The sequence below is a fragment of the Thrips palmi genome, unplaced genomic scaffold (assembly GCF_012932325.1).
Source record: "Thrips palmi isolate BJ-2018 unplaced genomic scaffold, TpBJ-2018v1 HiC_scaffold_1, whole genome shotgun sequence".
Taxonomy (NCBI): Eukaryota; Metazoa; Arthropoda; class Insecta; order Thysanoptera; family Thripidae; genus Thrips; species Thrips palmi.
Genome location: NW_023144620.1, coordinates 3,651,950 through 3,789,351, shown reverse-complemented (window position 1 = coordinate 3,789,351; position 137,402 = coordinate 3,651,950). Strand labels below are relative to the sequence as shown.

The window sequence follows — 137,402 nt, the reverse complement described above, 5'->3', positions numbered from 1 at the left end:
CTTGGGGCCCTTGACGGCCGCCTCGTTGCCATGCACCTTGGCCTTGAGCCTCTGCTCGCGGCTCTTGCCCTCCAGGATGCGCTCGCGCCTGCTCTCTCGCTCGAACATCTGCCAACAACACGGCCAGCTTTACCTCCTGCAGCAGCAACGGCGGCAAGGCCGGGAGGAATGGCGAACAGTCGCGGACTCATGGGGAGAGGGAGGGCAATGGACCTCCCCGCTCCCTAGCAGTTTGAAAGGTAGGCAAAAGGGCACACTTTGCCCTGCAAGAAGGCAAAATGTGCTGCTGTGCCCCTCCCTCTGGAGGGCCCTGGATCCGCCCCTGCTGGCGCAAGCGAGCGAAGAGCGCGGGACACTTACGTGCGTGAGCAGCGTCTTGTCGTTCTTGTGGGTGACGGCCAGGTTCTCGGAGAACTCGATGAGGCACACGTTGCCCTTGTCGTTGCCGATGGCCGCCAGCTGGCCCACCTCGTGCACCCGCATGCAGCGCAGCGCCTCGTCGCACACCTTGATGCTGAGGCAGGGCTCGCGCTGCTGCTGCAGGATGTCCCACACGTCCAGCACGCCGTCCATGCGCGTCGTGAAGAAGACCGACAGCTTGGTGGGGCTCCAGCAGCCGTCCGTCAGCAGGGCGGGGTGGTAGCTGCAAGGGAGGGACCGTAGCACAGTGGGCCAGGCGGCCAAACCTCTAGACGTGCATTGAGCTCCAGAGTCGCTAAATGGGACTCGAACCGAACCTGTGACCCCACCAATGGATTGCTCTACAAACGAGGAACGACGCCGTGTCCAACTCACCTCGTCCACATGATGGCGCTCTCCCGGCAGTCCTCGGACCAGATCCTGGCCGTCCAGTCCCCGATGGAGAGGAAGTTCTTGATGAAGCCCGGGTTGCGCTGCAGCGCCACCACGGGGCCCGGGTGCGCCTTGAACTGCATGGACATCTTCTCGGCGGGCGTCTTGCCCTTGCGGTTGCAGGCCAGCACCATGCCGTTCTCGGTGCCCACCATGAAGCGCGTGGGGATAGTGGGCTCGTACTCGAGGCTGGACGCGCCCATGGCGCGCGACAGCAGCTGCTCCTCCTTGTTGGCGTCCAGCACCAGCGTCTCCAGCGGCTCCTCCAGCTTGCGCGTGTCCCACCACTTGACCATGCCGTCCATGGACGACGAGAAGAACTCGGTGCCCGACTTGGAGTTGATCCAGATGCAGTTGTGCACCGGGTCGCGGTGGCTCGTCTCCAGCACGGACACGTCCACGGGCTCGGCGCCGCGCCGCGTGTCCCAGCACGCCACTTGGCCGCTCAGCAGCCCGCTCACCAGGCTGTGGGGGTCCTTGGGGCTGTACTCCAGGCAGGACATGGCCACGTTCCACTGGAAGGTGTGCTCCGGCTTGTTGGGGTTTTCTGAAAAACAAGTTGGCTCTTAACGGGCCAGTGGGCGCGGAGCGCGGAGCGCGTGCCGTTGCGCAGGCGGCCGCGACGGGTTGCCTACCCCCACTCTTGCAGGCGCTAGGTGGCAGGGCTGGCGAACATTCCCACCACTATGCCCTAGTTTTGACAGGGTTGCCAACCTCAGCCTAGCTTCTTGGCAACTTCTCGACAACGAAGCCAATCTTATCTATTGTGTAGCGGGCAGGCTGAGGTTGGCAACCCTTTCAACACAAGTGCATAGTGGGAATTTTTTCCCCTCTCAAGCGGCAGCACTGCCCCGGTGCCGCGAAGCTCCCTCACCGACTTCCCAGATGTACGACGCCGTGCTGAGGTCGGGCGGCGCGCGCTGGAAGTCGAAGTTGCAGTGCGTGACGGCGATGCGGGAGCCGCCGTCCGGAGACCACGACACGTGCGTCACGGGCCTCTTGACGGGGCAGGGGTCGCGGTACATGTTGACGGTGCGCGCCGAGGACTTGTCCACCAGGCAGCTGGGCTCCAGGTCGTCGAAGTACATCTCGTAGATGTTGAAGGCGTTGTTTTGGAGGATGCAGAACTCCATCGACTGCTCCGGGAAAGTTGAAAGACACGCCGTCATTAGGCACCGCGAGATCGAAACGAGTGCGCCGTCACGTCGCAGTTCAAGTACCGTACGTTGGAGAGCTGCAGCACCGTGTTGATGTAGCTGTCATCCTTCTCGACCTTCTTCCGGAACCGCTGCGTCTGCTCCAGGTCGGCGATGTTGATGTCCCGGGGCCAGCCGCCCTCCGTGTGGTTGGCACCATGCTGGGTGTACTCGGCCCGCACCGTGTTCACCTGCACGACGCAGCGCTTCCATTAGGCCTAACCTAACCCAACCTAACCCAACCTAACCTAACCTAACCAGCCTCCCGAAGAACGCGCAAACTCGCGCAGCAGCCAAAGGAAGCCAAAACAACGTCAAAATAATGTGTTTTTGGTCAAAATTTTGACTCCGTATTATTTTGAAGCAATATTGCAAAGCACGCCACTTGCCTCGTGCTCGGCGTACTCCTTGCTGAGCTGCGTGCCCCTGTGCACGGGGTTCTCCAAGACGTACTGCTGGAGCAGCTCCTTGTTGGGCGCGATGTTCTCCAGCAGCTTGGTGCCGCTCTCGGAGAAGAGGCATTGCCGCCCGAAGTCGCTGCGCTTCTTGGTGTACACGTACTCGATCTCCATGGCCTGCCAACACAGTGCCAACACAGTGTCGCGATAAGCCACGCTGGGGAAGCACAGTGGGCCAGAAGACCGGCGGAGGCGGTCGACATCCCGCACGCGTTTTGAGCTCAAGAGTCGCTAAACAGGACTCGGGACCGAACGTGTGACCCCACCAGTGGATTGCTCTCCGAACGAGGAATCCAATGATGGGGCCACACGTTCGGTTCGGGTCCTGTTTAGCGACGCTAGAGCTCAAAACGCGTCTATAGTGTGTTGTCCGCCTGCGCCGGCCTTCTGGCCCACTGTGAAAAGGGGCTGCAAAGCTGCAAAGCCGCTCGTGCTCCATGAATAGACTCACGAAGTGGTATTTCCGGTTTTTACGGCGACTTGGGTTCACGAAGGATTTGCTGTTCCTATCTCAACGGCGCCGCGCACACGGCCATTGCGTTTCCATGGCGGCCACTGGGACGCCTTTTCCGTCCCGCTGGGCGAAAGGCTGCGACGCACTGCAGCGTTCCTTGCACCGCTCCCTTGCAGTTTCGCCCTTTATTCTCGCCCTTAATCCCGCGGCACGCCACTGGCGGCACTGGCCCGGTCGCCATGGCAACCCGCGCGCTGTTTACGAACGGCCCAGGGGCGCCAACGCGCCAGCCGAGAGGACGGGAAGGCGAAGCGCCACTTGGAAATGTTCAGTCCAGAACCTTCGGACATGGGATTCTCGCGGAATCGCTCGTTGATGGCCGTTTTAGACGGAGGAGTAGTACAGTACGCGGACTGCCCAGGACTGCCTCCGCTCTCCCGCCGACGGTGCGCTGACGGCGCTTGGCCGCGCTTGGCTCTCCCAGCCTGACAGTGGCGCGGCAAATGCATTTCCGGCCGCGGCGTTTGTTCCTCTCGGCCGGGAAGTGCATGCTTGGTCGATACCTCGGGGCAACTAGGCAACTAGTTGGAGCGAAAGCGCGCTGGGTCGCGGGGGCACCCACCAAGCTGCTAAACTAAAGCACCACGTCCAGGGACATGTATTTCATCGGGAGGCAGAATCGACGAGAACGAGACTACAGCATGGTGTTCTTCGAGCACTGCTGTACACACTGCCGATGCACAGGACATGCCGTGGTTCCTCGTTTGGTTTCTGGACTTCCCTCGGGTGCACTGTACCTCCAAGGTGTCATCAACTCGGTCCCGTGTCGAGTCGTTGACCCCGCGGGTCACGTGGTCTCGTCCTCTAGCTGTGTTGCCTGGTTGTGCCCTTCCCCTGACCCCCTGACCGAGCCGGACCGGGCCGGGCCGGTCCCCTGTAGCGTTTGGACTGACCGGAATGGGCCCGCCGGCTCGGCTCGGCGCTCGGCCCGGCTCGGCACGGCTCGGCTGAGATACTCTGCTCGGCTCGGGCCGCGGCAGAGATTGCTCAGCGCGGCCCCGCCTCGGCCCCGGCCCGCCTCGGCCCGCCGCATCTGTCTGACCAATCTGGCCGTCACCACACCGCCGCTCTGCCGCTCTGCCCTGCTCTGCCCAGCCAGTCAGTGTGGTTCCGACGTCGCTGCCAGCAAGAGCACTCCGTGACAAACCCCAGGTACGCGTCGCCGGTTCGGCCCGCTCGTCAGCGTCGCGCAGTGGAGTGGGCGGAAAGCGCGGGAACGAGGCTCACGCGGCGTGCCAGTTTGGCGGGGTTGTTGCTGCCTGACAGTGTGTGCCGTTTCGCCATTTCGCGGCGCTGCCGGCCGCTCTGGTACACTAATTGCGCGGCTCGCTAGCTTCCCCTTAAATTATACACGGCACGCGCGCGTCTCGAGAAGGGCACACCAGAAGGGCCGTCAGGGACGTCCCACGCGCCGCGCCGCCCCCTGTCGGAAACAAATTGAATTAGTTTCTTTCTGCTTGTGGCGAATTGCGTTCCCGCGGTTTGCTTCGGTTTGCCTCGGCGCGTGCCTCGCCGGCTGTGACTTGGCTCGCTGCGATGCCGCTGTGCTGCGCTGCACAGTGGGCCGGAAGACCGGCACCGGCGGCCAAAACTCTAGACGCGTTTTGAGCTCCAAGTCGCTAAACAGGACTTGAACCGAGCATGTGACCCCACCAATGGATTCCTCATTCGGAGAGCAATCCATTGGTGGGGTCGCACGTCCAGTTCGAGTCCCATTTAGCGATTGTGGAGACCAAAACGCGTCTGGGATTTTGGCCGCCTGCACCGGTCTTCTGGCCCACTGTGCGCTGTGCTGCGTCGGTGCGTTGCTGTTTGACGACGCGGCCGCGGGGCTCGGGCCGTGCAGGCCCAAGGAGCAGGCCTGAGTGGCAGGCCGCGGCCGCGGGGCCCCGAGGCCCAAAGGCTTTGTCGCCGCACTGTTGACTGAAGCCACGCGCCGCCGCTGACCCGACCGACCGGCCGCAGTCGCGTAGTCGCCGCGCAATTCCAAGGACACTTTTATTTTCGATGGAAAAAACCAGTAGGAAGTGCGGTAAGGGACAAAGGGAGGGGGCTGGGGACGGGCGCTAGAACGTAGTTCTAGTCCTGCTAGGTGCGGAGGAGCGCCGCCACTCTCAGTGCAGAGCCAGCCAGCCAGCCGCCGCACCGCCGCGCCGCGGAGCATGAAGTGCGCCAAGCTCGCAGCTCGCGAGTGCGTATCCGCGTGTTCGCTGTGGTTACCTCGTCGGCCTTAGCGCGACAGCCGAGCCGACAGCCGAGGCGACAGCCCTCTAATTTCAAAATCCACAGACGCAGCCACGTCTATTGGCGAGCGTTTTGTCAGACTAGCAGGTACTGTAAAGAAAGAAAAAAGAGGGGGGAAAATCAAAACAAATACTTGTTTCTTTTCCAGTTTTGAGAAAATTTGTTGGAATAGCAAAAGTAGTCGCAAACGTTCTTAAAAATAAAGTTTGTCGCAAGGTCAATTCGTACTTTTCTTTGGGCGATGCTCGCCCACATTAGCCTCCTTTTTTTCTTTTTGTTTTTACCTGGACCTGGCGAGTACAGTAGGCACGGCACTGGTAAATGGTACACACGGACCCGAGCGCAGACCATTTGAATCCCGTCGTCGCGCCAGCGTGCTCCTCGCCGCCGTCCTTGCCTCACGGCCGACGCCGACCCTCTCTGCCCGCAGGACCCACAGGACACCATGGCCCCCGTCGTCGAGAAGGTCTGCGAGCCCGTGATGCTGGGCGAGGGCCCGCACTGGGACGCGCCCACGCAGACCCTCTACTACGTGGACATCGAGGGCAAGAAGCTCTTCAAGTACGTGCCAGCCACCAAGACCCGCACCGCCGTCACCCTCGGTACGTAGTGCACGCCGCGGCCTCCTCGATCCAGTGGCACACCCTGCCCACTTGCAGTGTGGTAGTGAGTGGATTGGGCCCGCACCTTTCTTGAGTTTAGCTTCATTTTTCAAATAGAAGCCTTTTAAGGTTTCATTGTGGTGGGCTGTCCGAAGCGCCCGGCAGGCAGGCCGCCCTGCCGCACCGGTGTCCGGCGGGACGGCCTACCTGGGCGGGCTTCCCGCTCAGGCAACGTGCAAGGAGAGAGTACCATTATTTCGCCTGCCTAGGCAACATCTTGGCTTTGCTGTAAGAGAATTTGCCCAGTGGGTTGGCAATGGGAATTTCAGCCCATTCATGTGTGCCGCCACAACTTTGAGGCCATAAACAGCACTGGCCGCAGAAAGGGGCATTATGCCCGACGGCCGACGTCAAAGAGTAGCGCGGGCAAGGGCAAGGTCGACCCGCCCTGGGAGTGGGAGAGAGAGAGAGAAGCAGAGAGACCAAACGACGGGCGATTGTGCCGGCAGCCTTTCCACCGCCCGACCCAGCCCGACCGCTGTCCGCATAGAACGCGTTCGATTATAATGCGGCTCTTGAAGGGGGCCTGGCTGGCCTGCACTTGTGTGGCTAGGCAACAGGTGTGATAAAGGCCTGGTCGAGCCTCTCGTCGGTCTGTCTGTCTGTCCGTCCGTCCGTCCGTCCGTCCGCCCGCCCGCCGCATGGCAACGCCGCTGCATGTCGATGACCCAATGCGCGCTCCTGTTGGAGCTCAAGTACACTCCGGCCGACCCGACCCGACCCGTCCTTCCCAATCACAACACGACACAATTAGCGGAACGCGCCCGTGCGCAGCGCGCAGCGGCACTCCGTCGCTCTGTCTCTCTCGCACTCGCAGGGCGTGGCGTCGTCGCGTAGGGGTGCGAGAGAGACAGAGCGAAAGGGCCTGCAGTGCGGCGCCGTGACGAGGACGCCCCACGTGCAGCACTCGTCTTCCGGTGCGCGGCCTCGCCTTCCTCGCCCACCCCTTGGCCCACCCCTTGGCCCACCCCGCCCCGCTGCGTCCTCCCCGCGGACTGGTTCCGTTCCGCGAGTCGTTTTCGTCGCTCTGTCTCTGTCGCACTCATAGGGCTCCCCATAAGGGTGCGAGAGAGACAGAGCGACAAGGCGCTATTCTGAATCACTCGGCCGCGCTGCGCATCGCGAGGCGCGAGGCTGGTTGAATTAGTGCGCGTTGTCGCTGCCACAACACTGGCTATGCCCCCCCCCCCCCGGGTCTTTGCCGCGGCCTGCCCCAGCGGAGCTCGGTAATTGAAATTGAACTTGACAGCCAGGCTGCGGCGACTACATAAACGGCGCGTACGCTTCCTCCCCCCTCCCCTCCACCTCGAAATAGAGGTCCGCGTCGTCGCGAGCTTGCGCACGTGCGTGTCGCACAGTGGGCCAGAAGAGCTGTGGAAGCGGACAAATTCCCGGACGCGTTTTGAGCTCCAGAGTCGCCAAATGGGCCTCGAACTGAACGTGTGACCCGACCTATGGATTGCTCTCCGAACGAGGAATTCATTGGTGGGGTCACACGCTGGGTTCGAGTGCTGTTTAGCGACTCTGGAGCTCAAAACGCGAACGGGATCTTGACCCGCCTCCACCGGTCTTCTGGCCCACTGTATGGCGTCGGATAGTGTGGGTTTTAATTTGCTCTCCGCTTTCCTTCCAGATGACCTGATCGGCTTCGCGCTGCCCGTGGAGGGCCGCCCCAACGTGTTCGTGGCGGGCCTCAAGAAGCGCATCGTCCTGGCCACGTGGGACGGCAAGTCCGAGACGCCCGAGCTCGTCGAGAACCTGCTGGAGGTGCAGCGCGACGTCAAGATTGACGAGCTGAGGATCAACGACGGCAAGGCCGACCCCAGCGGCCGCGTCTGGGCCGGTAAGGCGCCAAGCCGCCTCTGTCTCTCTCGCACTCGTGGGGACGTCCTGTATGGGTGCGAGAGAGACAGAGCGACGAGAGCGGTGCTCGGAATTGGCCTGAAGGCTTGTGGGAGTCAGTGTCGATGATATAGACACTTCTAGCAGACTCTGAAGTGAAGAACAAGATGGACACAGACCGAAAACAGTCCCAGAAATAGGCTTTGTTCGATGTTTTGGCAGGTTTTATTCATAGTCAATCAGACAAATTGTCTTTCTTCAAGTTTTTGATGATATTTAGTGACTATTTTCGGTCTACGTACTTCCACTTCTTCCGCACTCTGGGCTATACTAATTGGTTTCGGTGAAAATGGCCGCTTGGTTCGTTTCGATATCCGTGCGGGATGGGTTGAGCAAGTCCTGCGCTCGACGTGACAAGGATAAAAATAATCCGCGGGCGATTGGGTCCAGGCGGCACCACACCTCGCCTTATCTGTTTCGACATTGACCGCCACCGCCACCGACAGCGCGGCTATCACCAGCCAGCACGGGAGAGAGTGATGACCGCCCCGTGCCGGCCGTGCCCCCTTCCCCCTTCCGCGCGGCCTATCGGGCCTATCGGACACCTCGCGCCCTTGGGGCCGGGACAATGTCACGGTCAGGGAGGGCACGGCGGCACGGCCGCGTGGTGCCGCGACCCTCGCCGACGCGATGTCCGTCGTGACCTTCCTCAACGAAAACACCGCGAGCGTCGTGGCCTTCGGCGGGGCCCGCCTGTTTGCACCTTGACTCCGTTTCCGTTGTCCTCTGCAGACTGATTCGCTTCCTCGCCGGCCGTCCCCGATCGGTGCGAGAGAGACAGAGCTAAGAGCGCCCCTTTCTGTCGCAGGCACCATGTCCAAGGTGGAGGTGGGCATGAGCGACGGCGTGCTGTTCTACGTGGAGGGCGGCAAGCACCACGTCAGGCAGACGCAGGTGGGCCTCTCCAACGGGCTGGCCTGGACGCAGGACTGCAAGACCATGTACTACGTGGACTCGCTCAAGAGGACGGTGGACGTCATGAGCGTGGAGCCCGCCAGCGGCCAGATTTGTACGTGTCCGGGATGCTTCTGAGGGAGTTTGTTGTGTGTGAGTGCATCGACACTGACGTGCCTCCTCCGTGTCCAGCAAACCGCCGGCCGCTGTTCGACCTGGCCAAGAACAACGTGGAGGGCTTCCCCGACGGCATGACCATCGACCTGGAGGGCAAGCTGTGGGTCGCTGTCTACGGCGGCGCCAAGGTAAAGTAAACAGGCATTCACAATTGCAATACTCACTGTCTCTATCCCGCGTTGAAAAATTTACTGCAATGTGTTGTTGCGATAATGCCTGCAGGTGCTGCGCATCAACCCCGACGACGGCAGCCTCATGACCACCGTGGACATCCCCGCGGCCGAGGTGACCTCGGTGGCGTTCGGCGGCGCCAACCTGGACGAGCTCTACGTGACCACCGCCGCCATGAGGGTCACCAAGGAGCTGCGGGAGAAGATGCCCGACGCGGGCGCCCTGTTCCGCGTCACCGGCCTCGGCGTCAGGGGCTACCCCGGGCGCGCCGCCAAGCTGTAGGCCTCGCTGCAGGCCCTTGGCTGCTACCCCCACCCCTTCCATTCCGAACGCGCTCCCGCGTCTCGGGATAGCCTGCCGTATGTCCATATTGGACGAGACTCCATGACGACCAACGCGTTTTTCGTGATTCGCTTTCTGTTGAATCACGCCTTGACGATTCGTGTTCTCGGACATTGTTTTTGTTGTTACCACGTTAGTTTCGCAAGTGTATATTTTTGTACTCGAAGTTTGTTATGGTGTTGTACAGTTTGTAAATAAAATTGACTGATTTAAAAAGAAATTTGCGCTTTTGTCCCTGTTCTGGAGATATCCTAATGACTCCCGACACTATTTCGAGAACATTCGTGACAGTCTCTTTCGAGCGAAGAACTGGAATCATTTGAATATGCGCCGTGAGAGTAGGCAACCCATCGTCCACAGCCGAGGCGGAGTACTTTGAGGTGGCAGGAGGAAGGAAAGGAAATAAAAAGCAGCGAGAATTCTTTATCTAAATAAACTTTATTTTCATTCTCTTCGATATCTTCACACAAAACTCGGAGCTTTCCTGACAGCGAGTCCGAGTTGTACCGGGCTTTTATTTCAGAAGCGTTACTCAACGAATTACTCTTGGGCTACTTTCCCGTCAAAAGCGTGGTGCCGCTTGCCTCGGAGGGGACGCCGGTCAGGAATGCTCCGTTATCAACTTCTATATATTGTTTATACGTTTATATTATATAAATTATTTATTTCAGGCTGTAGAAAAGTTGGCATGTATAAAGTAACTAACTTCCTTGCTTGGCAACCATTTTCATCCAACCTGTGGAGAAGATGTTTAGCCATATATTTGCCGTCTTATATTAGAAAAGAGCTTACATACATGTATATACTCATATATTCTTTATATTTATATATAGATTTTCTTTCGTGGTAAGGGAAAGGTAACACATCGACTACAGGGACAATCATCACAGTTAAAAACTAACAATAAATGCTCAGTATCGCCAGAGAGTTGAGCCCCCTAGCAGACCCGCGGCCCCGCCCCCACCCCGGCCCGGCTTGGCTAGGCTAGGCTCGGCGTGTGGTGTGGTGGGGTGGGGGTGGGGCCGCAGAATCCCTCGCGGGCCGGAAGAGGAGAGGAGCCCACCGGAAGCGAGGGCGGAGGGCCGGAGGGCGGGTCACATCAAATAGATCAAAAATAGGACTTCGGTTGGTCAAGACACACAGCGCCCTCTAGGGCTAGAGAGATAGAGAGAGATAAATAGAGAGGCGCGGGAAACTGCCGCGGCAACAAGGGTCGCACGGCGGCACTTTCAGGCAATCGAAGTGGCATCGAGACATCGAGGAGCCTCGTTCGAGGGGACTATAAACGCGCCAGGCGGTTTGCCTTTTGGCGCGAAGCAAAGCTTGCCACGCCACGGCAGCGCGCGCCCGCCGGTTCTACATCAAACACACAAGAGACAGGGCACTGAGGGGTAGGCGTGTCCTCGGGGAAGCGACCGACCACGTCGCGACTCGCGACACAACACGACTAAATTAGGATGCAGTCAGGTTCTGAGAAAGGAGGAAAAATAGTTTCGGTGTCTTTCCCCCGAGGGCATACCGCGCGAGAAGAATTGTATACATCAACAAAGCGATAACAGGCACATAAACTCTTAGTTACAGAAACATGCGGAATAGATTCAGGTCACACACACAGCGACATGCAAGAGTACACGGATAAATTCTTGTGTATATATGAGTATATATAACTGACACAATAATTACAAACATTTACACAGACAATTACTGACACAAAAACAATTTCAAAGACACAGAGTTTCGAGGGAAAGGAAGACATTCAATCGGCAAACGAAAAGAAAAGCGATAGACGTGGTTTTTGGAGGCAAGGATATTTGTTTGTCCTTTTTTACGAGGAACGCTATTTTACAGGACAAGTCAACACACAGCAAAAATTCAGAACCACAAAACCAGCAATTTTTGACGCCCAGCTACATGAGAGAGGATCCATGAACAACTTTCTTTACACCAGCCGGAAATGTGCAATCCAACTTGACCTTGGAAATAGGTAGCAAACATGGGTCATTTTGACTTCAATTAACAGTTTTGGGTTCAACTGAGCACATGTAAGACGCAAGTGCACAGTCGGTGTAGCTGTGCTAGCTGTGCGTTGGGTGGCCTACCTTTTTGCCCGCAGGCGCACTGGTAGAGGCCATGTCAAATGGAACTGAGGGGCTCCCTATCAATGATATCAATTAAAACAACAAAAAACGAGGAAAAACACGTGGCAATTCTGTTTTCTTTTTTTCTGCAATTTGATTGTTGGCTGCCACCAGATTGATTATGACCATTCAATTGGATTGGTAACGACTGCTATCTTTGCCCGCTTATGCAGAGGTTCACTAACCATGATTCCTTTTTTCCTATTTTTAAAAATGTATCTAGTTGACAGTTTCCCTTTCTCAATCGTCTAATTCACTCCACTATTGATATCCGAACCTGGAAATAGTCTCTGTATTAACATGTTACTTTTTTCACTTTGACAGGTGCAGTCTTGTTTAGTTTTTTTAAATATTTTCCCTAGTTTTTTTCTCTAAAAAGAATTTACAGAAAAGTAACCAGTCCCAGTGATGCAATCGAAATATATTAGACTTTATATTACAACATATCCTTTTAAGTAAGCGTCATCGATTGAAAAGTTGTTTGGTTCTGGCCTCGTTTCGCGCCACTGCCATACTTTAAGATCCAATGAGTGCTTAGTACACAGCTATAGGGGTGTACTTGTGAAAGCACACTCTCATTCTAACCCCCCAGGATGGGCGGCTTTGACTGTTTTAATTTAAGTACACCCCAATACGCGTACCTAGTGCACCTGGTGCACTTTTATAGACGTGTACTAAGCACACATCGGTGCAGGCTGCCCGGACGGCCAGGCACAGACCTACGGTCCTACGCGGCCCGAGACCGCTGTACGGTTCTCTGCTATGCGCTGCCCACTGGGCTCGACACGGTTTGGCACAAGGCATTTCGAGCCACAAATGGCACACGCACTGCTCTATACTAACTTGACTTGGGAACGCTACCGTCACAAACAATGTCCCAAATCTTTCTGAGATCACTCTTCAAAACAGCTATTTACAGTTACGGTGACAGGCTGCACTGACATGACAGTGGAGATTTTATCCACAACACCAAAGAAATTCGACAAAATATCTAAGAGGTACATTGAATGGAGAGTCTCGACTAGACGACTTTTAGAGTGTGCCACCCAACCGACTTTTTCAGCCTTGAATGAGACTCGGGCAGCGCACGCCGAACCGAAAACAACACAAGAGCAGGGAGCCAGTCGCGGCGCGGTCGCGGCCCGCCAGCACACTGACTCCGAGAGCCGCTTTCGTCGCTGTGAGACAGAGCGACGACACTGACTCTCGGAACCCGTCTGCAGTGTCCCCGCCCTCCGTGGCGCGACGAGGACTTGCGGTGCACCCGACCGAAGCCACGCGGCTGCCCACCAAACTCACACACTACCAGTCGACATTTTTTGTGCGACAAAACATTATTCCGAATTAAACAAATAAAGGTTAAAGTAGGGCGGTCCGCCTCAGCGGGCGATTCGGGAAGATTTCGCGACTTTGGAAATACATACGAGGGGCCCGAGACGCCAGTCCCGGAGGCAGAGGCAGCCGGAGGCAGCTTCGGGGGTAGGGAAAGGGGCAGCTCAGCGGGAACTAGATTTTCCGCGTTTTCGGTTTCGTTTCTGTTTTCGTCCCCCCGTGGGACCCACGACCCAACGGGCGTGGCAGGAGGCTCGGTGGTTCACCCCCCGTGGGGCATTTCGCGGGGTGGCCGCTGCACTGTAGACTCTACAGGCCCACGTCGAACGACTCCCACTCGCTGAAGCGAGAGTCCTGCTTGGCGAGCCGCTTCTGGCACGCCTCGAGGTAGCTCTCGTTCATGCGGTACATGCCCGAGTTGGCCTGGAACATGAGCGTCTCCAGGATGCGCTCGTTCTTGATGGCCTTGCTGGGCAGCACGATCTGCAAGAAGACACAAGCACAGTCACCACACTGTGCACGCGCGCGGCCTGCACGTCCATGTCTGTGAGGGCGGCGCGACGCCGGCGTCCATGTCCATGACGGCGTCCTTGGCGGCGCCTCGTAGCAAAAATAGACTCTGTCACCATGCGGGCACGATGCAGCACGGTGCAGGGGTGAGTTGCAGGTGGCGGGGCGGGGGCGGGGGCGCGGCGCTCGCCCGGCAGGCCGTCACTCCCACACGTCCACGTGGCCGCCGTCCTCGTCGCACCCGCGACAAACGGCCGCCGCGGCGCCGCGCTCTGTCTACCACAAGCGGGTGGGGGAGTTGGGGGGCGAGGATCACAGACTTAAATCGAACGAGTCCCAGTCGCTGTAGCGCGACTCCTGCGTCCGCAGCATCCGCTGGTAGCCCTCCATGTCCGTGTCCTGCACGCGGTAGATGCCCGAGTTGGCCTGGAACATGAGCGTCTCCAGGATGCGCTCGTTCTTGATGGCCTTGCTGGGCAGCACGATCTGGAAAACGGCCACAAGGGTTAGGCGACGTGCGGGCCGGGGCGTGCGGGGTGGGGGAGACCGGGGGGAGGGGGATGGCACACAACATGAACGCAGTCAATGAAAACGGCGGGGTACATCTTTGCCGGCTTGCTGGCGCTTTGGCCGGCGGTGTAGTGGTGTAGTGGTTGTGAGGCGAACACCGAGTTCCAAACTACACCGGGAGGGGAGGGGGCGAGGCGGGGCATGCCGGGGCCCAGGGCGTGCACAGCGGGCGTGCGGCAGGCCGCCGCGCGGCGCACGGGCCTTGCCAGGCCGTTGGAGTGCGCCGCGCGGCGCGCCGTGCAACAACAAGTCCAACGGGGGCGGGGCGGCGGGGCGGGGGCGCGCCGTCGCGGTCAGTACCTTGATGAGCTCCTGCGGCGAGATGCGGTACAGCTTGAGGTCGCGCGCCAGCCGCTCCATGATCATCTTGAACTCCAGCTTGGCGTCCATCTTGCTCGACGTCTTGCTGCGGATGCGGTGGCGCGCCCAGCCCAGCATGGCCTCGAACTTGCGCACCTCGGGCACCTCCAGCGACCGGCACATGATCATCTGCACCATGGACTCGGACAGCGTGAGGAAGTCGGGCGTCTGGAACAGCTGCGGGAAGGCAGAGCGACACTCAGCACGGGTCCGGAAGAAAGACAAGAAAAACACGTAGCAAACTTTCCAAGCACGCCCAAAAATTTCGTTTCTTGAACCAGGAAAATTTACTTGCAATATTCCGCCCTTGGTTCAAAAACATATTTTTGGCGTGCGGGCGGGGAAGGGGTGAGAGCTTAAATATTCTCTATAAGAGAAACTGCTGCCACCCCGCTCCCCAAAAATCAGCAAGTGAATGGCGATGTGGACCGTCCTCGGCCCGTCATTTCCCGCGCACCCTCGTCACCCTCGTCCAGTCAGCATCTGTTTTCTGCACAGCTGGTCCGGCCGGCCGGCCGTCCCGCGCAGCAGACTCATTCCGAGAGTCCGTTTCGTCGCTCTGTCTCTCTCGCACTCATGGGGCGTCCCGTGAAGGAGCGGGAGAGACAGAGCGACTAAAACGACTCTCGGAATCAGTCTTCAGGGCATCGCCGTGGCGGCGCGCCCACGTCCGCGCCGTCGCCGACGCGTCCTCGGCCAGGGAGGCCAGGGAGGCCGGGGTTGCGCAACCCGGACCCCCGTCACCGGGCCGATGGGCCGAGGCATGGCCGAGGCATGGCCGAGGCATGGCCAGGCCGTCGAGCAGCTGTCACTCTACTCCGCGTGCCGAGGCCGAGGCCCTGGCCGCCCTGGCCTCGCAGTGACGCGCGTAGAGATCGGCCAGAGACGCGCGGGGAGGGGGTGGGGAGGGGGTGGGGGAGGGGATCGGAGCGAATGCCAGCCCCAATCACTGGAGAACAAGAAATTGCATAACCTGGACCTCGACGGTGGACGACTGCGGACGGTGCGCGCTGAGGGGAGGGGAGGGGAGGGGCGCTTCCCCTGCAGGCCGGATCCGAACATCAGTGCTTTTGTCGCTCTGTCTCTCTCGCACCACGGGATGTTCCATACAAGCGCGAGGGAGACAGAGCGACACGCGCGGCGGCCGCTCAGGTCCGTCCACGTGCCTTCGGGGACGGCCCCGCGCCCCGCCCAGCTTGCTGAGCGGAGCGGTCGGCCCGCTGCAGACCGATTCCGAGAGTCCTTTTGTCGCTCTGTCCCTCTCGCAGTCATGCTGCGTTCTCAGGGGTGGGTGTGAGAGAGACAGAGCGACGGGATCGACTCTCGGAATCAGTCTGCTGGCGGGGCGGCCGCTGGCGGCCCGGCGCGGAGCACTCGGAGAGACGTGTGCAATGAGGTCGAATCTCGCCCCCTGCGCCCCAGCGCCCCAGCGTCACGTTACCCCCTAAGGGCCGCAGTGAAATGTAAACCCCCAGAAGGGCCCCGCAGCCCCCGCAGCCCCCAGCGGGGCGCCCTCCCGCCCCAAACGCCACCTGGCGCACGGCACACGGCGCGGCACGGCCAAGCATGCGGGAGCGGTCGCCATGATTGAGATCGCCTTCGCCAAGGCGTTCGCTCACCTGATGCGCGCGGGTCTCGACGAAGGCCAGGATCATGTTGACGAGCTCCGAGGCCGAGGTGTACCGCCAGTAGTAGTTCTCCAGGGAGCACAGCATGACGCACACCTGCGGGCAGAGTGGCGTCGCGTCAGCGCGGCCGGCAGCGAAGGGCCGCCAGTGGCCGCCAGTGCAGCAGCCACGTCTATGCCCACAGTGGGCCAGAAGACCGGTGCAGGCGGCCAAAACTCTAGACGCTTTTTGAGCTCCAGAGTCGCTTAACAGGACTCGAACCGCGCGTGGGACCCCACCAATGGATTCCTTGTGAGGAGAGCAATCCATTGGCGGGGTCACACGTTCGATTTGAGCCCCATTCAGCGACTCTGGAGCTCAAAACCCGTCCGGGACGGCCACCTCCGCCGGTCCTCTGGCAAATCCACTGTGATTGTACTGTACTGACCACTTCTATCCTGAGGAACTGCTTGGCGTGGTGGAAGCACGCCTGCAGCAGCTCGGGCAGGTCGTAGTGCTCGGCGGCGCAGATGAGGCCGGGGATGTTGGCGCACGTCAGCGGGCAGGTGCTGGTGTGCAGGTAGTCCAGCAGCAGCCGGAACGTCTCCGGGTCGAACTCGATGATGTTGAACTGGAAGCACCGGCAGTTGTGTCAAGCGTGCACTTTATGCATTTGGCGTCGTTCTGAGACGAGGCATAGTGCGCCAGAAGGCCGGTGGGGGCGGACCAAATCCCGGACGCGTTTTGAGCTCCAGAGAAGACTCGAACCAAACGTGCGACCCCATCGATGGATTTCTCGTTCGGAGAGCAATCCTCCGGTGCGGTCAGACGCTCGGGTCGAGCGACTCTGGAGCTCAAAACGCTTCTTTGGCCGGCAGCATGATGCCGGTCTTCACCTCGGTCTGGGCCAGCTTGGCTCTGTCGATCTTCTCGTCCGCGCTCACGCTCAGCCTGGGCACCGCGAGCTGGCCTCCCTGCTTGTCCTTGTCGCGGTCCTTGCTTTCCTTGTCTGTCGAACAAGAAAATCAGCTAGCTTGATTAAACGCATAAAACGCCATCGCAATACAGAAAAAAAGACGAGAGACACTGCGCTGTTGTCTAGTCCGCCTGCCACCGTCACACCTTCCACCTCGGAGGCAATTTGAAAAGTTTGAAGCGTCCTCGTGGCCTCTCATCAGCCTGGGCACGGCGGGGCAGGGCGGGGCGGGGTGGGGCGGGGCGGGGCGGGGTGGGGGTGCCGGCAACTTGCCCCGGGCCTATCAGGCTGTCATTACCGCAAAGTCTAGTCTTCTCTTCTCGAGTTGCCGCTTGAGCCGAGGCAAAGGCAGGCAAAGGCAGGTCTACTGCGAGCCGGGCGGGACTCGACCCGGGAAATCAAATTCCCTGCAATGTCGCCCAGCCACGCCACGCCTCGCCCCGCCTCGCCCCGCCCAGCGCACCCTCTCCCCCGCCCCACCGCGGCGCGCCGCCCCCTCGGCGGCAGAATCTATCTCTTCTCGTTACACACTCTACAAGTTTAGGCCGACAAGTTATTCGGAAATTGCCAAGGACTTGACGCCCCCGCGAGCTGGCCCGGCTACTGCTAGCCTAGAGGCTACGGCTACTCGCGCTGCGAGTCGTTAAAAGTTAAGCGAAAAAAAGGCCGGCAGGCGCACAGTGGGCCAGAAGACCGGTGAAAATCCCGGAGGCGTTTTGAGCTCCAGAGTCGCTAAATGGGACACGAACCGAACGTGTGACCCCACCAATGAATCGCTCTCCGAATGAGGAATGCATCGGTGGGGTCACACGCTCGATTCGTGTGCTGTTTAGCGACTCTGGAGCTAAGGTCGCGACTGGAATTTTGGCCGCTTCCATCGGTCTTCTGGCCCACTGTGAGGCTGAGCTGGCAGCACGGCGTGTACAAATAGCTCGCTCAGGAACTAGTGCGGCACTACTCTACTGCGCAGCACGCAAAACCAACACGTGTTGAACTGATCAGAGTGTGATGGCTGACCTGGTGAAAAGCAAATGGAATTGTGTCGTGGCGTCGTGGCAGTCGTGGGAACAAAATGTGAGTTGGGAGAGCGAAGAATTGATTTTCGTTGAACTGGTTCAAATTCAAATTCATAGTCATATGGCCTGGCTACCTTTCGCTCTCTCTCTCTCTGCCGCGTGCTTTGTGTGAGTGACGCGTGTGCCCCCCGCAGGGCGCGCAAGCACTACACTTTTAAAAGTGTCAATTTCAGTTAAAGTTATTTTTGTATCTCGCAAACGGTTGGAGATAGAAAAGATAGTCACCGGGAAAACCCCATCAAAAATTCAGTTTAAGATGGATTCAGCCTTATGCGTAACTTTTTTATCTCCATATGTTTACTAGGTACAGAAGTAACTTTAATAGCAGAAGTATGTAATGTATGCGCGCCCTGTACAGTGGGCCAGAAGACCGGTCGAGGCGGTCAAAATCCCGCACGGATTTCGAGCTCCAGAGTCGCTAAATGGGACTCAAACCCAACGTGTGATCCCATCAATGGATTGCTCCGAACGAGGAATCCATTGGCAGGGGTCACTCGCTCCGTTCGAGTCCTGTCTAACGACTCTGGAGCTCAGAACGCGTCTAGAGTTTCGGCCGCTTTGCGCCCGTCTTCTGGCAAATCCATTGTGCCCTGGCCCCCGCGGAACTCAAAATAATGCAGCCAGAAGCTCTAGGTGCAGTTTGGAACGCCTTACTCGAACAGTCTTGCGACGACGCCCACTTCTTCTTGTCCTCGACCTGCAGCTGGCTCTGCTGCTTGCGGATGGACCGGCCCCAGCCCGCCGTCAGGTTCCCCAGCCTGGAGAAGGCGCGCTTCACCATGGGGCTGCTGGGGACGCTCTTCGGCCTGCGAAAAAAAAGGGTTTCAATTGCCAAGTCGGGAAAAGAAGTGATAACTACACTAGAAAAGAGATACGCTAATGCAATGTAATATTATTCGCACTTATAATGCAATAAATTTTTAATAATGCTATAAATATGTTTTTGTTTTCGAGATGAGGTTATTGTTACACTTCGAAAGCCAGTGTGGCGGTGGAGCCCTACCTCGGCGTCTCCATGTCCGGCACCTGCAGGAAGTTGCTGCTCTTGGGCTTCTGCGGCGAGTGCAGCGGCGGCACGGGGCGCGCCAGCAGCTCGGCGACGGGCACCTGCGGCGAGCCGAAGCCCGTCTGGATGCCGTACAGTAGCTCCTGGAAGACGCGCGAGCGCACGCCCAGGATGGCGCGCACCCCCACGAACTTGACCTTCTGCTTGCTCTGGCCGACGAGGAACGTGACGTCGAACAGCCCCGCGTTCACCGCCATGTTCTCCTCCGTGTTGAGGAAGCACCGGCTGAAGTCCTTGGCCAGGACGTCGTAGTCCTCGAAGCGGTCGCGCACCGAGTCCAGCAGCGGGCTGGACGGCCGCATGTGGCCGATGGGGCGCCACGAGCCGCGGCGGTACGGCTTGGGGATCTGCCCGGTCTCGGCGTGGTTCGCCAGGTTGGCCACCAGGTCCTCCAGCATCTGCGCGAAGACGAGGACAACGTGCAGGACAACGTCCAGAGAGAGACCCAGGGCGTTACGAGAGACGTCGGGAAAAAAGAACGGCACCCAGTGGGCCAGAAGACCGGTCGGTCGTGGAGGCGGTCGAAACCCCGGACGCGTTTTGAGCTCTAGAATCGCCGAATGGAGCTCAAACCGAACGTGTGAACCCACCAATGGATTGCTCTCCGAACGAGGAATCCATTGGTGGGGTCACACGCTCGGTTCGAGTCCTGTTTACAGCGACTCTGGAGCTCAAAAAGGGTCCAGAGTTTCGGCCGGCGGCGCCGGTCGTCTGGCAAATCCACCGTGCGGCACTGACCTGCGACCGGGTGCGCTCCTGCATGCGCGCGAACTTGGGCGCCGAGTACGAGGCCCGCTCGCCGTTGACGATCTTGGTGAGCAGCCATTCTCGGAACATGGGCCCCTTGTCGAAGACGCTCTGCTCCCACAGGTAGGGCTTGTAGGCGCCCACCTCGTCGCGCGTCACCACGGACACCTCGTAGCGCGTGGGCTTGCGCTTGATCTTGGGCGAGGTGCGCACCAGGATGAAGGTGTGCAGGAAGTGGGACTTGATGCAGGCGGGCGAGAAAGGCGTGTTGTCCGCCTCCAGGAACACGACGCACACGATGTCGTTGCCGATGTGCCGCTTGCGCTGGAGCTGAGCAGCGCGCGGGAGAGAGAGAGAGAGAGAGAGAGAGAGAGAGAGAGAGAGAGAGAGAGAGAGAGAGAGAGAGAGAGAGAGAGAGAGAGAGGGAATCAGTACAGGGCAGCCATGTTTGATTTTTAAGGCCTACACAGTGGGCCAGAGTCCTCCTAGAAGTCCTCACCTTCTGCGGGTCGTTCTTCTCGTAGGGCAGCTGCGTCGACACGTGGAACATGATCTCGATGCTGCGCCAGTTGGTGTACACCGAGTAGAGCCCCGTCAGGTCGTGCACCGTGTCCAGGCCGCCCTTGTACTTGTCGAAGCCTGGAAGCCGGCAAACCGCTGACGTCAGTGTTTGAACCCGGGGCGCGAGCGTGCGCAAGCGTGCGCGGCGCCGTGCGGGGGAAGCCGGCGCGGGTCTGGCCTGCTGACGGCGGAGGGCGTAGGGACTTGGGCGGAAACCTCGCATGAATAATGTTGGTCAGGGCCGTGCAGCGCAGCCACGGCGCAGCCACGGCGCAGCCTCCACCGCGCTGGACCGGCCGGGTCGCGCCGCCTGGCCTCCACCAGCCGCACGGCTTAGGCGTTACTTATCTCGTCCAGAGCCCAGGCCAAGTCCGGGGTCGGCCGGACCAGCTTCCACCCACAGCAAACACCCCGCCCCGCCCCGCCCCGCCCAGCTCAGCGATAATTCCGGGGCCCCTTTTATATCACCCCATTAACTCGACGGCGAAGCGCGAAGCCCGACGGTGGGGCCCCACGCCCCCGCGCCCCACCCCGACATGGGCGCGCCTTGGGGCCGAGGCTGCTTGGCTGCGCGTCGCCGCGCGTCCCCGCGCGTCGCAGCAGGTGATGAAGGCGAAGACGGATCAGCGCAGGGACGGCCGGCAGGGAGGCGCGCGTGCACGCGTGGGGCGCAAACATGGCAGCGTTCAAAATTTAATCGAAATCCACTGTAAAACATCCCATTCCCTTCCAAGACCTTCCCTACCAGAGACACGGCGTTGTAGCGACGAGGGGGCGACGGCACGAGGGGGCCGAAAAAGGGGGGGGGGCGGTGGGGGCGCTCGGGGGGCGCGCCGAAGCGACGTGGCCGTCATTGATCCACCGGCTCAGCCCGCCCCTCCCCACCGCGCCCCCGCGGCCCCCGCGGCCCCCGCGGCCCCCGCGGCCCCTGCGTCACTCGGTGGAGGGGGCAGGCCGCCAGGCAGGGCCGCCAGGCAGCCAGGCGCAGCCAGGGCCCTGCGTACGAAGGGCCAGAGAGGTGGGCGCGGCGGGCAGCCAGGGGGCAGCAACATCCTGGGTCCGCCGGGTGGACTGGCGGACTCCGCCTCGGTACTCGGTTGGTTACTCGGCTCCAGATGACACGGCCGCCCCGCGCGGCCAGGCCGGGCCAGGCCCCAGGCCCCCGTCCCCCGACCCCCGTGCGTCGCGTTGCGTCGCGTTGCGCCGAGCGGGGCGCCCCGACGGGGTGCCCTGGCCCGGCCCGGCCCGCCCGGCCCGACCGCCGCCACCACCCCCCGCGTGAGGTCAGCCAGCCAGCCAGCCAGCCAGCCAGCCAGCCAGCCCCCGGCCACAACCACCCGTTTAATTTCGGCGCAAACTTTGCTAGCCGCGCGGTGAATGAAGCCGAAAAGTCTCTCCTCCTCCGCGGCCAGACGGCCGACCCTGCCGCCGCTTGCCGCGCCACGCCGCGCCGCGTTCAATAAGCACCTCCCCGCGGTGTTGCGCGCACCGCCTTTTCCCCTTGCCGCGTCGTCGTCGTCGTCCCCCGGGACTCCTTCCCTTCCTGGCCCTGGCCGGGCCCTGGCAGGGTTGAAGTTCTTTGCCGAAAATGGATTGCCCGGGGGCGCGTCGTAGGTGTCACAAGATGAGGGTGTGGCGGAGGGGCCCGCGGCGGGGTGGGGTTGCCCCCCCCCCCCCCCCGAGGGGCCGATCGCAGGGTAGTGGAATCATTGGCGTGCCGTGTTTACTACCCACCCTGCCCTGCCCTGCCCCCACCACCTCCCCGCGGACGCCGCCGCCCCGCGCGCCATCACTATAAAGTTTGCTATGGTCTTCTCTTTTCGCAGCTCAGCTCATCTAATACCCTGGTGCGCCCGATACGCCGCTACGTGCCTGGCTGCCTGCCTGCCAGCCCGGCTAGTGCCGGCCGCGTCTACTCCGCGCTGCCCCGGGCGGTGCGGGCCTCGCCCGGCCGCGCCCGGCCTCGCCTCCCTTACATCATTAAAAGGGAGTTTCCGACACAGTGCCAACAAACAGCGAGCGAAGGGAACTCCGCCAGGACTTACGGCGCGCGCCACGCCGCCACGCCAAATCGACACCCCCGCGGCCGCGGCCCGCCACACAGTGGATTTGCCCGAGGACCGGCGCAGGCGGCCAAAACTCCAGACGCGTTTTGAGCTCCAGAGTCGCTAGTGGGACTTGAACCGAATCAGACGCCCCAAACCGAACCTCAAGCGTTCTCTTAAAGTGTTTTTTTTTTTTAGTTTTTCTTGTAGTGGTGTGTTTTTAAACTGCTGAACAGTTAAACAACAAACGACTGATACTTTTTTTGGGCGAGGTTGGCATGGCAGATAATGGCCGTCTACTGCGCCAAGCCCAGATGGCGCCCCGGGACGACCAGGGAGCCAAGCTTGGCCAGAAAATGGCTTCCTTCCTGAGCGGGACGGCGGCGACGACGAGGACGACGCCCGACGGGGCTCCTTGGGGACGCGTCCCTCGGAGGGGCTCCCCGGGCCGCGGTGCAGCAGAGCCGTTTTCGTCGCTCTGTCTCTCTCCCACTCGTGGATCTTCCCGTATAGGTGCGAGAGAGACAGAGCGACGGAGCGACTCTCGGAATGAGTCTGCGGCGCTGCGCCCCGGAGGCGCCGTTACCTTTGAGGCGGACGCGCTCCCCCAGGACTTGCAGGAACTCGGAGAAGAGCGGCGAGTTGGTGTTATTGTCCAGGATCTCCTCCTCCGTGTGCTGCGACTCCTTGACGAACAGCACGCCCACCTTGAGCTCCGACTTGATGAAGACCTGCGCACCGAACGGAAGGCGTGTTACTACACTGGAGGTGGACGTAAACAGGAACGGTGTTGCAGGCCCGCCGTTTGGTTGCCGTATCGCCGTCTCGACGGCTCCAAAGCGCTCCACGCGTACACGACCTCGGTCGTTGGTTTGGCCAGTGCCATTACGCGAACACTGTAGGGTTGCCAACCAGTGCTATTAGGCGCACACTGTAGGGTTGCCAACCAGTGCCATTGGGAGAACACTGTAGCAGGGTTGCCAACCTGTGCCATTGGGTGAACACTGTAGGGTTACCAACCATTACTATTAGGCGAACACTGCAGGGTTACCAACGACCGGCCAGACGGCCGCGCTGTGGGACCAGGCGGGTTGCCTAAGGGCAAACAGAGGCCCCTCCCCCTTGCCCTGCGCGGAGGGGCAGCGACCCCTGCGCCCCGCGGCATCCTCCCAGTGTACTCGGCAAGCCCGGCAAGCGCCGACCGCGCGGTTCGAGTGGAACTGTATTTTTCAGCCGGCAGAGCCCGACCCGGTGCACGCCCGAAAAATAAAACAACAAATAGAGCTTGCAGTTCGGTCATACCCTTTTTTATTTACTTGAACCTGATCAAGGGCCCCAGTGGCTGGGCAGGCCGGGCAGGCCGGGCAGGCTGGCGAAGGGCCCGGGGGAGTCCAAAGGGCAGGCCGACGACGGCCAGGGTAGTGAGGGGGGGGGGGCGTCAGCATCGATCCCCTGGACGGTCATGGTGCTGGAGGAGCTGCAGGGGCTGGCGGGGCGCGAGGCGCGAGGCCAGGGGACCTGTTGCTGCGGCCGAGGCGGGCCGAGGGCAGCCGAGGAAGCGACAAGGCCTACGGGGGCTCCTCTCCGAGGGGGCACCACCAGGATGCCGCCAGGAAGCCGCCAGGTGCGGATCCAGGATTTTCCTGAAGCAGAGCTTTTTGCCTCCTTGCAGGGGAAAAGTGGTGCCGGTTGTCCACGATCCAAGTGGCCTGCAGGGGGCCATTACCCCTATTTACCTCTTCCTGGATCGACGCTTGGCCGTGCTGCCCGCCCGCCAGGCTCACGCAGTACAGTGGGCCAGAGGACCGGTGCAGGCGACCAAAATTCGAGACGTGTTTTGAGCTCCAGAGCCGCTAAATAGGACTTGAACCGAGCGTCTGACCCCACCAATGGATTCCTCGTTCGAAGAGCGATCCATTGGTGGGGTCTCACGAGCGGTTCGAGTCCCATTTAGCGACTGTGGAGCTCAGAACGCGTCCGGGATTGTGGCCACACTGAGGGAAATGTTTTGGGGCCACACCTAAACTTACAGATGTGACAACCAATCTGTTTGGTCGCTGGGGGTTCAATTAAACGTTCGATGGCCACATTTAATCGTTTAGTCGCACTACTTGTTGTGAGATGTACCTTTTTCTAACATGACGTCTGTCTAAGGCCCTAGATCAACTTGTTCAGGACTGGCATCCCGGGAGGCTGGCGATTGGGTCCGGGGACCAAAACGTAGGCCGATGACGGCCAGAAGAGTACTCAACCCAGGGACCTACTGTTACGGTCATGGTGCTGGAGGAGCTCCCCCAGGCGGGGGCGCGAGGCGGGGGCCCAGGGGCCTGTTGGCGGCCGAGGTGGGCCGACGCACCGAGAAAGGAAAAGGCTCGCCCCCTTTCCGGGGGGTCCCCCCAGCATCCGCCAGGAAGCCGCCAGGTGCGGTTCCAGGATTTGACCCCGAAGCAGGCTTTTTGCCTCCTTGCGGGAGACACTGGTGCCGGTTGAAAATCCGGGCCTGGGGGGCAACCCGCCTACTTCCTGTTCGGTCGACGCTTGGCCGGTGCCCGCCCGCTTAGGCGACACGCCATACAGTACGACAAAGAGGAATCGGTCCATGCGCCCAAATTATTGGCGGTTCTTGACTCTCCATTAGCCGCTTATTGGACTCGACCCTAAAGCGTTCCCCAAGGATTGACTCTTTGAACTGCGCCATTGGGGGGTTTCCCCACGAACGGTCAGTTTTATCGTGTGGACCAAAACCGCTTCCGGGAGGGGCAATCCACTGTGGGGAGAGTCACCTGGTCCAGCTTTAGCAGCTCCTCGGGCGTGTCCGGCAGCTGGCCCAGCATGAGCGGCGGGTTGATGTTGACCTCCTTGCCGAGGGACCGCACCACCTCCTCGCGGTTGTAGCGGTCGGCGAAGACGCAGGACGCGGGGATGAGGCCGTGCACCGTGTAGCTGATGGCCCGCACCAGGATGCTGCGGACAGGGCAGACAGGCACACTGTGAGCGGACGCCGAACGTGGATTTCGTCGCGCTGTCTCTGTCGCACTCACGCGTGGTCGCTCGGGTGCGAGAGAGACAGCGCGAGCTGCTGGGTGCGGGACACGTGCCCCACTCGGGGCCCCACTCCGCGGCCCCTCCGCGAATCAGGACCACGCCACGCGCACTCGACGGCCACCCTCATCGGTCACGTGGTCCTGGAGGGTCCCCTGGAGGGTCCCCTGGAGGGTCCCCTGGAGGGTCCCCTGGAGGGTCCCCGGTCGCGGCGAGCGCGCGGCGCTCAAAGGCACCGCTTACGAAGTGCGGGGGCGGCCGAGAGTCTCTCTGTCTCTCTCGTCCTGACGGGGCACCCCGTGAGTGCGAGTGAGACTGTCGGAGTCAGTCTGCTGGGAGGCGTGACTCCTCGCCTCGCAGCGCCCCGCTTCGGATTATCGGCGAAGCCGCCAAATGAAACCATGTTTGCAGAAACTAATTAGCGTTCCCGGCCGTCTGACTCCGCGCCGCGCCGCCGCCGAGGAGAGCGCGGAGGCGGAGGTGATGATGACGGGGTCCTTGTCCAAGGTGGGAGGCCCGCGGTAAAAACGAGGCGGGGAAAAAGAGACGCGAAACGAGTGGAGGAAGCGGACAGGGCCAAGGGAGGCAGGCCGAGACCTCGGCTGCCCTCGGCTGCCCTCGACCAGCCCCGAGACTATGAATGGCAATTATCTCAAATTCCACGGGCCGGCAGCAAAGCCACCAAAGTCATTAAGCGAGGGGATGTTGAGTTAGGAAACGACCTTTTATCTTCCAGATGGAACCAACCGGCCTGAAAAGGAGTTTAGTGCATTTCATTTTAGTTTTCATCTCATCAGCGGACGCAAAGTTGGGTCCACGCCCGCGCGGAAACGGTCCTCGGTCGGACCCACTGGCCTACAAGCTGTACGGCAAGCTGTACGGCGCACACAGTGTGCCACACACGCACACAAACTCGCAACCAGCCCATGGCCAGCCTCGCCGCAAAAGTCCCTAATCCGTTTTACTGGCGTTTATGAAGGCTTTCCATGCAGCACGCAGTTCACGGTCCCCAGTAAAGGCGGATCTCGTTCCAAGGCACGCTTTACTGTGCCGACCGTTTCGCTACACTTTTCATGTGCGTTGCGAAAACGTGCCGGCCAAGCCGCAATGTTACAAAGTTTGCCTGGTCACCGGGGAAAAGAGCTTTTCTTGTTTGCTTCTGCGCTTGATTTTACTTTCGCAAATGAAATGAATGATTTGGTCCGTAGCGACTCAGGAGCTCAAAACGCATCCGGGCTTTTGACCGCCTCCACCGGTCTTCTGGCCCACTGCGCAACACTCGTACGGACCCGAAAAGCAGACGATCATTTGTGGCCGAAGCTTTTTCAAGTCATCAGTGGCCGCGCCCCCTCCTCCTCCTAAAGCGATGACGTCATATTTGTTCTCCGCCTGTCTCGGCGTCTCGATGGGCAAACTTTGCCGCTCGGCAACGTACCGGAACTGGTCGCGTCCGTTGATCTGCTCCTGCTTGATGGAGAGCACGACGGGGCCGAGGTCCTCGTCGCTGGTGAAGTAGTTCCAGTGCTCCGTGCCGTAGAAGTACTTCTCGTACGTCTCCTGCTCCACCGAGGTGAGCTCGAAGCACTGGTTCTTCTCCCACTGCTCCTCGATGGTCGTCTTCTGGCGCGGCGGCGGCTCCGTGTACGAGTCGTCGTCCTCGCCGTCCTCCTCCACCAGGCACGACGACCGCCGGCCATCCTCGTCGTCCGCGTCGTCGTCTGCGGCACAGTCACACAGTGTCACACAAGAGTGTCACACAGTGTCGCAGTGTGTCACACAAATTGTCACATTGTCACACAAAGTGTCACAGTGTGTCTCAAAAAGTGTGAGCAGGCCGTGTTAATAGAGAATTTTAAAAGAAAACAAAAACAGATGACTCATGCCTCGTGCAATGGGGTGAAAGTAAATGCGAGGAAGACTAATCGGAGTTTGAAAGAAAATAAAGGAGTCACTCCGAACCGAAGTAGCACGAGCGAGGGCAAAATAATTCATTTCAGTCAGAAGAGAACTCGGTTAACAAAAATCGAGATGAAGAGTCTAGTGAGGTAAAGAATAAGGGAACAGTTCCCTAAATTCCAGATTCTGAGCGGAGAAGAAATATTATTGCGGCACAGCAGCCTTTTAAAAAAATCATCGAAAAGAGTACTAGGCGGAGAGCTAAAAAGTATACCGAGCGTAGACGCCGAATAGTAAGTCTCCAAGATCACACGAAAACACGCCAAACACGGTTCAAACCCAGAGCTGCGGCGGGAGGACGGTACCCTTCGTAAGGCTGGGGCGGCAGGTTTGAGTAAACCTGCATCTTGTTTTCCGAGTGCCTCTCTGTCTGTCGCACGAAAAACACAAAAACACTCATGGCGCATGCTGCATGCAACCACGGTCTCAGTGATTCAGATTACTGGGGAAAAGAACAAAACGGGGCACAGTGGGCCAAAAGTGGACCACTTTCTTGTTCTTTTTTCTGCCAGTTAGTTTTTTTTTATCAGGGTAAACTGCTGGGGCAAAACACCATGCGGGTGTGGGTCGTGAATGGTGGCAGTACCGTCCTCCCTGAGCAGCGTATAAAGGATGCTGGACTGACCGGCCGAGGGGCCCCGGTCGCGCTCCTCCTCGCGCTCCTCGCGCTCCGACTCTGACTCGTCCCAGATCGTGTCGTTCGGGATCTTCTGGCGCGAGCACTCGATCCAGTAGCCCGGCGTGGGCAGCAGGTTGTGCGGGTACTCGGAGCAGATCTCGTCTGGAAAGAAGCAAAACACGCGCGGTCAGAACACCAGCAAGAGGAACGAGAAGTCGATAGGGGAAAGAGTCCGAGGGGAGGAAGGGTCCGAGTCTATGTTCAAACACAATTTCAGGGTTGTTACAGAGTCACAGGCCGAGGAACAGAAAAGAGTCACCAAGATGCCGAATGGTAAGTGTCAAGATGCCATCATTGACCGAAGATAGTGGTTCTTGACGGCAAAGCGAACGCCAATATTCTTTTGATGAATACAACCCCTTATGTGATGCGAAGTGGACACAAAAGTCAAAGCAGCTCGTCAAATTCGCAAAGCGTGACTTCAACATGACGTCAACGTGGCTCTTTTCTGTTCATGTTCCTGGGAGGCTACGCGTTCTACGCCGCTGATGTTTACAGGCTTTATGTCGTGCACTGGCTGGCAAATTACAAACTACACCGCAATGACGCGAAACTAAGGACAAATTATCGAAAATCAGCGCAAAATATGCGCCAAAGAAAATCCCACTCTTTGAAAAATCAGCAGACTTTGGGCTATTACAACGTAATAATTTTCGCACACCCACATAACGAGAAAATCAACCCTCGACTAACCTAGCCCTAGAAAAAGCACATCCCACTGTACATTCCCTGCTGGTTTCCTTGAACTGTAGCAACCCTGAAATCGTTCCTTTGTCAATACTTTGCTTAGTTTATTTTTCACTTTGTAAAGGACGCACCGAGGCGCGTGGAATTGGACAGTCACACCTCGAGCTCTTTTCCGATCGCTTCTTAAAAGTGGTTCCGAGCACATAGTTTCGCAGTGTATAAGAAAGGGAGCGCCGAGTCCCTCCCGACGAGCGCTCCACCAACGAACCCCTAAGAGCTCCCCGAAAGGGGCGAGACAGGGTTTACCTACAGGATTCTTCCGTACGGCTGAGCCGATGAGCACGTGGTGCCCGGAGATCGTCCCCTGTGCCTTCTCGCCTCAGCTCACGAGAGGGACACGAGGGGACGAACACCGGGCACCCCGCCGAGCACCCCGTCGAGGAGTCCGTCGAGGACCCCGTCGGGGACCCCGTGACGGCATCGCAAGGTCCAGGTAAAGGAGGTTATAGGCTAGGATACTGTACCTAGAACATGCGAGTAGTTGAGGGAGGATGCGACGGAGACCACAAGCATCAGTCTGGGTTCAAAAGCCAACCAAAAAGAAAACCGCCAGTAATTTTACATCTTTGAAAATGCGCTCTCAAAATTAATGGTATTTCAAAGAAGCGATGAAAGTTGATTTAAAATTAAAAGATGAAGTGCTGTTATAAGTGGTGCGGAAGCTGAGATTGCAAACTGACCGTTTCTACGGAACGAAAAGGTGACACTGTTTCGGGAATGAGAAACGAAACTTTCGCGAAAGTCGGCTCCAAGGATCTTCAGTCATTCTCGCGACCGCTTTTGGGGCTAGCTCAACCTATCAGTGTGCACACACTTACACAAACCTAGTGAACCAATCCCAGAGGGTAAATCCGGAGGCGGACGTAAAGCTATAAAATAATAAATTTCAAACAATTTCTCATTACAACAACCCGAGGGGTCGACAACTACCCTAAGCCGTGTACGAGGGAGATTATACACCAGCAATGTATGTAGGAGATGTGTTTGTAATGTAATATAATAAAAAGTATTGCCTAGCAATAAAGAGGTGATATGAAGGGCCGTGGTAATATGCAAATAATATAGGATAATATACACAGAGGTGATATAGCCACCGCGTACGAAGTAATACATGAGTTGTCGACCCCTCGCAACAACCAAGAGGAAAAACGCCAAAATAAAAGCGATATATTTAAAAAAAAAACTCCGTGCCTCTACAATTTTCTTCGTGGTTCAATTTGTGTGTGTGGGCGTCCCTCGGTGCAGCGCTCTGGCTCATGCTGCGCTCGCCGTTAGAACGAACACCAACCAGAGGGCACGGTTCGGCGAACGCTCTAACGGGATCGAAGCAAGCAAGTGCAGGAAGCTTCATTAGGTACCAAACAAGCTGATGGAAGCATTAAAATAGTTATTGTCATTACGTCGTACTTCCGTGCACCTATATATAAGTGGAAAAAAAAAACAAGTTTGGCAAAAATTTGCGGCAGAATATCTCCGAAAGCATACAACACAACGTAAGTCCAGGATTAGTATGCGCAATTGTACAAGGCATTGTCGTCATGAATTAAAAAATAGCGATCGATAGAGTTTGTATTTCTAGCAAATTCTCTAAAACAACCTGGAGTGTACAGATTGAAAGGATTCGTTAACCCGTAATGATTTTATGAATAGAGGCAGTCCGTGACACGGTTTGCCGAACAAAGTCGCCTATATCACGGTAAAGACCTTTTTCCCGTGCGTCTGAGCCCAAGCATTCAGCTATCACATAAAAACTATTTTTACTGCACACCTTGACGGTACCGGATCTCCTCAATCTGTACAAATCAGTACTCCGTCCGAAGAGGACCCCTAATTCAACAGACATTTTCACCGCCCATCAGCGTTTGGCGCGAGAAATCATTACCCGTGGCCCGTGGCACAGTAGGCAAGAAGACCGGCGCCGGCGGCCTAAACTCAAGACTCAAGACTAAGCTCCAGACTCGCTAAACGGGACTCGAACCGGACGTGTGACCCCACTAATGGAATCCTCGTTCGGAGAGCAATCCACGGGTGAGGTCACATGTTCAGTGCGACGTCCCATTTAGCGAATGGAGCTCAAAAAGCGTCCGGGATTTCGGCCGCCTCCACCGGTCTTCTGGCCCACTGTGCGTGGCAATAAACGGAGCGAGAGAAGGAGACGAAAGCCAGACGTACCTGAGCAGGCTTGAGGCGGCAGCGGGAAGATGAGGGTGGTGGACGACTTTCGGCGGGCCACTGCACAGCCCAGGGACTGGGGCTTGAAACTGCGCAGCTGCTGCATGAAGTCCGAGCACTCCATGAGGGCCACGTCCGCGAAGTGGAGGTCGCAGAGAATGTGGTTCTTGAAGCGGCGCGCCCGCTTTTGGTTGGGCCCCGTCAGGTTCAGGCCGCAAGAGTTGCAGCGCAGGCACTCCTCGTGATAGTGGTTGTTGTCGTACAGAGGGGACGGATCTGCAGCAAGACACATGCTATTGCATGCTGGGCGGGCACACGGTCTGCATGGGGGCGGCCGTGGCTGAGGCCAGGCGTGCCTAAGGCCAATGAGGCCATGACTGAGGCCACGAGGCCGTGGCTGAGGCCACATAGGCCGTGACTGAGGCCGCGGAAGGGACCGAGCCACTCTGGGGGAGCGCGCCCTCTCAACGTGCTGGCGCCATCAATGGGGGCCACGCAATTGCAGAGGCTGCAGACTGGCACACACGTCAGTATACACTGTGTGTGAGTGTGTGTGGGTGTGCGCGCGCACGTTTGTACGAGCATGTGTGTGTGTGTGTACAATTGAGAGAAGGGGGAGAGTCTGAGTGTGTTTGCAAGAGGGACGTCCCAGTTGTGTGCATGCCTCGTGTATGTGTGTACGAATGTGTGTGTGTGTGTGTGTGAGTCGGTGTGTGTGGTGTGCGACCACGCGCGGGCTTTGACTTGGCGTGTCGTTAAATCGATGTGGTTGACGTCGAAAAACGACGCTGTCACCGACGCCCGAGCGACGCCCGAGCGACGCCCGAGCGACGCCCGAGCGACGCCAGCCCGCGCCTTCTCGCACACCCTCACAGCGCACGACGTGTGCACGTGCCAGCACCAGGTGTTGGCACGGTGACGAGCCGATATATCGCCCGTCGGCAGGATCTATGGACCGGCATTAACAGCGCCGGGGAGAGGTGGGCGCCGTCCCGGAAAACCCGTGCTTAAACGCCCCTCCCCTTCCCTCCCCCTCCACCACACAACACAACAGGACCCACGCTGCAGCGAGGTGGCGGCACCAGAGCGCCTGCAGAGCGGCGGGTAGGCAACGCGCTGCACGCGGCTGTGTGCATGTTGCCTACCCCAGGGTTCGCAGGCTGACTGGCTGTAGGCAACGTGCTGCCCGCGGCTCTGTGCGGGTTGCCTACCCCTGGGTTCGCAGGCTGACTGCGGTAATGTGGCGCAGTCAGTGCGCTGCACGGTGCACGGGTCTGTGTGCGGGTTGCCTACCCCCGGGTTCGCAGGCTGTCTTGCCTTGCCCGTCGCGTCGCGTGGCGTCACGTGGCGCGTTCCGGCCATTGGCACATCGATCCCACGCACGGCGAGGGGCCGAGAGGGGCCGAGAGGGACCCTCCACCCCAAGTCCCCGTCAATCATGCAGTGGGGTGATTATCGCCATCCACGCCTCACCGCCGACAGGCCGGACAGGCGGCGCCGAGGCCGGCGGGGCCGAGGCCCCCAAGATGTTTTCCTTCGGCACCAATCGAGGTCTGACGGGTGGCGCGAGGCGGGGCGAGGGAGGGGCCAGCGAGCAGCAGACGGATCCCAATCGTCGTTCTGTCTCTCTCGCATCAACAAGCTGGACACCTCATCAGTGCGAAAGAGAGAGACAGAGCGACGAAAACGACTCTCGGAATCAGTCTGCGGGCCGTGGACTCCGACGTGACGCTAATGACCTGGCATTGGCGCATTGCCCCGCGAGGCACGGCCAGGCACGGCCAGGCACGGCCAGGCACGCCGGGCCACGCCAGCCCGTCACGCCACTTCGTCACGGAGAGACCTGTTGCGCGGAGTGGAGTGGACTCGAGAGTTGAATCGGCCTGGAGCGCGAGTGGCGGCGCGTGGAGTGCTCGCTAGGGAGACAACAGCGGCGAGGCTGGGCGGCACGCGCACGCACCGCGCACGCACCGCGCACGCACCGCGCACGCACCGCGCACCGTCAGCACACTGACTCCAAAAGTCGTTTCCGTCGCTCGGTCTCTCTTGCGCCTCTAAGGGCACCCCATTAGTGCGAGAGAGACAGAGCGATGACTCTCGGAATGAGTCTGCTGGCCGAGGCCGTCACGTCCGTGGCGTCCGGTCACCATGACGCGGATATCGGGCCGGGCGCGGCCGGGGCGCCAGCCATTCCTCAGCTCGGCCAAGATTGATTGAATCGGGGAGTGTAGTGTGTCGAGTGTGTTGATAGTGGGTCCGCGCCACAGGTGCAGCGTGGAGGCGGCGTGCCCTGCGCGGTGCCAGAGTGCCAGTCATCGGGGAGGTGCACTCACTTCCTGCGGCGGGGCCCTGGGGCGGGCCCTGGGGCCGTCCCTGGTCGGGGGGCGTCCCGGGCCGCGCTACGCGAGGCTCGCGGGGTAGGGCCGGCAGGGCCGGCAGGGCGGGGTCAAGGGGCAGCGTGCGAGGCGGGGCGCGGGGCGGGGCGCGGGGCGCCGGGGCGTCGGGCGGGAGCGCAGCGGCTGGCGGCGCGACGCTGGCGGCGGCAGGGCAGCCGACGGTGGCGTCGCGATGCGCGTCACGGTGCGCGTCGCGGTGCGGGTCGGGGCCGCGTTGGCCGACACCCCCGGGGACGGGGCCCGCCGTCTTTTCCGCGGCTTGCTGGCCATGGCACGGCGCGGCCACGCGAGGCGCACGCGACGAACACGCGGCCAGCACGCGGCCAGCACGCGGCGAGGCGGCCACGAAGTCCGACGAAGTCGAGTCGGCGGGGCGCTTCGGCGCGTCGGGGCGCGTCTACTCGGCGGACGGCGCAGGCAGGGCGGGGCGGGGCGGCGCGGGCCCTCGGCGGCCAGGGTGGCCCGGACAGAGCTCGCGAGCAACTGGCGGCACGGCGCGGGTAGGCAGCCAGGCAGGCGCAAGGCGGGGCGCCGCGAAGCGCCGAGGAGGGGGTGGGGCAGGCCCGGCAGGCCCGACAGGGAGCTCGGGGAGGTGGCCCACGGGGGTGGCGCGGGGGGCGGGGCCTGGATCAACAGCTGAGGCTCTAGGGCTGGCACGGCCCTCGTCACGATAGCCCCGTGCCGTGCACCTCGCCGTCATCGGCCTGCACGCCACTGCAAGCCACTGCACGCCACTACATGCCGCCACGCCGCTGTCAGACTGGCCGGACGGTGCCGGACGGCCGAAGCGTTTCCGTGGTGAATGGCCGCGGCGCCGCAGCGCTTTGTTCCGCGCGCCACCCACGCCATTGAGAGGTGGGCGACGTGTAAACGGGACGCCCGTCTAAAAATAGAGCGCCCGGCCGCGCCGCCCCACCCCGCCCCGGCCGTGCATGTCCACAGCGGCGCGCCGTCACACCCCCCGCCGCACGGTGACCTCCGTCCAGCCCCATCCCGGTAAACACCTCACCCACGAGGACAGCCGACGCCCCGACGGCCCCTGTCCGAAATAGGACCAAAGCAGAGCCCGTCGTGGTGCTGGTCGCGCCGAGCATCGGCTTGGCAACGCACTCATAATCCCAGACGCGCTTTGAGCTCCAGAGTCGCTAAAAAGCACTCAAACCGATCGTCTGACCTCACCGATGGAATGGTCTCCGAACGAGGAATCCATTGGTGGGGTCACACGTTTTGTTCGAGTCCGGTTTAGCGACTCTGGAGCTCAAAACGCGTCTTGAGTTTCGACCGCCTGCGCCGGTCTTCTGGCCCACTGCGACACATCGTCTGGCAGCTGTTTCAAACTTTGCCGCCGGACGCGCCGCGGTTGGCAGTCTGGGCGCCGCGCGCGTCGCGTAGTTCCAGTCACGGCCGCCAGGGCGCGCGCCCTGATCAATACACACACAAACGCACACAGGCACACACGGACGCACACAGACGCAAAGGCGCCGCGCCGCGCGCCATTCACCCTCCCTCCCCCATTCATCGGACAGACTCCCGTCCCGACCGGCGAGCGCCCCGCCCCGCCCGCCAGGCTGCTTCCGGAACGGCTGCGTCTCCGTCGCGCCCCAACGCGACGCGCCGCGAGTGCGAGGGAGACAGAGCGACGACAGCAGCGCGGTTCGGACGCAGCCTGCAGCTGAAGCCCGCCGCTTTGAACGGCAGCGTGGCAGCTGCGCGGAGGGATCAGACCCGTCGGCGCACGCGCAGCTTCGAATACCACTCTTCCATTCCACTTTTAATTTATTTTCCTATTTTTCCAATTTGTTTTAATCCGTCACTGATGCCACACGCTGCTGCGACCCACAAGGCCGATGTCGCTCGCCGTTTCCGGGCCGCGCGCTCTCTTTCTCGTTTGCGCGCGGAAAGCAAACACGCCTCTCTCTCTCTCTCTCTCTCTCTCTCTCTCTCTCTCTCTCTCTCTCTCTCTCTCTCTCCCCTCCCCCTGTCCGCCCTTCCCTTCCCGGAATGGGTAAGTGGAACGGGCGGTCCGTTTTGTCAATCGTCTGTTTCGGAAATCAAAGAGGGCGGAGTGGAGGGGGGAGGGGAGGGGGAAGTGCCCAGCGATGCGGAGTAACGAAGTCAAAGAGGGTCAACCAGGCACTGCGGCTTGATCGGCTTGATCCACAACGGGTCGAGCAACCTGCCCACAGTGCCCACCCACTCATCCCGAGAGTCGTTTTCGTCGCTCTGTCCCTCTCGCACTCATGCGGCGTTCCGTACAGGTGCGAGAGAGACAGAGCGACGGAAACGGATGTCGGTCCTGCGGGTGGCGCATAGCAGGAGGGTGCATTTTCTCCCCTGTCTCCTATGCAGATGCCTGCAGACTGAGAGTCGTTTTCCTCGCTGTCTCTCTCGCACCTACACGGAACGCTCCATGAATGCGAGAGGGACAGAGCGACGAAAACGTCTGTCAGCCTGCAGCCCACGCCGGGCTGCGCCGGGCCGCCTCCGCCACGCGCGTGTCGGATCAAGGAGGATCGCACGCGCACCGCCCACGCCGCGGCGCCGCGGCCCGCATCGCAAACAGCGATGGCGTCCTCGCACTCATGGAGCGTTCCCCAGAGGTGCGAGAGGGACAGCGCGACGGAAGCGACCCTCAGTCTGCAGCGGGGCGGGTGGAACGGGAGCCGCGTGTGATTGGCGTCGACATGGCGTGGCCGCGTCGCCGAAGCAGGAATAGCTTTTTTGCCGCGAACCGGAGCGCGCCGGAGTGCTCTGCTGCTCTGCCTCGGCTCCGCCTGGGCGAGGCCGACGGCGCTATATTGGTCCAGGCCAACGAGCGACACGAGACACGAAAAGGCTCAGACGGCAAAACGCAAAACACAAAACACACAGCGGCCCGTGCTCCAGGCTCGGCTGGGGGTGCTGTATGGTCGCCGGGCCTTCCTCCCAGGCCTCCAGGACCGAGTCCAGGACACTCTCCTAATGCCCACACTTCCGCGTGGCCACGGAGAAGGCCTTCGCCGCCTTCGCCCCGGCCGTCCCGGCCATCCTGCCCCCGCACTAGTCTGTAAACAAGGAACACGCGGCAGCGCTAGGCAGAGCGCCGCCCCGCCGCGGCGGGGTGCTGTTTGCCGGAGTGCGGTGAGGCCGGGCAAGGCCGGGCCGGGCCGGGCGCGCCTCGTGGGAGTGACGCGCGGGAAGTAGGCCAGCCGCGCGGGGTGGGGCGGGGCGGGGCGGGGTGGGGCGGGGCGGGGCGGGGGGCGGCCCGATTCTAAAACTTCCCTTTATCCCCTGGTTTTATTACCCCGCATATAAACCTTGTAACTCTCACGCGAATAGCCGCCGATCCCTCACGCTGGGGTTCCTTTACGGAAGTTGCCATCGCAATGATGTTTCGTCGCGCCCTTGGGCGAACTCCTCCACCGTCAACTCGCGGACCGACTAATCGACCAAACGTCGATTTGGTCGAGACTATGTCGAGGTCCTCGAATCTCCTCTCTGCGCTGAGCCGGGGGCGGATCCAGCTAGTCGTCCTTTCGCCCCCTACTGGATCCGCCACTGGCCGGGGCCGGGCCGGGCCGGGGCCAGGCCGCGCTCCTCCCTCACCTGTCTGCGTACTCGAGTCGAAGAACGTGGACCCCGTCTCGACGGTCATGGTGGCCAGCGTGCCGTCCGTGATCTGCGCGCACGAGTCCCGCCGGCCCTTGTAGCGGCCGGTGTCGTCCGACTGGGAGCTCTGGCGCCTGCGAACACCACGGGGAGCACGGCGGGCGCGATGAGACGCGATGAGCGGGCAGCAACAAGGGAGAGAGAGAGAGAGAGAGAGAGAGAGAGAGAGAGAGAGAGAGAGAGAGAGAGAGAAGAGAGAGCAGACAGACACACAGACAGACAGACAGACAGACAGACAGACAGACAAAGAGGATGCGCCGCTCCAGGCGCTCTGCAAAGCGGGCTCCTTTTCGGCCAAAAGTTGGCTTTTTTCATGTTACACTAAACAAAAATTTATTTTATATTTATAAAAAGGTTGTGAAACGTTTAACTTTTACAAAGAAAGAACAAGAATGGAAGATTAAACGAACAGGTATTTTTTTTTGTAAATGAAAAATACTTTGAAAAGAAGGTTGGTTTGAAAGCCAGTTCAAGTTTCAATGACTATGATGACAGTATTTATTGCTTAAGCTACACTCCCTGCCTGGCGAAACGAAGGGTCGGTGCGATGCCCTGCCATTGCCCTGCCCCGACTCAGTACGAAAGAGTGTTATGAGAATACACGCTAAGATTTTCAAATTATGATTAGATTTCAAATTATAAAATTTAAAAGGGATTCGGGGAACCTTGGCTATTGCGTTAAAACTACGGACAGAGTAACCCTTGCTTTGATATTTATACCGCCTCCACCGAGCCACGTAATTGGTTTGCGTTACAACCACAGCATCATTGATTTGATGCAAAGTCAAATTATTTGGGGGAGGGGGGGCAGCACTTTCCACTCTTCGTTTCGTCAGTCTCTACAAAAGCGCGAAGGCTTGCCCCACTGTTGGTTTGCAGAACGCCGTGCAATAGCGAGCGGCCACGCCGGGCCTGCACCCAAAAAAATGTTCAGGGAATTTCTTTAAATCAGCAGAACAGAAATATTTTAGTCAAAGGATATTTCATTACATTAGTAACAAAGAAGTATTTACTTTGATTTAAAGGAACAATTTCTCAAGTATAAAGACAGTTGAATGACATCAGTCACTATTGATTTCAATAAAGAATGTTGATTTGTATTTTTATTGTAACGAACCAATGACACGTTTTTCTGGGTGCGGCCCAGTCATGGCCGTCCTACAGTGATTCATGAGTGATACAGTGAACTGAGTGAACCGGTTGGCGGCCGCACGGAGCGCGTCGCGGTGGCCCGCAAAGTGCCTCAACACTACGGTACGTGACGCCCCAACAACTAGCATTCAACTACCACCAACAATTACTGGCTGCTTTCAAAAAAGAAATGAAGGTCGAAAAATAAAAAGAGGTCGTAATGACATTGAATAACGATAAAGTGATGAAAATAACTGGAGCATTCCTCTGTCTACAATAAGCAGGTGTGACTTGTCGATACTCTATGTATACTGTAAAAATGAAAGTAAAGTAGAGAGCGAAGTGGCGGCTCAACTGACCGGTAGGATGGCGGCCCGGTACCGGTACCGGGAATCTGCAGCTCCATGTCGAGCCCCAGCCCTTCCTCGGGCACCGTAGTAGGAGAGGGGGTCGTTGAGATTGCGTACCTGCCGTACCTGAAGTTGCGACATCTTATCATCTCCTCGGTGGTCGACTGACGCCGGAAGCCCCGGGCAATCAGGATCTCCTCCGTGGTGGACTGCCGCCGGATGGCGGGCGCGTGCGACGGCGGCCCGGACATCTGGGCGGAGCTGCGGCGCGTCAGCTGCAACAACGGGGCGGTCAGCGTCGTCCTGGACGTCGTCCTAGACGTCGTCCTGGACGTCGTCCTGGACTTTGTTGTGGACCCCGTCCAGGACCTCGTCCAGAACACCGTCAACGACAGCGGCGGGTGTGGCGTGGCGGGCGGGGTGGCCGCGTGGAGTATCGGCGGCGCTACCCCCGCGCCCCGCGACGCCCGCCTGCACTGCGAGCGGACACTATCTACGTATGCCACGGTAGTCGAGAGCGCAAATGCACCGACATCCGAAGGGTAAGGTGAGTGGTTCGAAACCGACCAGGGCCCCGATTTTTTTCTCAGGGAGTTGGCGACCCTGGTGGCCACGCAGGGGGTCGGTCTAGGTCGCGGCCGTGCGCGCCCCGGACTTACCTGGTGTCTGCCGCCGCTCGGGGACGGGTCCCTGGAGGAGCAGGTTGACGAGCTCTCCGGCGACCTGGGTGCTCGCGGCCCAGCCACCGACGTGGACTGGCGGCGCAGTCTGCCGCGTCGCCCGCGGCCCACCTGCGAGCCAACGGCACACTCTCTAGCGCGTCGCAAACGTCGGAAACGCCTCGGCGGCCTCGGCCGACATTTGGGGACATAGCAGCATTTGGAGGGGACGGGAGGGCAAGGAAAGTCGCCTGTATTCCTTTTTTGTTGTAAAATGAGCAGGTGGATGGGGGGGATGTGTCACGGGTCAACCGAACCGGACATTAAGCGTGGAGGGGCCTGAAAAAAAAATACATTTAGATACTTCAATTATGTGAACTATTGCACGATTTAGGGGCTAAGTTAGCGTTTGCGGGGCTGTAGTGAAGCGTGCGAGATGGGAGTATGATATCTAAAGAGAGTTTATAAATTTGAACCTATGGTCTACAGGATTATTCGCGTTTGTTGCTCTACAGAGAGCGATGACTATGCTACGGGGGCCGTGGAACCGCGGTTCAGAGACTACGCGCTACCCTTGCAAATTTGTATTTACGATTCCTTGGGAAGGTCGCTGCGCAACAGCAGCCTCAAGTCCGTTCTGTGTTTTGACAGGATGTCGCAAACATTTTACTTCTTCCAGGCCCAGAATTATTCATGGTTATCAAACAGTTCATTCATAAGTGAAACGTTTTATTTTTCCGCAGACAAGCTAAACCCTACAGACTCGCGCCCTAGTAAGCGGATAAACATGAAGGCGTGGCGGTGTTGGGTGTGAAAGGTGGGTTGATCATGCGGTCTTTATGCTGAGGCAAGTTTTAGCGCTTTCGAGAGTACATTACTAGCACCTATCCCTCGCCGTCAGACATGCGCTCCCCTACCATGGCATACAGTGCATCGGGCTCTAAGAGTGCTCCTTCGTACATCGCTGGTATGAATAATGGGCAAAGTTCTCACCTCTTTCTGCAGCATGCTGTATTTTGGCCTCAGAGAAGGGGTTGACCAGAGAAACGAGTAATTGCTCACCAGAATTGCCTTCAAAAATTTCTTTGAAAATATATAATGTACAAAATAAAACTATTAAAAAGTACTTTAAAAAAATAAACAAAATTGAAAGGCAGTAATTTGGCGAGCAATTCATTCGAGACAGTATCAAAATTTATAAGAAGCTCGAGAAAGGAGTGCATTGAATGTAAAACAAGGTGGTGGAGAGTGAAAAGAGGAAAGACGAGTCAAACTTCAAAGGAGGTTCATGCATTCACCAACGCTTTTAATACAACGTCTCCAGTCTCGCACTTACTTGTCCTTTCAGACCAAGGAGTACGCGACGGTTGTAATGATAGTTTTAGGGAAAAAAGGAGAGAAGAAACTCTTTGGCCCAGCTCTAGAGATGTGCGAAATGGCTTCTACTTTTGGTTTTAAGAACGGATCAAAGCCAAGCCGTTCTATTTTCCCCGCGTGACTGCAAAAAAAAAAATTCTGCCCCTCCTGGGAGAACTTGATTGCATTGAATCAAGAACGGCCCACCACAGAAATTTCATTAATGTTCAAGTTCATGTAAGAACTAACTTTGTGAACATAATCGGTTCTGAATGGACGACAGCTGACCGGTTTGTTTTGAATCAATCGATGAAGAAGCGGGGCTTCGTCCGGCATCGAGTTTGCTGAGCGGCTCGAGAGTGTGATCCCAAATTTTCGCACATGTCTATCGCACGCGCGCCGCGCCCGTGACTGGGTTGGTTCCGGGGCAGCGCGCGTGGCCTGGAGGCTCCTGGAGGCTCCACGGAGCGCGCTAAGGAGTGCTAGGGGGCAGGCATGCCTTGCAAGATGACGTCCGTACCGGAGACACGTCCCTGGAGCCGGCCGCCCTGTCCGGAGACAGCCTGGAGGCGCGAGAATCTCTCCGGGAGTCGCGACGCCGGTGGTACGACGCCGAGTCCGGGGACAGGGAGTCCCGCCGCGCGCGCCGACCCTGCCGCACGCACACGCACGCGCACACACACATAAAGCTCTAGCCCAAGCACCAAGCACGAAGCGTTAGAACAACACCCCAAAGCGTGGACGGGCACAGCGGTGTCTGCGGCGACGCTGAAAGTAACGGATTCTGGTGCGTACGACGAGAGGGCGTACGTCGACTACAGCGCAGACTAAACGGAGACTAGACGAGGGCGCCGTCACTGGCGCTTACACTGTTACAAGCGAAGGTAAAGCCTGAGTGGAACACAATGACACAATGCCTACAGAGTAGTGCAACAACAGCGCAGTTGAGCGAGGCGCCACCGCGCCGCCACAGGGACCGCGGCGGCCCCTGCCGTGGCCGAGGCCGTGGCTTTACATGACACTATCGGCCCCGCGGGGCCTTGAGGGGCCTCGGGGCGCCAGAGGGCCTCGGCCTGCACTGACAGCACCGACGGCAGGCCGCGGAGGAGCCGACTGACTGACACACTGACAGGCGCACATGAGTGCGCACACGCGCGCCGCGATAGCAGCAGACAGCGCTACAACAAGGCGGCCGCCGTCGACCGAACCGAACAGGCTGAATACGCTTGGCGTCTAAGCGCGTCGTGAGGTAGAGGCACGACGACGACGACGTCGAGGAGGCGAGGAAGCGCGGCGGGCGGGACCTTGCGGGACTCACCGGCGACACGTCTCTGGAGCCGGCGCCGGCCCTGTCGGGGGACAGGTGGCTGCGCGAGTCCCGGCGCCCCGAGGGTCGCTGGTAGGACGCCGAGTCCGGCGACAGCGAGTCGCGCCGCGCCTGGCGGCCGCCCTCGCCCTCGCCCCAGACGCCGGGCGGCAGGCACGAGTCGTCGATGGCGGTGCTCTGGCGCCGCAGCCGGGGGAAGCGGACCGGCGAGTGCTGGTCCCGGCCGTGGCCGTCCCGGCTGTGGCGCCGCTCGGGGGAGGCGTGGGCGCGGGAGTCCCTCCTGCCGGGCTTGCTGGTGTACACCTGCACGGGGGGGCACAATTAGCAACCAGCGCGCTGTATGGTCGAGTACCCGATCGTACCCGCGAGCAGGGATACAGTGGCGCCGGCGAGGCGGGAAGGGGGGGAGGGGGCACAGATTGCCGAAAGACCGGTGGAGGTGGTCAAAATACCGGACGCGTTTTGAGCTGCAGAGTCGCTAAATGGGACTCGAACCGAACGTGTGACCCCACCAATGGATTGCTCTCCGAACGAGGAATCCATTAGTGGGGTCACACGTTCGATTCAAGTCCTGTCTAGCGACTCAGGAGCTCAAAACGCGTCCAGAGTTCCAGCCGCCTCCACCGGTCTTCTGGCCCACTGTGGGGTGGTTAGGCAACATGGGGTGTGTTCTGCCGCACCATATGGACGGCCTGCGGCTAGAGAGCCCTCCGGCCCGCCGCTGGGGCCTTTTTAATTTCCCGGCAAGAGGCGCATAAACGTGCAGCCGACATGCCCTCGCGCCGTGCCGCCGCCCATTGATGGAGGCCAGACTGGCGATATGGCGGGGGCCGGGTAACGGCCGGGGAGGGGCGGGGGGGATGTCAATGGAGCCCAATGGCTGCACTGGGGAGGGGAAAGGGGGGCGTCAATGGGGCCCAATGGAACGGCTGCACCGGGGCGCCGCATCACCGCCAGGATATTGCTTGCCAGGCGTTGCCGGGCCACCAGGTCGCCACGCCGGCACCGTCGTCATCACGAGGCCGAACGAGCGACGCCGGCCGGCCGGGGCCCGGGTTCGAATCCCGCCGCCGTCGGCCGGGTCGGCGGGTCACCCACCCCAAGGTGAGGTTTCCCCGCTTTTCCTGCGCACGAATGTGCACTGGATCACATCATTCCGCGCGTCCGTTTCACGTGCACGCGGCGCCCGCGTGATTGATGACGATCTCTCTCTCTCTCTCACTCTCTCTCTCTCTCTCTCTCTTTCTCTCTTACTCTCTCCTTACTTTCTCGACGCGGCACCGCGGCACGGCGCGACAGAGACAGACGAATGGCCCGGGGGCTCGGGAGACCACCTCTCGGCGCGGCTTGAAGCCTGCAGCTTGGGTCTCAACGACGCCGTCGTCGCCCTGTCTCTCTCGCACTCGAGGGTCGTCCCATAGGGGTGCGAGAGAGACGGGGCGACGAAAGCGCAGTTCGGAATCAAAACGGCTGAGTAACGACCTGCCGCGATATGGCAGTCCCGGCAATTTCGCAATCTGTCTGGCACGGTGACGACCTCCACGACGACCGCGTTCGCAAACGCTGGGAGAGAGAGAGAGAGAGAGAGAGAGAGAGAGAGAGAGAGAGAGAGAGAGAGAGAGAGAGGGGGGGGGGGGGAAACGCAACTCTTTTCCGAGACACGAGTCTTGGTTCGTTGCGCCTGCGGCTAGACCAGTCCAGGGACCAGGGGGACCAAGTGTCTGTGGCTTTGCATCCTCGCGCCTCGAGAGTTGGAGTGTGAGTGAGTGACTGACAGAGTGAGTGAGTGGGAGAGGCAGGGCGTTGCGTTACCTGCGTGGTGGAGTCGCGGCGCGTGGAGCTGAGCTGGGGGTGCATGCTGGAAGGCCGCACGGGGGACAGGGGCGCGGTGGGCGTGGTGGCGGGGCTGGCTGCGTGCGCGTGCCCCGGCGTGCTGCTCCCCGGGGTGGTGGGTCCGGGGTGGCTCTGGTGGCCGCTCTGGTGGCCGTGGTGGCCCGGGCCGTGGTGGCCGGGCGACGGCGGGCCGCGCAGGCCCTCGCCCACGCTCGTCACGGGCAGCTGGAACGCCACGGTGGAGTTGGGCGCCGGCGAGGTGGACTGCGAGGCCGGCGAGGTGGCCTGCGGCGGCGTCACCGAGCTCATGATGATGGTGGGGCATTGCAGCACGGTCTCTGCGCGCGAAACAACGAGGGTAAGGATGCAAACAGAAACAATGTGCGAGGAAGCGTGAAAAGAAACAATCAAAAACTTAAAGTGAGTTACACTGTCACATAAAACACCAAGCTCGCGAGTCTTACAGAGGGATTCTGGTCGCGTCCGTCCCGGCCCCGTCCCGGCCCCGTCCCGGCCCCAGCAGCAGACAATGGTGACACGCTGCACGGACGGGGCGGCCGCTACGCCGCTACGCCCCCGATGTCACCACTCTTACGATGTTTGCTTTGCTCGCTGCCCCCGCCCGCCTCACAGCGCCCCGCACAGCGCCCCGCACAGCGCCCCGCACAGCGCGGCGCGGCGTCCCCAAAGCCATGTCTCTTGTTATCTATCATCTCGTTTCCCTGTTTGTCCTCCATTCTCGCCCCTCCGCCCCCGCCGAGCTGGCAGCCCCGCCCCGCCCCGCCCGGCCGCACAAAGGGGTGTATTGGCTGCGAAAGGAGGGTAGCGAGCCGCCCAACGCAATAACGACAGGCAGCAGGCTGCGTCCGCTCGGTGCTTTCGTCGCTCTGTCTCCCTCGCACCCCTGGGGCCCTAGGGGACGCCGCACGAGTGCGAGAGAGACAGAGCGCTAAGCAGCCTGCCGCTGGGTGGCTCCGGACAATGCCAGCCCTGGCCCTGGGCTGGGGGGCTTCGGACGGTCGTGAACCCGCCGTCCCGCCGACAGGGTGCTTTAAGTAGGTTCGGAAACTCTGCTTCGGCGGCCGCCGGTTCGACAAGAGCCGCCGGAGGTTTTCCCGCTGAGGACGTAAGCGCGGCCAGGCGGCCAGCAGACTGATTCCGAGAGTCGTTTTCGTCGCTCCGTCTCTCTCGCACCTATACGGGACGCCCCATGAGTGCGAGAGAGACAGAGCGACTCAGTCTGCTGGGCTCAGCCGCCGGGGCGGGACGGGCGTATACGAGCTGCAACGTCATGGTGGCAGGGCGCTCTAGGCGGCGGCGAGGCTCAGCTTGTCAAAACTATGTTCATTTGCGACGTAAAGGAAATCTCCACGTCGGGAGAGGATGCGCGCAACGCTTTCCTCATTAGTGTAGCGAAAAGGCTTATGGCTCTGGCGCTCGCGTTAAGCATGAGGGCGCGCGGCTCGGAGGAGGCGAGAGCGGCGAGAGAGCTCTGGAGTTCTGAGGACGGGAGTCTGGCTGGCTGCAGCCGAACGAAGACGCCGCCGCGCGGTGGCGCCCCCTGCCGAGCGCAGCGCCAAGCGCCAAGCGCCGCCGGGAATACCCCGGCCGCTGGGCGACGGGGGTGGCACGCCGAGGGGCGCAGTGCAGTGGCGTAGCGTGGCGTAGCGCTGGTGGCGATACCCCGCGCCACGAGGGCCACTCGCGCCACTCACTCGCCCTCGACTACGCTCGGCTCGCCAAGGGCCTTCTCAGCATCGCCTCCCTGCCGTAGGCGCTGCTGCACTGCCAGGCCAGGTGGTCGGCATCATTCGATTACCTCCTGGAGGACGCAACCAAGTTGGCGCGAAATGGGACGAGGCGTCACGGCCGTCGCGGAGGGGCACATAACCTCGAAAGGGTCGCGGCGGTCGGCCCGCCGCGTGCCTCGGTCGTACCTGTTGCGTGCGTGCTGGTCTCGATGGTCCTGTGCTGCTGGTGCTGCTCGTGGTGTCGCTGGGACTCCTTTTGTGCCGACGGCACCGACTCCCTGGGAGGCACCGGCGGCGGCACCACGGCGACGACCGTCCTGTCCGTCGAGTCCCTCCTGCCGCCGACCCTGTTGGCGACAGCGGAGTGTGTTTACGTTCCGACTTGTCGTCTGCTGTCTGTCTGCTCGGAGCCGGAAGGGCGCGAAATGCCCACACTGACGTCATTTGATGTCATTAAGACTGCTTGTAGTTAAAATTTCGACAGACAAATGTCATTTTGGTTGAGATAATGAAGTCATTCTGACTGTTTTGACTACTTCCCGAGTGCTTCGCGTGTTCTTTGGGAGGGCGGAAACGCTGTCGTTGCGCCCAGGTTAGGTTAGGACACAAATTTTGGAGGGAAAACGGGAAGGGGACTGGCGGGCACTGAAATCGCGAATAATTCATGGACTCTCTCCGTTCGCGCGTTATCGGACTTGTCGATAATTATCCGAGCGACGGAAAGGGGGAGGGGAAGCGAATGGGGCGGAAGCCTCAAAACCGAATCAGCGGATCATTTTATTTCGCGTTGCGAGTTCCGGTCAATTTGGTCCTCGCACCACATCAAGTCCGTGACGTCATGGTGACGTCGTCCGCGCTGCCGGAAGTAATCAACTTTCCAATCACGACTCCGCGGCGCGAAGCGAGGGTGGATTTGAATTAAACAGGGGGAATAACTTATTGGCGACGTAAAAAAAAAAGAAAACAACAAAATAACCGGAAGAGCGTCGCCGTGTCGTCAATTAACGGGATCCCGTCGCAAATCGATCAACGGCGGCGAGAGTCTTCTAATTACTTTCTGCATCGTCGGAGAGGAAGGCAACAGAAAATAAACTGACAGCCGGATGGGAGGTCGAAAACAGGCGGGAACGGCCAAAACTCCAGACGCTTTTTTAGCTCCAGAGTCGCTGAATGGGACTCGAACCGAACGTGTGACCCCACCAATGGATTCCTCGTTAGGAGAACAATTCATTGGTGGGGTCACACGTTCGGTTCGAGAACTGTTTAGCCACTCTGGCGCTCAAAACGCGTCCGGGACTTTGACCGCCTGCACCGGTGCGGCACTCACCCCTTGCCCTTGGGCGACGCGATGGAGTCCCTGCGCGAGTACTCGCCGGAGCCGCGGCGCACCGACTCCCGGTGTTTGGAGCCGGTGGAGGCGCCGGAGCCGCGCCTGCCCGAGGAGCCGCCTGCGCCGCCAGAGGGCAGCACGTCCTCGCTGGTGACGCTGGTGACGCTGGGGCCGTCATCCTGGGTGCACGCGTCCCGCTGCTGCTGCGCCAGCGACTCGCGGCGCGCCACGCGCTTCTGCTTCTCGCGCAGCTTCTTCTCCTCCTGCTGCTTCCGCAGCGGGGCGTTGATCTCCCGCGGGACGGCGTGCAGCACCGAGTCGCGCCGCGACGACCAGAGGCGCGCCAAGTCCGACCGGAAGTCCGAGAAGCCGGAGGAGGACTGCGACTCCCGGCGCGCCTTCACGGAGCTCCTGCAAGGCGGAGGAGGAAATGATTTGGGGCTCGGCCGATCAGCAGAGTCGCTCTGTCGCTCTGTCTCTGTCGCGCTCGTGGCGTAAAGGGCGCGAGACAGACAGATAGGCGGAAGGCTCTCCCGAAGCAGGGGGCAGTGACTGGGCGCACCCCCAGGCTGGACGAAACGTTGTGCGGAATCGGTCTGCTGCAGACGGGCCTTGGTCTGTACTAGACTCTGTAGCAGTTCCAAGAGAGGCCGCTTCCTCAAACAGGAACAGCCAAGAGGAGAGATATCACGGTCCAGGTTGTGGTCGGTGTTTGCTGTTTGCACGCTCGAATTCAGTTCAAACAAACAACACGGTTCTAGATAAATTTCGCGGGAAGAGTCCAGTTCAAGTTTCCATTTTACTAAAAATAATTTCCTTTTTCGCGGGTAGACATAAAAATAAAACGTGGAATTCTGTTAAGCTGCCGGTCCTCGGGCGCGGTGGCGCGGTGCGCGGCGGCCCTTGGGACCAGACGGCGGGGCACGGCGGGGCACGGCGGGGCACGGCATGCCGCTGCCGAGCGATTCAGAAGGGAGTCGTTTCGTCGCTCTGTCTCCGTCGCACTCGTGGGGCTGCGTGGGGCCCCCCGTGGGTGCGAGAGAGACAGTGCGAGCGGCCCTTCAGCCTCCGGACAATGGCAGCTGATTGTCGACTGTCGAGGGTACATATTTAATGGGGCGCCATTCGTTTTGCGAGACCGAAGGGCCGAAGGCACCGCAGGAAGGACGAGGCCGGAGCGCCGGAAAAGAGGCAGAGTTGGATTTTGCGGCAGACACTCCCATTTCGACCAGCAGACTGATCTCGAGAGTCGTTTTCGTCGCCCTGTCTCTCTCGCACTCATGGGGCGTCCCCATAAAGTTCGGGCAGCTCGGCGAGCAACACTCACGGCCGCTGGCGAAGATCCTGGATGTTTGGTTATCTGCAGAGGACTCTCGGCGCTTGCGCAGGGCCGCGGCGCTGTCGGTGGAGCGCGGCCAGGGCAGGCTCTTGGCGATGTCGCCCAGCGTCTCCCTGCGGTGCAGCTGCGCGTCCTTGCGGGTGCCCTTGGTCTCGGAGCCGCCAGCTGCCACACCGCGAAAGGGGTTAGTTCAGGCCACAGGGTCAGAGGACCGGTGGGTGCGGTCAAAACTCGAGACGCGTTTTGAGTTCCAGAGTCGCTAATCAGGACTCGAACAGAACGTATGACCCTACCAATGGATTCCTCGTTCGGAGAGGAATCCATTGGTGGGGTCACACGTTCGGTTCGAGTCTCATTTAGCGACTCTGGAACTCGAAACGCGTCCAGAGTTTCGGCCACCTCCACCGGTCTTCTGGCCCACTGTAAGTTAGATGGCCAGACTGCACTCACTCCAGTCGCGCAGGATGTCGGTGAGCTGCGCGAGGGACGACCGCCGTCGCCGGCTCTGCGGCGGCGGCGACGTCTCCCGGATCTCGTTGGGCGGCGAGATCTGCGAGATCTGCGTGGCCGAGTCCCTGCGGCCGCCCAGCCGCTGCCGGATGGTGTTCTCCTCCTCCTGGCCCCGCATCAGGTCGTCCCAGCCGTTGCCGCCCTGCCATACCAGCCCGACCTGGTGGCTCAGGATGGGCAGGTTGCACACGAAGCAGATGGCCGTCATGGTCCTGCAAACCGTCAAGGGTGCCTTCAGTGGGGCGGTACTCTCCCAGTCCTCTCAGCGGCGTCGCACCGATAGTACACAGTGGGCCAGAAGACCGGTGGAGGCGGTCAAAATCCTGGAGGCGGTTTGAGCTCCAGAGTCGCTAAATGGGACTCGAACCGAACGTGTGACCCCACCAACGGATTGCTCTCCGAACGAGAAATCCATTGATAGGGTCACACGCTAGGTTTGAGTCCCATTTAGCGACTCTGGAGCTCAAAACGCGTCTAGAGTTTTGGCCGCCGGCGCCGGTCTTCTGGCCCAGCCAAGGGTGGTTCCTTAAGGCACGACCCCATCCCGATCCAGGCGCGGATCCAGGTTTGTACCCAGGAGAGGGTAGTGCAGCGATTTTTACCTGCTTACAGGGGCAAAGCGATGTTTTTTTTTCAACCTTTCAGACCTCATACCTAGGGGGGTAAAGACTCACATGACGCCCCCTCCTGGATCCGAGCCCGTCCCCAATGTGCGGTGAGGTTAGGCTCAACACGCAGCTACAAGTCTAACAGGTGTATTCGGCCCGCTACTCAGCATTCTCAAGTATCTAAACACACACCATTTTCTTTTAAAGTTTCTGTTGAATCTACTGTCCTGCTCACCGCCACTTATCCGTTTTCTATAGGTACATACCCTCACATAGAACTAAAGTATATGAAACTAACAAATATTAACGGTACTTAGAATAACAACGCACGATTACGTACAAATCAAATCCCGTTACACAATTTATCTATCTCAAGCATGTGAAAGCCGGTAAATCTAATATTTACAATAAGTAATAGTATATAAGTTATCCATACAGACGACAGAACAATACGAAGAAATTAAGGTAAAAATTCAACCCTACTGTTTTTATACTTTTGTGACCGAACTAAATACATTTTACAGTGTGGAAGAGACTGAGCTAACTAGTTGGTGAGTCCCGAAGTGCCGAGTGAATGGAAGCAACAGTTGGTGGGGTTGTCGTCCACCAGGGAGCACCTGGCCACCGCCGGATAGGCAACTCAAACGACTTACCCTTCAATAAGAACGTGCAGCTCACTGAACCCCAGTCGGTTCCATTTCACCCAAACATGCATTATTTTCAGAGGCTCTCTTCCCATTGGCTGTCCCTGGATGCCCGCGAATCAGTGTCGATTCCATTTTTCGTTCAGAATGTTGGACTCCCTTGTCTTCTTCGAATCGTTCACCATCCCGTGGATCTTGCGCGAACCCACATGATCGAGCAGCATTTTCCCCAAGTAGTGGTGTGGCTTCTTGTCGTTGGCTTGCACCGCGGCAGGTACACCCTAGAATACGTGACGTGCATGCAGCTACAGTGGAAGCGAGGCCGGCGATACGTACTACTCAGTGTGAGAGAGACAGGCACTGGTACAGGTGCGGGTGCAGAGAAAGCGATGCCAAGTCAAGGACCTGTAGTGGCGAAGTCTCGGGGACGGGGACGGCATGGTTGCCATGTCTCATTCTCAGTCCGCGGTGGCAGCCCGCGGGGCGCGGGGCGGTGGGGGCCTGGTCAGGCGGCCTGGCCTGGCTGGGCCTGGTCACGAGTCAAGGGCCTAGCTCCCCAGGCCCCCAGGCCCCTGGGCCCCCCAGGGGGCCGCGCCAGGCCGCGGAACACCGCGGAACACCGCGGAACCTCCGGGCTGCCTAGAGTGGGGCCCCAGGGCCAGCCCCTGGGCCGGGGCTGCAACGGACAAGGACAACAACAGGCTCACTCTCACAGCAGGGGAAGCAGGGCACCATGCAGAGGGGTGCTTGTAGATGTTGTCAGCGATCCGCGCGGCTGGATGGGCAGTGTTTGAGCGCAGGGTCGGTGGTTCGCGTCGGCGTCGGTTTGTTTGTTGGGGGAAAACGCGTCTCTCCGCGTCTAGTTTATTAGGCGGCGTTATTCACTTTGGTAATTGGCGTCCTTGATGGCCTTGACGGCCTTGACGGCGTGCACGGCGACCTTGCTCGGAGGACGGCGTCGCGTCGCGGCGTCTTTCATTACAGGTTCCGTTTTACCCGTCGGGCTGTCCGCCAGAGAGCGGTGGCGGCGGGGGGCGGCGCGGGGGCGGCGCGGGGGCGGCGTGGGGGCGGCGCGGGGGCGGCAGGACGAGGATGACGGCGCGGGGGCGGTGCAAAGGGGCCGTTCCGACACCGCCAAAAGGGGGCACTGTTTATTTTGTTTTTATTTACAGCCCGCGCGGGGCGTCGCGGAACGGGTGCCAAAGTTTCCGTTATTAACTTTGACGGATGATGGGATATCGGCCTGCAGGCACGCCGGGCGACGCCGGGCGGCCACGAGAATGCGAACGGAGCGCGGCGGGGCTGTGGCAGTGTGGCGGGACTGTGGCGCGAGTCGTGTGAGTAGGCGACCGTAACCTGTTGGAAGAACAATGCGATTAAAGAACCCTTTTTATTATTTTTGTGCGGGGTGGCGGGAAAATTGAGCTTACAGTCAAAGAGAACTGGCGACGGGCCGCGACTGTGACAGTCGGTGGGGCGGGCGCGGGAAGGTCCGCGGCCGCCAAGCGGCGGATCGAGTTCGTCTTCGCTCGCCCTGCAGACTCATTCCGAGAGTCGTTCCCGTCCGTCTGTCTCGCTCGCACCTAATCGAGGCGCCCGTGAGTGCGAGAGACACAGAGCGATCAAAACGACTCTCGGAATCAGTCTGCTCGCGTACCCACTTTAATTAAGGCAAACAAAAGGAGCGCGGCGAATTCGCGACCGCCGAGGCTCGCGTCGAGGCCGTGCCGAGGCCATGCCGAGGCCGTGCTCGTGGTTGGGCGGGACGCAAGGATGAGAAATACAACATCCTTGCCGGGGCGAACGCGGCCGGGGCGCGGCGGGGGCGCCGTGCCATCTCCTCCAGACAGAGAAGGCCGACGACGTGGACGCCGTGGACGTAGACGTGGGCGAGGACGGGGTGGCGGGTGGTGCAGCTAGGGGCGCGGGGGTTGGCGTACGGGCGGGGCGGCGGGGGAGGTTCTGAAGGGGTTGCCTATTCACTCAGGCGTCACCACACAACCACACACACTGTATACCGACCTGGTGGGCGACGGGGCGGCGAGGGTGATGGTGGGCGCGGAGCCGAGCCCCGGGTTCAGCAGCAACTGGGTGGGCAGCTGGGGGAGGGCGGGGGTGGGGGGGTGGGAGGGGTGGCCGGGGGTGGAGGGGGCGGGCCCATCCGAGCACGGCGATGCCTGCAGCGCCTGGAACACACACACACACGCACAATTCTCGTTAGAGCCCTTCTGGAAACTGGATTGCGCCCTTGGCGGCCTTGGCCTCGGCGGCCTGGGCCGTCCCGCCGTCTAATTCGGCGTGCTGTTTGGGGAACGTCTGTGGCGTCAGCGTGGCGCGGCGATGCGAACCTACACCGCAAGGCGTGGCCAAAGGATGGGCAAAAGGGCCCCATTTAGGCCCCGCGCCGCCCTGCGCGGCCCCGCCGTCAAAGGGCTATTTTGGTGCGAGTCCTTCGGCCGGCCGGGAGGGATGATCCCAGAAATGAGGCTGGTCGTCACCCAACGCACGCTGCGGAGCGCGCAGGGTGCTCCCGTCGCTCTGTCTCTCTCGCACCGCAACGGCACGCCCCGTGAGTGCGAGAGAGACGGAGCGTTACGGGGATATGAGCGCGTGCGCCTTTTAGGTAGGCAACCCCTCGGACCCAGGTCGCCGAGGCCCCAAGGCTGACGGGCGGCCGGGCGTGCTTCGCGCGTCGGCCGACAGAGGGCGGTGGCAGCGCGTGGAGCGGGTAGGCCGCCTTGCCGTGCCGCGTTCGAACGGAACGGCGTCCGATCCGGCGAAAACTGCCCTCTTAACGTAACGGTCTCCGCTGCAGAAGTTGGCGCCTTTCGTGTTTGCGTGGGAACGGTTTTCGAAAAAATGCCTGTGACTCGGCCACGGCGACTGAACGCTATTCCTTCTTCATCAAAGGATCAAAGTGTGCTGTACCAGCATGAAATGCGCGGCGTTGCGACATCCAAACCGTCCGGACCGTCATCGACTCTTCCCGTCAACAACAACAATAACAATGCTGACTGACGGCAAACGTGAGCAGATCAACAAACAAGTAGTGAGTTTTCATTACCTATTCCCTTTCATGTCCATTCCCACGATTGGAAACGTCAGCCAGCTGCGCTGACAGCCGAATGACACGGTGTACTTCAGAAAAAATCCGACCTGTGGGGACCAACCCTAACCCTACCCTCGAGTCGAAGGGAAGGGACACTGGGGCTCTGACGCACGGTAAGTATCCGAACTCAAAATTAATCATGTGTAGTTCTAGGTGGCAGCTTGAGTCACTGTAAAATAAATTGTTGTGTACCTTATTTAACTTTTTTGGCCAGTGTTGTACTCAGAGTTCACCATAAACTCAAACCTGGTAATGCGCTACTGAGGGCTGATAGGCCGTAAACTGAGCTAGTGTGTAATACCAGAGCAGGGTTGAGAGTGAGTGTGAAAAACAGACTCCTTTCAAAAGCAATGACATATTTATGCCATGAAACACTTTGTGGTCTGAAGCACGAGCAAGCATTTATTTTTCAGTCCCTTCCGTCAAATGTTATGACGTTGAAAAATTAGGAACAATTTAAACTTACGATAAGTCTATGGGGCATTTAATTATTTCTCCAAACTATACAAAATAACTTTTACTTTGAAGAAGCCTTTTGTGACAAATGAATTAACTACTGGAGGGTACTATAGGTCTCACAATAATCACAACGTACTGCTCAGGACCACAGACTGGCTCCACAGTTGATTTCAGATCATAAATTTCTTTTTCTGTGTAATTCATTTTTGATATTGTTTCTCGCACAAGGACGGATCTAGAATTAGACTGAAAGGAGGGGCAAAGTAGCACCTTTTGCCCACTTGCAGTGGCAAAGTTTTGCTCAGGGGTGAAGTGTTGCCTTTTGCCTACCATTTAGGCGGTTCTCGCCATGCCAAATGAGGGCAAAAGTTGTTTTTCGCCTCGCGGAATGAGTCTGCGGGACAGAGCAGGGACGCACCATCTGGCGGCCCTTCCGTTGGGCCTGCCGTCCGTGGCGCGCACCGCTGCGGCCTGGACATCGGGGCTGCTCGCTGCAGGGTGACTCGGCGCGGTCCGTCTCTCTCGCACTCACGGGACGTGCCGTGGAGGTGCGAGAGAGACAGAGCGACGGCCGCCGAGGAAAGCAAGGGGTGAGGGATGGTCCATGGATCAGCACTGCGGTTTGCACAATCCCTCTCGGGCTCTGCCTGGCTCTGCCGACCAGAAAGGGGCGAACGGGCCGACGGGGGCTCCGTCTGGGCGGCCGAGTCCGGCCCGTCCGGCCGCAGCGGGGGGGGGGGGGGGGGGGGGGGGGGGGGGGGGCGTCCAGCCCCGTCCAGCCCCGTCCGCCCGGCTCGGCGGGCTCAGCGCACAAGGCCGGCTGGCCGGCGGGGCTGGGCGTTGTCCGATTCGGAGAAACACGGACCGACAAACGAAACGGAATAAAACTTCTCCCCTTTTATTTGCTTGTTTATTTGTGTGCGTGCCGGAAACGCTGCGACGGCCATTCTGAGACGCACGACGTGATTGCAGGAAGCGGCGGCCAATAAGCGGGCCGCCCAACGGCTTATCGGCAAAGAAAAAAGTGAAAAATGAAAAACAAAATGAAAAGAATTAGGGAAAGGAAAATTGGCATTCGCGGGCCGTGCTTGAGTCGCCCGATCGTTATTGGCAATCGGGGTTCGCTTCCGCATCCTGGCCACGGGCCGCAGTTGGGCGTGTTGTGGCTGGCGGGGCGGGGCGGGGCGGGGCTGCACTGGCCCCATCAAGGGCTCAAAGGACGCGGCGGCTAGGGCAATATACCCCGGCAGGCCCCGCCGCCAGGCCCCGCCAGGCCGCGGACGTGTTGTGGGCCGCTTTGACGCCAAGTTGGCCCCGAAGTTGGGCCAACGTGGGATGCATTGGAGTATGGGCCGGCCGGAGGCTCGGCGATATCAACCTGAACGGTGGCGGCCTGCAGCGAGTCCTGCAGCGAGTCCTCCAGACACGCTGTCTCTCTCGCACTCGCAAACCGCTCTGTGAATGCGGTGGCCGGCGCGCGGGCCTCCAGCCAGCGGCCATCGGACTCCCTTCAAAGCAACTCGGTCGCTAGCCCCTGCAGGCCCTGCCGAACTCTCTTTCCGAACAGTCGCCCGGCGCTCTGTCTCTCTCGCACGCCCGCGGTGCGCCTCTACAGTGCGAGCGAGACGCAGAGAAACGAAAGGGCGGTTCGGAAGCAGCCCTCGGTAACCAGCGGCCGAAACGACCCGAGCAACGGACAAAGAACGCCAGTTTGCAGTCCAGTGGGCAGGCAGCGGCAGGCAGGCCGGGACCCTAATGACCCCCATGAGGATGGAGGAGGACGACTCGCTGCCGGCCGCGACGGACAGACAGGTAGCAGGCAGACAGACAGGCAGAACGTCTTGAGGTGAGAAATAACGAGACAAAGAACGGCGACGTCGATTGAAGTGCCTCTGGGCCGTCGGGCCGAGGCCGAAAGCCGCTCTCGTCGCTCTGTCTCTCTCGCTCACACAGAGCGCGCCGTGAGCGGCGAGAGGGACAGAGAGGGTGGAGGAACGGAAGCACCGCGGTGCACCGGGGCCGAGGCGGGCCGAGGGGATATCGCCACGCCACCGTTAATGGGGCGTCTGCACAGCGCTCGTCTGGGGGTAGAAATAACGATCATAACGATGCGATCTTTGGCTGGCCGCGCAGCGCAGCGCCGCGATGCTTAGCAACGGCTGCGGCGGCTGCTGCCTCCCGCTGCTGCTGGAATGCGGGGGGGGTGGGGGGGGTGGGGTGGGGGGCGGGGGTGAGGCGGAGCCTCCGGCGAGGAATCTATTCCAACTTTCTCGCGGCGTCTACAATGGCATTTGGCGAGTTTGCCATTGACTCAATTTCGCGCCCGCCCACGCACCGCCGCGGTCGGACTCGCTTACTGGAGTACGTCGTGGCGGGGCGGGGCGGGGCGGGGCGGGGCGGGGCGGGGCGGCCTTGTAAATTCCATTGGGGCGCCCAAAACGAAAATATATCTGATTCCATTCTGGCCGCCCTGCCACGGTGGCCTGGCCGCTGCTGCGCCGCGCTGCTTCCCATTAAATGGACTCGAGTGGCGGCCGCGGCCGTGATGGCTCCTCGAACTAAATGCCGTCGTCGGCCTTGCCACTCGACTTGCCCGTTCCCCTCTCGAGTTATCCAGGTAGCCTTGCCGTGTTTCGCGTCTCGCCAAGTCTGTCGGCGCGCGCCCGGCCGAGGCTGCCTTGCCCTGGCGTGGCCCCGGCGTTGCCTCGTTGAGTTGTAAAAATTAAAATTCCGGGCCAGGCGCTCACGCGGCGGGCGGACAGCAAGAATGCGGAGCGCGGAGCAGAGAAACTGGCGGCGCTGGGGGCGTGGCGTGACGGTGCGTGCCGGGGCGGGGCGTGCCGGGGCGGGGCGGGGTGGGGCGGGGTGGGGCGGGGCGGGGCGGGGCGGGGCGGGGTGGAATCAGGCCGAGGCCAGGCGCCCCCACCGACATTGTTCTCCTGGCTGCTGCATGCTGGTGCGGCCTGCCTCGATAATAACGCCGTGAAAAAAAAACAACAAAACAAAACAAAAAAAAAGTGAAAAAAAAAGAAAAGCGCTTGCCATCCTGTTGTCGCCGTGCCGGAGAATCTGCAGCCACCAAATGGCCGCCGTGCTGCGCGGTGCTTCGCGGTGCTTCGGACTATTTCCAACTAAAGACGCGCCATTATCGTGGCCAGCCAGCCGGGCCACCGGGCCTTTCTTCTCCCACCTCGCTCTTTTGCATGGCGCTCCCCCGCCCCGCCCCGCCCCGCCCCGCCCCGCCCTGCCCACGGGGAGACCCCCCTCTGATAGTGTCACTGCTTGGCGGCGCTGACAATGCGCGACGCCAGCGCCACCTGGCGCCGTATCGTCAATCAATTACGACTCGAGCGCGAGCAGCGCGAGCAGCGCGAACAGCGCGGCGTGGCAAAGCGTGCCGTTCGTTGCGTGCGGCCCGCACGCCGTGGCACGCCGCGCCTTCCGGAAGGGCTGCTGCGCCGTGCCGTGCCGCGCCAGCCGAAACGTCCCCCGCAGTTGTTCCCGGCCTGAGCCCGGCACCAGACTGATTTCGAGGGTCGTTCTCGTCGCTCTGTCCCTCTCGCACTCATGGGGCGTCACCTGCAGGTGCGGGAGAGACGGAGCGACGAGAACGACTTTCAGTGTGCTGGCTTTTGCCCGCTCGCGGGTCGTTAGGTACTCACCACAGCGGCGGCCTATTGTGGAAGCCTCGCGACCTGCAACAGCGGAAAGGCTGGGTGAAAACACGCACAAAAAGAGCGAAATGGGAAACCTGATATTTGATTGCGGCGCGCTTCGAGAAAGAGGCACGCGGCGAAGTGGGCAAAGTCAGATGGGTACGAGGAGCGACATCTTGTTTTGTTTTCGTCGCCAGCGAGTGCAAACGTCGCAAACGACTTTCGGAATCGGTCTGCAGCTTCTTTTTCCGGCCGTTGCCTCCGCGGCCGCACGATTAAAATCCATTTCGATGCGTCCGCCTCTCTGCCTGTGCTCCGCGTGCTCGGCGTCGGGCGGAGCGTGGCGGCGGTGGACGCGTCTCGGGGACCGGCAGACAGTTGGACACCTCTGCCAGGACCTCTGCCAGCCCTAATTCAGTGCCGCCTCGTCCGCGTCGTCCGCGTCGTCCGCGTCCTCTCCGAGTGGCTGCAGCCGGCAGACTCCCCGGGGCGCTACTTTGGCGGCAATGAACGTGGACTGCTCGCCTGCCAGTGCCGCGCCAGTGGCCCGCCACTACACTGCTAAGCTGCTCGGCGACACCGTGAGGACCGCACAGTGGGCCAGAAGACCGGCGGGGGCGGCCAGAACTCTCGACGCGTTTTGAGCTCCAGAGTCGCCAAGTGGGACTCGAACCGCGCGTGTGACCCCACCAATGGATTCCTCGTCCGGAGAGCAATCCATTGGTGGGGTCACACGTTCGGTTAGAGTGCCATTAAGCGACTCTGGAGCTCGAAACGCGTCCGGGATTTTGACCGGCCCACTGTGCACCGACCGGGGAGGCGTAGGGCCCTCCTCGGAGGGCGCACGGGGCGCGGGGCGGCGAGGCAGCGAGGCAGCGAACGGCGGCAGCGCGCAGCAACAGGTCCCGAGGCCGCGAGACACCCGCCGAGGGACACAGCGGATACAGTGCTGGGCCACTGGGCGAGTATGGTCGGACCGCCTGGCCCCTGGCGCCTGGCACTCGCAGCGAGCGGCAGCGTGGAGCAGCGTGGAGGGCGTAGAGGGCGTGGAGGGCGTGGAGGGCGTGGAGGAACGCAGCAGGCGGCCGCTGGGGACTCTCCCGGCTGCGCCACTGCGCCGCTCCGCCGCTCCGCCTCCAGGTACAGTCAGCCTCAAAAGAAATTATGCCCGCGTCGCCGCGCACCCCGCGCGCAATAAGAGCGAGATGATGACGCAGTGGAGTCGCTCTGGCTCTGCCTGCCTGCCGAGACGACCGGTGGAGGCGGTCGAAATCCCCCACGCGTTTTGAGCTCCAGAGTCGCTAAATGGGACTCGAACCGAACGTGTGACCCCTCCAACGGGTTCCTCTGCGAACGAGGAATCCATTGGTGGGGTCACACGCTCGGTTCGAGTCCTGCTTAGCGACTCTGGAGCTCAAAACGCGTGTGTCTGTGGAGCGCCCGGTGGGCAGGCCCGCCCGGCGCACCGCGGTGCCCCGCAGCCACAGGGACGCCTACCCAGCACGGCGCTTCGGCCTGGCAGGCCTGGCCGAGCAGTGGGGAATCCTGAGGCGGCCTCAGGCCGGCCTGAAGGGAGGGCGGAGAAGCACTTTTTGCTTGCGTAGCGGGCAAAGTGTTGCTTCTTGCCAACCTTTCAGGCGGCTATCGAGCGGTGGGCGATTGTCCTCTCCCTCCAGATGCGCGCTCGCGGCGGACGACCAGCTTTGACAAAGCAGGAGTAGCAAGGCGGTGCCCTCACGGTGTCGCTCTGTCTCTCTCGCACCTGTACGGGACGCCCCGTGAGTGCGAGAGAGACAGCGACGACTCTCGGCATCAGTGTGCTGGCCGTGTCCGCGACGTGACGGGCCGGGCCAGCCACACAGTAAATGTCTTACGGTGAAAGGCTGCACCTACATAATATGGTGGAGATTTTCTCCATAATACCAACGAAATTCGTGAAAATCTCCATAAGGTACAGTGAATTCTCGATGGTATGTTACGAAGTCAGCTGCACCACCATAATATGGAACATTTTCACCATAATATGGAGAATCTTCACTGTAGAACATTTAGAGTGCATCAGACCACTCGCACATCGACTTCCCGGTGGTCGATGCCGCCTTCGTCAACGTCAGCGAACCTGGCAGTGTCGTGGCAGTCCCGTGGCGGTGCCGGCACCCTGGCGGCGTGTACTTCCTGGCTGTGATAGGCGTCGCCGAGGGCCTCGCCTCCGGGCGAAGCGAAGCGCGGCTGCTTGTCCATGTTCTGCTCTGGTCCGCCGCACCGCCGCTCCGAGGACGGCGATGAGCGGCGGGACGTGCCCGGCGGCGCCCGCGGACTCATTCCGAGAGTCGTCGCTCCGTCTCTCTCGCACCCATGGGGCGCCCCGTGTAGGTGCGAGAGAGACGGAGCGACGAGGCGGTCTGCAGGGCGTGCGCCAGGTGTAAGCCGGCGAGATTGGTAGGGCCGGGCCGGCGGTCGGGCCGGCGACGCAAATTTGCTCAAGGGGGTCGCCTTGGCTGTCCTGGCTGCCCCGCTTTCGCCTTCACCTTCCTTGACGCTGCCGCCGACGCCACCGAAACGACAAGCATGTCCCCCGGGCCCCGCGGGCGGCGCGCGCGTCGGCCCAAATTAAAAGCCGAGCTCCCCGGTTTTAATATTCTCGTTTTATCGAGTGAAATGCGTTTTCTCTCTTCGTCGGCCTGCGCATCATGTTTCCCACCTGACCCTGCAGGCCTTGATTGCCTCGGGCAAACAATTCGCCGAACTGCGGAGGGAAATGCTGCCGAGAGAGAGAGAGAGGAGAGAGAGAGAGAGAGAGAGAGAGAGAGAGAGAGAGAGAGAGAGAGAGAGAGAGAGAGAGAGAGAGAGAGAAAATGATGAGGCGTCTCTGATGGACTGTGTGATGGACGCGATCCCACTGCGCCAGGTCCCCGCATTCACGGCTTAATACCGCTGCGTTTCGGGCACACACACACACACACACACACACACACACACACACGCACACACAGACGCACAGATTCATATGCGTGCTATGCCTATCGCAGCACACAAGCCCTGCCCGCATGCAGCGCGCGCACTGACCAAAATAGCAGGAACGTGCCCGCTGCCGCGGCTGCCGCATACAAGGCGCAGGTCGCACACACACACACACACACACACACACACACACACACAAATCCTGGCCCTCTCTCTCAAACACGTACACAAACCCACTCGCCCAATGTCCCTCTCCCCCTCACCTCTATGCTGATCTGGCTGCTGATGGGTTTGCCCGTTCTACGGACGGCGCACAGGTGACGAAGGCCGAACGGGTTACATTTGCCGGGGTTTGCATTTGTTATTGTGTGCGCAAACCGGGGCCAGTCCAGGGCCGCCTCTCGATTGGTGCGCTGCAACCCCCACCCTGTCGCTCTGTCTCTCTCGCACCCCCACGGGGCGCCCCGTGAGTGCGAGGGAGACAGGGTGACGCCTCCTGGGGGCTCGAAGACAAATAGTGGATGCTAATCAAGCAAGCACCCCCCCCCTCTCCCCGCTGATATGCGCACACTAGCGCGCGAAAGCCGTGCGGCTGAAATTTATGACTTGATATCGGAGAACGCGCCGAGCACGGACCGCTAGCCGTTTTCATATCCGCACATCTGGGTGAGTGAGTGGAGCTGTCTGTCTGTCTGTCTGTCTGTCTGTCTGTCTGTCTGTCTGTCTGTCTGTCTGTCTGTCTGTCTGTCTGTCCGCCCGGCCGTCCGCCTGCCCCTGTCGACCGCAGCCAAAATAAGGCGTGGTCGGCGAGGTCTCGAATTTAATTTGGCGACGAATGCCAAAGTCGCGAGCGAGACGCGGCAGTGAGAGCGCGTTGTGGATCCGCGTCAGCCTGCCTGCTGCTTCTCGTTAGCCCGCCTGCCATTCCGATTCTGGTCGCGTTTTGTTTGCTTCCGGAATCATTCATCGGCTGGGAATCGCGGAGCAATCCGAACGGGCCCGTCATGTCTGTCTGTCTGTCTGTCTGTCTGTCTGTCTGTCTGTCTGTCTGTCTTCGAGATTTTGACTGCCTCCGCCAGTCTACTGGCCCACTGTGGGCGACGGCCTGCCTGCTTCATCCCGCAAGCCGCTATGCCGGGCAATATCACAGAGCGTCGCATTCGCACGGCAAGGCACGGCAAAGCATCCCCCGAGCGCGTTCCGAGAATCACGCCAAAACGTCCGTCGTTTTCTATTTCTGTTTGGGAAACGAGGAAACCGACCCGCCGCCACGCCGCGCCTCGTCGCCTCAGGTCGGCGATGTATTTGCTCGGCGCATGCAGCGCAGCAGTCTCTCTCTCTCTCTCTCTCTCTCTCTCTCTCTCTCTCTCTCCCTCCCGTTAGAGACGCCCCATGAGTGCGAGAGAGAGAGAGAGAGATAGTGGCCGATAGAGGGCCGTGTGCGACGACCTGACGAGCGGTCGGGTAAATATTTGGCGGGAATGGGCGCGCAGCGTGGTTGCCCCGCGTTACCCGCGTTACCTGCTGCGGCCTGTACTGACGCGAATACCAACCGCCCCCGCCCCCAATCTGGGTAACTAAATGCAGATTGCCATCGGCGGATTTGCATCCGGCCGACCTATCTTGTTGGCCGCGGCACGTCTCACTCTTGGAAGAGAGAGAGAGAGGCCTTTATTTTTCTCTGCCTCGATGGCGCATGGCAGAAGCCAGTGGGGCGGTGATGCAAAACGCAGATCGGGCGGGACGAAGTGGCGGGGAGAAAAACAACGACAATAATGAGGAGGTAAAATAAAAGATTGGAGACTGCTTCGCCGCTCCGGCCCCGCCCGAGTGGGGAAATGCAACGGCAGGCATTCCCTCCGCTTGATACACTGCGTATTGACTGACTCGGCCGAATGCCGCGTGTACCGTCGAGTTGTTGTGGCATTTGGTTGCCGGGGCCGTGGGCTCCGCACTCCGCACACCAGAAACGGTGCCCGGTTTTCCCAGGTAGTAGAGATGTCATTGGCCATTTCCAGGGAGTTCCAGGGAAAACCAGGAACCGTTTCCACCATGCAGGCTGCCTGGAGAAAAACGCACTGCCACTTCGTGGAAGTGAGGTGGGCAGTACGGTAAACTACGGAAATCCAGTCGCCTCTATTCAACCGAACGCAATCACGCATGGCAACCCGATTTCCCTTTTTTTTTTTTTTTTTTTTTTTTTTTCAAAAAAAAGGACATGAAAAACACACACATACAGCCTTTGTGGCTTTTAGAAAATGGCTTATTGGAATCAATGCGAGGAGTCGCGTTGTTGTGCTATGCTGCTCACCCACTGTGAACAAAAATAGGACCCCGGCCGCCCGCCACCACCCTCACCGCCAATTCTGTTCGCGTATTAAGGTTTCAAGAGTTTTCCTAGAGTTTTCTTCATCAACCAGGTGATCTGACTTTTGTTTTCCCAGAGTTTTTGTTGTATTTTGTTTTGCTCCTTTTCCTTCATATTTTCATCTCCAATTATTATCGGATCGGAAACAGTAGCGTCCTCTCCTCCTGGCGGAGAGAAGGAGGGGTGGGGGTGGAGGGGAGGGGGGGTGTCACTCCTCTCTGCTCCATTCGGCTCCATTCGGTTCCATTTGTCGGCGCTACGTCCGTTTTTTTTTTCGTTTTTATTTTGCGGCACGGCCTCTGAGTCTCCGGGAGCGCGGTACAATGCGGAGCAGCGATCGCGAAAAACTTTGGCAAACAACTCGCGGCGCCCTCCGATACTCTCTCTTGTTCTCGAAGCGGGCCGCGGAACCGCGGGGCCTGCACCGTTAAAGGGGCGCGGCGGCAAGTGTGCCCCACGTCCCCGGGCCGGGGTCGCGTTCTGGCCCCAAACCCACTGCGTTTTTTCTACTGTGCTTTTTGTCGAATTTCGACCTTTTTTCGATCCATTTTAGACTGCGCTGGGGAAGGCATGAAACTTATGCCCTTTAAGGGCGTAAGCAATTTATCCCTTGCGAAAGGTATCTTCATTTTTTTTGCCTTTCCAAGGGCGTAGAAGCAACAGATTCGAGGCATAAAATTCATGCCTCAAAATGAATGGCGACAGAAATGGCCTAAAAGCATTTAGGTTCCCATTTTAATTTCGGACAAAACTACGACCGTATTTAGACTTTTCGATTTAATTTTGGTTATTTAGAGTAGGACCGCATTTTTGTAGAAAATAACGACCATGGTGACATGTTTCGGCCAGATTTTGTTTTGTACCACAGTTTGACGCGGACCGCCTTTTTTGGACCACAGTGTGCCCAGCATTCCGAGGGGCTCCGCGAGGTTCAGGCGAGGCGTGACTCCGACTCCCCCGCCACCACACTCGTCACGGGCGCATAATGTACTTGCCGAGGCAGGTGGCCCGGCCGGCCGAGCGTCGTCAGGACTCTGGGGCGACTTTCCGATTTCCATGTGAAAAGCCCTCCTCGAGCGCCCCGCCCCGCCCCGCCCCGCCAGCCCCTCGGGCGAAAAGGGCATAAAAATGCGTGGGCAGTGGCCGTGCGCTGTGCGTTCCATTCTCTGCGCGGCTGACCACCGCGAACGTGGCGCAGCGGACTGATTCCGAACCACGGCGCGGTTTCGTCGCTCCGTCTCTCTCGCACTCGTGCGGCGCACCGCACTGCGCACCGCACTGCGCGCAGGGGAGCGAGAGAGGCGGGAAATGGCGATGCAGGCCGGTGAGGCCGAGGGGGATAAAAATTCACGGCACGTCGATTCCCCGCGCTCGTCCTGTAGGGCGCGAGGCACGACTGCCCACGCCCCGCCCCACCCCGCCCCGCCCCGCCCCGCCCCGCCCCACCCCGCCCCGCCCCACCCCGCCCCGCCCCGCCCCACCCCGCCCCGCCCCACCCCGCCCCGCCCCGCCCCGCCCCGCCCCGCCCCCTCAGTCCCCTGCAACCGCGATGGGCCTTCCGCGTGAGAGCCAAATTCGCGATCGTGACCGCCAACTCTGGAGAGGCAGGTTTGTTTGTTTGTTGTTGTTTTTGTTTGTTTGGCTGTCTGTAAGCCGCTGCGGCTGGCTGCCGAAGTGGCGCGTGCACTAGTGTGCCGTCGTGCGCGCGTCGTGCTTGGCTCGGGGAGCGGGCCGTGGAGGCCGTGGAGGCCGTAGAGGCGGGGCGGGCAGAAAAAAATAAATATAATAAGCCCGTCTGCAGTTGCAGTGGGGGGGGGGGGAAGGGGGAATCTGCTCGTCTATTCTCTCTCCCTCTCTCTCCCTCTCTCTCCCTCTCTCCCTCTCTCCCTCTCTCTCCCTCTCTCTCTCTCTCTCTCTCTCTCTCTCTCTCTCTCTCTCTCTCTCTCTCTCTCTCTCTCCGCTCTTGTGCCTTCCCCTTTCCGGCCTCCTGTTCCTCCCTCCCAGCCGAGCCGAGCCGCATCGACAGAGCAACTTTTTGGATTTAATATCCCACTGCCATTTGTCCACCGCCGCCGGCTGGCCCCGCGGCCTACACGGAGTGCGAGGCTGTGTGCGGACTAGGCTGTGTGCAGTCGATCCCGGATTAATTTCGACTCTCGTTACGACTGGGGCAGTGCCGGCAGTGCGCGCGTGTCCCCCTTTCTGTTTTTATTTTGTTTGTCATATTTCACGGAGGATGCCTCCAGGCGGGCCCCCTTCCCCGGTTTGCTCTCCCATCCACTGGAAGCGAGTCGTTGCGCTTCCCTCGTTAGCATCGCGGCAAGCGGATACGCCGCTTCTCCTTACGATAACTACTTTATTATTTTTCACCGGACGCAATAACGAGCAGCAGCAACAACAACAACAACAATACCGACGGTGACCTGAAAGACCGGGTGAATCCGACGCAGCAGGTGTCGGCCGACCCATTTGGCCGACCCCTTTGGCCGACCCCTTTGGCCGACCCCTTTGGCCGACCCCTTTGGCCGACCCCTTTGGCCGACCCCTTTGGCCGACCCCTCGGCCGACCCTTAGATGGCGCGGTCGCTGAGGCCGGCGAGCAAGTTGCTTGGCCGGGCTGGCCGCAAGGGGGGCTTAGGGCGCTGCGCGCGGTCGCCGGGCTGACGGGAGGGGAGGGGGGAGGGGGATAATTTGCAAGCAATGTTATATCGAGGGACAAGAAGCGAGCGGCAGGGCGGCCCTGGCGGTCCGGGCGTCCGGGGCCGAGTCCGCCAGGCCGGGCTGACCTGGCCGGCCGGGTCGCCTGCGGTGCGACGGGCGGGCCAGCCCGCCGAAGGGCCGTGCCTCGCGGGCTGCCTACCCCGGACTCGGCGGGCGCTCCACTCGCTGGCTCGGCGGTCCTGCAGACTGATGCCGAGGGTCGTTTCCGTCGCTCTGCCTCTCTCGCACTCACTGTGCGTTCCGTATGGGTGAGAGTGAGACGGAGCGACGGAAGCGACTCTCGGAATCAGTCTGCTGGGTGCCCTGCGCTGCCCGGCGCTGCCCGTTTGCGCAAGCAAAGACCCCGGCCGGCACTTGCGTGCTTTTCGGCGCCGGGCCGCGCTGGCCGCGTCCAGGTGGCTGGCCCAGAGCGCGCGGCCTCCGATACGGTATCGGGTTTATCGGTAACAAGTCGACTCGATGGGCAAACGGGAGCGGGTCACGCCAGCGGGGAGGGGGAGGGCGCCTCGTTTTCATGTGCAGCTGGGCCTGGCGAGCGCTGTTGGGACAAGGGCATTCCATGCCGGAATTTTGGTCTCGTCAAAAAGGGTCTTTGGGGTGGTGGGGCAGGGGCGCGTCCGCTATAGACTGGGGGAGGCTGGCTGGCTGGCTGTCTGGCTGGCTGCCTGGCTGGGCCGACAGGACAGCGCACGTCTGGCTGGGCCTTGTGAACAGCGGACGAGCCCCCCGGGGGGCAGGCCGGCAGGCCCAGGAATTCGAGCTCTGGCCGGTCCGGTGCACAAGAGACGTGCCCTCCATATGCGCGCCCCGCCCCGCCCCGCCCCGCCATCTCCGGCCTTGGCGTCAATTCCCGCACACGCGCCTGAATCTTCCAGTGGCTGCGCGTCGCGCTCGCGGCCTCGGGAATATTCGCGCCGTTGTTCGCTTGCCGTGGCGTGCCGCGCCGAGGGTCGCCCGAATTGTCTTACGAGGCCCCGCCGCGCCGCCGGGCCCGCCGCCGTGCCGCATGCTGAACAGCCGCGCGGTCTGCTTGGAGGCGCGCCGAGCCACCGAGGCGATCCCGATTGCAGACGCTTCGCTTCGCTTCCGCGACGTTCCCGCCGCTCTCAGCGACGCGCTCGGTCGCCGACGTCAGTGGTTTGTTGCATTAGTGTCTCTCTTGTCGTGGCCTGAATAACGTCTCCCATCTTTCTTTCTCTTTCCCTTTTTTCTCGTTCCTGCTGAACAAAGAGAAGGAGGGGCACGTCCGGCGCCAAAATGAAATAACGACATTCGAGTGATATGCGGTGACCTAGTTTCCTGACGAGACAAAGAGGGCGGGGCGGGGCGGGGCGCCTCCTTGTGTGGCGCGCTGCTGGACGCAATGCGCCCCGCTGGACCATTTCCAGAAAAGTAATAAAAAAGCCCAGCAGCTTCTTCAAAGAGAAACGCCGAGATATGGTCTGCGTCATGTCACGTCTTTTCTCTCAGCGTGAAAATTTAAAAAAAGAAAGAATTGGCGGTCCTTTCTTTGGGCTGACCGCCCCGCTCCCCGTTGGCCTCCGCCCGCCGCCACACTAGTCCCTGGTTGGTCTGCAGAGTCCGTGCTGTCGCCTGATCGTGTGCGAAGGATCGGGTCGTCGCGCTGTCTCTCGCGCCCGCTAGGGATGCTCTATGAGTGCAAGGCGTCGAGGACGGCGTCGAGGTCATCGGCGAGGTCATCGTCAAGGTCACCGCCAAGGTCACCGCCAAGGTCACCGCCAAGGACGGCGCCAAGGACGACGCAGGCTACTATCCACGGCTCGACGGAGGGCGTGCGTGAGCGGGCGAAGGACGACGGCAGATGGCGCACGACCGGTCACGCCCGCTTCTTTTGTTTCTGCTGGGCCGAGTGTTGTCTGTTAACTTTCCCTCCACCTTAAGGTTCTCTTTTTCAGAGTAAGACTCGGTGTCGCGCGGGGGCGGCTGTCGAAAGCGGGTGACAGCAAAGTGGTCCGCGCGCTCCCAGAGGAATCGCAGGAGGCTCGGCGGGAGGCGTTTTACGTGCGCAGTTCGCCTTGCCGCTCCTCCCTGCCCCGCGAGGCTCCACCCGGCTCGGCTCGGCGGCCCGCCTCGCCGCGCGCCTCGGCTTGGCCCCGCCCTGCTCCGCTCGAACCCGCGCCGCGCCACCGCTTTGGGCGCGTTCGCCGCGCGACCCGGCCCGGCCCGCCCCGACCCCGGCCTCGCAGTGTGAACGGCCTGAAAGTTTTAAAATGTGCAGGTTGGCGGCCGCGGGGAAGGGAAGGGGGTGACTCGCGGTGCTCCGGGGGAACGTGGGCGCGGCGGGCCGCCCGCAGAGACGGCCACTTTGGTGCGCCTGCCAAAGTCAGCTTTACTTTTTCTTGCTCCGTTTTCTGTTCTGTCTGCTTGTTTCGAGTGCCGGCCGCGCCGTCAACGCCAAGGCGCAGGCAGCAGACTGACTCCGAGAGTCGTCTTCGTCGCTCTGCCTCTCTCGCACTCATGGGGCGTCCTATAGGTGTGGGATTAAGGTGGCGTAAGCTGCAGCAGCGGCAGAACGCAGCACACTGATTCCGAGAGTCGTTTTCGTCGCGCTGTCTCTCTCGCACCGGTGCAGGATGCCTCATGAGCGCGAGGGCGACAGAGCGACGAAAACGACTCTCGGAATCACACTGTGGCAAAAAGCTACGGAATATTCTGTAAACAGCTTATGGTAATTCTCCGTAGCCCCCTTATCAATATTCTCCGTAGGCTCTTACAGTATTTTCTGTAGGACCGCACAGTATTCTCCGTGGGACCTTACAGTGATCTCCGTAGGACTATACAGTCTTCCAGGTCCTACGGAGAAGACTGTGCGGACTTACAGAGAATACTGTGCGGCCCTACGGAGAATACTGTAAGAGCCTACGGAGAATATTGATAAGAGGGCTACGGAGAATCCTGGCAAAAAAATTAACAGAATTTTCCGTACCTTTTTGCCACATTGCAGTCTGCAGGCGCAGCTCAGCCTGGCGACCCTAATTCGGCGACGCTGTGCTGCGCCGTGCTGCGCCGTACTGCTGCTGAATTGCAACTACCCGCGCTTCCTCTCTTTTCGCCGACTGTATTTTTTCCTCCCGTCGGTTCCCGCACGCTACGCGGAGCGCAACAGGCGCTGCCGGGCCGGGGCGGGCCGGGCCGTTTCATCGTGTGGGGCACACTGTGTGGCCTATTGACCCGAACGTGCGTGCCAGCAGTGCCAGCCAGCCGGGCATCCGGGTGCAGACGGCAAGCGGACAGACAGTCGGCCTGGCAGGCAGACAGACGGGCAGACAGGGACGTTCCTTTGTGGGCAATGTGCCGGGCAGGGCGCCCGGCGGACGTATGCTTGTCTGGCTGGCCTCGCACAGTGGGCCAGCAGACCGGTGGAGCGGCCAAAAGTCTAGGCGCGTTTTGAGCTCCTGAGTCGCTAAACAGGACTCGAACCGAACGTGTGACCCCACCAATGGATTGCTCTCCGAACGAGGAATTCATTGGTAGGGTCACACGTTCGGTTCGAGTCCCATTAAGCGACTCTGGAGCTCAAAACGCGTCTAGAGTTTTGGCCGCTCCACCGGTCTTCTGGCCCACTGTGCCTCGCTGGCTTGGGCTGCCGGACTGTGCTTTTCGGGGAGTGCGTCCGGTCTGCTGTTCATCCCGTGGAGGGGGCCGCACAGCCGGCGGGCTAGTCTGTCTCTCTCGCACCCATTAGCGGCAGCGGCCGCCCCGCGAGTGCGAGAGAGAGGGAGCGAGAGGCACCGGCATGAGCCGCTCTTGTGCGGGGAGACAATGGCGGGAGTGCCTGTTATGCCGTTGATACGCGCTGCGGTGGCGGGGTGCTGCTGGACGGCCGTGGCGTGGCGTGCCGTGGTTTGGGAGGCACGGCGCGGCGGTGGTTTCAGAACGGTTCGTTTTAGCGGCGCAGCTCGCCAACAACGGTGGTGGTCTCGGTTACATGCGCGCGCCGCCGGGCCCCTGTAGTCGCACACGGACTTACCGCACGGGTTTTGTTCCCGCCGTGTGTGTGTGTGTGTGTGTGTGTGTGTGTCCTTCACTCTTTTTAGGGCGTCGGCGCGCTATCACGCACGTCTCATCGCTACAGCCTGCTCGTTTCTTGACACTGCTGATCTCAGCCCGACGCCACGACTTCCAAACGACGCTCGCCCTTCCCCCCAGACCAGACTTTACACAAGCCGGTTAGAAAACAAACAAAATCCTCGCCAAACTAAGAAAAAACAAAGAGAGTGTGTCGTAGAACTTTTTTTTTGTTTAGACCTGAGAGAGGCAACACAGCGACCAAGCCCGCCCTATACCGTAGCGCGTCGGACGCCGCCTTCTTCGTAATGTCGTCATAATTTTCATCACGATGCCCGTGTCTCCAGCATTGCGACGTTCTGCTCAGACTTCTCCCTCGCCCCCCCCTCTCTCTCTCTCTCTCTCTCTCTCTCTCTCTCTCTCTCTCTCTCTCTCCCTCCCCCTCCCCCTCGCTAAATGCCACCTTGCCAACACAGCCGCTTCCCACAGGAGGTGGAGCACACTGTGAGCCACCAAAGTACAGGAATGTCAGAACGCGCGCCTCTCTTTTATAACTTTTATATATCCCGCGCGGCTTTTGTATACAGTGGCGTATCCGGATGCGGTCTTTGGCGAGGGGGGGGGGGCGGCAAAGTAGCACTTTTTGTTTACTTGCATGGACAAAGTGTGGCTTTTTGCCTACCTTTCATTCAGGTGGCTCTCTAGGCTGAGGTTTACTCTGTACCTACCCCTGTTTTAATGCGCGCGTGTGCGTGTGTGTGTGCGTGTGCACTGAAAAAACAAATGCGGAGAATTCCGCATTTGAAATGCGGTTTAGGTAAGTGACCGCATGAGGTGATGCGGTCACCTGAATAGCCAGGATTTTGATGCAATTTCACCGCAGGAGTCATGCGGTGTAAAATTTAACCGCATTTCCTGATGCGGTTTCCATTTTGACCGCATGAACAGATGCGGAGTCCTACATTTCATAACAGCCAAACAGCTAGCGGCTGCTACCAACTTTCCGTCTCTTACTGGACAACCAGAAAAGGATGGCATGTACTGTGCCTTCTCATTTACTTCTGATGCTTATCATTGACTAACTAACACATACCTTTGATGTAAATGTTTGTAACGCTGCGATGAGTAAATATCCTGTGTTTGAAACAGCAAGCCACGGAATAATAATTTTGGCTGTATAAAATGTTGATTGACACTGGATATTGTTCCAAATGCAGTATCAAACTATTGTTATTCATCACTTTAAATTATTTTTAGCCTCAAACTTCTTGGTGATACTAGTTTCCATGAGCCAGGCTATGCTGCATGCTGGTAAGGTTAAACCCGCCGGCTGCTTAACTGAAGAATTGTCTGTGCTGCTGTATTTGAACAAGTCAACGCACACGACGCACTACAGCATTTCTTTGATTGAGGTTATTTCATAATTTCAGGGTCTGAATCATTCCAAACCATTGCAAGAACGTTTTCTAAAGGAATAACCTTTCAAATCTCTGACACTATCACACAAATCAACAACAAAATAAATAAGCTAAACAAAAACAAAGGAGTGCCAACATAAGAAAATAACATCTTATGAGTCAGAAAGTTAACTATAAAGTTGTTCTTTTGTGTGAGTCGTTCATCAAATTTTAAGCTTTAAGAAACAAACCATTCCCTTCAAAATCCCTAAAATACATCCAAAGTTGGTTTTACTTTAACGCTAGCACGTTCCCAAGATCTTAGGTTGGCACTACCATCTTCTTGTTGTTAGGCTTGTTTTGTTGTTCTCTATGAGAGTGTGTGTCTTGAACTTTCTTTGTGTGAAAAAACGATTTTTCAATAGTTGTGGATGTTTTAAAGCATAAAACTATGAATATTACTAAAATACAGTTGTACTGTAGTGCTTCGCATGTGTTGACATGCTTCTATATTGCAGTATTGAAAATATTTGTGCCAAAGCAACCCGGTCACTTAACCTCAACCTTGCCCTGGGCTCGACAACATTGGAAACCTCAGTGCTGTTCTCACCGAAGACTGCCGAGGACTTGAAAGATAAAAAGAATTTTGAATTGTGTTTTCAAATTGTGTGACAATTCATCTCTTAAAAAATGCAGTTTCAATCATTGGTTTTTATTTTTTAAAAAACTACTTAATGAGGCTGATATCGCTGTTAACTTTACGCTCATCTCAGCGTTACAAACATCTACATGACAGGTATGTACTGGTTTCCCAAATAATATTGTTTAAGAAGTAAATGAGATGGCCAAGTAAACGTAACCACTTTGAGGATGGACTGGGAAGGGAAGTTGCCACTGCTGTAAATATCGTGGGATCTTCAAATCCACCTCAACTAATGCGGTCAAAACTGAGACCGCATCAGTTTGGCACACACCGCAGGAGTAAATGAAGTCAATCTTCTCCGCATCAGTTAGTGCGGTCAAATTGATAGAAAATTACACCGCATCAGATTGTGCGGAATCCTCCGCATTTGTTTTCTCAGTGTGTCTTGTTTTTCGATTAAGGGGAGGTTCTGGTGAAAATGCTATTTTCTCCTAAATAGGTCCCACTGTGAAAATTTGTTAAAAATTTGATGTCTTATCAAGTATTTATTAAAAATTTTCATTGGGTAGGCACATTCTATGCCCTGAATCCAGTCGCAGAGCCTTTTTCTCCCATTTAGGCTATAACTTTAAAAATCTTCTTGCGCATACTATTTTGTCGTAAAAGGTTGGCTTAGACATTTTTCACTTCTTCGATTCATTTTTTAAAAATGCCGGCATGCCCATCTCAAAATGTCAATTGCATTTTTATTCACAAGCTTTCTAATCAAGCATTTCACTAAAATTAATCAAAACTGTACAAAATAGACAAATTTTAGGGACTTTTCAGCTTAAAAAGCTAATAATTAATAATATAATGGAAGTTTTGAGCTATGCATGCCGGAATCTTTTGAAAATGAGTCGAAGAAGTGAAAAATGTCAAGGTCAACCTTTTACGACAAAATAGTATGCGCAAGGAGATTTTTTAAGATACAGCCAAAATAGGCTCAAAAAGACTCTTCGACTGGGTTAACAGCCTGGCATGTGCCTTCAAAAGTCAAATTTTAGTCTCCCCAATGAAAAATTTTATATTCCAAACAAATTATGACTGTAGGATCCATTTGGAAAATGGCAAGATTTTCACCAGAACCTCCCCTTAATTCGCCCAGACGATGGCCGACGTGTGTTTATTTTTCGACGTGACTGTACGCCGGCCGGCGGTGTAATTTAATTGGCAAAATATAAAAGTCTCTCGCTCCACCGTCATCCTTGGCAAAATATAAAAGTCTCTCGCTCCACCGTCATCCTGGGCAGGATGTCTGGCGGGGCCTCATTATTAGGTGACGTTTATTGAGATGGGGACCGGCCGTGGGACCGGCAGGGCGCCTGGGGGGAGAGAGAGAGAGAGAGAGAGAGAGAGAGAGAGAGAGAGAGAGAGAGAGAGAGAGAGAGAGAGAGAGAGAGGACGGGAACAGTTTAATTAAGACACGGCCCTCTCTTCCCCCTCCCATTCCCCCCTCCACAATAAGAGGAGAGTCATCTCGTCCCCCGCTGCCTCGGACGATGACAATATCGTCTACGGGAGTCGAAGTTTACTCGCGCGCCGCAGGCCCGGCTGGGCCGAAACGCTTCGACCGTGTTGCCAACTTGGTGGTCAGGGCCTTCCCATTCTGGGCCGCTTTGCTGTGGTGTGTGTGCGTGTGTGCGTCTGTGTGTGTGTGTGTGTGTGTGTGTGTTGTGTGTGTGTGTGTGTGTGTGTGAGGTCAGGTTTGAGGGGAGCAGTTTGGTATGAGCGGGAGAGTGAGTGGTTATTGGCGTGGAGTGTGTTGTGGGTGTGGGTTGCTCGAGTGCGTGTGGGTGTTGGGGTGCCCGGTTTAGGTGTGTGGGTGCGGGTCTCAGGTGCCTGTCGGCTCTGGCCCGCCAGGCTCGGCGGGACTCGGCGCGGTGAATGAGCAAGAGGGCGTACGTGACGTGACCGCCCGGCCTGGCGAGGTCCCGGCCTAAAACCACCCCTTTGCCTCGCTGCCCCGGCCATCCCACTCGCTCGCCCTTTCCCACCGACAGCGCCGCCTGCACTGCCAAAACTCGGCTTGTCAATTGATAACTGTGTCGAGGCTAATTTTGTCTTACCCATTCAATTAGCACAGAGGCTTTGATGCGACAGTTCGTTACTAGTGGCATGAGATGACATGCCATCATTTTCAAGTGATGGAGTAATCATTGTTTTGTGGTAAAATGCCTACAAATCGTCACAGTGTCGGCGTTCGCCCGGAGCACTCCAAGCAGTGGCGTGGACGTGGACGGGTCAGTGGACCGGCCGAACAACGCAAGCCGCTGTTCTGTTGTGCCGCCAAGTTTGGGGAGAGGGCGGAGCGGTTTATTGAAGAACTTATGAAGTTTAGGGAGCATCCACCGCGACGGGGACGCTGCCAGCAGACTCATTCCGAGGGTCGTTTTCGTCGCTCTGTCTCTCTCACACCCAGACGGGACGCCCCATGAGTGCGAGAGAGACAGAGCGACGAAAACGACTCTGGAGGTCGCCGAGGTGTTCGATTACGCGGGACTGTGTTGTCGGCGGGGAGTCCCGCTACTGATGACGGAACTTAAGTTCCGGGAAGCTTATCAAAGCAGGCTGGCTTTGCAGTATTGCTCCAAGGGCCTCGACTTTGGTGGAGGTTAGGGTGGCGGGCACCAGCATTGTGTTGAAACACTTTGCGATTCCACAGAGGTTGGGTTTCGCTAGACCAGCAGCAGTACGGCACTCCAAGGGACCTCTCAAGGGGAAGAGCAAGCAAGTCAGAAAGTGTCTCTAAGAGTCTAGGTGAAATAGGGAGATGATTCCCATTCTTAAGTATTTCCAAAATAGTACCTAATTTATTTACAACCAGATACACAACTTACATATGCACAAATATGGGAAAAGTTGTGGACCAAATGTCCATTTGGAGTTACCGTGCAACTTCCGTTTTTGTTGTTCTTTCGGGCTGGAGCTCCTTTGGAACATTACTTTGCATGTGAGTGAAACTCAGATAGATTACTTGCATTACGATCCGAGTAGGTAGTGAGGCCGGCTGCTGCTTTGCGTCTGTGGACAGTCTGTGGAGCGCCGCGCGCATCATCGCGTTGATGGGATTGCCGAGGCCTACTGCGACATGCAACGTGTTGTTGTTTTGTTGTTGCTGTCGATTGTTGTTTTTGCTGATTGTTGTTGTTGGGCCGTGCGGCCCCTTCGGTAGCAGCCGAAAGCCCCACACCACTTAAAATAATTGCATTTGCTCGCATTTGCTTGGAGCAATCAGAGTGTTAGAGGAGCGCGCCTTGTCCTGTGAGGCGTGTAAGCACGGCGCGTCTTGTGGGAGCGAGAGGGACGATAAGAAGAAAGAGGCAAAAAAAAGAAGAAAGAAAGCAAAGCTTTCGATTCTTTAGTGGGAAAGGCTGCCTGCTCTGCGGGAACGTCACTTCGGTTGGGAAGGGTAGGAAAACCTCGCTGCTGCTGCGTGGATCCCTGCAATGCCTACCAAAGTGTGCCACCCTCCCCCTGCGGTTCACAACATTGTCCCGGCCCGGGCTCGTCGCTCGCTCCGTTTCCTCTTGACTCCCCGGGGACATTCTGCTGCCTGCATCCTTCTTTGTTTGAACACCCATTCGCTTACAGCGTGCCGGGCCGCAACCACTCGTGAAAGCCTGCGCACGCTCGAGCGGCCGAAATGTCGCGCGAAAACCCGGGCGGAAGATTGCGTAATCCGGGCGGCTTTCGTTGGTAAAACATCCTGTCCCAGAAACTTGCCTCCTCCCCTTGAAGAAGAAGCTTGTGTACCTCGCCACGGCCTCTCTTTTTAGCAGATGATTTTTAACACGTTCACTCCGAAGTGACATTAAAAGGATGGGAAATGGCGGCAAGAACACCGTTCTCGTCCCGGAGCGAACGTCTTAACAGTTGATACGAGGGCTAAATAGAAATGAAAGCCAATTTTGGGCCACTGACCCTGGAATGGCCCCGCACGGAGCTCAAAGAGTGGCCAGTGGATGGGCGCGAGGGCGGGAACGTTGTTTTCGTGCGTCCCGACTTGACAGTGTAGCCGCAGCTCGCTGGCCCCAACAATGGCGATTCTCATCGACAGGCTGACAGCACCGTTTTGTTCCACTTTATGCGTCGGAAAGTTCCAGCAAGTTTGTTTGCGAGTCGTGTAAATGGCTGACTCGATGTTTTTGTGTAGAAGAGAACTCGGTTCCGGCGGCGGCGTTTCGAAGACTAATTTCCAGTGGCGAGGTAAGTGTGATGGGCGTACGCACCGGGCGCCAGAACCGAACTCTGCTGCGACTTCGGCTATCACGTCGCTACGGTCGCCGCGAGGACACTCGGCAGGGAAACGGCTGTAGTTGTGACGGCGTGGAGGCGCCCTCACTGCGAAAGCGATAATCGATGGAGGGGGGTTCGACCCTCTCCACTTTCGGACCGCCCTTTTGGGACGGACTCGGAGGGACGGCGTGCCAATGCAGACAGGCCCGACATTTCACATAGCCAGCCAAAGCTGGAAGCCACACTGGAAGAGTTTTTGGACAACATCAGGTGCCTATGGCCATACGCGTTAGGGCTCGTAGAAACTGCATTTATATGGGCGTTGGGTTGCTAGGTGGTTTGCGTGGAGGTTTTTGAAGCATTGTGTGCGCATCCCAGAAAACTCCAGAGAAACAGTGTGGCAACACGAGTGCAGGCTACCTGCTTTTTACCTGCTGGGTAAAAATCTGGAACTTCGATTTTCATTTAATCCTTTTTTTTTCTGCGGCGTTGCCTGCTTCGCACTCTGCACACCCTTCACGTCGCGCGGCGTGGCGGCCGTGGCCATGGAGGCAGAAATGGCGCGCAATAAATCATTCACACAGCGCGCCGCCGCCGCTTTCTGTTTCCGAAGCGCTCCTGTCTCCGTCGCACAGATGGTTCTGAGGACGACGCGAGAGAGAACGAGAGAGAGACGGAGCGACGGAAGCACCGTCCGGAAGCAGCCTGCAAAGTAATCGGCGTGTCGAGCGATTGTCGCCCCATTGTGTGAAAAGGAGCGGCGCAGGCGCAGTACACCAGAAAAATCTCCAGGCCTGCCAACCAGCTGCCTGGGGCATCGTTGATACACTATGGAGTCGTGAATGTCGCTCCAGGGGAGAGAGGTGACCCCACCAATGGATTGCTCTCCGAACGAGGAATCCATCGGTGGGGTCACACGTTCGGTCCGAGTCCTGTTTAGCGACTCTGGAGCTCTAAACGCGTTTTCCCAGAAGGAAACTGGGAGTGTCCTGCGGCTGAGAGGCGAGGGGCGCAACAAGGTTTGAAAGCCGCTGTCGGGACGGCCCGGCGTCTCGCCGCGTCGCGCCGTGTCACGCAGGAGGGGAACTTGAAACAGGAGCGGAGCGTCTACCTCAGGGTGTACCTCCTACCTCCACCGCCGCCCAAATGACCCTGTTGCTCGAGACGGGGTGGCAAAGGCCTTGATTGCTCAAAGTTTTCAAGTGGGTCGGTCGTTTGGCCGACGCGTCCAATTGATAAAGTTTGCCAATCGGACGTCGCTTCAATCATGCTTTATTTTTATTTTTTTTTGCCTTTTCGGCGTTTGCAATAACGCTGGTGATTTGGGAAATGCCAACGCGCCAGATGGTTCGCTATGAATTCTCAGCAGATACAGCAGCGCAGAGCAACAAGTCCCCAGGGGAACATCCCCGACTCAAATCAAGCACGCCGCCGTCGCAAGGGGGGGGGAGCCTCGACTCTGAATATTTCGCCGCTCTGCCACGTCAGTGTGAGTAATGTCTGTTTGAGAGGTGCGCCTGGATAAGGATCGCAAAAGGGGGGGGGGCAAGGTACCCTGGGGCACGTCTGTATCATCGAGAGGCCCTCGATAGACTCGCTATCCTAGTGTATTGCTTTTTCTTTCTACTGATTTTATTCTCTTTTCTTCTTTTGTCCCCCGTCTTCCACACACACACACACACACACACACACACACACACACACACTCACGTTTGCCTCCCCAAAGGCGTGTTGTGCCTACCCGCCGCTCTGACAGTCGGCGGACTGCGTTTTTCCCCCGCCAGTCAGACTGGCTGCATCGACACTGCAAACGTCAGGCGCACAGCCACCCCCTTTTTTTTGCCCCCCCCCCCCCCCCCCCGTGCTACACGTGCCGTTTAGATGAGGAAAATCGGCACCCTGTCTCTCGCACTCATGCTGCATCATCGCGTCTGAGCGTGTGTGTGTGTGTGTGTGTGTGTGTGTGTTCGTTACGTGGTATCCCCCCCTGCTTTTTGCCAGTGTCCTGTCCCCCATGCCGGCAGTCTGAGGAGGCCGTCGTCGGCGTGTAGCGCGTTGGGCGTGCAGGAATGTCTCGGCCCGCTTTTTATTTGGCTTCGGCTGGAATGGGATTAGCCAGGCAATCTGGGAGTCGAGCGACGCAATCTGTCGAGGCGCGCCGCGCGCAAAGGGAATCCGGAGGCAGTGGCGCGGTCCTCTCTCTCTCTCTCTCTCTGTCTCTCTCGCGCCCGTGGGTGGCGTCCCGTGCGTGCGAGAGGGACGGAGCGGGCAAGAGGCCAGGGCGCGCCACGGCGTGTGTCGCGCTGTGCGGTCTGGGGCCAATCGGATTACCACTGTGTGCGACAAGGCGGCGCAAGGCGCGCGCAGGGCGACAAAGACAGGTAATGAAACTCCGCTTCCAAAGCCGGGCAATTCGACAGAATGGCATAGCCGTGCCGTGCCGCCGTGCCGGCCGCCAAGACGCGCCTCGCCGGCGCCGCGGGATATCACCCCTCGAGGCGAAGCGCGGGGCGCGGCGGGGCGCGGCGGAGCCTTGAGTCCGCGCCCCGCCCCGCCCCGCCCCGCCCCGCCCCGCCCCGCCAGGTGTTCGAGACGATCCCTTTCAAGGCAATTGAGTGCCCTCGGGGGACGGCGGCGCGCGGCGGCGGGGTGTCGGACGCCCGGCCTCGCCGACTCGACGGCCTACTCGACGGCCTACTCGACGGCCTACTCGACGGCCACTCGAGGATGGCGCGAGGACGGCGCGACTCGGCGAGGAATACCGAACCGTAAATGACCCGACTCGAAAGTCAAAGGCCGTCCCGTTTCATTTCGCAGAACTATCTCGCTGCCAGGGAGTTTTCTTTTTTAGCAGATGATACCTTCACACTTGAAACACTTAAAACTACTATACACAAATGAAGGTGTCAGCGTGCTTTTACTCTCGAGTCCAGAAACCAAGCGCGTATCCTAACAATATAATAGGGGCTGGCGGCCGGGGCGGGCTAGTGCGTGTGGCTCGCTGGCTGGCTGGCAATGAGGCGCAGCCTGCGCGGAATTCGACAATCCCTCCGCGGTACAGCGCCAGCGGCACCGGGCGTAAACAATGGCACCTCCTCCTCGCATTGACAATCCCTCCCCGCCTGCCACGGCGCGGAGTATCGCGCAACAATGCCTCCCGATTCGGCCCGGCATGGGGCGCTCGCTCGGGCTCGGCGGCGGGCGGTGCAAGCCACAGCTCGGCTCGGCTAGTACCCACCGGCCAGCTCGCTCGGGTCTGTGTATTTTGATTCATACACAATTTTAAATACTATCTTTGGAATGATCCCGCATACTACCCCGTATAAGAAAACCAAACGAGTATCATCTGCTTTCATTAACGTTCGTTGAATGAGATTTTTTTTAATCAAAAAATCCATCAACTGCCTGTCACTTGTTTGGCTCGTGCTATCGGCTGAAAACTTTGCTTTAGTTTTGGAAATGACCGCCGCTTTCTCTTTTGCAGATGATGTGAAACATCAGGTAGCTCGGAAAGCTCCATGGCAACAATGCAAATACTATTTCGGGTTCCCTCCATTCCCCATTTTTAATGTTCTTGCTTCATTGATGTGTCACGAAGGAACATGACTGCAAAATTTGGCCTCTCAGTATATTTTGGCTAATTAAACCCGTCTAAGTTACCATGGTGTCTTAGGAAAGCTAATTTATGCCACGCCATCATCCCCGCCGTTAATTGTGGCGCAAAGGCACAGAGATTAGACTTTTACTCATATCGTGTGCCATGACGTGGGCAAAGCGTCCCAAGTATCAATTTTTTCCTCTCACCGATTTTTTTTTTTTTTTTTTTTTTTTGCCCGCGGCCTCCGCATCGATTTTCCTCTTTCTGCTGTCAAACGGCCTCATATAAACTCGCGTCTCATTCAGGCCCCGTCCTCCAGGTGGCGCGCGCGCGCGTGCACACACACACACACACACACGCTTACGGGCGCATATTGCGCGCGTCAGGACTTTATCGAGTCAGCACTTGCACGCGTGAGGGCGCGCTCACCGGGCCGTGCGTCCAAACAGGCCGCCCCGCCGCGCCCTCCATTCATCGGGTTTAACTGACTAAGGAATATCCCCGCGCGGCGCGCTAAGTCTCTTTATGACGCGCTGACAGCCTCGCCACTCGAGAGTATCGAACCCGCCTCGGCCGCCGCGCACCGTTTCCCGCCAACACGGTGCCCGCCAAGTTGAATAGTAGTGCGAGGATGCTGCGCCATGGCGGCAGTAAAGGTTGAGAGAGAGAGAGAGAGAGAGAGAGAGAGAGAGAGAGAGAGAGAGAGAGAGGCTGCCTCACCTCGCCAACCGGACATTCTGCCTGTGTGGCGTGTGTGTGAGGCGGCGCGGGAGCGGCGCACACATACACACAGTGGGCCAAATTAATTTGCGTGTCGCTTCAACGTGCTTCTGCCTCCCCCTCCCACCCTGGAGGCTCCTCTCCCTCTCTCTCCCTCTCTCTCCCTCGGTCCCGCCACGTCGCTCCACTCGTTCGCTACGGCCGGGCCAGGGCGGGCCGCCACCGCACCAGTGACAGCTTCATTACTACAACAACCGCCCTCCCCCTCCACCCCCCCCCCCCCCCCCCCCGGCCAAACACGGCACCTCCCTACTCTGCCACTTGCCATCCTGGACCGCTGTCTCGATGGCTGGCGGTTCCCTGCAGACTGATTCCGGGAGTCATTTTCGTCGCTCTGTCTCCCTCGCGCCTACATGCGTTTCGCACGAGTGGGGGAGAGACAGCGACGAAAATGACCCTCGGAGTCCTGCTGGCAGTGTCCTGGCACACGTAGTGCTGACTGCGGCTTCAAACGCCGCCGGCTTGTCTCTGCCTCTTTTTGCTGTTTTATGTGGGTTCCCGCACCGGACCAGGCCGGGCGAACCGACAAGAGCTTTATTTTTATTTAACTTTTTTGTTGAAGCTCGCGTGGTGAAGTCACGCACGCGTGCTCACCCGTTGTGGGCACACACTGTGGGCAGGGGAAGGAAAGGGTGCAGGGTGTTACAAAGGCATTCAATTCGGGCACCCAAAACGTTCGTTGCTTTCACGCGTTTCGAAGGTCATTAATCATTTGTCTCGAAAATGTTTGGTTCAAAGGCATTCAAAGGTAAAGGCGCCTAAAGGTCATCATGCCATTGTGTCACCCTCTAGGAAGGGTTGGGCTATTCGTTCCAGAATTTGGAACTTTCACCCAGTCTGCAGGGCAGAGCGCGGGGGTGTGTGCCAAGCAGACTGCCGATACAGTGATACCCCGGGCAGCGCCTCCCAGTGCCTCCCAGTGCCTCCCAGCGCCTCCCAGCGGCGCCGTGGAAGGCTTGTGTACCCTTGGTGTACCCGCACACACAATGGCAGCGGCAGACACACGCACACCACACCACCCACGGCCCCTTTGTCGGGGAACATCAAATACACGTCGTAAATCGAACGCGTGTCCGCGCCGCCAGCCCGACCAGGCCGACGAGGACGTCGCGGCGCCGGACGGAAAGCCCTCCGGGGACGGCGACGACCGCGGCGACGACCGGGCCGCAACGAGGTCCTACCCACGCCGACGACGCGCTGTCTCTCTCGCCCCCTTACGGGACGCCCCGTGAGTGCGAGAGAGAGACACAGAGAACCAGCCTATGCCGCCAGGCTTGCCGTCCTGAACCCCGAGGGTTACGGGATGACGTCGAGCCCGGATGTCACAGCACACAACTTTCGCAAGTTTGGATATGCGAAATAAAAAGCCCGCAGGGCGCTGACAAAAGTTGGCAGTGCAGTCGTATATTTTGGCGGGAGATTTTGTGTGTGTGTTTTGACTGCAGCGAATTCGCAACATGGAACGAATTATAATCAATATTGCACCCCGCCCCTCCCTCCTCTTTTTCAATCGCAACAAACATGGCGCGAGGCTTTGCTCTCCGCGGACCGAGCCGCTCGGGCGGCGCGGCCACGACACGGCCAGTCCATTTGGGGCCGCTGTATTCGCTGTATGCCCGCGGCGGAAAGGCGCGCCTGCGATGGATGAATCGGAAAGCGGGCACACTGATTCCGAGAAAGACTCGCTCCGTCTCTCTCGCACTAATGAGCGCCCCGTATGGGTGCGAGAGAGACGGACGGAAAGGGCGTTCTGTCTGCAGGCTGGCATAGAACGACGCTGCTCCGCTAGCCGCGCCGTGTCGTCGCACCGCGTTGCTCGTCGTAATTAGAGGGCCCCAGGCTAAAAAAACCATGAGCTGGGCCATGGGGATGGCTGACCATGGTGATCCGTGATTCACCATGGTCACAAGATTTTGCCCATGGAGAAATGCCCATGGTGTTCAGGACCATGGGGAGGCCAGCCATGGGGATGCGAGCCATGGGGATGCGTGCACCATGGGGATGCGAGCACCATGGGCGCGGCTGCACCATGGTGCACTGCCTCATGGGGAATGAAGGACGTGTCTAGCTTATACCTTGCGAGCATCAGGCACCTTGGTCACGGATCAAAATTCGATGCTACGCACGATGGTGCTGTCGGCGTCACTCTATCTCGAAATATATAAAAGTTACGGATAATTTCTGAATAAACTCTGGAGACTTCAACGCACGAGGAGGGCGACATTCCCCATGGTGCGAGCGCCACCATGGTGGCCAGCACCATGGGAAGACCTTTACCATGGTCTAGAACGCCGCACCATGGTGGTTCTCCCCATGGTCCGACCTCCACCATGGGGAAGCCGGTTAAACCATGGGGATGGCAACTTCCACCATGGGGAACAGCCCTATGGCCATGGAAATTCACCATGACGACCATGGTTTTTTTAGCCTGGGGCCAGCAGAGAGTCGTTTTCGTCGCCCTGTCTCTCTCGCGCCCAGGGGAACGGCCCACGAGGGCGAGAGAGACAGAGCGAGGAAAACGACTCTCGGTCTGCCGAGTGGCCCCGCCCCGGGCCATTGTGGCTGCGACCCACTCCAAGCCCCACCGCCCCAGGCTGATGCCGGCCACCGCTTTCGTCGCTCCCTCTCTCTCGCACGCATTACACGGGGCGTCTCGGCGGGGGTGCGAGAGAGACGGAGCGACGAACTACTCGTTTCGGAGTCAGCTTGCAGGCGGACCTTACGGCAGCCAGCAACAAATGACGCTGAAAATCCCAGCAGACTGATTCCGAGAGTCGTTGTCGCCGCTCTCTCTCTCTCTCGCACTCATACATGTCCGCTGTTGGTTCCAGAGAGACGGGGACCAAAATGACTCTCGGAATCAGTAGTCATGGAATGAGTTGTTCGCTCGTCGTGTCCAATTCGACAGGAGGAAGGCCAGGTCCAACCTGCTTCTCTCTCTCTCCCTCCCCCCTCTCTCTCCCCTCCCTTCTGCTTCACCGACCGTTTCGTTTCAGCACCAGGCGATGCGTCGTTAGCATCAGATTACGTGAACTCTCGTTAAAAGTGCCGTCCGCCTGTCCGCCCCGGCCGTGCTGCAGTCTAATCTCATATTCTACAATCGGAAAAGGGGGGACGGGGGCGGGGTACAGCCAGGCGTGGCCACTCCCAGCCCCGTTTGTTTTGTTTTTCCTTTGAAAATAAAATGCAAGTCAGGGTTATGCTTCGAAACATAACATTGTTTCTGGGCCGGGCTTTGGTTTTCGGACCCCTGAAAGAGGCGCCCTTGTGACCTGCGAGTGAGTAAGCCTGTCTGCTCCCTCCCTAAAAAAACATTGAAAAAAATTGAGGAGTTTTTGTTTTTATTAATACCGCACGGCGCGGTGCGGTCCCGTGGGATGAAACGGAGCAAACACGGTGGGACGCTGAGACGTTGAGCCGCGCCACAGCAGTGCCGCAGCAGTGCGGGACTCGAGTCAATTTTCCATCGGCGGCCCGCAAACAGCCGTCGGTCGCGGACGAAAGCAAACAAGCGAGCGTGCCGCGCCAACCGTGAACGTGTGCACGGGGACCAGGGACTGCCGGGGACTGCCGGGGACTGCCACGGACTCTGGAGCCGAGGCGGGACCCACGTGCGGGTTTTCTGCGTTTCCACGTACTCCCGCTTTTCGTCCCCCTTTTATCCGCCGCTTTGCGGAGAGGCAGTCGAGGAGCTCCAAGGAGCCGGAGCGCCTGCGATGCTCTGGGTAGGCAACCCGTGTCGCTGTGCGCACAGCTGCGAGGCACACTGCCTACCCTGCGTTCTGCAGGCTGAGTCAGCCTGTGGAACCTGCGATAGGCAACCCGTGACGCTGTGCGCACGCCTGCGAGGCACACTGCCTACCCTGCGTTCTGCAGGCTGACGGGGACTGGAACCTTAAGTGGCCGTGAGCTACTCCGGGCTCCGCTGGCACTCACGTGAAACACATCGCCTGAGACGCCCCTTGAAAAGTGAAACACCTGCCACACTGAGAAAACCACTTCATTCTCTCTGACGGACACCGAGATGTCCTGCCCCGCCGACTGATTCCGCTCGTGGTCGCTTTCGCAGGCTTCCCCCTGGCGGACCCGCGGCGCCCTCGAGTGGGTGCGAGAGGGACAGGGCGACAAAAGGCGGTGCGGGAGGGTTGGGTTCGACTCGTCCGGCCGCAGCAGCGGTGCGCGCGTTTCGCACAGAAACAGCGTCTCCGCCGGTCGAACCGGTTTCACGGTCGAGCGGGCACGCGCTGGAGCCCGGAGCGCGCCCTGGAGCACGCCCTGGAGTGGCCGGAGCAGGGCGAGTCCCTCACGATAATCAGCTTGATTTGAGAGGGACGCGCCGAGCCGCACCGCACCGCCCACAGCCGAGGCAGAAGGCCAAGACTCCGTAGCCAGCGGCTGGCTGCCTGCCTGCCTGCCTGCCTGGCTGGCTGCCTGGCTGCCTGGCTGGGTCAAGGGGGAGGTCCCCGTTCCAGCGCGTTCTCCATGTGCAGCCCTCCCCTTCCGCCTCCAGCCTCGCCGAGCCTCGCTTTGCCCGCGGCCATCGGTCCGAGTTTGGTCCTCGCTAAAGGCTCGGCAGCATGCTCCCCGAAATAAAGGCGAGGGGGGAAGGGGGAGGCCTTCGGGGGTCGGGGCAGGTCGTCACAGTCGACACAGCCGAGCCCCGTGGCGCGCCGCGGTGCCGCACGGTGCCCTGCGGTGCGGTGGCCTACCTGTTGCTTTGTGTGAGCCAGCGTCTGCCGACCTCCGGGCCCTCGGGCTCCACCGCGCGCGGAGTCATTCCGTCGCGGGGTGCGTCTGTGTGCGTGCGTCGCGCGTCCGTGTGTGTGAGAGAGAGATTGAAGAAAGCTACTCAGCGAAATCAGCCCAGAAGATGCGTCTTCTTTTCGCCGGCGAAGTTTTGCGCGCATTTCCTTCGAGTAGTGGTGTTTGCTGCGGACAAATAATTACCCCGAGCACACGGCCGAGTGCGTCGAGGTTGGGAGGTGCAGGTGTGTGTGTGTGTGTGTGTGTGTGTGTGTGTGTGTGTGTGAGTGTGAGTGAGGAAGGGAGGTGTGTGACAACAAAACCGGTATGGTGGGGCCGGTGTCCGGGGTCGCCGTCAGGCCTGGCGCGCGTGTATGTGTGTGTGTGTGTGTGGGGGGGGGGGGGGGCAGGAGTGGCTTGCTAGCCCCACGACGACGCGCTCATTACACTCTACAAAAAATGTCCTGTCAACGCCGTTAATTTATTACCAATGTTTGCTGTTATGCAATTCACGGCGTTTGCTGTGAACTAGTTCACGGCGTTCACTGTGATCTCGGTTACAGTGTTCACTGTGATCTGGCCACAGTAAACGCCGTGAATTGGAGCCTGATTTGCAGTACTTCTGTGCTTAGCGGCGTCACACTCACAGTGTTTACTGGGGACCAGATCTCAGTGAACACCGCGAACAAGATCACAGTGAATCCCGTGAGCAGATCACAGTAAACGCTGTGAATTGACCTACAGTGAAAACTGGTAATAAATTAACGGCATTTACAGGACATTTTTGGTAGAGTGTAGGGGTGCCTTCAACCGTCTGCTGACGTGCGGTGAAGAGGGGAGGGGGAGTCAGGCAGGTGTACTCGGCGGATGCAGCGGTAACCGAATGGGCTCGTGAACGACGAGGAGTGTGTGAGTGTGAGTGTGTGAGTGAATGTATGTGTGCGCGCGTCTACTGCTGACGCACACGCTGCCAAAATGTGAAGAGGTCGCTAGTCTGCCTCCACGGGTTGACCTCATTATGTGCAGCGTTCTTGGTCTGGCCTGCAAGACTAGATATGGTTCTCACTCTCTCTCTCTCTCTTCCTCCATCTCTCTCTTCTCTCTCTCTTCCCTGAGTGTGTGTGTGCGCCCAGCGTCCATGCGTGTTTCCAGACAGAAGGGCAGAAGGGTGGCGGGAAACTCCGGCGAAACAGAAGGGAGATGAGCCAATGACGAATATCGGAGCGAGAGGCGGAGGGATGCGAGCCCCGGGCGAAATGGTGCGGGAAAATAATCAAAGAGGAAAGGAAAACGAGAAAATAAACAACAACTAAACCGTTCGTATAAAGGAAAGACCGCTCGCCCTCTGCCGCCCATTGTCGCGGGCGTCGCAGGTGAGCGAAAATGATAACGAATCATTGGTGTGCGGCGCGGCGTGCTCTCCGAGGGGATTTTTGTTTTTATTTTAAAATAAAACGAGCTGTCATTGTGTGGCACGGTCTCTCCGATTTCCGCGAGAAAAAAGCGGTAGCTACGTCCCGAACGCTCGTTCCTCTGCGAAGATAAAGCGCAGGTGTTTACAAAGCTACCTCTGGGGTGGAATACGTTGCGGAGGGAATTCTACCAAAGATCCATGATAATTAAAAAAAAAATCTTCGTGGATCCACGACAATTCGCCATAGTAAATCAACGAGTATTCTTTGTAAATTCGCTTAGAATCATAGTAAATGCACAAGAGTTCTTACAGCAACCTTTTTTTTCCGGAGGTGTGCCGTCGTAAATTTCCGATTTATTTGGTACAGTGTAGTGGCGCGTGCTGCGCATCACTCTCGCAAGTTTGCGCCCTTTCGCCGCGGGCCGCCGCGGGCCGCTCCGGGCCCGCTCCGCTTGCTCGGCGGTGGCGGTGTGGAGCTTGCTAATGAAAAGCAAAAGCCCCGTCTTGTCTTTGAGGGGCGTGAGTCTGCCGGCCGCTGCGGCGTTCCGTGCGGCGGGCCTTCGTACCGCTTCCCGCCAAAAGTGGATATTTGAATGGCGAGGGCGCGCCAAGCGCTCTGAATATTTCATGAAGTTTCGTTCGGCGACACCGAAGGCACCGGCCAGGGACACGCGGCGACACAAACTGACTGAAACGCGCGGCGCGGTCTGTCGCGGACTGTCGCGGACTGTCGCGCCTCGCAACCAACCGCGGAGTGTTAAAATAAGGGGCCGTCCTTTGCATACAAATCGCTGCATAACTCCTTTTTTCTTCACAATTTTCCTCGCCTTTTTCGGCGTTGGCGCGACTCGGTGAGAGAAATTCGACCTTTTTGCCTCCCCGCCGTGCTGACGCGGCTGACGCAGCCGGCTCGCGTGTGGCCCCGAAGCTCTGCCAAGCTCAGGCGCCAGCGCCGCCCGCCGTCTCGGCGCGCCAGCGCTGCCACTCAGCCCTGCTTTCTTGCTTTGCCTTTTTCTAAAGATGGGGCGCGTTCCCTCATCGACAGCGCGTCGCCGGCAGCGTCATCCAGCACGCTTCGGGGAGCATCTCTCTCGAGGGGGTATGCGCTCTCTGAACCTGTGTACCGACTATTACGCTATTACGCTCTATTACGCCACAAATTAATCGGAATATAGCTAAAAATGGCCTAAAACACACCAAAATTGATAAAAATTTGACAATTTCTATGACAATCACTATTACGCGTATTATTACGCGTGCTATTACAGATAGAGTGTATCGACTATTACGCGAGTGCATACCCCCTCGATCTCTCTCTCTCTCTCTCTCTCTCTCTCTCTCTCTCTCTCTCTCTCTCTCTCTCTCTCTCCCGTCTCTCCCCATCCCCCTTCCACGCCGATGCGTGCTGCTGGACGTCTGCCTGCTTTCTGCGGGCGGCATCAAACCGGCCCGAGCGGCTCAAATTAAACTCCATTTATCAAATTACTCTAACGGCCCGCGTTGCGCTGCGTCGCTGTGTTGCGAGGGTCGGCGGCGCGGAAGGGGCAAGACTCGGCAAGACGGACGAGCGAGGGGAGAGCGAGGCAAGAGAGGAGGCAAGGCTCTGCCGCCGCGCCAACAGACACAAATCAGAGCCATATTTCAAGCTCTCGGCAATCCGCTGCCGTGCCGCCGCGCGCTGCGCGCCGCCCTGAGGCCGCACTGCATACCACCTGACCGGCCCCCTGTGGGGCCACGCAACGTCGTACACTGCCGCGTACTCGGCAGCATCCGACGAGGCTCCAATCACTCATGTACGCTTGTGTGCACATTTCCCTGGACTTTTTCCTGGAGAAAAGTTCGCCCTATGTACCGTTCTTTTTTTGCCGTGTACTGCTTCCCCGTCGGTCGTCGGGACTCGAGTCGCGGATCCCCGGGAGGTGGGACTAGGGCTGCGCCTGGCTGCGCGCGACGGCTCTGAGAGCTGGCGGGGCGGGGCGTCGTGCGCGACCCCCCGACGTGAGCCGTCACGTCGTAAATACGGCTGCAACACTGCCAGGCCGCCAGGCAGGCCGCGAGGCGGCAGCACGGCGCTCGGCCGTCCTCGCCTTGTATCTTTTATTTACAGCGCAGGAGCGCCGCGCCGCGGCTCGGGATGCTTCCATATCCGAGTTTGGGTCGCTGAAGCTCCACCAAGCTCGGCGCGGCCGCGTTGGAAGCGCCGCCCGTCGGCGCCTCGCGTCGCACAGTGGGCCAGAAGGCCGGCGGGGGCGGTCAAAACCCAGGACGCGTTTCGAGCTCCAGAGTCCAGAGTCGCTTAGTGGGACTCCAACCCAACGTGTTACCCCACCATTGGATTGCTCTCCGAACGAGGAATCCATTGGTGCGGTCACACGCTCGGTTCGAGTGCTCTTTCGCGACTCTGGAGCTGGAAACGCGTCTGGAGGTTTGGCCCCGCTGTGCGTCCCCAGCCCGGAGTTGCGTTTCTGTTTCAAAGTCGCTCGGCATGTCCGTTGCCATCCCACTGCTGCTGCTTTTTCCAGTGAACTTCCACATGCGAAGCTACAACAACTTTTTCCGAGGACTTGGCTCTGTGGGCAGGCCGTCGGCGGCCGGGGCCCTGCCAGGCCCGAGGGCAGGGAGCTACATCAAGGCGGAGGGGCTGTTGAATGTCTCGCTTGGCTGGCCGGGAGATATTCCGAGGGGTGGGGGTGAAAAAGCAGCTCGGGAGGGGGAACAGCGGCGTGGCCCGTTTGTACACAGATTAAGGTCAAGAGCGACTTGGGCAATTGCTGGCATTCCACGCCATCATCATGCAGCCTATGCCATAACGGCGAGCTTGGGCTTCTCGAGGAGCGGGGCGGAGGCGCGCCGAGTTTGGCTGAGCTTGGCGCGCTCGGCGGCGATTTGGCGCGTGGCTCCCCTATCGCCTCGTGGCCGCATGCCTGCGCGCGCCACGCCCCACGCCACGCCGCACGCCCCAAAGTTATAACCCCAAATTACATCCTCCGCTTCGCCCAGATCGAGATTCGCCGGGATTTTATTAGCCGATTATTAAGTTACGGCAGGAGGAAGAAACGAAACAGGATTTTCCGTGACTCCCTGAGCAAGCGAGCACGAAGTCTTCCGATTACGGTTTAGGCGCAACATGCGGTGGAGATACGTTTAATTAATTGGTCTTCTTGTAGCAGGCTGAAACTCGAATTAGTGTGTGGACTGACCTGTAAAGGACCCCCCCTTGGGGGGGTGTCGGTTGGGTTCTGGGCCCAAGTGGCCCTCAAGGGCCTCCGAAGGGTTCCCCTGACGCAGCAGACGCAGAAAACTCTGAAAAAGAAACAAAACAGGACGACCGCATGTTAAAACACATGATTTGCAGGCACATTTGCATAAAGGAATGACTGTTTTCTGATTTATCTTCTATTGTTGCACTTTCCATTTCAAGAGGGGCATATATTTTTTGTTCGCAAAGCTTTATCTGCCCCATGAAAGTTTAGTGAACGGTTTTCTTCGGTTTTACTTTTATTGGTGAAATAGTGCGTAAACCAGTCATGGTGGGTGGCTGCTTCTTTTGCAACTGGCCGATCTAGCTTTGTTTCCCGTTGGCATGGATTACGTTGCCGGCTCCCTCCCTACCCCTCTCTGTTTGCCCAGCCTGTTGCCGTACAGTATACTGCGGTAAATTGACTCGGCCGTTCCGCGCCAACTGCGTGAACACTCGAGGAGGGAAAGGACAGTGGAAGAAAAACTGCCATTATGCAATGAAATTGACGCTGATCTTTTTGTGAAGGCCGATGCGTCTCTCTGTTATTGACTTGCGAGCACACGAAATGCCTACGTACCGAATTGATCGCCAAAAACTATACGTGTGTGTGCGGATATTAGCTGTTTACACTGATTTTTTAAAAATTAAGGACAATATTTACATCTTGTGCTTAAGTATTTTTAAATTTGTACATACCTTCCACCTGCACTAATACGTCGAAAGTTCAAAAGTTTAGTGGGATGGCAGAGAAGCCTCCGCAAACTCCCTATTCACTCTACCAAAAATGTCCTGTAAATGCCGTTAATTTATTACCAGTTTTCACTGTAGGTCAATTCACAGCGTTTACTGTGATCTGCTCACGGGATTCACTGTGATTTTGTTCACGGTGTTCACTGTGATCTGGTCCCCAGTAAACACTGTGAGGTTGACGCCGCTGAGCACCGAAGTACTGCAAATCAGGCTCCAATTCACGGCGTTTACTGTGGCCAGATCACAGTGAACACTGTAACTGAGATCACAGTGAACGCCGTGAACTAGTTCACAGCAAACGCCGTGAATTGCATAACAGCAAACATTGGTAATAAATTAACGGCGTTGACAGGACATTTTTTGTAGAGTGTTCGTTGCCCGCCCCGGCCCTGGGTGACGGAAGTAATAGTGTGATCCCAGTGATGTGATCCCCTAGTCGCGTCGGGGGTGTAAACAGGATCGGTGACGGCCGAGGTGGAACGCGTTCAACCGGGTCCCTTTTCCCTACGCTCGCACCGCCCCGCACCGACATAGCGGAGTAGAGAAAAAAAAAAGAATCGGAAGGGAAAACAGGAGACAATTGATTTTCCTGGCTTGCCTCTTCCTCCGCCGTGACGCGCACATATGTTACCCCCTCTCCTCCGCGCTCAATCTTCCATTCCCCGGATGCGAACGAGGCCTTTTGTGTCAAGGAGCGAGGGGCGAGCTCCGGGGCGCAGGGCCTGACGCGCAGGGCCTGAGGCGCGCGCGGCCTGCAGCCTGGATGAAAGGAGGCCGTGGCCGCGCGGCCGTGTTTGCCTCGGCTGATGGGATTCCAATTGTCGGCGCGATGCTCACACATGTCGCCGACGGGAGGCCGGCGGAACGAGCAAAGCTGGGTGGGGCCCTTTTTCTGCCCAGCATGTACACCACGCAAAAAAAAATCGAGAAAAACATTAACAAGAAAACCATAAAACGGCTGCGGTGTTTAATATAAAATACAGGCGTGCGTGCGTGTGTGTGTGTGTGCGAGTGTGAAGGGTGTACGCACGGGCAGGCTGTGCGAGGCACGCGTCCTGTAAAAGGGCGGCAGGCGTCCCTGCAGTGCAGGTCCAGGGCGTCCAGGGAGGCGTGCAAAGGGTGCGGCGACCCTTGAGTAATTGGATCACACGCGCTGAGCCCCGCTTGGGGCCGAACCGGCAGGCTGATGCTGGACAGTCTCTCTCTCGCACCCCCGTGAGACGCGCCATTAGTTCGAGGGAGACAGACAGGACTCTTCGGATGGAGCGTGCAGACGGGTTGCGTTAACCCACTGCCGATGCCACGAGAGCCAGACCCGGTGCAGTGCGGATGCAGCCCTGCCGTGGGAGGTCGAGTGGGGAAAGCGGCCTTGATGATTTGGCCTGCTGCGTCGCACCCTCGGGGCCTCACCGCGTACCGAACCCAAGGCCCCAAGTCCCAAGGCCGAACCCCAAGGCCGAACCTAAGGCTGAGCCCCAAGGTCGAACCCGAGGCCAAGCCCCAAGGTCGAACACACGGCCCAACCCTAAGTCCGTAGCCCAAAGCCGAGCTGAACGCCCGTCCGTGGCAGGTGCACTGGCACGTACTCGATACACGCCCGGTGCGACACCGGGGAGTGGGGCCTATAAAGCCGATCCGGCATCGGAAAGAAGATTCCCATCTTAATCGAGCGCGCGTCCCTCCTAAATATATATACAGTCCGTGCCAGGCGGGGCTCGGCGGGGCCGCGCTGGCCGGGCAAGCCGGGCCGCGCTCGGGGGCAGACTAAGGGTCGCCTTTTATCGACAGGGCAGGTGGGTCGCTCGGGGACCAGGCAGCCCAGCCAGCCAAGCCAGCGCTGGCGAGGTAAGGCCTTCGTAAAGTCTCCGATTGGCAGTTTGCCGGCGATAATCACACTCGCTCGGGCCTGATGGGAAAGCATGCTCAGTTAAAATCATTGTGAAGTCTTCAAGAAGAGTTTCGGTTTTGCCCCTCAAAAGTTCTTGTCTCCTTTATTCCTACCACAAAAATCTGAAGCGCTTTGGACGCTCAATATTCCTTATGATTCAATATTTTACCGTAGTAGAAAATCATTTTGAGACTGATTCCGTGCCGAGTCCTTGCCACAGCCCCATCTGACCTTGCCACGTTTGTCACTGGCTTTCGAACAGTTTCGGCAGCGTGAAAGGGCTAGCTTGCGCCGCCGGCCCTTCGATGCCAGCAGAACACATGACAGCACCCGAAAGCAAGGCGAAGCAAGGGCCACGCGCAAGGGCTCGAGGGGCGACGGGGCCCTTTGCTATTGTCAGCGCGCTCAAACGACCACCATCAGTCCGGACTGTCTGGGCCCGTCTGGGGCGCGCAGAAGTGCCAATGCCGTCAATGGCTGGCCGAGGGCTGGCCGAGGGCTGGCCGAAGGGCTGGCCACGTCGAGGGCCTGTCGTACGCCCTTCACGGCCAACATGGCGCTCCGGCCCGGGGCTGGCCCTTTCGACCGCAGCAGCCGCATTGAAGGCGCAGGTGACACGCCGCCATGCCGTTCCGACGGAAAATGGAATACTCTGGAAACTGAAGAGTGCACGCCTCCCTCTTGGATTCTAACACCTTACCTACTCAAATGGCAAGCTTTAAAAGAAGAGTGTCCATGACAAGTGCACTCTAATTTGCGGCCATCCTTCCCATACTATGACACGGGTTGGGTGTACTTTCCATGTACACTCATTTTTACAGCATGCCTGTCAAGCAGACGAAAATAAGCGTCGTCCTCCAAGTTGCTTCTTAATAAAAGTCAACCATGCATAAAGTTCCGGGAGGAGGAACAGTTTTGAGAACACCAGCGGTGGAAGACAAATAGCTGGCCTCTGAAAAGTTGCATTTTCGCTCGGTATTTTTTATTGTTTAAATCAGGGCGATTATTTTGCGAGAGCCCGGCTGAACCTCGGCCCTCGGCGCCGGCCGCCCTTGGCCGCCTTTGAGGGATACAAATCGGCTGGGTCCGGCGGACGCGGCCTCTCGGGATGGAGATCTGGCAGAAAGGCTTTTCGACAAGCGCAGGGCGGCGCAGGGCGGCCGACGTTCGCGAGGGGCAGCCTAGGCCTCGGCCTGGCAGGACTCTGACCTTCGCAAATCGGTGGGCGTAAATCCCGCTGTAATTCGTGCGGCCTTTTGCAGAGCAGCATAAAGCCACGCGTCTTCAGAAAGCAATAAATCTTGGCCGCGCCCCGCCACGCCGCTGCCAGGCCCTTAAATACACGCCTCCGGGCTGATGATGTCGAAGCAGTGACACGAACCGTTCATAAAGTCATGGGCAACTTTCGGGGGCAGATGATTTGCACAGCGAGCAATAACGCTGCATCGACCAAAAAAATGATCTAACGTGAAATTAATTTTCTAGGTTCGGTGGCACACGTCAAAAATTTTAAAGTTGCCCTTACGACGTCTTGCTAAAGCAAACACTGGATTCTTTTGCTGCTCCCGGGGCGTGGCAGTCCTATCGCCTGCGCCGCTTGCTGCCTTCGGCGACCAGCCCTTGAACAGTTTTGCATTTGCAGTTTATGCCCCGTATAAACAGCCCCTGCAGCGCGGCGACATCGGAAATGCTGCTCACCGAGGCGGCAGGCTTTAAAAACTGGGGGTCGGGGCCGCGAGGCGACTGCAGTTCTGTCGCGCTTCGCGCGTCGTCGACACTCAAGAACACCACACGCAAAAAAAAATTTGTTCTTGTTCATTGAAAATAAAACATGAGAGCAACTAGTAAATGTTCTCCAAAAATAAGAACACGAGGAACATTCACTTGCCCGCTGTGCCATTTCACGAACCACTGCTCCCTTTCACGGAGCAAGAAGGAAGTTTCCTGGGTGCACGTAATGCGGTCCTTGGTTGTGTGTCCGTTCTTTGCTCGGCGGAGGAGAGTACTGTGCCGAATCGGAAGAAAGGGAGGAGGATCCTTATTTCGTTGCGACCGCTCACGCGAGTGTAGTTGTTCGGGGCAGAGCAGACGGCAGGCTCGCCGAGTAGTGCGTGGTGGGGGCTGTGCCCTGCGTCATGGCCGCCGGGTTTTAATAAAACGCGCCCAGAAATCAGTTGAACCGGCGCTTCAAATAAATCTGGCGGCGGCGAGTGTGGGCGTTGTGGCCGCAGAAAATTGGCACCGCCGATTTATGCCTCGGAGAAATGAGGGGCAGTGGACTGGCGGCTGGGACACGACTGGCATGATGGCGGTAGGGCCTCGCCCCAGCCTGGCTGTCTGTCTGGCTGCCTGCCTGTCTGTCTCTGGCTGCCGGCCGCCCGGCCTGGACGCCTGTCTACCGACCGCCCACGCACCCAGAGCCAAGTGCACGGATTAGGCCGGGGGCGGATCAGCCCAGCGAGGCGGACACTCAAACAAAGTCCTTGCACCACCCAGCGCACTGTCTGCGGTTATTGTTTTCTCACTGTTGTTCGCCGCCGAAACTAGGTCGGCCATTCATGAAGTGCGTGGGATGGTGGCGCGGCACTCCGCCGCGTCTACTTATGCTACCACCCAGTGTAGTGGTCGAGACGAAATGAGAGCCGGGGCTAATATTCCTTTCTATTTACATGCACAGCCTTGTGCACAGCGCACACACGCTGCGCTTTCTGGAGGCTGGGTCGCCTGCCAGGACGAGGACGATGCGAGGCGGAATCGTGAGGTAAGGCGCCTCCTGGCCCTCCCTCGCGTGCCCGGCGCCTGCTGCGCACAGTGGGCCGGAAGACAAGTGGAAGCGGACCAAATTCTAGACATGTTTTTAAACTCCAGAGTCGCTAAATGAAACTTAAACTGAGCATGTGACTCCACCGATGGATTGCGTTCCGAACGCGGAATCCATTAGTGGGATCACATGCTCGGTTCGAGTCCCATTTAGTGACTCCGGAGCTCAGAACGCGTCCGGGATTTTGACCGCCTCCACCGGTCTTCTGGCCCACTGCCCTGCGCTCACTGGCCCCTCTCGCGCCTTGCCTGCCCCTAAGCCCCGCTTTCTTATTTTCTTACCCCCGGCGAGGGGCCAGGGGGGCCAGGGGGCGCCGCCCCTTCTTTTAATCCCGACACTGAACGTGCGAGCGCGAAAGCCTCCTCGCCGGCCTCGGGCAGCCCCAGGCAGCCCCAGGCAGCCCCAGGCAGCCTCAGGCAGCCGGGGGACTACATCACGAGGCCGCGCTCCACCCTGCTCCGCCAAGACCCATCCATCTCGCTCGCACTCGTCCGGCCCACACGTTCCATCTCTCTCTCGTCGCCATTCTTTCTCCGTGATGAAAAGTGAAGGCCGGGACGCGCGGCTTTCCGCCTGGCGTCGCGGCCCCGCCACCTTGGTGCCTTTGAGGGCGGCTAGGCTGTGGAATAGGAGTGCTAGTCTGCTCCAGGATGGCAGTAGCTAAAAACAAAAACCCATTTTTCGGTTTTGTTTCCCCCTTTTTTTTGCTGCGTAGTGGTACTGGTCTAGTTAGCGCGGCCCTTCCGTCATCCTCGCGTTGCCGCCACGGGCAGCACCCCGCCTTGCCCCGCCCCACCACCCCTGACGGTATTGGAAGCAATTTCTCATAGTGGCGTCGCAGCGCGTTTGATTTAGAGGCGCTCTCGGCGACGTCTTGGCGCACCTGAGTCCGCGGGGGCCCGGCCCGTCCCTCCGCACAGTGGGCCAGAAGACCGGTGGAGGCGGACAAAACTCTAGACGCGTTTTGAGCTGCGGAGTTGATAAGCAGGACTCGATCCGAACGTGTGACCCTACCAATGGATTCCTCGTTCGAAAACCAATCCATTGGTGGGTTCACACGCTCGGTTCGAGTCCCATTTAGCGACTCTGGAGTTCAAAACGCGTCTGGAGTTTAGTCCGCCTCCACTGGTCTTCTGGCCCACTGTGCTCCGTTCCGAGTCTCGCGTCGCCCGGGCAGGCCTGCCCCTCGCTTTTTATGTCCCCCCGCACTTTGTCTCGGTGCCTCTCCGACCACCTATCTTCATACCGCGACGCGTGGTGCTCCGCGACGGAGCGGATGCGCCCACAGTGTCCTCGGAAAAATAGGTGCCAGGCCGCGCCTCTCCCATTCGCACCTAGGACGGCCGCCCCCGGCTGGTGGGTCGATGGACGTGTCCCCGCCCCGAGCGTCAAAGTGTTCGAAGCGACGGGGGCGCCTCGACACAAGGCCAACTTTTGGGCGTTTGCCCCGAGTAGCTGCTGAGCTGCTATGCCTAAACACCCCTCATCCGCGCCGCACTCACACCCCCGCCGGTCCGGCCAGAGTTGCGCGGAACGCCCCAAAAAGCCCCGCCACGCCCTGTCGTCTCCAGCTGCGCAACAGTTTAGATAAGAGAAGGACTTTCTTTGGAGAGGTCCACGTCAAGTGTCCGGAGGGGGCGATGACGTCTCCCCGCAGGGGGCCGCTGAAGCGCCACTCTCTTTCACGCCGCTCGCGCCGCACGCAGCGCCGCCCGAACTTTCTTTTTTCGGGGTAAAGTGCCACAGCTAATGCCGCACGCCTGCACTCTCGTCGTAATGCCCCCTGCGTCGTCCTGAGTGCGATCCCGCTCAGTGTCGCGTCGTTCTGTCTCTCTCGCACCCCAGAAGGAACGAGAAGTGCAAGAGAGACAGCGACGAACCTGAGTCGGAGTGACTCTGCCGAGGACGTCGGAAATCGGCCCAGGCGTGCCTCGCGGTTCACGTGCCACCCTTCCTGTGGGCGGCACGCCTCGGCACGCCTCGGCGGGACACACTGGCTTTCCGCAAATAGCGTCGTTGGGTGTGCCAGTGGCGTGGGCCGCACCAGGCCGCCTCCACCAAGTCCAATTATTCCCCCCGGAGGGACGCGCCGACGCAGCCCGGCATGCTCTTTTCCTCCTAAGGCGGGCCGAGGGATTGATGCGGTTTGCCCCGTGTGGGTCCAGTCGTTCTTCCCGCCTCGACACCTCGGCGGACTCTGTATACAGTGTACTCAGAGCACTCTTTTCAGTGAGTACACTGGTAGCCAACGAATGTGACGCCTGGCAATATACGCACGCAGCTGGAGGTGTGTGTACGAATCTGGGAGCAAACTTGCGTGTTCACACCAAAAAGAGTACACTGATTAACCTGTTTACTTGACAGAGTAAGGGTGCGCAAGCGCTTGACGATTTTATGTAGACGTCAGCTTTGTTTCTCGTAATTGACCATCGTTAGAAAAGTTGACCTTTGAAATCATGTTGATAACGCAGCAAGTTCGTTAACGAGAGACAGAATAAACTATGGTTCAAACACGTGAAGTTTGCACTCCCCGCAGAGGGTGGCAAAGTTGCCTCTCTACACGCCTACTGGACCGTGCCCTCTGATTTCTCATCTTCACTGTACTGCGGCCCGAGGGGGGCTCTTTCTTTGGGCCGCTTTTTGATCTCGACTGTCGGCAGGCCGTGCCGGGAACGCTGTGCCCTCTTTCAATATTTCAATTTTGACGGATTGAAGCGCTGTGGAGGCCGTGGGGCCGCGGGGCGTCGAGCTCGGGCCCCGCAGGCTGGCCATGGGCAAGCCATCGGCAAGCCATGGGCAACAGGTGAATCCGGGGCACCTTTTTCTTTTTGTGGGTCAACGCTGTGCTGCCGCCGGGACAGGGTCGGAGTCCTCCAGCCCGCGCCCTCGGGCCTCGAGCCTTTCGTGAACCACACTACGTCACCTTCGTTTTCTTTGGCGCGCTCCCCCTCCTTTCGCTTTTCGCCTTGATCCCACTCCCCGAGTGCAAACGGATCCCGCGTTTTCTCCGCGCGTTCCGGCGCGAATATTTGAAAAGTTTTGCTATCTCCCGCCTGCTCCTGAAGTCGGAAGCCGAGCCGAGAGGGCCTTCTCAGCACGAGCGCATAAAATTCAAAATTAAAGGTTACGAAGGATACAATAAAGATATGAAGCGTAATTAAGGCAACACGTCCGGCTATCTGCACCGCACGTAAAGAAACCTGGACAGGCTGGATCTAGCTTACCTTCCAAAGAGGCGCGTGGTATGATCAGTGGCTTCCTTGCTGGACCGTGCCTGGAAAGGTAAACAAGCATCCTGGAGCGGCATATTGCGAACACGACTTTTAACCAAGTTCCGAACCTCTGCTCCAGTTTCCCAGAGTCTGTATCTCAGTAGTGTATTTCAGCGAACCACCCTCTATCTAATTTGAGGATCGGCGAGGCACGGTCGGATGGACTCTGATACTGTGCATCATGGAGGCCTCCCCCTCCCCTGCGCCCCTCTCCGGCGCTCCAAGGACACACATGCGCCCACTCATCCTGCGGCCACTTAGCCTCAGCTCAAGTTGTCTCGGAGGAACAGTTTCGGCCAGCGCTGTGCAGCTACGCTGTGCTACGTGCCCCGGCTGCAGCCCACGCCCCAGGCCCCCGGGCGCTGGACCCCAGGCGGCTGCTCCGGCGGGTCCGCCTCCGAGCCGCCGCCCTGTTCCGATTGGAGTGCGCGGTACTCGAACGCACCCGCGGACTCGCAATCGGACGCGAGAGTAAAGTTGAGCTGAGAACACTCGACCCGCAGGCCGCTGCGCTGCCGCCGAACAACAGACTGTCTCGCTCCGCCTGTTTCCGACCCCTCTGGGCCGCCCAGCTGCCGCGGCGGAGGCTGCCGCCTTTCCGTAGTCCTAGTCTTTTTCGTTAGACGCTGCGGCGGGCAGTCGGGCCGTGCGGCTTTGGGTCGCAGGGAAAAGGCACGCAGCGTGTGGTCGCGCTGGCCGGGCATGCCCGCTGGCTGCCGAGCCAAAGTTGTTGGGGTTGTTAGCGCGCTCATTCTTCGTGTCCTTTCGGGCTGCGGTCGCTGAGGACACAGGAGACGCTACGCGCCCCGCTCCCAACTTTGCGCTTTTTCAGCCCGTCGAGTGGGCACGCTCCGTGCAGTGGCGGATTCCGATTCAGTCGGCGCGTCTCGAATAACGGGTTAGAAAAAGTCTCGCTCGGTTCTCTGTTTCGTGGTTTAAACTTTCGATCACGCCACATGGGCGCACAAGTCCATCCATACATCGACGATGACTTCCGACCTAGCCCTTTGCGGCGTTTGCGCGACTGTATAGATTGCAGAGTAATGACTTCGGCTGGCCTGACGCCTCTGCCCTAGATTGATGATGGGGTCGTCACCTCGTCCCGCCCTGCGCGCCCACGGCGCCACCCTTTCGACCCGACCTTGAGTTTTGCCGCTCCGCCCTTCTGCCTCCAATTCACCTTAGGAGGTGGAATGGAGCAGACCAGCGAGACTCTCGGGGGACGGGGCGCGCCCGGGCGCCGCCGTCTGGATGTTGTACCAGAGTGTGGCCTTTTTTCTGTTTGAGGGCACTTTTCTCTTGGCTGCCCTCAAGTACCGTTCTGATTGTATTAGCATCTCCTTCAGATGCACAGTGGAAAGTGGAGCGTGAGATCTGCTAGCTTGCGTTAAGATTGGTGCCTTCTAGAAATAACAGCAGTGGTTCCTCCTTTTATCCCTGGACAGTAATTTAGACTTGACGTTGCGGGTTTTTTCATCCAAACGAGTCAGTTATACTTTTGAAAAATGATCCGGGTTTGGTGACGCTGCGTCCAGCATTGCCACGTCCTTGAAGCAGACGCCACATTGTGACCCTCGTAATGCGTTCATGGCGTTCTGCACGTGGACCTAAAAAACGGCCTCATCGTGTTTGTGTTTCGTTCTGCCGTTTGTTGCGCTTTGTCCCCACGCAAAACAGGAGTGGTGCGGTATTTGAGTTTCTGGGAAAGGCAAGCGCGGTAAAGACAAAGCGCAAAGAATTCGCTTTGAAAACCTTTGCTTTGTTCCTTTTTCTGTTTAAACTGCTGTGTGACGTGTTTGTCCGAGAGCCCCAGCGGCGAGGAATCTACCCCTGCTGTCACAGTGGCCGCGGCTATTTTCAGAGCGCGGGGTTTGCCTTGACATGCCCAGCGCGATCGATGGGTGGGTATTTAGAACGACACAAAAAAAACTAAAAGGGACTCGGAACGTATGAGAAGGGATTGGTTAGACGTTTTTGGAACTCGGTTTCTAGGCCGACCCATTCTGGATGCGGGTTCAAGGAATCATGCTTAAATCTGTTGCAAAATAACTAAATTGGCAACAATGTGCTGTTTTCTACAATTTAAAATTGACTGTCGGATCTAAATTATGTGAATTGTCATCGGGGGCGGCTCATTGTGTCTACCAAAAAAGCGTCTACCATTAAAATATTAATATTTCTAATAAACATGCTTTTTTGAAAAAAGGGCCTAACTTAAAACATAAAAATATTGAATAAAAATATTGAATAAAAATATTGAATAAAATATTCAATAAAAAAAATATTCAATAAAAATATTCATAAAAATTCAATAAAAATATTGAATAGAATATTGAATAAAAATATTCGATCATGTCGAAGTGAAAACTATGGTCCAGACCCCAGCCAAATCAAACCCCTGCTCGTGACAGTTCGCCCGACTATTTTCAGAGCGCGGGGTTTGCCTTGACATGCCCAGCGCGATCGATGGGTGGGTATTTAGGACGACACAAAAAAACTAAAAGGACTCGGAACGTATAGAAGGGATTGGTTAGACGTTTTTTGATCTCATTTTTTAGGCCGACCCATTCTTTGATGCGGGTTTTAAGGAATCATGCTAAATCTGTTGCAAAATAACTAAATTGGCAACAATGTGCGGTTTTCTACAATTTAAAATTGACTGTCGGATCTAAATTATGTGAATTGTCATCAGCAAGCCCAAGAATGTTCGGGTCTTGTGAAAAAATCTTATCTTTTTTCGACATTTCGCGTTAGAGACGTTAGTAGTTTTTGAACCAGTGAAATTGCACTCACTAAAGAATCGGCGCTTGCCTTTCCCATGTGTCATGTAGTAAGGGTCACGTGGCATATGGCACGAGCAGGCTGTGTTGCCGTCCGTTAAAAATGACAAGAAAAGACAAAGCTGACCACTTTTAAAAGCCCTATACGACCTTTCTTGCTTAGCATTTTGAATCTTGCTCACGCAGGACATTCCTTGCACGACGTTAGTATTTGAGAACGCGTCAGACTTCTTTGATGCTAGAAGGCAAAACATCTCTCTTTTTTGGGGCAGGCCCTGCTTCCTATTGCCACTTGGGGACTGTAAGACCTGTTGATCCAGCCGAGTGACCTCGGTGGCAGCCAGGAGTCAGGCGAGTCACGCGACAGAAGATGTAGCACACAGCTCGAAGACCGTTCGCGTCGCGGTACTTACCGTTGCTGCGGTACCCCCTGCCGAATCTCGTCTTCTTGCACTGTCACTCTGCACTCCACTGGTCTTCCCGTTTTTTCGGCGCGGCGCTACGTTCGCGGTGGTGCGGCGTCGCGAGGTGCTACAGGTGAGTCACGCGGCGCGGCGGGTCGTGGGATCGCCCTCCGCTAGGGCCTGGCCGTGGGGCCGAGCCGTGGGGCCGAGCCGTGGTGCCGAGCGGGGCGCTACGCTGGGTGCCGCCGCGTCGCGCTGCTCGCCACTCCTGCGTCGAGGATCCGCCCGCTCCAGCCGTTCCAGGTGCTGGACCCGCTGGGTGGGGCGCGCCGCACAGGCTCGGCGCAGGCGCAGGGGAGGCCCACGGGCCCGCCATGGTGGGGACGGCCGGGACGGTCGGGACGGCTGGCCTCTGCGGGGTCGCCTGGTGGGGGCGGCGGGCTGTCTGTCAGGTGACCCTAAGAGCCCACCTGTCCATGCGTCTCGCTGGCCAGTCTATGTATCCCTAGTGGGTACGCCTTGCCTGGTGGCAAGACGGGTTTTTAGATACAGGTTCCCCAAGCAGCTGCTTTACTATGGCACTCGTGCTGTACAAAACAACTTGTGGCAGTAAATTTTTTCTTCAGTGCGAGTAATTTTCAACCGAGTGACGATTATCTTAAAAATTGCCGATCAGTGCAGTAAGATCAAATCAGTTATCGAGGCTTAAAACATCGTATTGCACCAACTGCTTGTCTACGACAGCAAAGCGGAGCTTTTCTCACATTTTCTCAGCAGCTTAAAGGCAAACTGCGAGTTCTTCAACTGGGCAAATTGAATTTTACCATCTAAAGGGATGTCATCGCGTACACTCTTCAACGAAAGTAAACTTTCTAATCTGGCTGCATTAGTAAAAAGGCCATTCAAAAGGATAATTTTTTGCCCGAGCTTTGGTCGCTTCCCCGCATAATCCCACAAGTCTCCCTGATAGCCGCTACAAGCCATCCTTGCCCTCGGTCCAAGGCCTGACCACCGGGGCTGCGATCCCTTCGCCCCAGAGCACCCCCGAGGCCCCATCGGGCGCTCAGCGCGGGCACCATATTTATGGGAAATGCAACGACCCCGACAGTAATGGCAATACGTACGGCCGGCTGGTGGGGGAGCTTTTACTGTAAATAGCTTCTCGTATGGAATGCGGAGTGACGTCACGGTCTTTTTATTGCAACTTTCTGTCCGGAATTGCCAAAAAATATTTAAGTTACATTTTCATTGCAGTAGCATTGGACTGCCAAAAAGGTTCAATTTGTGCGACCTCGTCAAGGTATCAGGAAAAGATGCACCCTAAAATTTCTTACGATGTGAAGCTGCACTAACATTTTATGGTGGTGGTTTTAGAGGTAAGTTGCGATGATAGCGGCACTACCCGTATAAAGGTCAGTTTTACAATATTTTCGAGCATTTGACCCATAAGAACAATAGTGTGTGGTTGAGGTAACTTAGCGCAACCACTGTGTTATAATCCTTCTCACGCGATTCGTTACGGTGACGCTCGCCGCGTGCGGGTGAGCTGAGCCGTTGCCCCGCGGGCCACCTGTTACATGGCCTGCTGTGGCGCGCCAGGCGGGCAAAGGAACTCCAAGCGGAACAGCGGCACCGCTGCAGGCGACTGCTGCTGTTGCTCAAACGCTTTGTAACGGAGCTCAAAGCGAGAGTCAGCCAACTTGCGGTCAATTAACTACGATGTCCGCGCTGGAAACAGTTCAAAGAAACTTAAACATGACATGCAGATCTCAGTACCAAAGGACGCCATGAAAGTGCGTGCGTGACTATTTTCGTGTTTCTTTGTTTTGCTGCGGGGTGGGGCGGCGTTTCTCACAGGAAAGGCCGTTTGGCCGGAAGACGCCGTTTACTTTCTGGCCGCCCGATTCGGTCCCCGAGACGGACCACATCAATGTGAAAGGGGACGCCCCGGCGGACGGGAGGCCAAGAGGGCCAAGAGGCACGAGAGGTGGGTGAGGTGGGTGGCGGGCCGAAATGGCTCGGCCAGGTGAGGAGGGGGGCTTCGTTCGACGGGAAAAAGTGGATCGGGAGCAGTTACCGTCCTCTCAGGCTTGATGTACTACGGCAGCGAGCGACGGGCTGGACGGACCGGACTCGTCGACCGCCGTGCTCTCTATCTCCGGACAAGTGTCATCCCCCACCCCTCACACCTTCCCTTCCTCGACATCTCAGCTCTCCCCTCTGCCTTCATTGATTTCTTCCTTCGTCCTCCCACACGTCTGCACTCAACAGTGAAACTACATATAGTCCTTTTCTGTCTCCTTAGTGTGTTGATTGTTTTCTCCTGTGAGGTGCTCCACTTGCGGGACGTGAACCATACAATACGTTGGTGCCCAAAGGGCTGCCCCCTCGACGGGCCAAAACGTCTTTGAATATTTTAATTAGCGACCTTGACGTGCCGTCATGGCCGTGACGGTCGAGGCACAGCCCCACCCCTTGCTGAGACGGGCGACACTTTGAACTAAATTTGGAGTATATAAATGAAAATGAAATCCGGCCGTTGGTCGCATAATGAATGGGCGGGATCAAAAAGGTACGGCCGGCTGGGGCTCGGCGTCCACCTGAAAAGGAAGCACCGTCAAAGGAACTGGACCGGTGGGTTGGTCCACTCCCCGCCCGGCCCCGCCCCATTCAGGTCGATACTAAAATCCCCTTCGGCTCCCCCATCCCTCGCCAGTGAATGCATCAGGGCCACGGTCACAACGTGCGAATAGGCGGACCGTCAGTCGGCCTGTCGGAAAAGCCCGGATTGGCCTGCACTCCGGGAACGCAAACTTTTCGTTCACAACACAAAGGGCTTTGAATCTGTATCGTTGCTTTTCCAGAAATGTTGATACTGTCATTGACAGTTAATACTTTCCAACCATGCTGACTTTTAATTTACGTCATTCTTATTTAACGTTGTAATGCATTGAAATTTGAGTGTGCACAGTTCATACATAATCTAAACTATTTTGGTCAATTTTACTGTTTTCATATTGAACTTTTATTTTGATAGATGGCATTGGAGGCAAGAGAATCTATCACTTGGCACGGAGCGGTGGAAAATCACTATAGCAATACGCACGCCCGTTGAGCGTGACGAGGGGCGACAGGTCGGGCCGGCGATAGTCATCTCTGGCGATGATGTTGCTGATAAAGACGGGGCGAAGGCGGCGTTTGGCAGATATATACACTCTGTTGCCCCCACCCTCACTCCATTCCCAGTCAACATTTCGTACTACGCGGTACCTCCATTGGAGGTGCACTCACAGATATCGTATCATCCCCTTTAGTAGCACTGGTGAGGTACTGTTTGCCCAAAAAGGGTAGTCTGCTGGCTGTCCTCGACATCATCCATCTGTGGTACGGGCCTGGTACAACCCCGTACTACCATTCCGTACCTCGGCCGGACCACCACTGGACTAGCGGTCGGCCCATGCGAATTCTACAATATTTTAACGCCAGGGTGAAGAACTTCACTTGTAAAGGGTGTCAAAGGACCCGAAGAGGCAGATACCTCGATTCAAAAATTGGTTGGAGGATACGTCTGACCATGGCAGACGTCACTCCGACTCGTTGGGACAAGTCTGCTGTACCTAATGAAACTGCGACCCGTAGCATGCAGCGAGAGGAACTATTCAATTGTCGATTGCTCCTCTAGTAGTTTAGATACCGCCGTAATTTTTACAGCGGTACATCGCACTCATCTTAGCACTTCAGTTTCCATCTATTCAGAACTTTTAGTACCCTACCTTTTGGCTAGAAGAACCTTTTAATCGTAACATGTGACTAAAGCGACACTAGCGCCATCTAGAGGACAATACTGAGAGTGCAATCCGCCATCTAGTCCTGACCGACCGTCGTCCCTGGTACTGTCGTGGTACAACGGTAGTCCCGATTCGTACCTTGCAATGCACGCCTACTGCCACCTTCCTACAGGTAATAAGCAACCAGAAATCACTGTGCGTGTAATTAGTACCGGTGTGTCACGCAAGGACATTCCATTTTAAACTAAAAATTTTTTCAAAAAATTGAAAATTTCCTCAGGAAATTAAATGAAATTCACTGACGATTTTATATATATTTTACAATGGAATTCGCCAACGTCACGCCCAGCGGCAGTAATTTGTCGCATTTCTGGTTGCATTTAACCTGTACAAACGCGACAAGTATACACGGATATATGCATGGTCCGGATTCGGACTACCTCTGTACTATGGAGGGACTAGTGAGTGCGACCAGTAGGACCAAGATGGCGGAGTAGCGTTTCCCGCACTTTTCACGTACCAGACCGTAGTACACCACTACTCCAGCTGACATCAGATATGGACATACAAAACGGACTTCGCATGGAGGTCAGAGGGAGGTACAGTCAGGGACCTCGTACTAGCAATGTCGACTGGGTTCTTCCCTCCCCTCCCCCTGCCGGGGGAGAAAGCAGCAAGGGATGAATCGAATCATCACGGGCACGGCTTCTGTTATCTACTCGTCCCACAACGCCGCTCCTCGCCGCTTCGAGGTCAACGCCAACACGTGTCCCAGCGCGCCACGTGGCCTTACCAGGGCGGATCCAGAGATAAGCTCAGGGGGTAAATGTCGTAAAAGAAACCTACCTACAATAGCAAGGTGCGACTTCTTCCGTGCTGCTTCACATCGAAGGAGCCTTTGACGTCAACCCACCAGGTCCCTGATTCTCCCGGAACCTTTCTTACTACGGCATCCAAGCCAACGGCTGCATCATTTAACGCAACGCCTTCCAAAATCCTATAGCTACAAGCTGAAAAAAAGGGTGATTGTCAAAATCTGTGCCGCTTTAATGCCGTCTAGTATGAATTCCCTGTTATACAAGTGACTTCCACCCTGTATCCCCGTCTCCCTTTTAAAATTTTCCAGCTCTCTGAATGCCCAAGGCGTGAATAGAGTGACCCGGCCGGCCCTTGGTACTTTTGTGTGTCCGGCAGGGTGCCAGACCTGCTGGCAGCCCGCGGCGCTCGCGCAAACGCTTATCTCCCTCCCGCTCGTTTTTGTCGCTGTGGCAATGTGGCTGTTTATTAGCTGTGGCCTCTGAAATTCGAATAAAGACCCTCACCACTCGTCTCTCATAGTATTACTATTTTCCTCTGTCCGTCTCGGCACCGTCTCGAAACCGTGCCTTCCCCGCCTGGTAGGGGCTGTTGTCTCTTTTCCTCTTTTTCTCTCATTTTGAATCTGGGACACTTTCTTCATTCCTGAGCCGCGGCGGAGAGAGGGAAATATAAGCCCGACGAAAAGGTAGTAGAATTAATTTGCGATTCGTTGCGACCCTGGATCGCCGTCGATGCTCGTCTCAGTGACAAGCTGCTCGCCTCGAACACAATTATTCGAAATAATTTTTCGTTGTGGCGATGGCGATGCAGACTTGCAGGGACGCTGCTGCTCGCTCGGAAAATTAAAGCGTGAGCCGTCTATGCTCTTAGTTTCTACTTTATTTTTCTTTAATAAGAGAGAGCGCCCGGTGCGTGCCGGCGGGCGCACGGGCCCTCAAAGGAAGCGACGACGCGAAACTCGCGCTCGGCACACCAGGTGGAAGCCGGTAGTCTGGCACTAGTGCTGCACTGAATCACTTCACTTGCACCACTGAACCCAGTGCGCGCACAGTCGGCATAAAGAGACGAGCAGCAGGCATCAGTGATTGGGTGCCCCCTGAGTGCTGTTCGGGGAACATGCGACGCACTGGCCTTTCATGTTTTATTGACTGCGCACTGAGTGCAGTTCGTGGGAAACTCCGCACACATGCAGCCGCTGCGACTCCAGTTCATCGGAATAGAAGTCGTGATCGTATGCGATGGCGGCGCGCTCTAAGCAGAGTAACAGTGACTGGCGTGGCCGCGCGGCGGGCCGGCGTGTCGGGGCGCCCAGAATCGGATTACTTAGAGCAAGCCGGCCCGGGCGGCTCCCATTGAACAGCAGACTGATTCCGAGAGTTGTTCTCAATGCTCTGTCTCTCTCACACCTGTAGCAGACGCCCCATGAGTGCAAGAGAGAGAAAAACCGGTGTAAAGGACGCTCGGGCGACTCGGAGGAAAGAGCGAAACGCAAGGCCCAAGTTGGGGCAAAGGGCGAGCCAAGCAGGGCGTGGGCCAGAGCCAGAGGGCGTGGAACTTTTACTGTCGGGGGCGTCATTGTGGTGCGAGTCGATGGCAATGTTCCGACCCGAGGCACGCCGGAGGCACGAGCAAACACAATGGGTTTCACCGCACGCGAGTCGCGCGCGGAGGATGTATTTAGACACTTTGACATCAAGTAGAAATGTACAAAAATATAAGTTGCAGGTTTGAGCACGGACATGCACAAAGTTTCGGAGCTTTACGTTCCGCAACCAAAACCCTTGTGCAGTTTCGTCTTTGCACAAACAACCGATTTCTTGCATGGTCCCTATGGCTATAGATCACAGCAGGGCTAAAGAATAACACATTTTCGCTTTGGTTACGACGCGGTCCTCGTCTGGGGAGTACCAGTGGTAGGTGCAATTCCCGATCTTTCACTTTCCCTTCATGATTGTACTTCATTGGCAAAGATGGGTGACTGCTGTCACACACTCTCTCTTGCTGTGCTTGGCAGTTTGGCGCAGTGGGCAGTTCACTGGACGAAGTGCGGGTACTCCTTGCCCTGAAGACTGTCGGCGCACCAGCGGCCCATCCGCGCCACCTGCTCCTCGCTCAGCCGCTTCTTCCAGCCGCCCGCCTCGCCCTGCCGGATGAAGGAGTCTTCCTTGGTCTTGGGCTTGATGAAGTCCTGCAGGTTCACGGACGGGTTGTTCTTCATGGACGCGAAGCTCAGGTGCTCCAGGACGGCGTCCTCCTTGTCCGCCGGGATCTCCACGCCGAGGAAGCTGGCCGTGCGCCGTAGCACGGATCGCAGGTCCTGAAAAAAAAAGATTGCTGGTAAACTAAACCGCAATTTAGATTTAGGCATACAGCTTGAAGACCTGCACCAGTTTTAAAGCGTACAACTACGCTTCAAAGCAGTTCCCCCAATGAATTCACACAGGATCAAAGGAGCGCCCGGGAAGTACACTCCACAAAAAGCACTACGTCACGCCCAAGTTTTACCAGTGGGAATTGTCAAGAAGGGAGAGCGCCCGCCGACGTGAGAGTAGGCAAACCAGCGTGCAGTGGTGTTTGGCGGACGAGTCTATCCGACAGGCGCTCAAGGCTTGACTTGAGAGACAAGACCACAACTGTCTGTTTGCCGGTTCGGCCTGATAACTGCCATGCATGCACTGCACATGACAGAACTGGTCGGTCCACCAATCCGACCGTAAGGGAAAAGCTCTTGCCTTCTTCATCTCCTCGAAGGTGATGAAGAGGAAGTTGTCTCTGTCGCGAAGCTCCCAGAACTCGAGGACGTGCTTCCAGAACGGGGCAAAGAGCACCTCGTCGGCCAGCAGCGCCTCGAAGAAGTCGTCCATGTCGCCGTCGTACGAGTTGATCATGCGGTAGTGGTGGTAGTAGGAGACGAAGGCGTCGCGCGGGTCTCTCGTCACGTAAATGAGCTGCGGACATAGAAAACAATGGAAAAACTTGTTCTGTCAAAAACATTTTGCAAAAGAAAATCAGAATTGGTAACTCTACAGCTGTTTTTTTTTTTTCGAGACGATATAATGTTTTAGGTTGATTCTGCCTCCATGGACAGTCCGAGGTCACAAGGTCCTTGCGAAAAATGAAGCGTGAGGCAACTGCCTACAGCATGAGCATGTTTCGTCGGCCAAAGCATGGTATCGGTCGACTTTCCTCGACATGCTCCCCCATTAACTGTTGCCAAGGTCCTTCTCCGCGTTGTGTGCGGGCGTTATTACTGTTGGCTTCTTTCTGGCCGCCTCACCTTGGGGTTGACCTTGAACAGGTCCTTGGGCAGTAGCTCCAGCGGCAAGTGGCTCTTGATGAAGCGCGGCTGGTCCCTGGGCAAGCCCTCGATGATCTCCACGGTGTTGACGTCGGGCTCTCCCTCCGGCATGCCGAGGGCCGTGAACCTGGCGCAGGATTAAAGGGATCAGCAGTGTGGCTGCAGAGCGCGGCAGAGCCTGCGCGGCGCGGAGGCCGGACCAGCCTCATTCCAGGGATAGGTGATTGAGTGCCCGCCTGCCCGGTGGGGTGGTCAGGCGGACGGACCGCCGGGCGAGCCGCGCCGGGCTCCAGGCCAATGGGCCGTTTCTTCATTTATTTTGCTTTTAGCGGCGTTTGCGTTTAGCGACGTTTCTGACAGGTGGGGGAGGGGAAGGAAAGGGGAGGGGTTCTGATTGCTTGGCTGCTCACCCCTTCACGTCGTGTGCCCGGCCCGTTCCTTCTTTTTGTTTGTCATGAGTCTGTTTGACGTCCCCGCGGTCGCTCACGTGGAGCACACGGCCCGCACGGGGTGCCGCCGGCTCAGGAATTTAATCAGCCCAGCTGAGACGGAATACTGGGGCTCGGCTCGGGCGAGGCCGGCCACTTTGAATCCGAGTTCTCAGAAGCGGGGAGTGCTGTCTATATTTACCCCTCGGCCTCTGCTTCTAAATTCCGACGGCAAACATTGTTGACTCACTCGAGAAAGGGGAAGCGGAAGTACAGCGGCGTGTCCCTGGCGGCGGCCGTGTCACATTCATTCCCGAGCAGCCACACCATCTCCTGCGTCCACGTCGTGCCTGCGGGAAAAAAAATGGTCCACGTAACAGGAAACACCCTCGGACCACCCTGCATAAGCAACTAGAACACTGTTAATGTGGTGTCATTCCACGGATGATAAAGTAAAGTGTAGTTCGATTCAACATGCCACTACGCTTGATGACCTTACGCCCCTCTTGAAACATACAAGTGCGCTTCAAAGCAGTTGCCCCCGCCCTCTTTGCATTAAGATAGGATGAAAGGAGTTCTTGCACCCTTCCAGAAGGGCATGCGGACTTTACGCTTTACAAAAGGCGCTATGTTACGCCGAACCAGTGTTCATTATGTCACATTCGTTTGACTGTTGATCCATTTCCGAACGAGTGTGACATCATATTCAGACGAAACTGACAAACATTGAACCGACGTCAAATTCGGTTGAATTACAAAGAATGAAAAACTTGCTACGCACCGCATTTGGGGAAGGACAGCACCCAGACGTCGTCGGGCCGCACCTCCATGTTGCGGATGTCGTCGCGGTACTTGAGGAAGTTCTTGGAGAGGGCCCAGGCGCCCTGGCCGACCGCCACCCCCGCGGGGGGCATCATGTCGGAGCCGCACTGCGCGGCCACCTTCTTGCCGGCGCTGCCGAGCTCCCTGGTGTCGTCCGCCCCCATGGTGCTGCCGTGTGCTGCGGGACTTGAAAAGGTTAGGGTTTACAGTGACCAGGGCTTTGGCCTGCTTAGTGGGTCAGAAGACCGGTGGAGGCGGTCGAACCAAACTTGTGACCCCACCGATGGTTTGCTCTCTGAAAGAGGAATCCGTTGGTGGGGTCACGTGCTCGATTCGCGTCTCATTTAGCGACTCTGGAGCTCAAAACACGTCAGGGATTTCGACTGCCTCCACTGGTCTTCTAACCCACATTGACCTGGTGGGGCCACTACAGCGTGCGGTTTCGTGGGAGAGGTAAGTGCCTGCCCCGCCGCACAGCCAGCCACCGTCCCATTTTCGGAACGGTCAACCCCCTCACAGTCCCCGGGGGAGCGGGTGCTGCTAAGCGTCCCGGAAACACGCATTACTTATTAACATTTTTTCGGGAGCAATTAGCGCCACGTTTTCCTGGATTGTTGTTTTTCTTCTTGGCACTAAAATATTTGCTCGCGAAAGAAATATTAAAGGAGGTGGACGCCCTCATGGATTTGCGACTTGCGGGGGAGGCACGTGGGCCGTGTCCGACCGTGTCCGACCGCGTCCCTCGGCCCGCAAGGCGCTTAGACCCTCCTCAACACTGCGGCGCCCCAAAGCCTTTACAACCGGTGCAGGACGGACTGCGGGGCGTGGCGGGGCGCTCTCTGGCCGCAGGGCGACTTAGGCACTCTCAAATGCACAGCGCGTGCCCACGAAGAACCGTTAGCAGCATTTCAGCGCGCAAAACAATTTCCGACAGTCATGTCTACAAGTGACTTTTTCATTGCGTTTGCTTGCTGCTTATTTTTATTTTTCGTCAAGCAGAAGGACCCTGCACATTGCTGAGGACGAGCGTGGCGCCTCATCGCCGATCCCTGAGCCGCCCTTGGGCCCTTGGGAGCGGGCACAATTTAATTGGTGGCCTACAGGAAAGCTAAATCCCTGAAAGGGAAGCCAATCAGTCTGCCCAGCAGTCCGCCCGGGCCGGGCAGCCTTGAGGAAGCCGAGCATGTTGCTTTTAATGAGCCAGCGCGCCTTTCCGCCGAGCCGGGAAAAGCCGAAGTGTCGAAGCGCCGCGGAGAGCGCGTCACTTGAGCCAAATTAGCCGCGGCAGCGGAGGCAGCGCGAGGCAGCCGAAGCCAACGGCTGAAGCGGCTGAAAGAGGTGGTAATCGCTGCACGGCGCGCCATGGCCGTGGGCCGCGCGGCCGCGTCAGTATCGTCTGTCCAAATATCCCTCAAAGGCGCTCGCCTTCCTCGCCGCGGCATTTAAAATGCAAATTGGACCGCGCAGGCCGGCCTGGCCGAGTCCGGCTTTCCCTCAGCGCTCGGCCAGCACTTACCTGCCCCAAGCCCTGCACTCTCTGCTTTCGTCGCTCTGTCTCCCTCGCGGTCATGGGGCGTCCGGTAAGGGTGCGAGAGAGACAGAGTGGCGTGTTTGGAATCAACCGGCTTCACAGTGAGCTAGAAGGCTGGTGGACGCGGCCAAAACGATAGTCACTCAATGAGACCTGAACTGAACGTGTGACCCCACCAATGGATTGCTCTCCGAACGAGAAATCCATTAGAGGGGTCACAGGTTCAGTTCGAGTGCTGTTTAGTGACTCTGGAGCACAAAACGCGTCTAGAGTTAGTATGACCGCCGGCGCCGCGCCGGTCTTCTGGCCCACTGTGCGCTGCTGCCACGGCTTTCCAAGCGCACGGTCAGGTCAGCGCCCTTCCACTGAAGGTTCGTTTTTTGACGTGACTGTACACTCGGCCGATTCCGCGGCCCCTAACTGATAGACCGGGGTTTTCCCAGTGTGGGCGCGCGAGCGTCAGCCGCAATCGGCCCCGAGAACGACCGGCCGCTCAACAGCCACACTGCAGTGTGCCCTCGCAGTCAAAATTTTGGTTGTACCTTGATGCCAATTTCAAGGCCCATTTTGTTACCAAACCATGCCGTGAACCATTGAAGAAGACGTCATCAATATGTCATGAAACTTGTCATTACTTTCAAAGTGCTCAAAATGCGTCATTACTATTTTATCATAAATTGACAAGAAATTTTTTACAGTTCGGACACCCATTGGCGGATGCTGCACCGACAAGGAGGACCAGTGCCTAGTGCTGCATGCCCGCTTCCGGCCAGACACTGCAAGTGCAGTGCAGTGCAAGTGCACACGACTTGCCCGGCCTTGACCGCCACAGACCTGTTGGCTGTGGCTCGGCGAGGCTTGGCTCAGCGCCGCCAAGAGAGCAATAAACGCAGCAACAGCGGCGGCGTGGCGCCGCGTGGCGCCGTGTCCGGGTTAATATCCACCACGCCGCCGGCGTTTTTCGGTTTCATTTCCCTTTTCCACACCGCCGCGCCGATATATTAATAAAAATTTCCTGTTATGCCCGCTCCCTCCACCCAGGCCGCGCGCTCGCCGCAAAAATTTGTCGTCTCAAAAAGGCGAAATAGGAAAAAAATAATTACCACTTGAAATTAAGGATAATTTCATTACAAATTGATGACAATGTCATTAAAAAATTGATGACAATTTCATCAAAAATTGATGAGAATATCATCCAAGCTTCCACCCGTACTGCATGCAGGGGCGTGAAAACATTGTCATCCACTGGCTTGTTGACATTGTTGTAGTGAACATTAGCCTTGAAATTGTCATCAACTGACACGCGAAATTTCCACGGTGTGCCGCTCCCTCTGGCGAATGAAAAACGAATATGCAGACACACGCCCGGCGCGGCCCGCGCGGCGCGTGTGTCACCGAAAAACTTGTCCCACAGTGGGCCGCACTGTTTGTTGTGAGTGCCGCGCTCGCCGCGCTGCTGTGCCTGCCTAACGACGGCCTGATGGGACGAACTCGGCGCGCGGCTTTTCCAGGAGGCACACTGTGGATTTGCCAGAAGACCGGCGCCGGCGGCCAAAACTCTAGACGCGTTTTGAGCTCCAGAGTCGCTGAACAGGGCTCGAACCGAGCGTGTGACCCCACCAATCGATTCCTCGTTCGGAGAGCAATCCATTGGTGGCGTCACACGTTCGGTTCGAGTTCCATTTAGCGACTCTGGAGCTCAAAACGCGTCCGGGACTTTGGCCGCCTCCACCGGTCTTCCGGCAAATCCACTGCTGTGCGGAGTTCGGGGAGTCCCTCCGGTAGCGGTGGCCTCGCCGTGCGGCTGTTTGCAGTGATTTCCGAGCAATGAGATAAAAAGATAGCAAGTTCCCTTTATCTGAGTGGCGAATAACGCGCCGTCAGGAAAATTCTGCAGCACTACACAATGCTTTCTCTCCGTCGCGCTCGCTGCCCGGAAGTGAGTGCAAGAGAGACGGGCTCTACTAGCGCTGTGGACAAAGGCGGTCCTTCGCACCGTCTGTTGATACCGGCCGGGCCCTGATCCCATCGGTACGTTTTTTGTTTGCCGCCAGCGTCCCACTGCCCTGAAGACCCTTTATTCCTCTCTCCCTCTCTCTCCGTGATTCGATTCTAAATCACTGATCTAGGTGAAAGAAGAGGCCAGGTAATCCTCGGAGGGCCGGAGGGCGGAAGGGCCGGGCATGACAAAGCCCTCCAGGGCCTCCCATTCTCCGAGCCGCCATTGTAGGGCGCGGCGGCACGACGCCGCGTCGCCTACACTCGTCGCTCTGTCTCTCTCGTACTCATGAGGCGTCCGCTGTAGTTGCGAGAGAGCCAGAGCGACGAAAACGACTCTCGGAATCAGTCTGGCGGCGAACCCTTGCCCGCCCTTGGCGCACCGCAGGCACCGCAGCGCCCACCAGTGGGCCCCACCAAGCCCTGCACGGCACCCCGACGGACGTCCACGCCCTCTGTAGCCTGACTAATGAAGTCTCACCTCGGGCCCAGGGAGCGGAACGCACAGCGGGCCCAGCCAGCACCGGTCACACGTCTAACGACCCGATTCGCAAAGTCGATTCATGGCTCTCTCCATGCTTGCGACCCCTCACCGCCTCTCACTGAGAAAATTTTGGTTGTCACTTGATCCCTTCACACTGTGTCACACTCACTGTCCGCGCGTTGCCTCCGCGTCCGCCGCCGCTGCCACACTGCAAGTCCCGCGGCCTGCAAGGCGCGAAGCGCGGCGAAGCCCCGCGCTGCCGGCGGCGAGGGAGCGCGCGAGATTTGAAGGCTGCGCTGCGCCCGTCACTGTCAGCGGCGCTGTCAGTGCCAGCGTGCCGGCACACTGAGAGTCGTCTCGGTCGCTCTGCCTCTCTCGCACCGATAGGGGACACGCCGTGAGTGCGATAGAGACAGAGTGGCGAAAACGATCTCGGAATCAGTTTGCAGCCGCGGTGTCGCCCGCCCTGTCCACCGGAGCGCAACCCGAGCCGCGGCGCGAAACAGGACGCCGCACAGTGGGCCAGCAGACCGGTGGAGCCGGCCAAAACTCTGGACGCGTTTTGAGCTCCAGGGTCGCTAAATGGGACTCGAACCGAACGTGTAACCCCGCCAATGGATTGCGCTCCGAACGAGGATTCCATTGGTGGGGTCACACGCTCGATTCTAGTCCTGTTCAACGACTCAAAGCTCAAAGCGCGTGTGGAGTCTCGCCCGCTCCACCGGTCTCTGGCTGCGAGCGAGAGGTAGGCAGGCTCGGACTGGCCCCCAAAAGGCCCCGGCGGATAAGACCGCAAAAGGCCCCCGATCATCATTGTTTTTACCCTTCATGACCAACTTTGTGAGGCTACCGCTCCCAAATTAGTTGCGGTCAATAGCCTTCCCGTACAGGACATGAAAGAGAAGGGTATTAAGAATTCTAGGGCGCCGAGGGAGGCCCTTTACGGCAACTAGATTGGACACAGTGGTCACCCAAAGTCAGCAAAATCAGCAAATTTCCGATATTCGACTACTTTTTGACCAACTTGGTTGGAAAATCATTGCGGTCAAAGGCAAAATCGTTGTGGTCAACGTCTTCCCGATGCAGGGCATGAAAGAGTAGGGTCTTAAGAATACAAGGACGCCGAGGGAGGCCTTTTAATGCAACTAGATTGGACACAGTGGCCGGCCAAAGTCAGAACAATCAGCAAATTTCCGAGATTCGACCACTTTTTGACCAACTTTGGTCCCAAAATCGTTGCGGTCAAAGGCAAAATCGTTGTGGTCAACGTCTTCCCGATAAGGGCATGAGAGAGTAGGGTCTTAAGAATACTAGGGCGTCGAGGTAGGCCGTTGGCCGCAACTAGATCGGACGCAGTGGCCGCTCCAATTCAGCGAAAACGGCTACTTTCGGAGGTTCAGTCACTTTTTGACCAACTTTGTGACGTTACTGGTCCCAAACGCGAAGGCCCCGGCAGATTTTTCTGCCTGTCTGCCCTGGCCAGTCCGAGCCTGGAGGTAGGACCCGCACGTCTGCCTCCGGGTCGCTCGGGGTGCTGCAGCGAGGCGCCGGCGGCGGGCTGCGGGTGAATAGGTACGGGACGGGTGCAAGGCTCGGGCTGAGCCACTCTCGACACGTTTCGACAGCGCGCTGCAGCGCGAGCCCCGAAACTTTGGCCGTCGTCACCGCGCTGCGCTGCGCCGCGCTGTCGGCTCACAATGCAGCGGGTAGGCGCGGTCGCCGCTAAAACATTGAACAGTGCGGCGGCGAGGCGGCGGCGTGGCACAACTTTGCGGCGGCCAGTGCAGCGGAGCAGCGAGCGACGCCAACTTTGCCACTTTCAACTTTGGGAGCGGAGAATTGATGGCTCGACAACATTTTGACGGCGGCCAACAAGGCGGGCCGGGCGAGGCGGCGCGGGCGGCGACGAGGTGTACACCACAAATCACGGGCCAGAGGGCGACGACGGCACGGACGGGCCGCTCTGATGGGAAGCGGAAACGCCGTGGGGGAAATGGACCAATTAGGCGCACTTCGCGCACCGCTTTAATTCGCGTTTTGCCTGTTTTTTTTTATAGTGAGTCGCGCCGTGCAGTTTTTTCTTTTTCGGCGGCGACGGCGGTGCTCTTTGTGTGCCCGTCTCCGATAAGCACATCCTAGATAAGGAGCCGGCCTGCCGTCGCGGTCGGAAAAGTGCAGAAAACGTCATCTTTCTTTACTTCTTTCTTTCTTTCTTTACTTCTTTCTTTCTTTCATTCTTTCATTTTTTTCTTTCTTTTATTCATTTATTCTCTTATTTATGAACTTATTTATTTATATATCCTACTTGTTTATTGTGTCACGGAAGCCGACTGCGACGACGGCGTGGTGGGCGGAGACTAAAAGGTGTCCGGGAAACAGCTGAGCACACCAGCACACTGCACTGTACACGCGGCGGATCGTGAGCATTTGCAGGGCCCTGTCACGTACGTGTGTGTGTGTGTGTGTACGCCCGCGGGGGCAGCACCACAGCGCGCGGAAAGTGGGGGGGGGGGGAGAGGGAGGGAAGGGGTCAATTGTGGCTTCCTTTCCCATCAGTCGTCTGACGTCACGGGGCAAGGGGCCCTGCCCGGCCGGGCCCGGCCACCGCCACTGACCCCGAGAACAACAACAACAACAAGATGACTCTGGAACGTCGGGATCGGCCGGAATTGGGCGGTCATCCTTCATTTGCAACAGTTCCATTCTCTGTGTCGGTCTCTGTGTGCTGCACGGTTCGCCGAAACACCGTGTGTGGTTGCTGCGCGTTGCTGCGGCTCGGTGCTGATTCGCCGGCGCGCCGCGTCGGCGTGGCCGTTTTTGTTTTTCAGGGTTTGGCCTTTGCAGCACCGTAAAAAAGAGCAGGGAGATACTGTACTGCGCAAAACAAGCACACTGCAAGTCGTGCCCATCGAATGACGCGGTGACTTCTCGAGGTCGTCATTTTAAACTTTGTGTGCGCGACAGCCGCCCGTGAATGTTCCTCACTATTTTTGACACTGAACACGAGGGAAATATTCTAGCTGTCACTCAACTTTTTTTGTTGGACGTACGTCTTCTTCATCATTATCAATGAAGGTCATTGAACTGCCTATCGACGTCCGCCAGACGCACGTATCAGACCGGACTGCTCGACGGAACGCACTGTAAAAGTTTTTGTCATCACTAGGTGACAATTTCAAGGCTTACAAGGTCGTCAAACTTGCTGATGACATTGTTGTCACGCCCAGGCAATGGGTAAAAAGGAGCATTGGTGAATATGTCAATACATTGTGATGAAAACTGTCATTATTTTCAAGTGATGCAAATAGCATCAATTTCATCAGGTGACAACACATTTTGATTTTCACAGTGCTCTGGCAAGAAAACCGCTCCAGCGCGAAAAATGGGAAAACAGGGACTCAAACACTTGTTGACCTTCCTTCCCTGCGTGACCCGGCCCGACCTTCCCCAGCCTGCGGCTCGCTGCGGCGGCGTCCAGGCCAGTGGGCCAGACCGGCTCCTGAATTCGGAGGCGTGATGTACGGCCTTGCGGTTTTCTCCGACGTATCACTGACCTGGTGAACGCCGAGCGCGAGCCGAAGCGAGCCGAACGCGTCGCCGATGCCGGGCGGTGTGCGACGCGAGCCTCTGTGACAGCAAACGAATGCCCTACCACGTGGCCGCGCGGCCGCGCGAGGAGGAGGGGGCCCCGCCAGTCTAACTAGACCAGGCGGCCTGGCACCCAGCCGAGCCGCGTCCCGCCGCGCCTCAGAGTCGGCTGTCTCTCTCGCTCCGACACGGCACGACCCATGAGTGCGAGAGAGACAGCGCCACTGCGGCGGCCTGCTCCAAGTAAGTGGCGCCGCTTCCCGTGAAAGCAAAGGGTTGACGGGATCCCCGCTCGTTCATTCATCATCGCGAAACTTTGTGGACTCGGCCGGACTGGCCCCGTCCGGCAGACTGATTCCGAGAGCCATCGCTCTGTCTCTCTCGCACCTATACGGGACACTCGTGTGTGTGAGAGAGGCGGAGCGAAGGAACGACTCTCAGTCTGCGGCGACGCTTCGGGCCGAAACGCGGCGGGACGGCGGTGCGCGTCGCCAAACTTAAATGGCCTCGCCAAGTGCGGCGGGCGGCGAGATTAGCGCGCTCCCGATGCCGGGCAATGCCGGCGATGGCTCAAGATGGCAGCCGTGGCAGCGTCGCACAGTGGATGTGCCAGAAGACCGGCCGAAATCCCCGACGCGTTTTGAGCTCCAGGGTCGCTAAATGGTACTCGAATCGAGCGTGTGACCCCATCAATGGATTCCTCGCTAGGAGAGCAATCCATTGGTGGGGTCGCACGTTCGGTTCGAGTCCCATTTAGCGACCCTGGAGCTCAAAACGCGTCCGGGACTTCGGCCGCCGCCGCCGGTCCTCTGTCGCACTGTGCGATGTGAGACCGGATCAGGCACCACCACGCTACTGACCTTCCCCTTCCTCCGTCCTCTCCATTCTGCCAGCTCCGCCCGGGGCCTTTTCAACTGTAGCGGATAGAGAAAGATCGTCCACACACACACACACACACACACACACACACACGTGACTGTAAGTCGGGTCTCGCTACATGGGGCTTAGGTTTCAGCCGTCGGCCACACGGCCGGCCCTACGTAGCTGGGCGGTGTCCTGGGTCCGTTACTCGTGCGGAACACTGCCTCTTCTATCGATTTTGCTCCATGTTTAGTACATGCAAAATGAAAGTGGCATGTTTCAGTCGTGCTCGGGAAACTGAATGTCTGGAGTGCAGCATTTGGGTTGCGGACCGGCCGGTGTGAGAGAGACAGCAACAAAGTGACTCTCGGAATCGGTCTGCGGCGCAGCTTGTGCGGATGCAGGTGATTTGCATGCCGGCTCGAGTGTCCCAACTCCAGGCGGACTCGGGGGGACGACGTGGGACAAGTGTATCAATCAGTGCGTATGGGTCGGAGCACGCGCGTCTGTGTGTCTGCGTCAGAGAGAGACAGACAGAAGATACAACAAGAGAATTCTACCCAGCACACTGAAAACTCAAAAGGAAGAAAATGAGCTCCACTTTCGGCGTCACGAAAGAAAGACTCTCATCGTTGTGTGTTGAGAATCGAAAGTAAGAATTCTATATATAATTTTTTTATTCTTCAATGCGCTGAAAATATCAATGTGTATATTCTACAAGCGGCACAACTATCAAGAGAATTTCTAATTTACTCTTTGATTGACGTTATTCGCAGGAGATTTTTCTCCACCGTGTTGAACACTGTGGCAAAAAGGTACGGAAAATTATGTTAATTTTTTTGCCAGAATTCTCCGTAGCCCTCTTATCAATATTCTCCGTAGGCTCTTACAGTATTCTCCGTAGGGCCGCACAGTATTCTCTGTAAGTCCGCACAGTCTTCTCCGTAGGACCTGGAAGACTGTATAGTCCTACGGAGATCACTGTAAGGTCCTACGGAGAATACTGTGCGGTCCTACAGAAAATACTGTAAGAGCCTATGGAGAATATTGATAAGGGGGCTACGGAGAATTACCACAAGCTGTTTACAGAATATTCCGTAGCTTTTTGCCACAGTGAAGCTGCTGCATCCAATCGCAGTCCTCGACGCACTACTGTAGTGTGTGGGTGTGTGTCACGCTCGCGACTGTCAACAACCGGTCCGTAGTATCTCGTCACACTCGCCCCACCTCGCCCCGCCACTCCACTGTTTGCTGGGCACATATTAGCACTCCATGCCGGCTCTGCCTGTGTGCTCGGCACACCCACGTAAATGTTCGGCCGGTGGCAAGGAGTGGATGGCGGCTTTGACTCGGGAAATGACCTGTGGCACTGCATGCATAGCACTACGGAGCCACCAGGCACAGTAGGCCAGAAGACCGGTGAAGGCCGTCAAAATCCCGGACGGGTTTCACGCTCCAGAGTCGCTAAATGGACTCAAACCGAGCGTGTGGCCCCATCAATGGATTGCTCTCCGAACGAGGAATCCATTGGTGGGGTCACACGTCCGGTGCGAGTCCATTTAGCGACTCTGGAACTCAAAACGCTTTCGGAGTTTTGGCCGCTTCCACCAGTCTTCTGGTCCATTGTGCCAGGCAGCCGTGTCATGGGGAGTTTCCATGGCGTTGTTTGTCGATATGTGTTTGATAGTTTAGTATCATCATCATTAGGGACACTGCAGCAGTGAGTCCATACTGCTATAAACGAAACATTCAAAGATTTTTTTTTAAAATCAAACCACCGCACCTAAAAGGCATGCGCTGGCTTGTTTCACGGTATTATTGTTTTGGAACAATGGAACGAATAATGCTCTGCTGCGTTCGGTTCTGACGAAAGAAGAATGCGTTTCCTGCCAAGTGTGTGTGTGTGTGTGTGTGTGTGTGTGTGTGTCAATGTGTGTTTTCCACGATCGGATTGGCGGCGGGCAAAAGTCAATTATCTGTGTGCGTTTCTGCGTTATTGAAAGCCGGGCGGCGGCGTGCGTGGCGAGCGCGGCCGATTCCGTGAAACTCCGCCAAATAAAACAAATATTCCGGCAGTGGTCCGCCACTCCGGGTCGGAATGATTGAATTCCGTGCGTTTCCTCGCCGTGCCGCGCCGCGCAGCTGGACGGGCGGTGAGAGCGAACCTCTGCACGCCGGCTAGACCCCTAACAAGCTCAGCCCTCGATTCACTGGCGGCACTCTGTACCCGCCTGGAGCCCTGCGGCCCTGCGGCCTGGACGACTGACCCGACACCAGTGGAAGCGGCTGCTGGCCTCTACTGCACTCGGCAGAAACGGTCCCTGGATTTCCCAGAGATACCCTCTGGAAGTCGCCTGTGCTTCAACTGTAGGCTACCTCGCGAAACCACGATTTTGGCTTGGATCTAATGGATTCCTGACCTCAGATCCCACAGAGACACAAGTTCGGAAGCTGCGAATGAGACTTGCTGCCGTGACCTCGCGCATTTTCCCGTTTGACTCTTTTGCTTGACGGTGTGGCTGGTGAGACCGGCGGCATACCTGATGCGGTTACCGCGAGACCCCCTCGGAAGCCGTGCTGCGCCATTCCAAAGACGCGGGCTCAGGCTACTCGCCGGCCCGACCGAGGCCCGACCACCGGACAGTGCCGCCGAGCCCTGGGCCCCCTGGGCTGGGCCCTGATGCAATCTCGCAGGGGCTTCAGCCCTGTAACACCCTGGCCGGGACGACGTCGCTTTGCAACAACGATAAAACGGGCAGAGTAAGAGACGATTTTACCAGTTGGAGGCGCCCTGAAGGTGCCTAGGGCAAATATCAGTCTTTTTGAAAGACCAAAGACGCCATTGAGGACATCATAGGGTAGCCTTCGAAAGAGCATGAAGATGTTGCCTAGAAGTCCTATACTGTAAAATGAAGTGTGTATTCAGTACACACTTAAGAGCTCTATGTGTGTCCTCTGTGCACAGGTCAGTTTTCAGTGCACGTCCCTTAATTGGTTCACGCCGTTCCAGGGCGTAAATCGTTGATACCCTGTTAAAGCATTTTCCATTACTTTACGAGTGTTTCTGCCGCGAAATCGACTTAATTCGGCGCTAAGAGCGACGCGCCGGTGAAGGAGACAAATGATTGTCCGGCGAGGATTAAATTAGTGTCGAGAGGTGTCGGGCCGCCGGCGGCGGTGATTTTTACGAGCTCGGACGCGGAGCGATGGCCGGGCCCGCGGGCTGAGGCGTGTTCATCTGTTTGTTCTCCCGCCCAAGTTTTGCTTGAATGATTAGCCAAAGTAAGTTGGAGGTCATTTGCTGGTCTTTCAAATGGCCGGACCGCCGCCCCGGGCCGCTTCGAGAGTTTCCACTCCAGCTTCAATCTCGCAGACGACTCGAGCCGAGGGAAACCGAAAGGGGGGGGGGGGGGGGGGGAGAGGAGGGGGAAAGAGGAAATTCTGTCCAGGACATCGAGTCGTCTGGTTGACGCCCTTGTTTCGCCAGCTCAGTTAAGGCGTTTTTTCCTCCAACAGTGGCTTGCGCTGGGGGTACACCCATGATAAAACCGAACTAAGTTGGTATTTTGAAAGGTAGAAACAAAATTTAGTTTGTAATACGAAGATATAGTAGTTCGTACGAAGTGTTTCCTTTGTAAGCTTATCTATGCTCAAAATATTTTGTTATAACAAGCTACTTTTTTGCTAGGCCTAAAATAGTGTATAAGGTAGAAAGACCCTTCCTAGTGGCACGAGACAGGTAGGCAATGGCGGGTTGCAGCCCGAAAGTAGCCTTGTCTTGGCCTTTCAAAATTCCTGCGTATGCCACTGTCACGGCAAAAGCAGTCCTTGAGATTCCCAGACGACTCCTGGAAAAAGGACCATTTTTCCAGGGTGGGCCTGGAGGGAATCCCAGGTACTGCTCTTGCCGCCTGTCCTCCACGGTAGAGACAGGGTCTCTACTCCACGGCCCCTGCTGTTTATACTGATAGCCAGTCAGTGCAGTCGCCCGTGGCTCCGATGCGTCCGTTCCGGGCCGTGCCCCTCCATAAACATGACAAGTTGGTGCCGTCGCTGGAACGGCAGGTGCCTGCCACTCCATCCCCTGCAGCGCGAACTTGGTGCTGCGCCCAGGCACCTGCTGCTGCCGGAGACTCGGTTGCGAGACTTTACTTTTTCTCGAGTTGGGCCCAAAGTAGATTTGCTGCGCCTGCCGGCGAGTGAAGCGAGAGGGCTGCTTGCACGGGCCGGCCGTCTCTCTCGCACTCGTGGGGCGTCCCGGACGGGTGCGAGAGAGTCAGGGTAGGCGGCGGGGCGGCGCGAGCGCGAACAGAGGGATCCAGGAAGGCGCAGACTCGGCGCACACTGCAGCCGGGGCGCGCGCATCCGCAGCCATGGCGGCCCAGCCGTCCTTCCAATCCAATCGCAAACTTGTTGCGAGTGCATCCGGACCGTGCCTCGTCCCTGCACTCGCGGGGAAGCGACAAGGAAGGCGTCGTCGTCGAGGGGTGACCCACTGTCAAATTTTATGTACAATGATTGTGTGAATGTGCAAAAATGTGCAAGATTTCTGGCGTTTTTGCCACACATGTTGCCTACTTACAGGCGTTTTTGCCACCTGAATGTGGAATGTGGTCAAATTTTGTACAATGAATGTGTGAAGCTGTTCCCCCCTCGGTCGTCGTCGCGTTCGGCTCCAAAACTCTGACGCGGCGCTACTCCAGCAAACCTGCATAAACGAGGGTGCACGCCTGCTCAGAACCTGTGTGCCGACTATGACGCTTCATTGCGCCTCTACTTAATCAAGCTTAGCTGAAAACAGTCCGGACCAACACAGGCAAATTTCAAAGAATTTCGGCTGTTACACCCGCAGTACGCACACCACTAAGCGTGGCAGAGCGACCTGACTGTTACACGAGTGCATGCCCCTCGCTTAGGTCCGCGTCGCGGGGCGGGCCAAGGGGCGGCGGGGCGTAAGCCGTATGCATAATGCAGTCACCTCCAAAGTTGGCGGCGGGGCGCGCCATCCGCGAGGCAGAAAAAGAAAAGCTGGAAGTCGCTCTGTCTCTCTCGCACTCATGGGGCGTGCCGTACAGGTGCGAGAGAGACAGAGCGCGTCTGCTGGCGGGGCAATGGCGCGGTTGAGGGATGCGGTGAGGTGTTGGCGCGGCGAGTCACGTCCCCGCCGCCACGCCGCGGCACGCTGGAGCAGGTCGAACGCATAACTTTGGCTTGAGACCAAACTTTGAGCTCGGCGCGTCCTCACCGCCGATGCGGTCCCGACGCCAGTGCTATTAGCCAGGACGTCAACCCTGCCGCGACCTTGGGGCCGCCAGCCCGGCCAGCCCTGCGGAAGGGCGCGGCCAAGGGCGCGGCCGCCAAGGACGCCGCCAGACCGCCGCGAGGGCGCCCGCGGGGCGGGCCGCGCAGTGGGCCAGAAGACCGGCGGAGGCGGCCAAAATCCCGGACGCGTTTTGAGCTCCAGAGTCGCTGAATTGGACTCGAACCGAACGTGTGACCCCACCAATCGATTGCTCTCCGAACGAGGAATCCATTGGTGGGGTCACACGTTCAGTTCGAGTCCAATTAGCGACTCTGGAGCTCAGAACGCGTCTAGAGTTTTGGCCGCCCCACCGGTTTCTGGCCTGGCTGCCAGAGCGCCGGCGAGGTGGGCCAGCCCGCCGAGCACGCGTGCGGTGGGGTTGCCTACCCTGGCGTTGGCGGGCGCTAGCCGCAACCGCTGAGTATCGGGAACGCCTGCTTTTCTCTCCGCTCTCTCCTTTGGGTGCGACAGTGACAGAGCGACGCTCCACTCTGCGGCGTCGGCCTGCCGGCGCGTCTGGCGGGGCCGTGGGTGCGCTGCCGAGGGTGCGGTCCAAGGGTGCGGCCAAGGCCGTCCGGCACCGCTGTCATAATAATTAATAATGGATCGCGTTACTTCAATGAGAGGCTGGCTGCTAAGTGACCCTCCCCCTCCCCCTCCTTCACCCATTTCGCCACATTCCCGCCGTTTTCCACGCGGCTCCCGCGTGCTGCTGGATTGCTTACGGTGCCGTAAACCTCTTTATGACTCAATATCGAGCTCTCGTCTGATGAGCGCGTTGCGAGGGCTGCGCGCGCTGCGAGCGCCTCCCCCGTGGTCCCGAGGTGGCGGAGGCGTGGCGGAGGCATGGCGGAGGCAGCCACGGTTCTGCGACTCCGCTATTAAGTCCCGCAGAAAAGAGAGTCGCTCGCGGCGTGCCTGGTCTTGACTCGTAACTCAACCACCGTGTGCCAGAAGACCCGCGCAGGCGGACAAAACTCTAGACGCGTTTTGAGCTCAGAGTCGCTGAATGAGACTCGAACCGAACGTGTGACCCCATCAATGGATTCCTTGTGCGGAGAGCAATCCATTTGTGGGGTCACACGTTCGGTTCGAGTCCCATTTAGCGATTCTGGAGCTCAAAAATCGTCCGGGATTTTGACCGCCTCCCTGGCAAATCCACTGTGCACCGTGTCGGACGGCCTCGCCATGTGTTTGAAGTTGGTCAGTGTACCCGCAGCCCCCACCCCCAGGCGGCTCGGCCCGGCAGAGCCACCAGAGCCGGGCAGGCCGGTGGGGCGGGGCGGCGGGCCCGGTGGGGCAGCCTCCGGGCGCACGGCCCCCGACACGGCCCCCGGCGCGGCCCCCGGCACCCCGCGCGGAGTCTCGTTTACTCAGAGGGCTCGACTCGTATGTCGCCCTCTTTCAAGTTGATCTTGTTGAGATGACACAAGTGGGGAAGCCGAGACCCGGTCGACCCGGACAGGCGCAGGCCAGGTGTACGGTGCGGACACCGGGGAAGCCAGCGACACGTTTATCGTTTTCCGCCTGAAGTTTGAAATCGTTTTCACTTTTATACGGATGGCAGTTAGCTCCCGAGTAAGAAACTGGAGTGTTTCTTTTCTTTCGCTTGCCGCCGCCGCTTTCAGGTAATTCGTCTGCTCTAGCGGCCCCGAGGTACCACCCTCGGTGGCCTAGACAATAAAGTGGCACCCAAGAACCCTGTTTACCCAAGCCAGCGGCCCGGCTGGAGCAGTCTCCGGGGGGACTCTGGAGAGACTGGGAGATTCCGGAGAGACTCAGAGAGACTCCGTCCACCTGTTACTGCGCAAGCAGCAAGCCAGCTCTATCGACCGTCGGCGTGCGAGCCGGGCCGGGTCGGGCCGGGTCGGGCCGGGTCGCCCCAGTGCTTGTCTCTGCGGGCCACCCCGGCCGCTCCGCTCAGCCTCCCTAGGCCCTGCCCGCCCTGCCCCAAAACCGCGTCCCCTCGTAGGTTGCCCCGAGCAACACGCCAAAAGACGCGCCCCAGTCTGCCGGCTGGGGCCCTAGGGGGGATGGCGCCCTCCCCCCCCCTTCCTCCTCCCCCTGGCGCCCTCGGTTTGTGTATCGGCTCCAACGAGATCCATTATCATTATTATGGTAATGAACCACAAATGATTGCGAAGCGCGGGAATGGGCGAACAGCCACAGGTGTACAGTGGGGTGGGAACAACCGATGGCGAAGAAAAAAACCTGTTGGATTTCCAGTCTGCTTGCGGTGGTACTAATTGCAGGGGGTTCGGGGTGCTGGCTTATTCGATCAAGCGTCCCCCAGGGGACAGATTGAGCAGGCAAGCAGGCTCAACTTGGAACGGACTTAGTTTCCATCGCAAAGCCTGTCACTTAAGTCACCTGCACCAAGTGGCCCTGAGCGGCCCCGAGGCCCTCGGTGGTTCGCTGTAGTCTGCGGCCCGAGCCTCGGGGCGTGGCGGGGCGTGGCGGGGCGTGGCAGGGCGGGGCGGGGCCATGCGGGGATGTGACCTCAGCCCGCCCCCAAATCCGTCTGCAAACATGTGTGTGGAACCCGGCCGCAAAATTCACAAATTCACAAAGTGAATTCACACCGACAGTCTCCCCTATTTTCTTTTAGACAGCGTATGTCGGCGTATGCACTATGATCTCCGCACTGCAGTAGTCCCCCTGCAGTCCCCCCGGCGGTCTGCTTGATGCGATAACGCGGTGCGGTCAGTGGAAATCCCATGGCGTGCAACACGGCTGCCATGACGACGGGCTGCCCAGCCTGCCGGCGCGTCACGCACAGTGGGCCGGCGGAGGCGGTCAAAATCCCGGACGGGTTTTGAGCGCCAGAGTCGCTAAATGGGATTTGAAGGGAACGTGTGATCCCACCAATGAACTGCTCTCCGAACGAGGAATCCACTGGTAGGGTCACACGTTCGGTTGAGTCCCATTTAGCGACTCTGGAGCTCAAAACCCGTCCGGGACTTTGACCGCCCCGGCCCACTGCGCCTCGCCACACGTAGGGTGGATAAACTTGCTCCTCGTGATCGACTTTCCCTCCAAACCGGCGGCAGTGCCTCTCTCTTCGACGCAGCAACTTCACCGAGGTCTTCCGGTATTCTTGCCGAGATTGTTGGAGAGTTTCGTACGGTTAGCCCGGGCGCGCGGATCTGTTTTGGGACCATTTTGTGGTGTTTATGAATTTAATACTGCGAGGACGGATAGTATCAAGCATGCTTTAGGTTCGTTTTTGAGTGTGCTGATGTCGGATGACGTCCGTATTGACCCCGGCTCAAAGTTCAGATCCCGTTCGGGTTATCAAACAAGAACAAAATTGACGAATTTTGAAATGCGCGGGACGGGCGAAAGTTGCCAATTTGCATGGCCACTTTTCCTGGTATATAAATTAGCCACGCGCGTCGTGTGAACCGCGGGCCTGCGGCTCGGCACGCCACGGCACGGCCTAATTAGCAAACAGGTTTGCGGTTTGGTATTTTAATTTGGTTGGCGGCCCGGAGGCCTGGCGGAAGGGGGCCGGGGGCACGCCGTCGCGCGTCGCGAGGCCCGACTAGGTCTCGTCGGCACCGTCGGCACCTCCCAAGGAGGGGCAAGGGAGGGCAAGGCAGCCTGTAATCGGATGAAATTTGCGGGAATCCGACGACAGAGGCGAACAATGGCACTGAACCGAACAGAGGGAAGGGGGCATCGAAACACTCCCCGCAGCGGCGGCGCGCGGCGGAGGAGCGGCCCGGCGTCGTCGTCGACGTGGAGGACTTGGCGGGTGTCCGGGTTCTCCGTGTAGACAGACGGCCGAGCGACGAATATTCGTGGAAACGGAACATTTTATTGACTGCAAAAATATTTCGCGCCTTGGTACGGAAATCGCACAGAAAATGGGGCACGGAAAAGATATGCGGGACTTCCTTTAGGCTTAGTGCCAGGTTCTCCGTCGTCTCCATCTCCTTCAGCATGCCGTGGAAACAGATACGGAAAAAACGCAAGGAACTTCCGTAGTTGCGGTGAAACGCGGGCGCTCCGAATACATTTTTGACCAGACATTTTCCGTAACTTTTCCCTGCTCTTATTCTCGCAGTGTTGTGATTCCATTTCAACGTGAAAATGCGCGTTGACGGGTTTTCAGGAGGCGCGCGGCCGCCGCGGCCGTCTCTGCTGTGCGAAAACTCATTGCTCTGAGTGCTCTGTAGGCATGCCTTGCCTCCGAACACAGTTGCCCTGCGATGCCCGATGGAGGGGAAAAAGTTCGCTTCCGTATCGCATACCCGTAGGCGCGCATCCAGGATCCTTGTAACAAGGGATAATTTGGCGATTTTCGCCTACTTACAGGGACGAAGAAGTGTTTTGTTGCCTACCTTCCAGTGTCCAGGAGGAACCATTACACACACACACACACACACACACACACACCTAAAAAAAACACACACACGGACGCACACCAATTTACGCCGGCATATCTGTGAAGCCGCAGCTGTTGGAGAGCGCCATTTTCTAGGCCTTGCAACGAGAAACAACAACAAAAAACGAATCAAAAGACCGCGACAAACACACACAAGTCGTATTCACGTTGACATTTTTCCACGGCAGAGGGATGAAACGTGGTGGAAACTTTGAAAACACAACAAGCGAGTCTTTTTGAAAGCTCGCCTAACGAGCCCGTTTGCTTCTCTGGCGTCGTCCATTGCGACGCCGCGTCGCTCTGCCCGCAGACTCATTCCCAGAGTCGTCTCTCTGTCTCTCTCGCACTCACGGGGCGGCCCCTGTAGGTGCGAGAGAGACAGAGCGACGACTCTCGGAATCATTCTGCTGGCTCCGCTGCACCCTCCCCCTTTCCTAGGCGGCCCTGCAATATCTCCCGGCCAGTTAACGCCACCGCCGCGGCCCTCCATCAAACTGTCCGCGCGTTTTGTTCCCGCCAGGCTTGCCGCCAGGGCAGCGGCCCCGCAGGACCATTGCGAAGGGTCGCTCCGTCTCTCTCGCACCCCCGCAGGGCCCTGTGCGACGCCCCGTGAGTGCGACAGAGACAGAGCGACGGGGCGACCCTCCGGCATGGGGCGGCCAGCCCTGCACGCAACTGCCGCCCGGACGCGGCGCAGATACGCCGTTCCGCCCGCGGGCGTCGCGTCACCGGGACGGGACGGCGCGGGGCTGTCGTAAATAAAATCGGCGGGACGCCATCGGCAGGGCGGCAGGGCACGGCACGGCACGCCAGGGCACGGCAGGGCAAAGCCCGCCCCGCCGGCCGCCAGGGACGATTGGTTGAAACAAATGGAGGGGCAGCGGTCCAGCCGACCGGGGGGGGGGGGGGGGGGAACCCCGGGGGGGGGGCCCGGAGAGGACGCTGCGAGGGCAGGGGCCGGAAACCGGCCACTCGCAATAAGCCCAAAGGGAAAACCAGGTGGTGACAAATTTGAACATACCATTAGGTTTCGCGCCTAAGGAGGAAAATTTCGCTGGTAAGGGCCAAAAATTTGGGCCCCACCGAAGACCTGTGCAGGCGGCCAAAACTCTAGACGCGTTTTGAGCTCCAGAGTCGCTAAACAGGACTCGAATCGAAACGTGTGACCCCCACCAATGGATTCCTCGTTCGGAGAGCAATCCATTGATGGGGCCACACGCTCGGTTCGAGTCCAATTTAGCGACTGAATTCTGGCCGCCACTACCGGTCTTCTGGCCCACTGTGCGGCACGTCCCCGACCCCTTCCGTGCGGGAGGCGCTTGCAGTGCGGTGGCTGCTGGAAGCCTGGAATCGCTGGAGAGGCGCACGAGGGCTGAAGCGGCTGAAGCCGGCTGGAGTGGAGTGTGGCTGCTAGCGCTTCTAGCCTGTAATCGGCCTGGAGAATAATGAGCCCCTTGGGCCCGCACTCCAGCAGCAACAGGCTCCAGCCGCTCCAGCCGCCCGCCCTGGCGCTCGCCCTGCCGCCACGGCGTGCCACAGGCCACAGACCGCGAACTCGCCACGCCCCCACACTGTAAGTTTACCCTGAAATATCGGTCGGCTGGCCTTGACTTTGCACCCCCCCCCCTCTTTTCCGCCCCCGTTCCGCCACTGGAGCCATCATCGCGTTAATGCGGCCTTTCCATGCACGCCACCAGAGCGGCCGCGTCGGAGTGAATATTATTTTGCGATGGAAGTTTCCCCTGAAGCGATTACTGGCTCTCAGATTGATTGCGACTGCTTGGGGAGGGATGGGGGAAAGGGGGGGGGGTCTTATAGTCCTTAGTTGGTCGTAGTTGGCGGGAAACTAGTTGGCGGCGCCTACACTTTTCGCCCGCTCTCACGTGTGCTCCGTGTGGCGTTCCACGCGCGAGTCACGCGGAACGCCCTTGCCAAGGCCCCGCCCCGCCCCGCCCCGCCCGGCGCGGCGCGCCCTCTGCTCCCCAAACTCATGCATAATATTCAGACGTGCTCGTTACCAGCTCTGAACCGAACGGAGCTGCTTCTGCTAGTAATGCCGTGTTGTATACGCGGCTTGGCGGGCCGGCGGCGACGTCACTGCGAAGCTCGTGCGACGAGTGCACGCACACTGTGAAGATTCGGGTCGTCACTTGGCGGCAATTTCTAGGCTGATTTCAAGCGTGACTCAGAGTGAACCATGCAGGTACACTCTTCAGTTTCCGCAGAGTCTGTCTGTCTGATGTCTCTCTTGCACACGGCGGCGGCCTTTTCCGGGGGTGCGTCTCTTCAGCGCCCCGGCGGCGTGCTCGGCGCGCTCGCGTCACGGTGTTGGCGCTGGCGGCCTTCTCTGCCGTCAAAGAGACTCGCCGACGACACCAGGTGAATAAGTTAGCGGTGGACGGCGCGGGCAGCGCGCTCTAGGTGCCGCCGTCGCGGTGCAAGGCATTCGGCCCGGTGGCGACGTTTAGTTTTTGTTACCGTGTCCAAGAATTCCATCAAAATTATTCGACTCGGTAAAAGACAGTATTTTGTTTCTCCTGCTGGATGGCTAAAATAGAGTCATCCCCTCCTTCCGCTTCACGGGTCCCGTTTTCCAGAGTAGGCGGACTCCAGACCCGGCGAAGCTCCCCAGAGCCACCTCGAGGAATGGCGGATGGATCAGACCCGCGCGTCGCCGCGTCGCCACGTCGCCACGCGGCGCCAAGGGGCTGACTCCCAACAGTGCTCCGTCCTCCTCGCTCTCCTACGGGGCGCCCGCGAGTGCGAGAGAGACAGAGCGACGCCACACCGTTCGGAATCGGCCCGCAGGTAATTGTGGCACTTGGGGCGCGCCTTTGACGATCCCGTTACGCTCTGCGTGCTCGCCACGCCACGCCACGCCGCGCCGCGCCGCGCCCAGCGACCCGGAACGGAGCCAAGCAAGGCGCAGCAAGGCGTCAACGGCGGAACGCGGAAACCGCATTAACGCCGAAGAAAGCACTCAGTCAGGGACAGCGCGGCGGCCGCGGCCGCCCCGGCGATGCGGCGCCAAGTTTGACGCGCGGAGCACAGTGGACTAGAAGACCGGTGGAGGCGGCCAAAACTCGAGACGCGTTTTGAGCTCCAGAGTCGCTAAACAGGACTCGAACCGAACGTGTGACCCCACCAATGGACTCCTCGTTCGGAAAGCCATCCATTGGTGGGGTCACACGCTCGGTTCGAGTGGATGGAACCACGACGCCGACCCCAGCCCCGCCAGTACACTGCAGGCTGCGCCACGCTGCGCCACTGGCGGGGTGGCCGAGGCGGCCCGGAGTGGCGCGGGGCCAATTACGGGAGATTAAAGGGGGCTCGGCCTGCGGGGTGGTTTCCGGACGGCGTCGCTCTGTCTCTCTCGCACTCGTGGGGCGCGCCGCGGGGTCCGCAGGGGTGCGAGAGAGACAGACGCTGTCCGGGGCGAGGCGGCCCGCCCAGCCTGGCCCTGCCGCTGCAGCGCATGCCATTACCGTGCTTTGCTGTTGTGGCGGTGGCGGCCCTGGCCGGGCCCCGGCGGTGCTGGCTGCCCCCACGGGGCGCTTGTCTACGGGGCGCGGCGGTCGCAGCCTCAAAAGGTGTGGTGGCTGGGACGGCGCTGTCCGCAGGTCCACGTCACGGCCGGGGCTTTGGCGTGCTTGAGCGGCGAGGGTTCGGAGGGTGTGGGGGCGCCTTCAGGGGGTGGCGGCCGGTGGCGGCCCAGAGCGGGCCTGTGGACTGATTCCGCAGCGCGGCCGTCGGTCTGTGTGCCTGTAGCCCCGTGAGTGCGAGAGAGAGGGAGGCCCCCTTTCGGAATCAGTCTTCTGCCCAGCCGAAAATCCCGGTTACGGTTCCGGTGAAAATCTCCGCTTACGATCGTAAATCGCCCCAAATTTTCCGGTTGCGATCGGAAACCGGACCTAATTTACGGTTACGATCGGTCACGTCCCGGTTACGATCGGACTCGTTCCGGTTACGATCGGACTCGTTCCGGTCACGACCGGACTCGTTCCGGTTACGATCGGACCCATTCCGGTTACGATCGGACCAGATCCGGGTCCGAGGCCGGACTCGAAGAAGCATGTCCCATGCGTTTAAGTCTCCAGCGAATTTTCAGAAACACTCCATAACTTGTGAACGGTAACTTATAATAAATTTCTGAAGTCAAAATTGGGCGTAGCTCGCAAAGTTTACCCTGTGGTCATGCATATACATAACGCGGATCCCTGCTTGACGGAGCACCACAGAAGACAAACTTGATGTCTTGTGACACTTTGTACTCCGACCGGAATGGTCCGTTACGGTCGTAAACCCTTCCTGGTTACGATCGTAGTCGTAACCGGAAATGTCCGAAATTACGGTCGTAATCGTATTCCGGCCGGAATCGTATCCCGGTCGGAATCCTATCCCGGTCGTAACCGTACTCGGAACCGTAACCGGGATTTTCGGCTGGGTGGCGACGCGCCGCGCCGGACCGCAGTGCTGCTAGTCTCAAAGACCCAAAGACGGCACTCAGGAGCGGCGGCCCGGCCCGGCCCGCGCCGAGGACCGCACCGAGGACCCGACCCGACCCAACCCGACCCGACCCTTACGTGGCGACTAGTGCCCTTATCTCCTGCAGACGTGCTGCGACCCTTGCCTACAAACTTCGGGTCGGCCGCTGCAGGGGAGAGAAATTTTTGACGAGAAACAAGTTTATTTCCTTCTTAGGGTTACAGTACAAATGAAGTACTAAAAAGACCCTGATTGCCCGCACCACGTCCGCACCGGGAGGGGAAGGAAGACTAACCACTAACCCCTTTCCACCACCACCCTCCCCTCCCCCAACGGCACCTAGGTAACCGCCGCCTGAGAGGCAGGCACGACGAATACTTTGTCCCTGTACGTGGGCTAAAAGTGCTACATCCCCCCCCCCTCGAAGATCGCTTCTGGATCCGCCACTGTCGCGTTCTGCGGTCGGAGACAGCGCTGCTTGTCCGCGACGACAAGGAGAGCACGGCCGAGACGGGCGCATTCACAGACGATATGTTTGCTGCGCGGCGGGTCCTCCGCGTGGCTGGTGTGTGTGTGTGTGTGTGTTGCCTGTGTGTTTGTTTGTGTGTGTGTGTGTCTGTCTGTCTGTGTGTGCGTGTGTGTGTGTCTGTGTGTGTGTGTGTGTCCCGTGACACAATTTCCCTGGAGATGCGGCCATGAACACGCCGATGTGTGGCGGGGCAGGCGGGGCCAGGCGGGCGAGGCAGGCAATCCATCATCGGCCCGCGGCGCTTCCCCGGCAAGGACAGCGCGCGGCAGCGCGGCACCCACCTGGCATTAATCAATAGCAATGGGTCGGTGCGGGGAAAGGGGTGGGTTGCTTCGGCCGCCGGCGCGCACAAACACACACACACACACACACACACACACACACACACACACACACACACACACACACACTTTCACACACACAGCCCATGCTCCAACTTTTTGAAAAGAATCAAAACTGCGACCCTCACCCCACAAAGGTCGAAAATGTGTGGGTTGATGAGACCCTCACCTCAAAAAGAGCTCTCTTCGGCTTTGATTAAGGGAACCTCCTTTTTGGGCGCACTTCATTACTAGTTTGCCCATTGGCGCCGTGCACACGGTGGAACCCTCCATTCTCCAGGATGAAACGGAAGACCTGCTGGCCGACTCCGCAGCGAGGTTGGAATCAGCCTTCTGGAAGACGCTCTCCGCGGCCTGGGTCTCGGCTTCCTCTCCTTTTAACCGTCGCCGTTTTTCTTCGTCTAGATAAGCCCAGCCCGTGCCACCCTTCGATGGCCCCGAATGGGGATTTCGCCTCTCTGTCTTTTTTTTCTCCTCCTCTTTTGTAAGACGTTGATGTTATTAGTTTGAGGCAAACGGGGCGAGCGCTGTCTGGCGCGGCCCACTGGGAGCGAGCCGCGTTGACCTACTTTACAGGTGGTTGGCGGGACGGCGGGGCGGGGCGGGGCGGGGCGGGGCGGGGCCTCCCCGGGACGCCAGGCAGAGCGCCAACAGGTGACAGGAGGGCTGGGCTGGGCCGGGCCTGGGCAGGGCTGTTGAATCCGGGCGACCACGCTCCGAAAAGAGAGCGGCGCCGAGCGGAGCGCCCCGCCATGGCCCCGCCTTTCTAAAATACACACCTTTTTCCCTCCCTTGCTCGCGCCAGTCTTTAGTTTTTCGGGGTCGCGCGCTGTCCAGGATGGCGCTCCAGGATGAAATACTGGATTGCGCCGACCAGAAGACCGGCGGCGTTCCTACATACCACAGTACTATGTAAAATAAAAAGAAGAGTCTGAATCTTGTTTGTTTTCAGAGAAGTAGGGTGTATTTCCCTGCCTTGCCCGGCCGCCGTTTCGAGAAACAATTGGGCCCCGGAGGTGCGGCCGTCTGGCCGGGCAAGGCACTTCCGCACTTTCATCGTGAGCAATAAATAACAGAGCTCTGCTGGCGGCGCTGCTGCCGGGGCCCTCGTCAGCAAACTTTGAAAGCTTCGATTCCGATGGCCGGCCCAAACTTGGCCAGCGCGGCCAGCCCTTGGAGGCCCTTCCCCGCGGCCGACACACAGTGGGTCAGAAGACCGGCGGAGGCGGTCAAAATCCCGGACGCGGTTTGAGCTCCAGAGTCGCTAGGTGGGACTCAAACCGAACGTGTGACCCGGTGTCACCCCACCAATGGATTGCTCTCCGAGCGAGGAATCCATTGGTGGGGTCACACGATCAGTTCGAGTCCTGTTTAGCGACTCTGGTGCTCAAAACGCGTCTAGGGTTTTGGTCGCCTCCACCGGTCTTCTGGCCCACTGTCCAGCCCTTCGAGGCCCTTGCCCGCGGCCGACACCGGGCCGACACCTTTCCCCCGGCCTGGCCCTCGCCCTCGCCGCCCCGCTGCCCGGCCAAAGGCCCCCGCCGCCCCAGAAATAGTATCACGCGCCGGGATGGCCGCGGCGCTCGCCCTAACTTCGCTAATAACGCAACTTTGGCGACCGCGCGGCCGCGGCCCGGACGCCGAGCACGCCGGCCACGACGCCCCGATGGCCGCGGCCGGGGCGGGTCTGGAGCCTCCAGGCCCCTCCAGGCGCCTCCAGGCCCCTCCAGGCCCCTCCAGGCCCGGCCGCAAGGGGCGAGACAAACAAGTGAAAAAGCCAGCGGTTTATGCAGCCGCTTGTGAGGCGGAGCGGCGTTGATGGATCACGGGACCGTTGCTGGCAAGGCGGGCGACCGACCCCGAGAGTCGTTTTCGTCGCTGTCCCTCTTGCACTCGTGGCGCGTCCCGCGTAGGTGCGTGGGAGACAGAGCGATTCTCGGAACGGGTCTGCTGCCGGGGACGCAGCCGGAGCGCGACCACGGATCTGTGCTTCGGTACACAAAACCACGACGAGCACGTTGGTATATTCAGTGACCGACGCACAGTGGACCAGAAGACCGGTTGAGGCGGCCGAAACTCTAGACACGTTCTGAGCTCCAGAGTCGCTAAACAGGACTCGAACCGAGTGTTGGACCCCCACCAATGGACTCCTTGTTCGGAGAGCAATCCATTGGTGGGGTCACTCGCTCGGTTCGAGTCCCATTTAGCGACGCTGGATTTCAAAAGGCGTCCGGGACTTTAGCCACCTCCACCGGTCTTCTGGCGGCCCACTGTGTGACAGCCGGGGCAGCGCGGAGCCACCCCCCGATAAACATGTGGGAAGCGCGACACAAGAAGCGGACCCCTGTTTGTCGGTCGACCGCACCCGCTGAGGCCTCCCCCTCCCCCACGCCTCCTCCATCATCCTTCGATTCTGGGCGGGCCGGGCCGGGCCCCGCTTGCCCGCTTTGTCCAGTGTTCCGGCCGATTCGAGGGGGATTGCAAAGACAATGTTGGCCTGGCCGGCCCGGCCCGGCCCGTCGAGGCTGGATGGTTGGCACTGCAGACGATTCCGAGAGTCGTTTTCGTCGCTCTGTCCCTCTCGCACTCGTAGGGAGAGTTCGGGATAGACAGAGACGACTCTCGGAAGCAGTGTGCCGGCCTGGTCGAGGGCCTCTCAGGCTCGCTCTGCAGACTCATTCCGAGAGGGAGGTCTCTCTCGCTCTCGTGGGGCGTGCCGGCGTGCCGCATGGGTGCGAGAGAGACAGAGCGACGCTCGGACCGGCCGGCGGAAGCGCCACAAAGGGATCGCCGGGCCCCGCCGCGACCCCGGCCGCCCCCCGACGCCCCCGCCCCCAGAACGGGGAACAGGACGACGGAGAAGAAATCCCGCAAGCCCGCCGGAATAACGGGAAGAAGAAAATCGAGATAGGCGCGGATTGACCAGGGGACGCGAACGCGACTCAGGTGTGGCGGGGCACAGGTGCAGCAACGGCGACGCGGATTCGCCGGGGGATTGTGTGTCCGGCCGACGCGTCCTCCTCAGAGATCCAGCCATGGCACGACGTTGTGAACGTCTCGAGTCTTTTGAAGCAAGGCCGAGACAGCGCTTTTGTGGGAATAACCATGTTTTCTCTCTCGGGGTTGGGCAAGACCACCGAACTCCCGCTCGGCCCCAGACCACCCTCCACGTCTTTGGCGGGCTCCCCAGGGCCGCCCCTTGCAGACCCCTCAAATCTGCAAATTCGTTAAGGTACGGGACGGCGAGGACGACGAGTCCGTGCCCGCAACGTTTGCTAAACGATCCAGGCAGGCGGCCCGTGCGGCCCGTGCTCCAGTGACCCAGATCCGCGCAAGCCGTCCAGGGTCTTCTTCCGGCGACCCTGCAAGTGACTTTTAGGCGCTCCTTTTTAAGGGGCTCGCCTGGCGGGGCCTGGCGGGGCCTAGCGGGCACTGGGCCGTGATCTCCCCATCCCGCCCCGTCCCCTTGCCCCGTCCAGCCGTGGACGGACTTCTCAGCCCATCGAAATTCATTACCATTAGGACTTATTGCCCAGAGCCCCCCTTTC

At 58.5% G+C, this 137,402-nt stretch overlaps 5 protein-coding genes and 1 long non-coding RNA gene across 16 annotated transcripts in view; 1 reads left to right on the top strand and 5 right to left on the bottom strand.

The window, feature by feature from the left end:
- The window catches only part of LOC117640164 (dynein intermediate chain 3, ciliary), a 5,106-nt gene extending 1,217 nt beyond the window's left edge, over positions 1–3,889 (bottom strand). The window contains exons 1-7 of one of the 2 annotated variants that reach the window (XM_034376458.1): positions 3,758–3,889; positions 2,438–2,623; positions 2,078–2,239; positions 1,727–1,988; positions 796–1,399; positions 361–643; positions 1–108 (exon numbers count right to left, since the gene is read on the bottom strand). The exon at positions 1–108 is cut by the window's left edge and continues 63 nt beyond it. In XM_034376458.1, the coding sequence (XP_034232349.1) occupies positions 1–108; positions 361–643; positions 796–1,399; positions 1,727–1,988; positions 2,078–2,239; positions 2,438–2,620 (1,602 nt within the window). In that variant the 5' untranslated portion in view covers positions 2,621–2,623; positions 3,758–3,889. Of the gene's footprint in view, positions 109–360; positions 644–795; positions 1,400–1,726; positions 1,989–2,077; positions 2,240–2,437; positions 2,624–2,957; positions 3,243–3,757 lie in introns of those variants that run through there. The other variant, XM_034376449.1, reaches the window with a different exon arrangement.
- Positions 3,890–4,017: 128 nt separating this feature from the next.
- LOC117641651 (regucalcin) lies at positions 4,018–9,632 on the top strand. Of its 2 annotated transcripts, none has more exons than XM_034379149.1 (6): positions 4,018–4,172; positions 5,695–5,866; positions 7,560–7,769; positions 8,637–8,837; positions 8,915–9,027; positions 9,122–9,632. In XM_034379149.1, exons 2-6 carry the CDS (start codon positions 5,710–5,712, stop codon positions 9,350–9,352), a joined length of 912 nt encoding a protein of 303 aa, XP_034235040.1. In that variant the 5' UTR covers positions 4,018–4,172; positions 5,695–5,709; the 3' UTR covers positions 9,353–9,632. The 2 variants fall into 2 exon arrangements, with proteins under 2 accessions (XP_034235040.1, XP_034235048.1); XM_034379157.1 differs by lacking the exon at positions 4,018–4,172 and adding an exon at positions 5,152–5,351.
- A 2,849-nt stretch (positions 9,633–12,481) lies between these two features.
- On the bottom strand, positions 12,482–39,300 carry LOC117639508. Of its 8 annotated transcripts, none has more exons than XM_034375254.1 (17): positions 39,181–39,299; positions 38,531–38,796; positions 36,978–37,114; positions 30,997–31,272; positions 27,985–28,179; positions 26,878–27,160; positions 25,184–25,364; positions 22,987–23,131; positions 20,294–20,433; positions 19,786–20,124; positions 18,985–19,445; positions 18,636–18,787; positions 16,826–16,938; positions 16,378–16,560; positions 15,942–16,046; positions 14,263–14,499; positions 12,482–13,365 (listed from the first exon to the last, which is right to left on the bottom strand). In XM_034375254.1, exons 2-17 carry the CDS (start codon positions 38,770–38,772, stop codon positions 13,192–13,194), a joined length of 3,363 nt encoding a protein of 1,120 aa, XP_034231145.1. In that variant the 5' UTR covers positions 38,773–38,796; positions 39,181–39,299; the 3' UTR covers positions 12,482–13,191. The 8 variants fall into 8 exon arrangements, with proteins under 8 accessions (XP_034231145.1, XP_034231173.1, XP_034231155.1 ...); XM_034375282.1 differs by having other exon boundaries at positions 28,024–28,179; positions 39,181–39,298; XM_034375264.1 differs by lacking the exon at positions 12,482–13,365 and adding an exon at positions 13,601–13,878 and having other exon boundaries at positions 18,642–18,787; positions 39,181–39,300.
- A 7,761-nt stretch (positions 39,301–47,061) lies between these two features.
- Positions 47,062–50,405, bottom strand: LOC117639541. Its single transcript, XM_034375322.1, has 4 exons — positions 50,284–50,405; positions 48,567–48,838; positions 48,105–48,281; positions 47,062–47,188 (listed from the first exon to the last, which is right to left on the bottom strand). Exons 1-4 carry the CDS (start codon positions 50,325–50,327, stop codon positions 47,178–47,180), a joined length of 504 nt encoding a protein of 167 aa, XP_034231213.1. The 5' UTR covers positions 50,328–50,405; the 3' UTR covers positions 47,062–47,177.
- A 1,615-nt stretch (positions 50,406–52,020) lies between these two features.
- Positions 52,021–101,371, bottom strand: LOC117639583. The gene is made up of 4 exons (XR_004587377.1): positions 101,200–101,371; positions 89,235–89,337; positions 57,109–57,141; positions 52,021–52,064 (listed from the first exon to the last, which is right to left on the bottom strand). It is a non-coding gene; the product is annotated as an uncharacterized LOC117639583 (long non-coding RNA).
- Positions 101,372–107,435: 6,064 nt separating this feature from the next.
- Positions 107,436–118,018, bottom strand: LOC117639573 (luciferin sulfotransferase-like). Of its 2 annotated transcripts, XM_034375393.1 has the most exons (6): positions 117,913–118,018; positions 110,305–110,523; positions 109,774–109,873; positions 109,075–109,222; positions 108,530–108,745; positions 107,436–108,114 (listed from the first exon to the last, which is right to left on the bottom strand). In XM_034375393.1, the coding sequence occupies exons 2-6, from the start codon at positions 110,507–110,509 to the stop codon at positions 107,830–107,832; spliced, it is 954 nt and encodes a 317-aa protein (XP_034231284.1). In that variant the 5' UTR covers positions 110,510–110,523; positions 117,913–118,018; the 3' UTR covers positions 107,436–107,829. The 2 variants fall into 2 exon arrangements, with proteins under 2 accessions (XP_034231284.1, XP_034231278.1); XM_034375387.1 differs by lacking the exon at positions 117,913–118,018 and having other exon boundaries at positions 110,305–110,524.
- Positions 118,019–137,402: the final 19,384 nt, after the last annotated feature.

Coding starts and splice junctions, on each gene's coding strand:
- LOC117639573 (XM_034375393.1), bottom strand. CDS start 110,509: ATGGGGGCGGACGACACCAGGGAGCTCGGCAGCGCCGGCAAGAAGGTG. Junction 109,874..110,304: donor GCTGTCCTTCCCCAAATGCG/GTGCGTAGCAAG, acceptor TTTTTCCCGCAG/GCACGACGTGGACGCAGGAG. Junction 109,223..109,773: donor TTCCGCTTCCCCTTTCTCGA/GTGAGTCAACAA, acceptor ATCCTGCGCCAG/GTTCACGGCCCTCGGCATGC.
- LOC117639508 (XM_034375254.1), bottom strand. CDS start 38,772: ATGTCCGGGCCGCCGTCGCACGCGCCCGCCATCCGGCGGCAGTCCACC. Junction 37,115..38,530: donor ACCGGGCCGCCATCCTACCG/GTCAGTTGAGCC, acceptor TGGTGTTCGCAG/GCGCCAGAGCTCCCAGTCGG. Junction 31,273..36,977: donor CGACTCGAGTACGCAGACAG/GTGAGGGAGGAG, acceptor GTCTTGCTGCAG/ATCCGTCCCCTCTGTACGAC.
- LOC117639541 (XM_034375322.1), bottom strand. CDS start 50,327: ATGGCAACCATGCCGTCCCCGTCCCCGAGACTTCGCCACTACAG. Junction 48,839..50,283: donor CCGAGACTTCGCCACTACAG/GTCCTTGACTTG, acceptor GACGGTTTGCAG/GACCATGACGGCCATCTGCT. Junction 48,282..48,566: donor CGACATCCTGCGCGACTGGA/GTGAGTGCAGTC, acceptor GCGGTGTGGCAG/CTGGCGGCTCCGAGACCAAG.
- LOC117641651 (XM_034379149.1), top strand. CDS start 5,710: ATGGCCCCCGTCGTCGAGAAGGTCTGCGAGCCCGTGATGCTGGGCGAG. Junction 7,770..8,636: donor CAGCGGCCGCGTCTGGGCCG/GTAAGGCGCCAA, acceptor TTTCTGTCGCAG/GCACCATGTCCAAGGTGGAG. Junction 9,028..9,121: donor CTGTCTACGGCGGCGCCAAG/GTAAAGTAAACA, acceptor TAATGCCTGCAG/GTGCTGCGCATCAACCCCGA.